The sequence below is a fragment of the Furipterus horrens genome, unplaced genomic scaffold (assembly GCF_987537825.1).
Source record: "Furipterus horrens unplaced genomic scaffold, mFurHor1.1.pri manual_scaffold_5, whole genome shotgun sequence".
Lineage (NCBI taxonomy): Eukaryota > Metazoa > Chordata > Mammalia > Chiroptera > Furipteridae > Furipterus > Furipterus horrens.
The window spans coordinates 127,808,569-127,952,747 of NW_028327175.1; the positions used below are offsets into that span (position 1 = coordinate 127,808,569).

A 144,179-nucleotide genomic window follows, 5' to 3' on the forward strand; every position below is an offset into this window, starting at 1 on the left:
TGTTATTAGGTTCCTGTATTAGGTGATATCAATATGGTATTTGTCTTTCATTGCCTGGCTTATTTTGCTAAGCATAATTCTCTCTTGTTCCATCCATGTTGATGCAAATAATAGGATTTCTTTCTTTCTGCTGCATAGTATTCCATTGTGTAAATGTACCACAGTTTTTTGATCCACTCACCTACAGGTGGGCACTTAGGCTGTTTCCAGTTCTTCGCTATAATAAACAGTGCTGCTATGAACATGTGGGTGCATAGGTTCTTTTGAAATGGTGTTTCAGGATTCTTCGGGTATAATTCTAGAAGTGGAATGGCTGGATCAAAAAGCAGTTCCATTTTTAGTTTTTTGAGGAAATTCCATACTGTTTTCCACAGTGGCTGCACCAGTCTGCATTTCCACCAACAGTGCTGTAGGGTTCCCATTTCTCCACATCCTCGCCAGCACTTGTTGTTTGTGGATTTGTTGATGATGGTCGTTCTGACTGATGTGAAGTGGTAGCTCATTGTGGTTTTTATTTGCATCTCTCTAAAGGCTAGTGATGTTGAACATTCTTTCATGTATCTATGGACCCTCTGTATGTCCTCTTTGGAGAAGTGTTTCTTCAGGTCTTAGGCCCATTTTTTAATTGGATTGTCTGTCTTCTTGGTGTTGAGATATATAAGTTCTTTATATATTTTGGAGATCAATCCCTTGTCTGAGGTATCATTGGCAAATATGATTTCCCATATGGTTGGTTTCCTTTTCATCTTGCTGATGTTTTCTTTTGCTGAGCAGAAGCTCTTTAGTTTTATGTAGTCCCATTTGTTTATTCTTTCCTTTATTTCCCTTGCCTTAGGAGATATATTGGTGAAAATATTGCTACATGAGATATCTGAAATTTTCCTGCCTATGTTGTCTTCTAGGACTTTTACGGTATCATGGCTTACATTTAAGTCTTTTATACATCGTGAATTTATTCTGGTATATGGTATACTTTAGTGGTCTAATTTTAGTCTTTTGCATATGCCTGTCCAGTTTCCCAGCACCACTTGTTGAAGAGACTCTTTTCACTCCATTTGGTGTTCCTTCTCAATTGCCAAATATTAGTTGATCATATAGACATGGGTTTATTTCTGGGCTCTCTGTTCTGTTCCATTTATCTATATGTCTTTTCTTATGCCAGTAGCATAAGATTACAGTAGCCTCATAATATAGTTTGATATCAGGTATTGTGATTCCTCATACTGTGTTCTTCTTCCTCAAAATTGCTGTGACTATTTGGGGTCTTTTTTGGTTCCATATTAATTTTTGAAGTATTTGTTCTAGGCCTGTGAAATATGTCATTGGTATTTTAATAGGGATTGCACTGAATCTATAAATTGCTTTGGGTAGGATGGGCATTTTAATTATGTTGATTTTTCCCATCCATGAACATGATATATGCTTCCATTTATTGGTATCTGCCTTAATTTCTTTGTCAGTTTTATGTAGTTTTCCAAGTATAGGTCTTCTACCTCCTTGGTTAAGTTCATTCTTAGGTACTTTATTTTTCTTGTCACTGTACTAAATGGGATTTTTTTTTCTAGTTTTTATCTCTAATATTTTATTGTTGGTGTACAGAAATGCCTTCAATTTCTGAATATTGACTTTGTACCCTGCTATTTTGCCAAATTTACTTATTAGGTGGAGTAGTTTTTGTGTGGAGTCTATAGGGTTTTCTATGTACACTATCATGTCATCTGCGGATAATTACAGCTTTACTTCCTCTTTTCCAATTTGGATGTCTTTTATTTCTTTTTCTTCTCTGATTGTTGTGCCTAGAACTTCCAAGACTGTGTTGAATAGGAGTGGAGAGTAGACATCCTTGTCTTGTTCCTGGTCTTAGGGGAAAGCTTTTAGTTTTTTCCCATTGAGCATGATGTTGTCAGCAGGTTTCTCATATATGGCCTTTATTATGTTGAGGTATGCTCCCTCTATTCCCAGTTTGCTGAGCATTTTTATCATAAATAGGTGCTGAACTGTATCAAATGCTTTTTCTGCATCTATTGATATGATCATGTGATTTCTTTATTTCATTTTATTTATGTGGTGTATTACACTTATTGATTTGTGAGTATTAAACCAGCCTTGCATCTCTGGGATGAATCCCACTTGATTTTGGTGTATGACTTTTTTAATGTGTTACTGAATCCAGTTTGCCAATATATTTGTTGAGGATTTTAAAATCTATGTTCATCAGTGATATTGGCCTGTAGTTTTCTTTCTTTGTTGTGTCTTGATCTGGCTTTGGAATTAGGGTAATACTGGCTTCACAGAAAGAGTTTGGGAGTCTCTGCTCATCTTGGATTTTTTGGAGTAGTTTGAGAAGAATAGGAGTTAGTTCTTCCCTAAATGTTTTGTAAAATTTCTCTGTGAGGCCATCCAGTCCAGGGATTTAATGTACCAGAAGATTTTTTTTATTACTGTTTCAATTTAATTAGTTGTCATTTGCCTATTCAGGCTTTTTGCTTCTTGATTCAGTTTTGGAAGATATATGTTTCCAGATATCTGTCCATTTTTCTAGGTTGTCAAGTTTTTTGTCATACGCTTGTCCATAAAACTTTTTTACAATCTTTGCATTTCTGTTGTATCTGTTGTGATTTCTCCTCTTTTGTTTCTGATTCTGTTTATTTGGTCCTCTCTATTTTTTTTCTTGATGACCCTGGTTTAAGGCATGTAAATTTTGTTTATCTTTTCAAAGAACCAGCTCCTGGTATTATTGATCTTTTGAAATGTTTGTTCAGTCCCAGTGTCATTTAATTCTGCCCTGATCTTGATGATTTCCTTCCTTCTACTCTCTCTGGGCTTTGTTTGTTGTCCCTCTAGTTCTTGTAGCTGTAGGGTTAGATATTTTATTTGAGATCCTTCTATCCTTTTAAGGTAGGCCTGTATTGCTATGAACTCTCCTCTCAGGACTGCTTTTGCTGTGTCCCATAGGTTATGGGCTGTTGTGTGTTCATTATCATTAGTTTCCAGAAACTTCTTGATTTCTTCCTTGATGTCATTGTTAACCCATTCATTATTTAATAACATATTACTCATCCTCTGTGAGTTGAATGTTTTTGAGTTTTTTTCTTGAGGTTGATTTCTAGTTTCAAGTCATTGTGATCTGAGAAGATATTTGATATAATTTCAATTTTCTTGAATTTGTTGAGATTTGTTTTGTGTCCTACCATGTGGTCTATCTTTGAAAAAGTTCCATGTGCACTTGAAAAGAATGTATTTTTTTGCTTTTTGTGGGTAAAAATTCTATGTATATCAACTAAGTCCATTTGATTTAGAGTGTTGTGCAATGCCGTAATATCCTTGGTGTGTCTTTGCTTTGAAGATCTGTCCATTATTGACAGTGGGGTGTTAAAGCCCCCTACTATGATTGTGTTGCTGTCAATATCCTTCTTGTAGTCTTCCATGATTTTCCTTATATATTTGGATACTCCTATGTTGGGTACATGTATGTTTAAAAGGGTTATATCTTCTTGATGGATTGTTCCCTTCAGTATTATGAAATGTCTTTCTTTGCCTCTTTTTATGGTCTTTGTTGTGAAATCTATTTTGTCTGATATAAGTATTGCTACCCCAACTTTTTTTCATGTCCATTTACTTGAAATATTTTTTTTCCATACCTTCACTTTTAGTGTGTAGAGCTTTTGTTTTCAGATGGGTCTCTTGTAGACAGCATATATGTGGGTCATGTTTTCATATCAATTCTGCTCTTGCTGCTTTTAACATTCTCTATTCGTCCTTGAGTTCTGCCATTTTAATTATGATGTGCCTTGGAGTTGGCTTGTTTGGGTTCATCTTCATTGGGACCCTCTGTGCTTCCCAAACTTGCATGACTTTTTCTCTCACCAAGTTAGGGGAGTTTTCTGTCATTACTTTTTCAAACATGTTTTCTATCCCTTGCTCCTCCTCTTCTCTTTCTTCTATCCCTATGATATGGATATTATTATGTTTCATGTTGCCCTACATTTCTCTTAAACCCTCTTCATTCTTTTTAAGTCTTTTTTCATTTCGTTGCACTATCTGAGAATTTTTTCTACATTTTCCTCTAGCTCACTGATCCGATCCTCTGCTTCATTTAATCTGCTTTTGATTCCTTCTGCTGTGTTCTTCAGTTCAGAAACTGTACCCTTCTTTTCTTCCTGGCTCTTATTGACAGTTTCTATATCCCTTTTATGCTGGTGTAGTTCTCAAATTTCTTTGTAGTTTCCCTGAAGTTTTTCGTACTTCCCCTGGAATTCCCTGTAGTTTTCTCTGAGTTTGTTGAGTTTATTGAGCTTCCTCATTAGCATTGTTTTGGATTCCATGTCTGATCATTTGCTCGCCTCTATTTCATCTATCCCTCCTTGTGGGAATTCCTCCTTTCCTTTCAATGAGATGTTGTTTCTTTGTCTCCCCATTTTAGGTGGCTCTTATTGTTTGCTTTTGCTTCTTAGATTGATCTGCTTTTATTTCCTGCCTTTGTGGTATGACTTTATGTAGTAGGAATCCTGTGGCATTTAGTGGTGTAGGCTCATTTATCTCCTGAACTTGATGCTCTTGGGATGTCCTTTATGCCTTTTATTTGGATTCTCTGGTAGTATTTTGGTTTTGGTTGTTGTTGTTTTCCTCTTCAGTGGGTCCTTCCCTCCAGTTAGCTGACTGTGAGCCACTCTGCCCACCTCGTCTTGTAAACAACTGCTGAGCTGCTGCTAAAACAAAGTCATAAGTCCAGGCAAGATTCCCACACTCATAAAAATATCCCCCACCCTCAATCACTGTATCAGCTGGAAACGAGCCAGGATTAATAAGAATGTATAGAGATTAAGATATTATAGGAAAGGAAGTACAAATAAGAGTGGACTAACTGAAAGGAATGTGTTTTTTGAGAGGGGAGGAGAAACAGCTATAATAGTGCAGAGTAGAGACAAGGCAGTAAGAAAAAGGAAGTAAAATTTATATCGTATATAAAAAAGGGAGCAAAAAAGGCAGAATGAATTTATTGAGGGGCAATATGTACTATTAGGTAAACAGAAGTTGTACTACATATGTGTGTGTGTGTGTGTGTGTGTGTGTGTTATAGTGTGTGTATATGTCTGTGTGAGAGAGAGCACATATGCATACATACACACACACATACAAATAAGGTCGATGAATAAGCAGGAAAAAAAAAAGGCACCAGAATAGAGAAAAAGTTTTACCACAAAACTGTCAGTGACCTATGAGCTGAGATTAATATAGGTGGGGTAGGAGTAAGCATTAAAAAAAGAAAAGAAAAAGAAAGAAAGAAAAGCTTAAGAGATGTCTGGAGGAAAGGGAAGTAATTTTGAGATGATAGAGGGAGAAGAAATACTAAGAGGGAGGAATGAAAACCAGTCTAAGATAGGGAAAAATTCAAATTTAAAATGACAAAAGGAAAGGGCTGGAGGGAGGTTCAAATGGAGTAGGAGAGGGAGACAATAATATTTGAAATATGAAATAACAGAATAGTGAAGATCTATGAATAAAATTATAGGAATATCACCACTATCCCCCTCTCCCAATGGGCACTGATTAATCAAGTTGGAGAGAGAGTAAGTGTATTTCCTAATTTGTTTAAGATACTATTGTCAGGGCACATCAGAGAAGGAAAACTCTGACTCCAAAAAACCTCCGCTGCCTTGCGGCATACCTCTTCAGGGGAAAGGCTAAGGGAGTAAACCCCGACAGAAAATCCGGAGCCGGAGTCCCTAAGGCGGTTTGACGTTGTAGTCAACACCGGCAACTCCTGCGGCGCACCTGAAGCCAAGCTGTATTGACTCCGTCTTTCCCTTGGACCCTTCAGCTGCGAAGAGAGGGGGGGTCTGCTGCATGGGCAACAGCAGACCCTCCATATCACCCTGCCCAGGCTCTGTAGCTTCAGCTTCACTGGAGAGGACACTCCAGCGTCATCGCAAGATGTCGATTTAACACGGGAGGAGACAGATACCGTGTCACTCCCGAGTCGGACTGCACAGCCATTCTCGGCGGTGCAGATAGACTCTTAAGAAGCTACACCATCGTCTCTCAAGACGGACGGCTGCCGACGACGACGACTATTGCCAGTAAAAAGGAGTAAGGAGTACAGTTCCTAAGTGGCATATTCATATTTCATTTCTCACTAGAAAAATGGAATAAAATTTGTTTTAAGTTTGTTTTGAGGGTTGAGGAATATATGCTCCCTTTTTAATGATAAAAGCAACATGTTCTCCTTATTTACCAGGAAGCCAAGTTTATCAAGAGCCAGGTTCATTGTCACAGTGTGTGATGCCCCATTGGATCACCTGTTTAGCCACCTGAATTGGTTCTTCAGTACTCTGGTGCTGTGGGCTGTGAGGGGGGATGAGAGAACATGTAGATGACATATGTCTCAATGAGTCTATGTGGACTAGTGGCCCATCTCATCCTGGAAAAAAAATGGGCTTGTGGGCCTGCATTTATGCCCTTAGTGCCAGGTAGGCAGGTGTGAAATACACTGATTTTGGGGATAACTTACAGTAGCCTGTGAACTGGGTGTGGTGTAGATGATCCCAGGCTCCAATCCAGTGATCTGAATTTAGACCAGTGCCCTTAATCCTAGGTCCCTGCTGACCACAGCTAGAAAAATCATACCCAGGGGCATTTCAGACTCTTCTCCAACAGGGATGTTTGTATTCATCCTTTAGGATGTGGCTCCCCTGTCACTTCTGGGAAACTTCCTACTCTCTTCCCTGTGCCCCTCATCACATGATTTGTTTGTTACATTGGAGAATAATTATTTGTTGATGTAGGTCTGATCCCCATTAGTCTGGGAGCAGGAACAAAGACTAACAATTGTGCATCCAGCTTCCTTTGCAACTAATGAGACCAAGTAACTGAGTTCCACCCAAGGGGAACATGAGCAAAAGTAACCCTACACTCTTACACAAACCTAGGAGGCACCATTCACACATATGAAGAAGCTGTGAGTAGAAAGGATGTTGCATCCTCATATGGAAGAGGCTTGTTCTGCTTGAGCCCCCACTTGCTCTCAAGAGCTGGAATGACAACAGCAAAACCAAATATGACAACAGAACTCTGACCCAAAATCTCTGCAGTGACTAGCCTGCAATAGTCTGGACTTAGTCAAAGATGCCAGCTTTCTTATTTTTTGTGTCTCTGCTTCCAACTCAGGACCAACCAGAGAAAGTCGTTTATGCCTGCAAACCTGCTTCTAGTTAGCCTGCCTCTGGTTTGCTTCTGCTGATAACCTCCCATCAGGGCACACCCAGAGCCTTCTCAACACAGACTCCTCAGTGTAGCAAGTTCTGAGTCCATAGGCTCTGCTTGTTCTCTTCTAGTTGGTCTCCATCCATTTTTGCACTCCCTGCTGTGTACAAGACAGAATGGGCTGAGCAGTAGAATGGAAGGAGCCAGAATCCTTGGTATTATAGAGTCACTATACCCCCTATACTGCTAATGAGAAACACAGACATGCACACACATGCACATACACACACAAATATCTGGAACTTATGCAGGTTTTCTCTGGGGCAGCCTGGGCAAAAGGGTACATGTGTACTGGATTAAGAATCAGAGTTTGCTGAGCAGACTCATGTAAACCAGGTATCACTCATTTAAATTAGGATTTTTAAGGTACTTGAGCATCTTTCATTTGCATACAATGATTCCTATGCTAATTACAATAGACCCTGGCCTATTCATTAATATTAGGAGGCTGCACATCCATTCTGCATGGATTCTCCTCAATCAGGATAAACAAGCTAATCTCACCAATTCATTCTTGGGAGTTTCCTTTGTGTCCCAATGTCATTCTGTCTTTCTTTGGAGAAAGCTTTGGCCACCAGTGACCCAAGGATCGCAACACCAAATACTTTTGGATAAAGAATGTAAGGGCAATTCATTAACATCCACATATAACCCATGCTTCTTCTGGTCACCAGACATTCAGAGCCCTAGCTTTTGGCAGACAGTGGCTCCCTCTGGCCTCGGTGTCCCTTTGCCATGCCCATGGGGGATGCACAGACGGGACAAACTCCAAGAACTGGCTTCTGATACCATAGTCTCAGTCAGTTGATCTCCTGTGAAATGCTTCTTGAGGCAGGAAGATAGGCCAAGACACAGAACTGATTTCTTAGGCTTTTGTGTCCTCCAGTCTTGTAAGTCAGACTCTCATTTTCAGGAAACTGCTGGATGCCTGGTGGACCAGACAAAGGCAAAGTGGCCCTGGAGGTTCAGCAATCTCTCCTGGCCACCTGTGGGTACAATCTGGGTAACATCTCAAGGTACTGTTCTTTGGAACATTCCTGTCCACGGCCCTAGGCCTCTAACACCCTTACACCCTCTTACATGTTCATCCAGCAAACATTGGCTGTGTGCCAACTACATGTTAGCAAGCCACAAGCTTAACTCTCAAGAAGTTCACAGTCTATGGTCAAGAAAGGCATTTGAACAAATAATGATTATCTAGTGTGATAAGAGCTATAACAGATGTGTACAAACTACCAAGTTAACACAAAAAAGTAGGCAGGTCACTCAGCTTGTTTGGGGAAGGCTTCACAAATATCCAACAAGGGATACCTGAGAAAAGTCTTACGGGGACATGGGGTTTCCATTAGCTGAGGATGTGGGGTTGGGGGGAGCTGTCCAGGCAAAGGCATGAAAGAGTCAAGAAAAGGCCTGCAGTTCTGTGCAGTTGGAGCAGAAGGAGAGGGAGGAGAAACAGGAAAGGATACAGAGACTGTCAATTGGGATTGTTTGGGCACCATCTAAACTTTATTCTGAGGTCACAGTACATACCCAAAACAGGGCTGTGAACTCAAATGCCTGCAGGGCACAGTCGGACAATGAAATCAGTGAAGGGGGGCCATGTGGGGACTGGAAGACCAAGGAGTGCAGGCCCATCTGCCGGTGGAGCCCATTGTTGCCATGGTGGAGTGCAGGCTCTATGTAGGCAAGTTTCCATTTTAAAAAAATCTGGACACTCATAATTTTATATGAAACTCCCCAAGTTTAAATGTTGGAAATTATTTCAAAATATCATGCTGGCCTAGCCAAAACATATCTGATGTCCTCTCTGCCCCTGGGCCTCTAGTTTGGCACCTGAGATGCAAAGCTTAGGCAGAGAGATGACACAGCCAGACTTATATTTCAGAAAGATGTCCCTACAGATCTCTCAATGATGTTTATGCTGCAGCCTCTACCAGCAAGAACTTCTTTTCTGCACCCACTCCATACCCTTGCTTATGTCCAAGTCTTTGCACCCTCACTGCCCTCCCAGACCATCCCGGCACAGCCCCATCTTGCATGGAGGACCTGAATGAATGAGCATGCTCCAGCCTGACTTACAGAGAAAAAGTCTACATTAAGGACACAAGAGAGCCACATTTATTTCACATGGACAAGCATGATTCTGTCACATGCTGAACATGAAAGCTCACGTGAGGCAAGTACCCATAACAGCAGAATTATGTGTTTTTGTCCACAGGGAGCAGGGAGAGTCACCAAGTGGTTTTCAAAGACAGTCACTCTTCAAGTAGAGCTGAGACCACACCCTTAGAAAGCTCTGGTTAATTCCATCATCAAAGAGTCTGTCTCCTAGAGTTGGCTGGGGGTGCTTCTGCTCTGCATTTCTGGATGCATTGCTGACGGCAGGAGGGTGAGGATGGTCTTCCATGTCACCACCCAAGGTGGCTCAGGAGAGCTCAGCTCAGAGAGGAAGTACATGACACTCAGAATTAACAAGCTCACGCTGGGGTAGACAATGACAGGGACAGACTGCTGTGTTCATAGCAACAGAACCATCACCACTTACAATAGCTATCATAATGGAAAGATCCACTCTTCTTAAAGCAATTTCCCAAGGCGGCTTATGGGCTGAAGGGAAAGGATTTGGAATTGACTGGACATGCCAAAAGCAGATCAACTTTGGACAGACTGGGGAGAGCTAGTGGTAGGGACCCCCTGGTCTCTTGGCCTTGGCTGGGCTTCCTGGTACCAGGATGCTGGAATCTAAGATGGGGAGGGGGCTGGGGTCTGACTTGGCTGTGGTGAGAGGATGATAGGCTCTAAGAACAAACCTCATGGAAGAGACCAGTAGAAGAGTCCTTACATGTCACAGGCTTATTCCCACCTGAAGTCCTGCCCAACAGTTTCATAAAACTTAATGTTATAAGGTCTATAAAATTCCTGGAGCTGATCTATCACTTCAGGATCAATCTGTACATGAGTTCTGCCCTTTGATTTGCCCAGACATCGAGGCAGGAGGCTCGATTCTGTCTTTTTCAAGCAAGGAAACCCTTTGGTCTTGTTGAAATAGAAGTGCTTGTCCGTGATGAACCTCTTAATGCCCAGGAAGTCCTGGACCCGCCCCATCTCTCCAGCTGGATCGGTGATGAGCCGCTCACCACTGACAAAGTGGATCTGAGCCAGGGGAAAGTACTGCAGCCAGCTCTCCAGGTGCAACACATACAGGCCGATGCGGATGGCATTCCACGACATGTCCACCAGGCCTAGTGTGCGGTTCCGGAAGGACAGGCCCTCGAAGGTGGGAATGTCCGGCTTCTTCGACAGTGTCTGGGTGTAATCGGAGATGGCGCGAGTCACTGGGTTCCGTACCACCACGATCAGCTTGGTGTCTCGGGACATGTTGAAGATCCGACGAGGGGCCTCTTGAGTGACGAAATAGCTGGGGGTCTTCTCCAGTGTGATCTGGCTCTCCAGAGTCCTGGGCATCAGGTTCCTGCAGGCAGAAGCAGCACATCATCAGACAGGGCTCTCCAGGGGTTCCTGGTGTCATTTCCTTGAACTCAACTGTCTGGTTGAGTCCCCTTCCTCTCCTCTGTGACATCTGAGGCTCACCTACTCTCACCTGGTGAGGGATCCACTTTATCTCCTGTTGATTTTATTTTTTAGTCTTTAACAGGTTTGCTTTAAGATAGGAAATGTCCATCAATATGGGCTAAATAAATGATGCAATAACCAATGAATAGTTAGGTAGATCTGAGCGTACTAACATGGAATGATTTCCAAGATAAATCATTAAATGAAAGAAGGCAATACACAGCACCTTCATCTGGGGAAGGGTACCAAGAAACTGATAAAGTTGATTTTGGGGTGGGAGTGGGAGCAGAGTGAGGAGGTAAGGCATGGATGAGAATGGCTTTTTATTGTATAACCTTTTACGCTGCTTGAAATTGTTAATGAAGTGATTATATATTCAAAAGATACAAAAGAAGGCACTGAATGTTGTTCTGGCAAAAGAAACTTATCCAAATATATTAGAAAATTTTTTTTGGGGGGGAAACTTGCTTTATAGGAATAGCAAGTGTTTTAGAAATGAGTTCTAACCACTATGCTGTACACCTGAAACTAATGTAAAATAATATTGAATGTCAATTGTAATTGAAAAAAATAAGTAAATGGAAAGAATCCCTTATCACTGAATTAACTGAGAACAAAACAGAAATTCTAGGCACTTTCACTCCACAAGAAAAAGGAAAAAAGGACAAAAAAGAGTCCTGATCTCTTTTTCTGCTGAAAGACATCCTCAGGAAAGCACAGGACAATTAGGTACTGCAACCTCTCCTTCCCTCATTTTTCATTTCCTGGCTCTGCTTGAGATTCTCAGGGATGATGGTAGAAGCTCCTTCCCAGATGTGTCTCTTTCAGACCTTGATCAAGGGGAACATTCCTGGCTCTGAGTCATTAGTTCTTTCTCAAGGTCACATTTTACCTTAATCTAGTTTTTCTAATGCTGGCTGCACATTAGATCTTCATCCCCTGGAATATAGACTCCTGATTCCCAGTCTTCTTCACCCCAGGTTCTATTATCATCCCCATTCAATAACCTGGATTCACAGTTCTTCGACCAAATAACTCCATTTTCTCTTCTATTTTAGCAACTCTTGTCTTGGGTCTGGCCATACCTTGGGTCTTGTCATTGGAATTTCCCTAATCTGAAATTGTACTCTAGGACTATGTAGTGGGTTGAATGGTAACCCTCCAAAATATGTATCATATGTATCTCCCCAGAACCTATGAATGTGACCTCATTTGGAGAGTCTGCAGATGTAAGTTAAGAATCTTGAGATGATATCATCCTGGATTAGGGTGTGCCCGAAGTCCAGATGAGGTATATGCTTACGAGACAACAGAAGGAGAGAAGAGACACATAGAAGAAGGTGGTGTGAAGACAAAGGCAGAGCATGGAGTGACATATCTACAAACCAAATAATGCCAAGGAAGTTAATACAGACTGCAACCTTATTTCTTTATACATGTACTAGAGTCTCAAACTCATTATACTTGATCTTTAAATTCATCTACGATCCTCTTGATTTCATTTTCTTCCATATCTTCTCTGGACTAAATGAACAATCATTTTAGTTCCTTCTTACTCTTCCTGTTCTTCCTCTTCTTCATCATCATCATCGTCATTGTCATGGCTATCATCAGCATCATTATCAATTTTCTTGTACTACTTGCTCTTCCAATTTCTAATAATGCATATTCCCAACCTACCATCATTTCTAATTCTGTCTGTGGGTTGCCAAACAGCAGGAGATAAAATGCTGACCCTGGCAACTGGATCCTTCCTATATTTATTAAATCCATCTTCAATTGAGTCTCAACACTGCTCAGTAATTGGGTATATTTGTTTTTACAGGCTCCCTTAAGATTCTTCATAGTACATGTTCCAAATTCTCACCATAAGCTCCCAGCCCTACTCCTGCCACCACCCTTAACACAAAACTAGTCTCCCACTACACTAGAAAGAAAAAAGCTGTCACACCTTCAACTTTTCTGTCCTCCATCCAGAAACTGACTATTATCTGTACTCATCCTGCGCCCCTCTCAGTAGTCTCAGAGGAAATGGTAGGCAAGGGCTCATCTGTCCACCTGTGCTCTCACATCTCTCTCTATTGCCTTCCCTGCAAACCTGTCCATATCCCCTTGAACTTTAAAATTCACTGTGCAGCTGATAGGCTGATACAACTGGTATTTTGCTTCCAGGCTCAATGTTTATAATGAACCCTTGTGATTTGAATAGGCTATTTTTTAAAATTAGATGCCATTATTAGCAAACAATCACAATGTACTAGAATAGAATTCTTCAGCTAGCTTTTCTTAGAAATATGGCTATATTAGATTATGACCTTGGCATACATTATAATTAGATGCTGGTCGTTATGATGAAAGCAGACATAATTACATAAATGTGACAGTACATTTAAACCTAAGGATTTTTTCAAACTCTATGGCGATTATTGATATAAAGTTATCTTCTAACATGAAGAAGTTGACTTGACAAGCCATGAAGCTGATTTATCTGCAATATTCTTTAATATGCTAAAGAATATCCAAGAGAGGAAGTGAGGCTGCAGCATCTCCTAAGCTTATTTGACTAGAGCTATGAACTCTTGCCAGGGGCACTGATGAACATCTCTCTGTTACCAGTTTGGAAAATTCTGACCAGTCCTAGTGATCTTCTATCACACATGCCCTGGCTGTAAACTGAAGTGAAGCTCCACTCTTCTCACCCCTAGCTGGTATGTCAGCTGCAAAACCAAATTACAAATACTGAGGATGATACTGACACCAGACTAAGCAACATCACATATATAATCATGCCATGGGACTAGACTTTTTCTTAAGGCTTATTTTCCCTCTTCATGTCATTGTTTAAATTTTGCTTACTTGTTTCCAGTTGCTAACACACAGTTAAATTCTTCTCTCACCCTATAACCCTCTTAAGCTTCAGCCTCTTTTATTGTCTATGTAGCTTTGCAAAAAATTACTGAAATAGTCTGACACTCACCATTTGGACTTACCTCCCACCTGTTATTTTATCCTGCTCAGCAACAATTTCTCTACATTTGATAAGAGCCCCAAATTTTTCTTTGAGGAACTACCACTCTTCTTTTGGATACAATCTTGATGGGCCAAGGGGTGGGTGCATGACCAAAATTAGGCCAATCAGCACCAGCTGTGTCATAAAGACTAACAATGTATCATCAAGACTGAAAATGGTTGGACTGAACTTTCCCACCAGGTATAGGAACCTGGAAAAGCATCCTCATCAGCTTCTCTTACCAAATCCCATCGGCTCTCTTGGTTCTTGCCTTAAGACCTGGCTCTTCCACCTTCCTCTGTATTCTGTGAGTTACTACACATCCTTCTAAAAATTATAACTACTTTAAGTTAGTCATAGTTGGTTGCTGTTGCAAGAATTCTAACTTCTTTAACCTGGCTTCCTGTATGTGGAAGCTAAGCTCACTCCACTTGAACTTAAACTCCATGAGGGTAGAGTGCACCTTACCTACAACTATATCTTCATAGTTCACCACAATCCATGGCACAAGTAAGGTCTCCATAAATATTGCTGAGGTTACAATTAAGCCAACAGCCTGTTTTATCCAGTTATGCATTGATGCCCTCAGGCCCTTTTCAAATTCTCCACACTCTTCAGGCCATTCTAGATCTACCCATGGGTGTGTTGCCTACTTCTCCCTTACAAGTGATCTTCTGGATGACCTCCTTCCTTCTCCAGCCTTTAACCACCACCTGGGAGCTGCTGACTCATGTCTGTAATGGCAGCTCCAGTTTCCCATGCCCTAGACTGGAATGCCCAGCTGTCTGTGGACTGGCTACCTTGCCTCAGCAAATGAACTTGCTATTTTCCTCCCCAAACTTACTTCTCTCCTTTGCCTATTTTTACAGATGATACCACCATGCATCCACTCACAGAGCAGAAAAACATGTCATTCTTGACTCTTTATCACACCCGTCTTTCATTCTTGTAAACTTTCCTTCCCAAACTCCCCCTCAGGCTCTCGTCATCTGTTCCTCAGAAAATAGAATCCTCTCTGATTTCAGGCTTTTCTTCTCTCCTCCTTTTTAATGCAATCAAATTCTGTGTCCACCAGAGAAATATTTCTAAAGCAAATCAATCTTGTCAACCATCAATTATTCTTTTGGATAAAGTCTGTATTTCTCGACTCAGTACTCAAGGCTACTGCCTACCTTTCTAGAGCTAATCTCTTACTATTTCCTGGAAATCCAAATCTCATGCAATGCTGGACACAAAATCATTTTCTTTCATGTGGTTTGCACTTACTGAATTTTTTGTTTTTATCTGTTAAGAATTGGGATCATTTTTTTGTCTCCCTCATTGCGGTGAATATTTACTCATCTTCCCAAGTCTAACCCAAAAGTCACGTCCTCTGTGAACCCTTTCTTATAGTCTCATGGCACTCTCTGCCTCCAATGACTAGGACCCTCATCCCATATGTGGAACTTATTAGATATGCATCCATTTATATCAACACACCTTCAGCAACCTGGCCATGTTTCTTATTCATTTTTGCCTTCCTAACACTGTTACAGAACCCCTGGGCTGCTCCAATTGAAAACAAACCCACGGGCTCTTTAGTTAGGGGCCCGATTGCCCGCCGCCAAAATTATAACTCTCAATACCAGAGTTTGGTGAAAAGAAAAAGAATTGTTTATTTAACAGTTATATAGATTTAGTTATTTGCAGATTTCTGTTGTTAAGTCTTATGCTCTTTAAAATACCCACAAACACATATCCTTGCCTCCCTCCCCTTCCAAACCAGGCTAGTTTTAGGAAAGTCAGAGAAACCGTTTCCCTACTTTCCAAACACAGTTCAGCTTTACCAGCAGCTGCCAATCATTCAATCTGATTGGGGAGGTCCTTTCTGTGCTGTGGTGCCCTCCAGCTCTCAATGCAGAACCACCTGGATTCTCAGCCTCCTTGCAAACTGCCTTCTTCCTGCAAACAGTGTGGATCTTCTCTCCTTCTCAAAACTGCATGGCAAGAGCCTCTTAAAGCAGCCTGGAGACCCCTTCTCCAAGCCACACGGAGAAGGCCCCTTCACCAAGCCACGTGGAGGGAGCACACGAGAGAGCGAGAGCGAGAGAGCCCGAGAGCTAGAGTGAGAGCCCGAGTCAGAGCGCCAGAGCGAGAGCGCGAGCCAGAGAGCGAGAGTCCCAGAGTGAGAGCACGAGCGAGAGCCAGAGAGAGTCTCAGAGCGAGAGTCTGAGAGAGTCTGAGCGCCAGAGCGCGAGTGAGAACCCGAGTCAGAGAGCGAGAGTGAGCGCGCGAGCGCGCCAGAGAGAGAGTCAGAGAGAGAGTCTCAGAGTGCCAGTGAGAGCCAGAGCCTGAACGAGAGCTTGAGAGAGAGTCTCAGCTAAAATGTCTGCAGCTGCTTATATATCCCTGACTGCATCATCTGACGCAGTGGGCGTTGCAAACAGTTCTGACCATTCACAGGTCCTTACGTAGGCTCTGTGTGCTTTCTCCATACTGTCCCCTGGTTCAAGACTCCTCCCATCTGCCCGAGGCTTTGGATGCATTAAAGCCATTTTGCATAAGAAAGACAGTAGCCACCAGCCTCAGGCATGTGGAAGCATTTGAAAAGCTGCTTACTTCTCCCCATCCCCCAGCAGCAAACTCTGGGGATTTTTGGACTCCCCTGTTTCTGTAACAACACAATACCTGGCACACTGTAGGTGCTCAATAAATTGATCAGAGATTCAGTGTCAAAGGTATTGAAAGGTTACCCTGAATCCTCAGAAATAACCAGTTAGTTTATGAAGCCCAGCCTTTTCTTGGCATTCTGACCTGGACCAGAGGAAGGATTCAGCAGATAGTCCTGGGGTCGGGGAAACACTATGCCATTGCTAAGATTTCAGTATGTCCACAAGTGCTCAGGTTCATAGACTGAGAGGAGTCCCAGCTTCAAATATAAGGTCAAATGAGATGGAAAGGAACATATCTTGTGCCATTTCTGCTTGGTTATCTGCACACTGTCCTTCACCCAAGGTTCCCCTGGGTGTTCAGAGAGGACAGAGCTGTGGTGGCTCTGCAGTGTGTCTGGGAGGGGAGGACATGGACAAGTCCAGCTGCACACTGGGACCATCTGGAGGGCTTTTGAAGATATGTAAATCCTTAAATCATAAACTTTGGGGGGAAGGCAGGAGGGTTAGACACCTGCAATTATAAAGCTCCCCAGGTGATCCCAGTGGGCCACCAGGGCTAAGAACCTCAGTGGCAGATTGAGTGTTCCTTTAGCCACTCAGCCTTTAAAACAGTTGTTCAAGTATTAATCCAGGGTGTGCTTTAAAGAAAAAGAGTTCCAGGACCCTTCCCTGTACATTCTGATTCAATGGCTTTGGAGTGCAGTCCAGGAATCTCCATTTTTAATAGCCCTCCCCTGCCATGATTCTTACAATTAGAGAAGCTTGGGAAGTGCAGCCTTAATGAATGCACTCTCGTTAGTAACATGATGGCGCACATTACTATCTACCATATCATAAGTTTATTTGCATGTTTCTGTCTCTGCCCATCCCCACCCCCATCTGCAGACTACAAGCTCCGGGAGAACAGGTTTGGTGTCTGTCTTGGACACGGCTGTATTCTCAGAACCAAGAAGATGAAGGCACTTAGTAGGACTGTAGTAAATGTTTGTTGAAGGGAAGACACAAAGGCAAGGCTTTAATCTGGGCACAGTGAAAGCAAAGCACAGTGGTGTGAGCCAGCAGAGACTGCGCCTTATTCCAAGGCCACAGAAGTCTACAGTCTATCTCCTTCCTGAGGGAAAAGTTACAGACTTCCTGTGGCCCCTACTGAAAAAGAAAAAGACCTAAATGCTTTCTTGTTGGCTTGGAAATGACAGTTTTGGCCCATCCAGTGGGGCAGAAAGAGTTGCCGTGGCCAACCCCCTCCATGCAAAGGATGTCCTGAGTGTGTAAGCACGCGGGAGCGCGTAGAATGAGCATATCTCTGATTATAGCTGAGAGGGTTCTCTGGAAGATCTTATTTTCTGCTGAATCTGCACACCCCATGGATGTGTTTGGAAGGCCTGGCTGCCTGGAGGTCTTTGGTGATTTATTAGCTCTTAACCGGGCAACCAGGCACCTTGAAAATTATCGGTCTCCAGAGGGATAATTAGGGGCAGAAGGGGGGGGGGGAAGGCTTTATTGCAAGAAACTTGTTCTGAAAACAAACCCCACTAACCCTCCACATGCTAAGCAAGTACAGGCACAGCAACATGGCTGTCTATCCTCCTCAGGCTGAGAGTCTATAGCCCCAAATCTTTACACTTACATGACCCAGGATCAAAATACTAGGCCCCAGCTTGAACTATTACATCCATAATTTATCACTGCTCACAGGATAAAGGCTGTAACAGGATTTATGTGGCTTTTCTTAATCTGGCCCAGATTCTGCATTTTTCGAGCTAAGGGATCTCCGACATGCTGTGGTTTTAGGGTGAAGTGCTCTGTAGCCAGTAAGGGAAAACTTCTCTCAGCTCTTAGCTCATTATCACCTCCACGAGGGAGCCTTTCCTGATCTCAACTTAATTATTTCCCCCTTCCCAGAAGATTTAGGCATTTGTTAACCCAGTGACTCCATGGTACGCACTATAGACATCTCTCGTTTTCTACACATAACCTGCATCTATCATCGCCCTAGAGTGCAAGGTCACAGACTGTCACACCTCTATACTGACATGCGTGTCTTGAGCCTGGTATGCATTCATTGAACAGTGTTTATTTAGAACTTACTATATGCCAGGGATAAGAAGGTAAGCAAGGTGTAGTCTCTGTTCTCAAGGAGTTAACAACCTCTAAACCAAAGGGGTGAGTGGGTCCTCTTTTCCCAATGTGAGGGGCAGTACCTGAACTCAGCTCCCCATGAGGGCTGCTGGCTTCCTTCCTCTGGCAGTAGGAGCTATGCCAGCAAATTAAAATCAATCATGAATAATAATGTAAAATACATTTTGAAATATTATAACACTTATTGCTGACAAGAGTGTATAGAACTTACTCTTCAATGTTGGTAGCAGCATATATCAATGCAGTCTTTAATTTGATAGTATCTATCCAAACGTAAAATGCATGTACCCTTTAACCCAGCAATTTTACTTTTGGAAATTTATTTGTACAAGTACTTAAAGACTGTGTGAGGATGTTTGTTGCAGCATTTGTGGCAGAGATGGGGAGACACCCACCAAAGATTCCTGCTTCTCCCTGTTGGGTATAGCTCTGTTTCTAGAAGGTGGCTGCCCAGCCAAGGACTACATTTCCCAGAAACCCCTGCCTCCAGGTGGTGTGATGTGGCTGGTTAGTACCATGGTCAGTGAGTGGTACAGTGTGTTACCTCCAGGCCAAGGTGCTCACAAAGTAGGAGTGCTCTCTTCACCGTCTTTTCTGTCCACTAGCTCAGTGATTTTCAACCTTCTTCATCCCATGGCATGCAAACTAATTACTAAAATTCTGTAGCACACCAAAAAATATATTTTTGCCAATCTGAAAAAATAAAAAAGGTATAATTTTGATTCATTCACACTGACAGCTATTATGTTGGCTGTTGTCATTTTTTAAATTTGATAATCTAAGAAGAAAGAGGTCAGTGCCCCTGACTAAACAATCAAGTGCATGCTTCAAAATTCTTGCGGCACACCTGTTGAAAATTGTTGCATAAATTGAATGCAGAGAACTTTGTGGCCCAAGAAGAGGGTGGGTCCAAAAGGTAGAAGAGACATGGAAAACTATTTACAAGGAGGAAAACACCCCTTATACTATGTATGGTGAGCAAGAAATACACTTTTTATCTGAGTCTGTTACAGGTACTGGCATTGACCTAACAACTAAAACAATGTTTGTATTAGAAAGAGACCAGAAACAACTTACATGTCTGTTAGCAAGAAGTTGGTTAAATAAACTTATATTGAGACCAGACAAATAGATGATTACTTGGCTGTTAAAAAATGAGGTGGATCTACAAATATTGACACAGAAAGGAATGCTAAATGTATTACTTAGTGAAAAAAGAAAGTTGCATAACAGATGACGTCTCCAAACCCCATATCGTGCCATCCACCCCCCACACCTGCAGCTGCCTGTGAGACCACTCACACCACTTGCAATGGCCTTTGAGATGACAGGATGTCTCAGACTGAAATCACGTCCTGTGTTGATCAGCTTGCTGCACCCGCAACTGCCAGGTGGCAAAACGGCTGCAAAAACCCCCTTTTCTCTCCCCCTGTAAAAGCAATCCCCCTCTCCCATAAAAGCTCAGAGTCCTGACCACCTGTGGCAGGCCTCCCTGCTTGCTGATTGTCCCAATAAATCCTCTATCTTCAAGTTGGCTGCATATTAATGGTCTTCTGAGCAACTCCATCCTTACATTTTGGTGCCGAAACCCGGGATTGGGACACCGGCTCGAAAGGGTCTTCCGAGTTGGACTTGGGACCCCGGCCAGCGCCAATCCTCGGACCCGGAGTCTCTCAGATTTCCATGAGTCAGCAGCTTGAGCATCCCCCCTGGCTTGCTGACCCCATCTGTCTCCTTTTTCCTCTGACGTCTCTCTCAACCTACATTTACTCTCAGTCAACACCGGTCATCGGATTCACAGGTGAGGCTTTGCCTCCAGCTCTCCAGGTGGTTCTGTTTCCTGGTCTATCCGAGACCATTCCAGGCAGTTTGGCCCTAAGTCTGAGCGCTCAGTCAGAACAACTCTCAGAGTCTACTGACTCCTTGGGTCAATCCAGACCCACTCTCCGGGGCCTGATGACTTCTGGGGACACCCGGGATTACTCAGTGCCTCTCCTCTTGGCCTTAGGCCCTCCACTCTGGGGTCGAAATGGGACCGCTTGTCTTGACAGATTGTGAAGCCGGAAACGTTGGCTTAGAATCACCCTACTCCTTTTTCTCAGACTCACATTAACCCTAACCATAGTCAAGGGAGTCAGCCAGTCTCTCCCTGCCTAAAGATATCTTTCCTGGGTGGTTAGTCCGTAATCTCAGACCTCTCCAACTAAATGGAGAGGTTAAGGCCCATTGACTTGTCTTTCTGTCCACTGTCGTGTGGCCTCAATATCCTCTTGATAACCAGAGTCAGTGGCCAGAAAATGGCACACTTGACTTTGGAGTTCTCACAGACCTCGACAACTTTCTCTGGCAGTCAGGCAAGTGGTCAGAAATTCCCTACGCTCAGGCTTTCTGGACCCTTTGGAGCAAGCACTCCCTCTGCCAACAGCTCACTACCCACCAAATTCTCCTTGTCCAGGAAAAGCTGCTTTCCTCTCAACCTTCTGCACCCCCTCTAACTTCTCCTTCTTCTTTGGACACCTTTGATGCCACTGACCACCCACTTCCGTACAGCCCTGTGCCGGATGCCTCTTCATCCCCTTCAGAACCCCAGTCACCTAACTCCTCACAGTCCCTGGACTTTCTCCTCCCCATATCTGATTCCATGGGCCCATCCTTACCTCCTCTTCCCTGGCTCCCTGCCTCTCCGATGAGCCTCGTCCTTCTGGTCTCTAGCCCCTCTGTGAGGTCACTGGTAGAGATGGTGTTCATGTCCCCTTCAATTTGGCTAATCTTTCCCAAACTGGGCAGTGTCTCAGTTCTTTCTCCAAGGACCCCATTTGTTTCATCAAAGAGTTCAGATACTTAACCCAGACCTGTGTCCTTACCTACCAGGACGTTACCACCATCCTTGTTTCCACCACAACCCCCAAAGAGAAAATTTTTATCTGGGTGGCTGCCATGGCTTATGCTGATGAATTACATGTTGACAGACCCACTGACACTGATTATCCCACTGGGTCTGTAGCAGTCCCTGCCACCCCACCTCATTGGGACTACCAGATGAATTCCCCAACCTTTGCAAAATGCCCCACTTCCTTGCATGTCTCCTTGCAGGGATGCAAAAATTGGGCTTTAAGGCTGTCAACTATGACAAAACCCTCGATGTCACTCAGGGTCCCAGTGAAAATCCAGCAGCCTTCTTAACAAAGCTCACAGGATCCGTCCAAAAAATACACCAATTTAGACCCCACTTCACTGGAGAGATGCCTCTTTTTACACATCCACTTCATTAGTAAGTCAGCCCTAGACATTCAAAAAAAGCTCCAAAGTTAGAGATGGGCCCTGAGACCCCCTAAAATGAACCTATTCAAGTTGCCTTCTGGGTATTCAACAACATGCAAGATAAACAAAACAGAAAGAAAAGGAGAGGGAAAAGGAGCAGCAGGAGTGGAAAGACAAGTGGTATATTTTGCTATCTAATGCTCTGGGGAACTCTTCCAAGGGACAAAATAAGCCTAAGGGCACAGCCTTCACCATCAGGCAGCCTCCGGGACCCTGTTTCCACTGTGGTCAGGAGGGACACTGGGCAAGCTCTGTCCAAACCCCTGCTTACCTCCTCCAGGTCCTTGCCCTCTCTGTCAAAAGACAGGTCACTGTCCAATGGCCTCTAACCGGGTGACTAGACTGCCTACCCTGGCAGTGGATCTGGATGTGGAAATCTCAGTCCCAGATGTCCTCGGACTTTCCACCGCCTGACAGGGCCCTGGTTCAAGAGCCCCGCCTCTCACCATCACAGCTGCAAAACCCAGGGTAAACATATTGGTGGCAGGTAAGCTTATCTCCTTTATCCTTAATACAGGAGCCACATATTCTGTCCTGCCCGAATTTTCAGGGCTCCTAACTCCCTCTGCCATATCGGTTGTAGGAATAGACGGCAAGGCAACCCAACCCCTAAGTACCCCTCCCCTAAACTGTCTCATTGGACATCAGGCATTCATTCACTCCTTTCTAATGCTGCCCACTGCCCAACCCCTCCTCTCTTCAGACAGATAATGACCCTGCCTTTATTTCACAGGTATCCCAGCAGGTGGCTCAGGCACCAAACATTAAGTGGTGGCTTCACATCCCATATCGACCCCAGTCATCAGGGAAGGTAGAATGAGCTAATGGCTTATTAAAAGTCCACCTAACCAAACTTAGCACCAAAATGCATTTCCTATGGCCCAAATTCCTGCCTCTAACCCTCCTTCAAATTTTCTCAACTTCCAAAAATCCCCACATGCTCAGCCCCTTTAAAATTATGTATGGCAGACCCTTACTCCTAGGCAACACCCCTCCTACCAAGTCAGATTATGGGGACTACCTTCCCATCCTCTCACACCTGAGATCTACCCTCCAAAGCCAGGCCAATTTGACCCTACTAACCCCCCCCCCCCACTGATCACTAGAAATCCCCCATTACACCAGGGGACTATGTCTATTTTAAAGCCCTCACACCTAAGGCTCTCACTCCCTGGTAGACTGGCCCACATCTAGTCATCTTAACCACCCCAACAGTAGTTAAACTCCTAAATATCCCACATTGGGTACATTTCTCCCATCTCAAACCTGCCCCTCAGGCACCTGAACCTCCTCTAACCTTGGATCTTGAACCCACCATTACCTAGCTCATCCCCATCTGGGAGGAGGCACAAACAACACCACCCACGTATTCCTGCATTTCCACCAGAAATCTGACGGTAAAAACCACCTGAGCTCAACCCCGCCTCTAAATAAGCCTTCCATGGGCCCTACTCTTTACTCATCTCATCTTGCAAGACTTTTTACTATACACCCCCCCCCCCCCAGACTATCTCTCAGTTTCTAAAATGCTTCTTAGATGCCTGGCTGCAGGGCACTCTTACCAACTACACCCCTGATGAAATTTACTTTTACACTTTCATCCTAGTTCTATCCCTCGCTGATTTACTCAAATCACCCTACTAACCATGTTAACACCCCTCACAATTACGGCTATTGCCCTCATGACCTTTACCACCCCCTATCGATACCCTCTAGCCCCCAAAATACAGCGAATGGCACACCTAACCAACAAAACCAACTGCTGGATCTTTCTCCACCCAGACATAGAGGTAAGCGCCTTCCCACCCAATCTCACCACCCTATATAACCTTACTGCCCACTTTCTTCCAATCTGGCCCTCCCAATCTTACATGGGACCAATAGATCTCTCTGGAGTGTCCCAGCCAGTGGTCACCATCACCCATATTATGGGTCCTGCCACTCTCTGCATCTGCTTCATACATGTCAACAGCACCCACAACCAACCTCGCTTCTTGGGCACATTCAACCCTCCCCTTTTCTATAACCACACCCTAGACTTAGTCTTCATACACTATGGAGGCCAACCAAGAGCTCCTACCCATCCTTACCTATTGGCCCAAATTCACAATCATACCAACACTCCATATTTTCCTGCTACCCCTACATGGATCATGAATTTTTGACTTAACCAATACAACCAAACATTTCTTCACAAAATCCTCCATAATGATTGGTGCCAGTCAATAAAAAATGAAACTCACCCCAGTTGTATTGCCATCACAAACATAAAATATAGCACTGCTATATTTGGCTCAGTGGATTGAGCGTCGGCCTGCGAGCTAAGTGTCGCTGGTTCGATCTTCCAGTCAGGGCACATCAGAGAAGGAAAACTCTGACTCCAAAAAACCTCCGCTGCCTTGCGGCATACCTCTTCAGGGGAAAGGCTAAGGGAGTAAACCCGACAGAAAATCCGGAGCCGGAGTCCCTAAGGCGGTTTGACATTGTAGTCAACACCGGCAACTCCTGCGGCGCACCTGAAGCCAAGCTGTATTGACTCCGTCTTTCCCTTGGACCCTTCAGCTGCGAAGAGAGGGGGGGTCTGCTGCATGGGCAACAGCAGAGCCTCCATATCACCCTGCCCAGGCTCTGTAGCTTCAGCTTCACTGGAGAGGACACTCCAGCGTCATCGCAAGATGTCGATTCAACACGGGAGGAGACAGATACCGTGTCACTCCCGAGTCGGACTGCACAGCCATTCTCAGCGGTGCAGATAGACTCTTAAGAAGCTACACCATCGTCTCTCGAGACGGACGGCTGCCAACAACGATTTCCCTACAAGAAGCAGGATATCACTTCTTATGTGGTAAGCAAGTATACCTAACAATTTCTCCTTACTGGACTGGCACCTGCATGTTAGTCGCTCTAATACTAGATGCCTCCATACTAAGCCCCCAGCAAATGGCCACTTCTAAGGCAATCCCAAACTTTGGCTCCTTCCTTGGAACCTCCCTGTCATCCTGCCCATGACACAAACAAGACCGACAGTGGTCTGAGTTTGGTGGACATGCGTACAGAAAACCTATCCTTGAACAAACAAGAATAGGGCAGTCCATATATAGAGGCTTATTCTGGTTTGTAGGAATACCCCAATTAGAGAAATCAATACTAAATCTCTCTTTATCCCTTCAAGAAACTTAGAATGCCACCCTCAAAACCCTAGAAAAACAGCAAGAATCCCTAAACAGCCTAGCAGACGTAGTTCTCTGAAACAGGAGGGCCCTAGACATCCTCACAGCTGAAGCAGGGGGAACCTGCACCATGCTGAATGAAACCAGCTGTTTTTATGTTAACAATATAGGCATAATAGAAGAAAATTTACAAGTACTTAAAAAACACATTGACATTATTGCCCGTGACAGGGAACAGGCATATGGAGAATCCTGGTTCAGAACTTTTCTCTCATACTTCTCTTCTTTCAAAGCAATCCTAGTGCCTCCCATAACCCCAATGCTTCTCCTTCTATTATTCCTCACCATTGGCCCTTGCTTTCTCAAACTACTCATTAAGTTTATTCAAAAAATGGTTAAATCCATGACAATCTCAACTGTCCATGATGTACTCTTGCTAAGATCTTTCAGATACTAATCCATGGCAGAGGATGACCCTGAGCTGACAGTCAGTCCCCTTTCATCGCCCTAACTCTGGAGGAAGTCATTACAGAAGAGAGACTCAATGACCTTTTTCCCATCAATCTCTGCCACACACCCCCCACCTCCTTTTTATTAAAACAGAAAGGCTGGAATGACCGCTCCAAACCCCATATCATGCCACTCCCCCATCCCCTCGCACCTGCAGCTGCCTGTGAGACCCCTCACCCCATCTGCAGTGGCCTGCGAGATAACAGGATGTCTCAGACTGAAACCACATCCCGTGTTGATCAACTTCCAGGTGGCAAAACAGCTGCAAAAACCCCCTTTTCTCCCCCCCCATAAAAGCAACCCCCCTCTCCCCTAAAAGCTCAGAGTCCTGACCACCCATGGCAGATCTCCCTGCTTGCCATTCTCCCCGCTTGCTGGTCATTCCAATAAATCCTCTATCCTCAAGTTCGCTGCATCTTAATGGTCTCCTAAGTGACTCTGTCCTTACAACAGAGAGTTCTATACATGCTTATTTACATACACAATATACACACATGTGCTAGTATAGATATGCACAAACCATCTCTAAGTGGATACGCAGTCCCTAAATGGATACACAGTAGACTGTTACCAGTGATTACCTCTGGAGAATGACTTTGAGGGACCTGGGATGGACTACAGGGTAGAGTGGAACTTAACTTCCACCTTTACCTTCTTGCACTCATTAGACTTTTTTTTTCTTTTTTTGCCATGAGCATGTCTTTTTTGTAGTTATAAAAAGTTAGCTAATGAAAAACTATGTTAAAAAGTCTCTACTGATACCATTTGGGAAGAAGATAGCCTATATGGAAGTAGTTTTGTGGAGTGAAGGGAAGAAATGGTCTGAAGGGGCTGTGGTGTGGGTGGGAAGCAAGGATGTGGGAGATGGAGAATACAGTTCCTTTCTCAGAAAGCTGGGCTTGGAAAGGAGTGGGGAAACTAGGAGAGGTAGTTGTGGATGTTGAGTGAACGGGTATTTGCTGCTGTACAAACAGCTCTGACACATTTCTAGGCAACTGGGCCTCAATTTCTGAGGTGCCATATGGGGCTAGCCTGGCCTGACATGGGGACACTCTCAAGGGGTTTTCTGGGGGTAACTGCATCATTCACCTTCTCTCTCAGTCTGGCTGAGCTCCTTCCCTACATGTAAGTCTATCTCCCCTTTCTCTGGAGTGGGTCCCAAGCCAGAGTGTCTCTTTGCACACTTTAATGTGCATTTTTATGCCTGGGCCTTTTTGAAATGAAGATTCTGCATTTGTTGGGAGAAGGCCTGAGGTTCTGCAGTTCTAACATGCTCACTGTGAGGCTGACCTGCTTGGTCCATGGACCACACTTGGTCTTAGGGCAGCCTGGCAACACTGGCACAGATGGCCTTGTCAGTGGGCATTTATTGCATTAAGTGGAATTGATTAATTGATGTTGGGTGGGAAACTGCAGATAATTTTAACTCATAAAACCCAAATTTGAGTTCAGCTTTTCCATTTCCTGTCCTTGTAAATTTCATAGTAGTTTCCTCTTGCAACCAGTGGATGATGATAATGCAGACTTCACCTTGTTGTGAGTTTTGAGTGGATAACCATGAGAAAGTCCCATGTAAACCATAAGCACTGTACCCCGTCATTCTTGGGTTCCTCTTTCTCCATCTAATTTAGTTTTTTTCTCGTTAGTTTATTTACATGTATTTATATAAGGTATATGAATAACATGATTTGATATTTAAATATATTGGAAAATAATCACCACAGTAAGTCTAGTTAACACCCATTACTACACAGTTAAAATTTTTCCTTGTGATCAGAACTTTTAAGATTTTCTCTCCTAGCAACTTTCAAGTGTATACTATAGATTATTGTCTATAGCCACCATGCTGCCCAGTTTCTTTTTGATTTTCAAAAAGCCACTCATCCATTTCTTTACCTTCTCTGGCTACAGCCCTATATGCCTCATTTTCTTTCCAAAGTTCTTGAAATGAAGCTCAAAGCTCCACTTCTTCTCCTCATATTCATCCTCAACTTGTCACATCTTCCTGCCACCCCATCACCCTTGGAAGCAGCTCTCTGGGTACACCCTCGAACACCTCATTTTTCTGGGGCATCTGAGGCATTAGCCCACTTCCAATTCATCTCCTCATGTGTCAGTAAAAGGCCCCGTCACACACCAGCTGCCAAGCAATACCCATATTTGGTCTATAACCAACTGGTAACCTCCAGTCTCACCTGCCATCTGTCCCAGCCCGCTCAGGACCCACCAGGTCCCTCACTCACATTCAGCTGTAGGGAGCAGCTCAGTGCTTTTTCTCTCACTATATTCTACATTCTTGCATCCATTCTAAGCCCCTGTGGATTTTGTGGGACACTCCCCAGTGATATCAACACCCAAGAAGCAAGAAGGTACCTGAGGACTACCAGGTGGTACCAAGGCTACTGGTGAGGATACCAAGTGGGTGGGATCTGGTGCTGATGAAGACCATCTGAAAATGTCAGATAGTTCACTACAAACACCTGATCACCAACACAGCACAGCCAGAAATCCTACCATGTTCCTCCTGCCACCTCCCTCTTCCACTGTGCACAACTATTTCAGACCTTCTCCACTCTCTGCAGATAATCAAAGCCTGTCTTTTCTTGTCCCTCTGGATAGATGAGTTCACATCATATTTCATAGAGAATGTAAAACCATTAGAATGATACGTTTTCACTATTGTGCTATAAACATGCTAAGTTCTCCACATGGAACAGCCCCAGGCAGAGGATGGAGCTGGTCAATCCAATGGCCTTCTGAGGCCAGTCTGCCAGCCTGTGGACCTCCACCACATCCAGGGCTCCTTGTCCGAAGTGCCCACCTGCACCAGATTCTACCTACTCTAAGGACATGTCAGAGCTGACCAGTTCTGAATGCTTCCCAGGCATCTGCTAACTCCCCAGCCAATAATTGGATGAGTTTATTTTTAATACCAAACTTTACTACCTCACATTCCAGAGTCCCAGTGCTGCAGCATAACAGTGCCCTCTAGTGGGAGGTGATCCAACTACAGCTGTGGGAGTGAACACCTGCCTGCCCCTCCGTAATTCCCTGTTCCCACCCTGGCAGATACCAGCCACTGACAGGAGTCTTTTCCACTGTGTCCTCCACATATGCAGGTGTATCAGAATACACTAAGATCTATGGTTGCAACGGGTTAGCAGGAGTTGGCTTGCTGATCATGCAGGGAGCAAGAACAGCAGTGGACAGTGCAAAGCACCAGGGAGTCAACTGCTCAAATACCATCCAGGCCCCTGCTGTGCCAAACCTACATGTATGGTTGTTGAGGCACCAATAGTTCTTCAGAGTCCAAGGCCCGCTTAAACTGTACAAATCTGAACTGCTGTCCAGGCTGTCATGTAGGATAACCCTGCTCTGCATTTCAGTTCTGGAAGGTATTCAGGATTCCTGGCAAGGTGTGCAGATGCTCTTGAATCTCCCAGCCTTACCCTTTCCATCTCCAGGTTTTTGCTTCTCTCTGCCTGAAAACGCTCCCCTGGCTCTTTCCATAGCTCACTCTTTCTCATCCTCAGATCTCTTCAAATGTCACCTCTCTTAAATGTAACTCTCTAAACCTCCTGGTTTACTCCCCTCGTAGCACTAAGCACAGTCTATAATTATCTTGCCCATCTATTTATTCAATGCAGTGGTTCTCAATCTTCCTAATGCCGCGACCCTTTAATACAGTTCCTCATGTTGTGGTGACCCCCAACCATAAAATTATTTTCGTTGCTACTTCATAACTGTAATTTTGTACTGTTATGAATCATAATGTAAACATCTGATATGTAGCGTGTATTTTCATTGTTACAAATTGAACATAATTAAAGCATAGTGATTAATCACAAAAACAATATGTAATTATATATGTGTTTTCTGATGGTCTTAGGTGACCCCTGTGAAAGGGTCATTCGACCCCCAAAAGGGTTGCTACCCACAGGTTGAGAACAGCTGATTTATTCCATTGGCTTCCACTTAGTAGTCTGCAAACCTTCCAGGAAGGAATGGTGTCTTCCTTGCTGACTGTGGTGTCTGAAGTCCTTGTCACTGTGCCATCCCATCACAGGCAGTCCAAAAGGAATGACTCATGCTTACCAAATAAATCCCATGGGAAGCCTAAAACTGGAAGATGTGGGCTCGTTCAGGAAATGCAGTAGCCTGAGCTCTTCAGAAAGGGTTTCCCAAAGTGCAGTCACATAGTATATGTGGGTGCAAGTGATTCATAGATAATATTTAGAATTTTTTACAGTTATGTGTTTATTTGAATGTACTTTAGAAAATTGCAATTAGGATATCACTTTTATTTGCAGATTTTGTTGCTTAGGATGAGGCTTAGAGGCATATTGAACATTGAAAATGTGCAGTGTCCTAAAGACAAATATTAGGAAAATAATGATACAAATAATACATGAATGTGGTAAAAGGTGATCTTTCAATGATGAAAGTTTGAGAACTTCTAATTCAAAATAGTGTGGGTACAGCCAAAGGGAATCCAAGCCAGAGTAATGTAAACATGTACTCATGGCTGGTTTGGCTCAGTGGATTGAGCGTCGGCCTGCGAGCTAAGTGTCGCTGGTTCGATCTTCCAGTCAGGGCACATCAGAGAAGGAAAACTCTGACTTCAAAAAACCTCTGCTGCCTTGCGGCATACCTCTTCAGGGGAAAGGCTAAGGGAGTAAACCCTGACAGAAAATCCGGAGCCGGAGTCCCTAAGGCGGTTTGACGTTGTAGTCAACACCGGCAACTCCTGCGGCGCACCTGAAGCCAAGCTGTATTGACTCCGTCTTTCCCTTGGACCCTTCAGCTGCGAAGAGAGGGGGGGTCTGCTGCATGGGCAACAGCAGACCCTCCATATCACCCTGCCCAGGCTCTGTAGCTTCAGCTTCACTGGAGAGGACACTCCAGCGTCATTGCAAGATGTCGATTTAACACGGGAGGAGACAGATACCGTGTCACTCCTGAGTCGGACTGCACAACAATTCTCGGCGGTGCAGATAGACTCTTAAGAAGCTACACCATCGTCTCTCGAGACGGATGGCTGCCGACGACTCATTCAACAAATAATTATTAGGCACCTACTGTTTTCCAGCCATTGTGTTAGGCACTGAAGTCGTGGCTCTAAATAAGACAGATGAAGCACTTGTCCTCATGAAGTCTCTCATCTGGTAGAGGAGATAATAGATGAATGAATAAACATACAATTACTATGTGGGTGAAGAGAGAGGAGAGCAAGTGTCACAAGGTAGCTACATGATCAGAGGAACCCCAGAAGGGATATTTGAGCTGCTGGTCAAGAGGTGAGCACAGCCTTGCATGAGAAGACAACAGGATGAGACATAACCAGGTATGGATGAGGTAAGATGCTACTGCAGAGAATTTAAACATGCATTAGTAAGCTATACTGAGAGCTGTAAAGAGTAAAACCAGTGATGTGCAGTTTGCAATGCTATTGAAGAAAAAAACCCAAAACCAATTGGACAGAACTGCAGTTATAAGCAAAGATTTCATTAAAGAGACATTTCCAGAGACAGAGGATGGCTATTGGGCAGACCAAAAAGTCAGCTTAGTCAGAACAAAATAAAACCTGTATCCAACCATCTCTCTGTCCATCTATTCATCATCTATCCATACAAACATGCATCAGGGCAAACATTTTATATTATATGTAAAACGCAAAAATTCTGTAAAATGCAAAAATTCTGTAAAATGCAGAAGTTTTCTAAGTATTATATTCTTTATCCAGGATGACTAAAGTAAACAATATAGTTTTTCTATAAATACAAGCCAGATGAGAACTTTGTAGTATAATTAAATGCTAGAAAAACACATATTATTCATAGAGTTTTGGAGGAAAAAATTTGTGACTCCTAATACCTAGTACTTAGATGATTTGCTTATGAAGGCAAAAAAAAAAAAAAATTACAAGACATGCAACAGCTTAAAAAGTATTCCACCTTCCTCTCCAAAAAGTTCCTTGAAAATATAAGCAATGATCTAAGAGATAGTGTGAAAGAACTCAAATGAGCAAATCATGCATAAAACTATACTAATTGGGGTTGAAGAAAGCTCTGAGTTCAGATATCAAATAATTTAGATTTTATTTAAAACAAATATAAAGATTTTCATTGTAAAAGAAGATACAAAAATTAATAATTTATACCTCAAAAAAGTTGAAAAATATCAATAAGTTGATAAATCAAATCTGAAATCCCAGATTCAATTAACAAAGACTGACAGGCTGGCAATAGAGAAACAAGGGGAGGGAAGGGACAGAGTAAAAGTATATGAGATTCTTTACCAAAAGGTACTCATTTTCCCTACCAGAGAAACATGAAACAAGAAATTAAAAGCAGGACACATCCCTTCTAAAACACTGGAAAATAAAAAAAGCAAAGAAAATGTAGCTCATGTAATAAAAGTGATGGGGAGGGAAAATACGAAATAATTAGCACAAATTGTAGAAAAAGTATTGAAGTGGGACTATGTTAATATTAAAAATGATTGGAAATAGGCCAAACACCATAATTTTTAAGTGGCAACAATAAATAAATAAAACCTAGTCATATTTGTGTTTACAAGACTGCCCTGGAAGATGCAGTCAGAAATATTTTATATGCAAATGGAGAGGTTCAGATACATCAGGAAAATGTCACTCTAAAGAAAAGAAAGCTAGAGTCATGATATCAACACCAAAAGAAGTAAAATTCAAGGGGGAAAAACATTAAATGGGACAAACCGAACCATTAATATTGATAAAGGACTCAATTCATAGCAGACTTCCATATAACATGGTGGATCAAACAGTGTTTATCTCTACTCCCGCTGGGGTCCACACTCAATTGATGGATAAAAGGTATATTCCATAAAGTCAAAAGATTGAGAGAAAGCATGAAGATTGGGTGGCAGACCACAAATGGAGTCATATTTTTGGGAGAAGGTAGGCTGACATACGAAGGGTATTGTACTTAGGGTGCTGGAACTTAAGTGGCTGTGGGGAAAAGGGGGTGTCACTAATGAGAAGAAAGTGGATTCTTGCCACAGAATCTTCCAATAGCTCTGGAATTGGAGGCTGCCTGGTGGGGTAAGAGGTGCAGGCAGAAGCACAGTCAATGTTAGAGGTCTCTAGAAAGAGCAGTTAGATCTGCAGAGCTTCCCGCAGTCCTATAGCCAGGTCGCTGTTTGCAGAGAAGATATGGGACGCTTCAGAGCTACTGAGCCAGAGGGCAACACACTTGCAGAATGCTGCAAGCAGCTTGTCTAGCACAGACTGGCATACAGAATCATAATTCAGCACAGAAATGGGTCAAAGGAAAAAAAATGATCATTCTTAACAGATTCTGAAAAAGCACTCAGTAAATTCAACATTCATTGCTAATTAAAATAATAACCTTAAGAGCTCATTTAAATTCATGACAGTAGCCAGCATCAGGTATTATATTATTAGTCATTGTTCATGTAAGGAATTTTGGCACAGAGAAGTAAGCTGCCCAAAGTTTCAAAGAACTGTTGAGGAAGCCAGGATAGAAACCCAGTTGTTTTGGCTCCAGTACCTGTGCGGGTAACCTCCAGGCTATGAGTGTCATTAAAGTTCAGCAAGACAAAGATGTCTGCTAACATGATTAATATTTATTATTGTTCTATAATTTATAGACAGTTAAATTAAAACATTAATAAATGGGGTGATGGAAAGTGTCATAATATAGTATTAGAAAAATATCTATTCTTCTCAAATTAATCTATAAATAATATAAGGCCAATCCAATTCCAAGAGGATTTTAAAAATTCAACTTGACATTACAATAAAAAAGCTTCTTTTGGATAAATAAATTAAAGATAAGGTTGTGGTAGAAGGAAAAATCATGGGAAGGAACCTGCAATGTCACAATATATATTATAAAGCCATAGCCATTTGCACAGTGTGGCTCAGGAATAGGTGAATAGGTTAATGGAACAGAATACAAAACCAGAAATAAGCACACTATCAACAAAACACATGATAAAGATGGCATTTCAATCAGCTGAGAAATTATAGATTATTGCAGGAATCAGCAAATCAGCTGGGAAAAATGGACTCAGGTTTTCTCACTGACACCTTCAAAGGTATTAATTCAAGATGAAATAATTTCTTTCAATGTTAAGAACACAATGGAATAAAAGACTAAAATGTGAGTAAATATGTATATATTCTTGAGAATTGGGAAGGTTTTATAACCATGATGCCAAAGGAAGAAAGCAAAGGCTTTACATGTGACCACATAAATAGTTGAAAGTTTTGGATGATAAAAAATCACAAGGGGAAATAAAATGCAAAAAAACAAAACAAAACAAAGCAATCTGTGTTCCATATATAATAGGCAACTATTTAATATATTTACTAAGTAGAGTTTTTATAAGTCAATAAGAAAAATACTCTAATAGAAGAAAATTGAAGAAAAGACATAAACAATTCCAGAAAGAAGATATAAAATCAGCAACGTTCACTGGATTTCAAAGAAACACAGATTAAATCCAAATAAGATAGCATGTTGACCTATCATGAAGTCAAGTTATTTTGTGTTCTCCATCGCACAGAATAGGGACTCTCCTACAAATAAGTGTATGTTTTTTGGAAGGTACTCTTTATAGTTTATCTTGTTGAAATGTTGATATTTGCAGAAGAATATATATTATAAAAGGATGACCCACACCATATTATTTATTTAGAGTAGTGGACTAACAGAAACAACCTAAATGTATACAATATCATATAGATTACATGATGGTTGATGCATTTAGTGAGATGCTAATGCTGTGGTAATAAAAAATCATTTTAGAAAATGCTTAAGGCTTGGGGAAAATGCTGGTATTAAACTGTCGGCAGAAAATAAACGTACACATGTGAACTGGTCTCCATGTGTGCAAGTGTGTCTGTGCCTGGGTATCACAAGAGGACACAGTTACCCCATGATATTCTAAGTATCTTCTCATTCTCCCTACTATAAAGGGTGGGCAAAAGTAGGCTTACAGTTGTGAGTGAGTACATGAAACTCTGCGTATATTGTTGTTTATTATTTATTATTTATTGTATTATTTCCCATACAAACTGTAAATCTATTTTTTCCACCCTGTACAAGTTATTAAAAATATATGACCTGCTGTGCATGGTGACTTTCCCTGAGAGGTATGTAGAACAGGCCTGGGCTTGTTGATAATCCCACAAAACCCTTCCCCACTTCGTTTCTAAAACATTTATAAATTCTAAATAGGAAACCTCAGTACAGAGCCACAGTACATTTCAGGCAAACAATTTATAACAACAACTTCAAAGAAGAAATAAGCAGGAGACACACCGAACCTGGGCCTGGCAGGGGAAACAGGGGGAAGGCTGGAAGGAAATTTGTTTTTCATTACATGGCCTTTTTTGTATCCTTGGACTTCTTTTGTCAAATGAATTTAAAAATTTTTATTTTTAACTTTTTAAAGAAATTTATTTATTTGTTTATTTATTTATTTATTTTTAGAGAGAGGGCAAAGGAGAAAGAGAGGGAGAGAAACATCACTGTGTGGTTGCCTCTCACTCGTGCCCCCAACTGGGGACCTGACATGCAACCTAGTCATGTGCCCTGACTGGGAATCACACCAGCGACACTTTGAATTTTTTTTAATGAGAGTGCAAAAGAGGGAAAAACAATACAGACTTTGGAGCCAGATACGTCTACATTTGAAACCCTGTTTTGTCACTCAGCATAGCTTTGGGAAAGTCACTAACCTCTCTCTGAGCCTCAGTTTCCACATTCAAGGGGATAAAATAAAACTTACTTCACAGGGTTATGGGAAGCACTGGAGATGATGTGTGAAAATTTCCCAGTATGATGGCTAGAACACAGTAGGTGCTTGTAAGCTGTAGCTATGGTGACTGAGCTTGTACCTGCCTGAGACTGTAGGGAGTACCAGGGTAGAATGCAATTACCCATTCTCGGACAAAGGCAAGATGCCCGAGTCTCACAAAACACACTGTTGAATGTTCAGTCAAGATATGTAAGTACATGCAGTTGCAGAACACGCTCAGTGCTTTCCCCAGGGATTGTGAAGTAAAATGCATTTTACCACAGCGCATCTGCTCGTTTTAAAAAATCCACAACTAATTAACCAGTTTCCACATCAGCAATCTCCATTTGGATTAAATAAACATGTCAGCAAACCCTGGCCCTTTTCTGTTAAACTCAGGCAATTTCTTCTACCCACTGGAACCTCCAGCAAGGTGCTGGGTGCCTGGGGAGTGGAACAGCAAAACATTACTTTCACTTAACCTGCTGGAATACTTCTCAGGCAGTAGGTCAGTTTGATAGCTCTTTAAAATTAAGAAGTCACAATAACTTAGTGATTAAACCCCAAGACTCTGGAATCAGCCTGACTTGGCTTCTAATTCTAATTGACCCCCTGTTAACTGAGAAGTCATGGGTAAGTTTTTAGCCTCCCAAAGCCTAGTTTTCTCATCTGTTAAATGGAACCAATTATGGTGCCTACTTCAGAGGATTATTGTAATAATTAGGGTTGAGTGTGAGGATGAGAGTTAAAGGTTCTTTGCACAGTGTCTGGTGCTCTGCAAGGCCTCAAAAGTAGTTAACAAAAACAAAAACAGATGTGTTTTTTCATTAGAAGATCCACAGGGAGGAGGATAATACTCTCATGAAAAGAGTGGAGAGTTCATTTATTGCAGAACGACGTATGTAGGTGAACCCTGTAAAAATCAGAGAAAAATTTACAAAGAACACTGACATTGTTCTCTATGTTAGGCTTATAATTTTCTTATAAAATATCCTCAAAAGGAAAATGTATGGAAAATTGTTTAAAAATATGATTCCAGTATGGTTAAAATATTTCAATGGTTTCAAAAAATACAGCACTGCTCCTTCAACAAAACTCCTTTAGAAAACCCAAAGTTGGGACTTCCAGTCAAGATGGAGGCATAGGTGGACATGCTTTGCCTCCTCATGCAACCACAAGAAGAATTACAACTAAATCTCAAAATAAGTAACATCCAGAAGCATGAGAAAAATGAGTTGTGTGGAAGTCTAACAACCAAGGATTTAAAGAAGCCACATCCATCCAGACAGGTGCCTTTTCAACAATAGGCCATGCTACTAAGATAAGGAGTGAAGGCAACTCTACCTAATATACAGAAGCAAACACAGGGAGACTACCAAATTGAGGAGACAAAGAAATATGACCCATATGAAAGAACAGAACAAAACCCCAGAAAAAGAACTGAAAACAAACAAACAAGCAAACAAACAACGAAGATAGCCAACTTATCAGATGCAGAGTTCAAAACACTGGTGAGCAGGATGTTCAAAGAACTCATTGAGTACGGCAACAATGTAATGGAAGAGATAAAGGTTACACTAAGTGAAATAAAGAAAAATCTACAGGGAGCCAACAGTTAAGGGAAGGAAGCCAGGATTCAAATCAATGATTTGAAACATAAAGAAGAAATAAACATTCAACCAGAACAGAAAGAACAAGACTTTTTTAAGGAATGAGGATAGTATAAGAGGACTCTGGGACATCTCCATACATGCCAACATCTGAATCATAGGGATGCCAGAAGGAGAAGAGAAAGAGCAACAAATTGAAAACTCTTTTGAAAAAATAATGAAAGAAAACTTTCCTAATTTGGTGAAGAAAATAGATATACAAGTCCAGGAAGCACAGAGAGCCCCAAACAAGTTGGATCCAAAGAGGATCACACCAAGACATATCATAATTAAAATGCCAAAGGTTAAAGATAAAGAGAGAATCTTAAAAGCAGCAAGAGAAGAGAGTTACCTACAAAGGGGTCCCTATCAGACTATTAACTGATTCTTCAAAAGAAACTTTTCAGGCAAGAAAGGACTGGCAAGAAGTATTCAAAGTGATGAAAAGCAAGGACCTACAGCCAAGATTACTCTATTGAGCAAAGCTATCATTTAGAATGGAAGGGCAAATAAAGTGATTCCCAAACAAGGTAAAGTTAAAGGAGTTCATCATCACCAAGCCATTATTACATGAAATGTTAAGAGACTTATTTAAGAAAAAGAAGATAAAAACCATGAACATTAAAAAGGAAATAAAACCACAACTATCAACAAGTGAATCTTAAAAAAACAAAACAAAACAAAACAAAATGAAGGAAACAACCAGAACAAGAACAGAATCATAGATATGAAGATCATTTGCAGGGTTATCAGCAGGGAATGGGAAGGGGGAGAATGGGGGTAACAGTGTATGGATTAAAAAGCATAATTGGTAGGTACAAAATAGAGAAGGGGATGTTAAGAATAGTATAGGAAATGGAGAAGCCAAAGAACTTATATGCATGACCTATGGACATGAACTAAGGGGAAGCATTTCTTGAGGGAAGGGGGGTACCAGGTGGAGGGAGGGAAAGGGGGAAAAATTGGGACAACTGTAATAACATAATCAATAAAATATACTTAAAAAAGAAAACCCCAGGATGGGTTGTTATTGTGATTATGTAATAGGAGCTCTTATGTCAACATTTTTTCAAGTAGTAGGCTGTCATATAAATGTATAATTTAACTCAATGCACTTATTAGAAAAGTAATCTTCTTATTATCAAGGAAGCCAAAAAATAGATGTCAGAGGTTTTTTTCTTTCTGACTGTACAAGATTGTAATGGAGGGGATGTGGGTGTTTCTTTATTATGCCAAGAATTGCGGCATGGAAGAAGGTACACACTATTTAACTGCTCTATCTTGAAATCAAACCTAAGAGTAATCATTGGTCCAAAAGCAGCTCTTTAGTCTGTTTCATTTTGATTTTTCAGGAAATATTCTTGTACCATATCTTCTTTATCTAATCATTTACTGAAGTACACTTCAGTTTTTTTCCACAGCTTGCTCTCTGTGAATAATGCTGCAATGGACATAGGAATACATATACCTTTATGAATAAATGTTTTCATTTTTTTCTGGTAGATATATACGAAATACTACTCTGTCATAAAAGAAGATGAAATACTGCCATTTGCAACAAAATGGATGGATCTTGAGACTATTATGCTAAACAAAAAAAGTCAAACAGCAAAAGTCAAGAACCATATGATTTCACTCATATGTGGGGTAAAAACTGAGAGCAACAAATGAACAAACAAGGCAAACAAACAAAAACTCGTAGACCCAGACAACAGTATAATGGTTACCAGAGGGAAGGGGCATGATAGGGGTAGTAAAGGATAAAAAGGGTCAACTTTGTAGTGATGGAAGAAGCTTGACTTTGGGTGGTGAACACACAACGCAATATACAGACATTGTATTGTATCATAGAATTGTATACTTGAAACCTATATTGTTTTATGGACTAATGTCACCCCCCCAAAGTTTAATAAAGATGTTTAAAAAGAAGAAATATTTTTTGTCAAATGTTCATTATTCTTAGAAAAAAATGGGTTATGAGCAATTCTCAGAATCCGAGGTCTTACCCCACATCCTAGCTGTGGTGAAAAGAATGTTGCACGTGTAAAGCGCAACCCACAGAGGACTGGTGCAGGGCAGCGAGACACTCGGGTCTGAGTGGGGGTCCAGTGGGGCACACTGAGCATGCCACTTCTGCTCTGAGTCAGGTTCCACTTGTATACTATAGAGAAAGTAATATATTTCTGCAACGATAATTTTGTGTATTAACTTGACCAGACAAAGGATGCCTAGGTAGTTGGTAAATCATTGTGTCTGGGTGTGTCTGTGAAGGTTGATTCTGTGAACTGAATAAGAAAATCCCCTCACAACCCAGGTGGGCATCACTCACTCCACTGAGGGCCCCAATGGAACAAAAAGGCAAAGGAAGGGCAAATTCACTCTCTTTTTGAGCTGGGACATCCACCTTTTCCTGCCATTGGACATAAAGCCCCTGGAACTTGTACCACTGGCTCCTCTAGTTCTCAGGCCCAGACTTGGACTGAATTCCACTAGTTTACAGACAGCAGACTGAGTGGCTTCTTGGCCTCTGTAAACGCACAAGCCAATTTCTATAGGAAATCTCCTTTTACATGCATTTCTCATATATTCTATTGGTTCTGTTTCCCTGAAGAACCCTGACTAATACAATTTCTCACAGGGCTTCTGTGGGGATTAAATAAAATGTATATGTAGCTTGAGCCCAGTGCCTTGCATGTGAGCCATAGAAGGTGTTGAGGGAGCAAGGTCAGCTGTTGGAAGTCTGGGAAGTGTCGGGCAGAAGATCAGGAGCAGATGAAAGATTTGAAATGACCACAGATTGGGACAGGGAGGTCACAAGGCAGGCATAAGAAATTTGCTCAGAAATGCTAGGGACTCAGATGAAGTTTGTGGCACATAATTCAAAAGTGGAATCAACCTTTATGTGAGCTATAAACCAGAGAATGTTTCCTCAGGTTCTTGAATTTGTTTTGTGTTTTTTTAAACCTGTAAAAAGAGAGGTCACTGCTAAAAGTTTGTGTAAGTCATTTTCTGCCAAGGATGCGCAGCCAAGGGAGAAATGAGGTGAAATCCTGTCTCTACCTGGTTTACCAAGTCGTCTCCCACATAGCTGGGGTTACTAGGAGTGGTACCTCTATCTCTTTTGCACAAGGTTGGAGGTGGTCCTGGGCCTCGTACAAGGAATCCCTTTATCAGGGTTTGGGCTAAATGTGGACCTCCAACAATGTGTCATCCAAGCCCTGTGTCCAAGGGAGTAATGCAAACACATGTGGGGAAGTTGTTCTCCCTAAGAAAGGCATCACAGGGAGAAAAGAAAAGCTATATTTCAGTTTATTTATTGCTCTAAAGCATCTGTTAGTTACTTGGCTACGTTTTGCTGGGAAACAAGGCATTTCATATTCATAGACAGGTTGCTTTGGGTTTACTTGTGCAGCTACCTCAAGCTATAAAGTGTGATCCATGGCAGTTGGAAAAGGTTTTTGAGGGAGAAGCAAATGAGCCTTCGGGGCTCTTTTGTTTAGAAGATAATTTGTGTGTTAACTGCTCCCCTATAAGTGATGCACACTTGGCTTTTAGTCTTGGGGTGTGAGGAAGCCAGGGCCCCCACCCAAGCCACAAGAGTAAAGCTGCTTTCTGATGACCCGACCCTTGGAGACAGCAGGCTGGGCCATAGATGGTACATCAAAACCTCTGACTCTCAGTCTTTGGCAACCAAGGACAAGAGGGGGTTGATCTGGCCACCATGTGTCAGACATTCCACTTGGTGTTGTGGTCAACTTCTCAATTCTTCCTGACACACCAAGGTGAGGTAGTGCTGTTCCTCTAGGGAAGAGTCCCCACTTTACCCCCAGTAGAGGAACATCTCTGGATTTAGTTGGCATCTGGAGGATGAGGTTGGTTTTCCTCTTCCAAGTCACCTCTCATGGAACCTTAAGTTAAAGAGACAAAAACTGGGAGTTGGGGGGGTGCCATGCAAAAAGGAATCAAGGTAGATGTCTAGATGGGATAAGACTTTTTGCTTGAGATTTCACAGTGGAGAAACTGAGAGTAGATATTTTTCTTCCACTTTACAGATGGAAAAACTGAACTTAGGCAAGTTACCCAATGTTTTCCAGTTGGCAGAAGGTTGAAGTGGCTCTGTCTAACCCAGAGCCTGCCTTGGGGGTGATACTGTGGGCCCTTTCCCTTGGGTCCAGGGAGAAGACAGGATGTGAAACTCCTCCGATTACCAAGTTCTGTGCCAAAGGCCCATGGAGGCTTCTGCCTGAACTTGCAGCCTCTTTTTAAAGTATCATGAGTGAAGTTTCTGCTATTCCTTATAAATTGGCAGGAGCTCCAGTCTGGAGTCAGATGAACCTGGGTTTGAAGCTCAGCTCAACCTCTTACTAGTGTGTTCCGAGGCAAGCTACTTAACTTCTTTGTTCCTCAAAGTTCTTATTTATAAAATGGGGACAATACTAGTAATACTTCATAGTGTTCATACAAGGATTAAGTAAGATAATACGGTGAGATAAAGGAGATCATGAGATGCCTTTAGAACAGCCTCGGTGACATAAACACTCTGTGTTAAATGTCAGAATTGACATACATATGGTGACATTTGGATCAAGTATGGCTCGGCTTCTTTCTTGACCTTGTATTTCTCCCTCCTCCATCTCTCATTGCCTAGAAATGGAGCCCGAGTGCACTGTGGGGAAAGATCTATCTGTTCTAATTTCTAGAGTCAGGTCTGAAAACCACGCCTCTGGATTTTCTCCACTAGACCCAAATGAAGCTGAAGACAAGTCCAGATCCTGTCTGTGGCAGGCTGGGCAGCCACCCCCCTTTTCCTGAAGGCTGGTCCCAAAGTCAGTCATAAGAGATGGTGGTCAGTTTTGGAATGAAAAATTTTGGCCTTGAGGAGGAGTACAAATAGAAATTATATTTTTCTTTCCACCTGCATCCATTCCTTTTATTTTTTGGAACTGAGAAGTGAGGAGGGATGTGATAAATTGCTAACTTCAAAGTGCAACAGAAGGAAATATACAATTCAACCATCATCTAATATTTTATCATCAAGCCACCAAACAAAACAAAAACAGAACCCCCCAAAAAACAGTTAAGTAGTTATTCTAGCCACTTTAATGACTTTCCAAGACAACTCTCTTCGGTTTCTTTTATAGTGCTAATTGTGACGCCTTGCACTTCCCATCCATCTATAGCATGGGTGGGCCTTCCATGAACAGATCTCCAAGTAACAGCTTTTCAAATACTTCTGTTTTAGAACTCTGTTGTCCTGGAAAAGTTGTTCTTATTCTTTCAATTCCTGCCAATTGGATCAGTTTTTTGTTTGTTTCCTCTGGCCTCTCCAGTTTTCTGGCTTGCTCTTAAAGGGTCTGGAAGCCTCAGCATTGCTGGGCTCCTGTCTTGGCCAGCACCTACATGATATGTTGCCAGAAAAATGCCCTGAGCTTTACTATCTCTTCTTTTCATTCATGACTCTCAGAGTGGGAAACACAAATGGTCAACATGTTCAGGAACTGGCATCTGTTTGCAGATTATAACATTCTGCAAGCACTATAAAGTGATCTGAATCGGCCCCAAATGGAGCATATGGTTAGCAGGAATGTTGCTGTGGTCTGAGAATCTGAATGCAGTAACTTTGCCTCCCTCCCTGATCCCCAGGATGCCCTTTGCAAATCTCACATATGTTATATTTTTAAGCGAAGTCAGAAATAAAGATATTCATGGGGTATTTTTCAATTATAAAATTTTGGCAAGTGATTTTACATAAAATCAACAGCTACAAAAAAACATGGTAAGGACCAACTCAAATAAGTTCCCTGATGCTACACCTACTGGCTTCACAACCTGTCTCCCTCCACTTTCTTCCTCCTTCTACCAGATGTTTATTAAGCACCAATTAAATGCTGAGAACTTGAGGATCTTGCAAACTCTTAAACTAGGCAAAGAACCTTTGGCACCAGTTTATGAGATGCTATGAAGTGTCCTCTCCAGCTTCCCAAGTTCACAGGAAACCTTTCTGTCCTCATTTGGGTAAGAAGTTAGAATTCTGCCATGGAAGTCACCTTATCCCTATGTAAACCTCTGTTTCTCCTCATGTCACCTTCCTGTATGCTCTACTTTCTCTCAACATGGTTTTGTTTGATCTCACATTATGATGTGGCTAGACTGCATTCTGGTGCCCTCATTAGAACATTGAGGGGCTGGTGACTGAGGGCAGATGAGGAAACAGAGGAAGGGGGAGAGGCAGTGCAAGAGGCAGGTCCTGATGGCACCTCTCAGAGCTTCACTTTGCACACCACTCTCTGGATGTACCTGGTAAAGCACAGCTTGAGCTCCCACAGGAAAAGGAACTTATTTTTATCAGCGTCCATGTATCATATCTTAGGAGAATTGTGATTGGCTCATTTTGAGTCACATGATATCATTGAACAAATCACAATGACTGAGGGATGGATTTCCCTGATTGTCCAGCTTAGGTCACGTTTCCACCTTAGTGGACCCCTCGACCAGGACCACATGGCACAAAGGAGGTTCCCCAAAGGAAAATCAAGTTCTGGTACCAGCCAGAGAGGGAAATGGATGCTGGGTAGGCAAGATCAACAGATGAGGTCTACTCTTTCTCTCATCATAGCTTTTTCCCACACCTTTATTGGATGGAAGACAAATCAAGACAGGAGACTTAGCAAATCTGAGCCTTTCCTCAGTCCTTCGATTATTCTCTAATACCTACATGGCAGGATGTCCCTAGATCATCCAAGAGGCTAGGCTCTGGGCTGTATGGAGCTTTGTGGGGCTGGGAGGTTCCTGGTTGTCTCTCACCTGGATTCACCCAGTACTTGATTGGAAGTCAGGGTCTCCTTCCCAGGCCAGTGGTCCCTGAGCCCTGTCTGGGGTTCTTGGCCACCGACAAGCTCAGAAGATCAAAGTGACTGCCTAACCTGTTATGGGAGCTGAGGAAGAGATTTCAGACTCGTGCATAGTCGGAGAATTCACAGTGGAGTTGCTACCTTCAGATTAACTTACACCTCACTGACAGACTGATGGGGGGCAATGCCTGCTGGGTGTGCAGCCGCATTAACGCTGCCACAAACTCAGCTCATTAGCTCTTAGTTCTCTCCTTCCCTCACCACACTTTAGAGACAGTTAATCTCATGTAAAATATGGCCAACTAGTGAGCACTCATGGTACATCTCTGGGGAAGATTCCTGACTAGGCAACCTCAGAGCAGAGGGTGCTCAACCCCTGCTCCATCCACTATCTACCTTTATCCTCCCAAGGGCATGGTGCAGGACATGCAGATGCCTGGCAAGAACATACTCCATAGAGGATCTCAACTCCATTCCCCTGCAGAGCTCAATGATAGTTCACAGGACAGGACAGCTCCCGATCCCACATTCCCATCCTGCAGGGCTTAGGCATTGAGGCTCCTGAGGTTGTCTATAAGATGCTGAAACTCTTGGTGGCTTCTGTTGGAACCCTCCAAAAAATTCAGTCAGTCTGATTACTTGCTTGGAAAGAGAATGAGTTTGGAGGTGTCTAGATAGACACAGATGCCAGGATAGTGATGGCATTGTACTAATGTTGAGTGTGTAGCCAGAGCCCGGGCCATATGCTTTGGTGATCCTGGGACTGGCTGGTGAAGGCTGGTACTCACCTTGTGAAAATGAAGTGAAAAATGGTTGACTAAATTTTCACTTTCCCTCCTAAACTGTTGCAGGACTATGCCTATGCCGGCAGACCGTCTGCACCCTTCCCTTGACTTCTGACTTCATCCCTAACCATTTCCTGTCTCCCCCAACTCCAATCCAGCCTCACTGCCTATTTTGCAATAGAACATGCCAGGCACACTCCTACCACAGAGCCTTTGCACTTGCTATTCTCTCCGCATGGAGAGCTCTTCCTTCAGACCTCCGTGCCTCCCTTCCCTTTTTCTAGTCTGTACTCAAACACACCTTCTCAGGGAAGACATCCCTCACCAACATATTTAAAATTGCAATCCCCTCTCCCAGCAGTCTTTATCCTCATTTCTTGTTTTATTTCTCTGCATCACTTACCAACTTTTAATATATCATACTTTATAATTTGTTATTTCTCTTGTTTGGATCAAGTCATGCTTAATATCCTACGGTGGTTCACCATGACTTATGGGTCAGACCAGAAAGGTTAATACCTTTTCAATTGCTCAAGCACAAGATCTAGGCTAGAGGTTAGTGTTCTTCTAACACACTATTCTCCCGTTTTTTAAACAAAGGGAGAGCAGGTGTTGGGCTCCGAGCCATCAGTAGGCAACAGTGCCCAATCAGAATTGAATAGCTTCATTTTGTTCTTGATATATTTACTTCTTTGACAACAGATACCAGTTTTCCAATTATCATAGTGATAAAAATTCACTTACTAATTAAAGTAAAGTAAATCATGAAGGGGCTACAAGAATGAAGAAGTTAGGAAAGTTTAATGTATACAACTTATTCTAAATAACCTTCAACAGTGCACTTGACCTTTTATGACTGGTACTTGTGGTCTCTTACTTTCAGTTATGTGCCCTTAACTATGAAAAGGCAGAAGTATTAGGGTCCCCCAGCACTCTGTGCAGTTTTCTGCAGCCCCTTCCAGAGTGGGTGGACCAGCGTCATCTTCTGGGTGAACTCATGCTCATGTTTCAGAAGCCAGCAGCAGCATCACCTCCTCTAAGAAGCCCTCGCTATTCTTCCATGCAAGACAACATTCAGTCTTTGCTCCTCTGTGTGCTTATCTTGCTTATAGCTTTCTTACTGCATTAATTTCAAGGCTCTGTCTTCCTTGTTTAGGCAGCAGTGCCTTGATGGCAGACACTCTTATTCTTCTTCATATCTACCATGCCCAGCACTGCACCCGGCACATATGAAATGCTAAGGAATGTTGCATGAGACACTACCTCATGGACACTGTCTAGGACAATCTGATTGCCTGGCACCTTGGGGTTTGGAATGGGTCTGGGATGAAATCCACACTGATGCTGACCTGAACCCTGCTTGGGGTGTGTCATGACCCTAGGACTCCCTCTGTCCAAGTGGGAAACCCCCAACCCGGTACAAAAGGATATGCCTCCTGCCCTGTACACTGAGTCACCTGGCCAACCAGGTGTGTTAGAAGGGACCTCCATTTCCCTGTCTGCTTATAACCATGTGGAAATGCTTCAGTTAGACCAACACTCCTGGTCTCTCTCCCCACCTTCATTCACTCCTCACATGAACTTAACTAGCTGGCAAGTTTGGGAGAAGTCATCAAACATGCCGTGGTCAGCCACCCTCCCTGAGCCCTGCCAGAACCAGCTACCCCCAAGCAAAGTTATTCTCCATTCCTCTGCGCCATCAATGCCATGCTGAGGGGAATCCTGTGGGGGACACCTGCAGCCACCCAGCTATGCTGGTGACCGGGTGGATAAATCTAGCTCAACAGGATGATTAGCAGGCTCTTCTGACTACATTCAGAAGGCACCTTCATCAGTCACAGAGCTGACATTCTGATCACCATCAGTCTGACTTGACTTGATCAGTTCTGAACTTTAGAAGGGAAGAGATTGTGCAATCCTTATGTATTGCCCTCCTCCCCACCCCAACTTTCAAGAGAATATAAAATCTTGGAAATCTGCAGAGACCAGAAGTAACACTCAGGCAGAGGATGTGAGTTGCTTCCAAAGGGACCCTGCATTTAGGGCCCAACTGGGGTGATGTTGGAAGACTGTCCCAGGTCAAAGCTCCAGAGTCCCAGCTCCTTTAAAGAAATCTGATTCATGTGACAATTCCACCATGGTGAGAGTCCACCACTTCTGGATTCATTCATTTCCCTTTTCTGCCTTTCCCCTCCTTCCTCCCATTCCAACCTCTCATGATTCCAACTCTGGCAGCAAAAGGTGCAGTGATTAAGGGCCCCGGAGTCAGACAGACAGACTAGGGCAGTGGTCTCTGACCTTTTTGGCACCAGGGACCAGTTTCATGGAAGACAATTTTTCCACAGACTGGGATGGGGATGGATGAGTGGGTAGCGGGGAGACAGGAGGCAGAGCTCAGGCTATGGACAGGGGTGGGAGACAGGAAAGGGGTGGATACCAACAGTGTCCACCGAGGGGAGGAGGGAAGTTGGGGGCCCCTAAACTAGGGCATGATCATCTTTCCCTCCACTCACACTGGACTGAGCAAGCACAGGGACTGCATCTCTGGTGTCTCAGTTTCCCTTTTTTAAAAAACAGCAACACCAATGATACCAACCTTTCAGGGTACGTGCTCAGCATGGTGCCTGGTACATGGTCAATACTCTGTCAATGCTGGCTGCTGTTATGAGGGTCCTACGTGGGTGTGCTTCTGCAGCCTTGACCTCCAGCACCCTTTCTTGTCCTTAGTATTAACCCTCACACTCCAGCTGCATGTTAAAGTTCTGTTCTGGGAGAAACAGACTGGAGGGATTTGCCCCTTTTGCCTACCCATAGGGTTTCTAGAAGAGTCAGGCAGGCCTCAGATCATCCAGATACTGGCAACATTCCTGGGAGGTGTAAACCCTCATAAATATCTTCAGAGGATCTTGGGGAATCAGAACACCAGCCCCCTTTGGTGCTAGTGGCCTGGGGACATGGGATTCAGAGATCTGAGAAGTACTAGTATTGTTGATCCAGCTGGTTCAGCTCCCTGGGACCTGCAGGTACACAGGTCCAGTAATTACTAGTGTGTGACAGGTTCTGGCCCCAGCAGCTGCCTCTGTCAGTTCTCGCAATTATGTTTCCAGTGAATAATGCATTTTTCCAGACAGCATATGGCCTTGGCAGAGTTTGGCATTTAAGTGGCACAGACTCACAGTCATATGGGCCCACTACCTAAGTGACTCTGGCCAAGTCCGGCCACACAGGAAAGCATGGGCTAGAGGGCTGGAATGGGTACTGCTGTGGACCAGGTTTGAGGAGAGTCAAGTACGGGTCCCACTGGGAGGAGCTGGTTGTGCAGTCACCAAGAACAAATTCCCAACAAGTCTGAGAACTTGAAGATGAGACGTTGGGAGTAACACTCACCTTCTGGGTTTTCCACTCAATAAAAATTGAGGGAACAGTTTTTGCAGCTTGGCTATTGGTCATGGAGGGGTTGATTATTGCAAAAGTGGTTAAGTAACTCCTCTTTCTGTGTTAACCCCTTTTGGTAGAACCCTCCCATCTGACGCAAAACTTCGTCACATGACTTGCTTTGGCCAATAGGAGTAGCAAACGTTAACACATGAAGACACTTGAAAAGTTCTTGTTCATCAACGTTTGCCCTCTTGCTGTCCCTCAACCCCATAGCCACCACTGAGTGTGCCCAGGCTAACCTGCTGGAGGATAGGAAACCATGTGGAGATGGGGTCCCCATACTGGGCATCCTGGACCAAGCCACCAAATACCAGCCAGCTCTGCTCCACTCACTAGTTGGTCACAGATGCATGAGTGAGTCCAGCCAAGTTCAAGTGAGCCTGACCCAGACCAGAAGAACTGCCCAGGTCAGCTCAGGCCAAACTATCAACCTGAAGAGTACTTGAATTTAATAAATGCTGTTTTTTTAAGCTACAAAGTTTTGGAGTGGTTGACTACACAACAAAAGCAAATTGAAACACATGGATTTTGTGCTGTCAGGTACTGCCAGAGTAGACATGGTATAATCCTGCTAGACTCTGATACAATCATCCAGAACACCCCAGAATTTAGAAGATTTAAAGAACAAAGGGAGTGGCAATGTATTCAAAACTACCTGTACCAGGAACAAAACCATCTTCCATCACACCCTCTTTCATGGTTTAGATTATCTGTCACCCAAAAGTTTTAGTCAAATAACATATAAGTAGAAGTCAAGGGAAAATGGTCCAAGAAACTTGCCATTAAAGTGAGATGAGATTTAATGGAAGTGGAAATGTCCACTATGTGCCAGGCTTTGAACTTGGTGGTTTGAATATGCTAGGTTTCATTTGCCCCACCAGCCCCACTTAATAACTTATGCAATGGATTCTTTGTCCACAGGTTTTAAAACCCAGGTTTAGAGAGGTGGTGCTGTTCTCCCTAGGAGCAGAGGAGCCAGACTTTGAAGTCTGCTCTGAAAACTCAAAGTTCAAGTGTTTTTATGACAACACTGGATCCCTATTCTGGCACTCATTTGTCAACCACAACTCATGTGCCCAGGAGTGCTTTCCATGAATACTTTAATACTCAACTCTAACCCACTGGGGTAGGAACTATTGTTATTACCACTTTACAGATGAGAAAACTGAGGCATGGCGAGGTGAAGAAACATGTGCATGGTCACAAGTGTAATGAGTGGTTGAGCCAGGCTCTCTTACTTAAGAGCCCACGTTAGTCAGATTGTTCAATGTAAGTGGCTAAATGTCTAGAAGTTAAATAGCTCCTTCTCATTTTGCCTCTAATAAATCAATGTGAGGGCCCTAGGCAGGGATGAAGATAGCTTAATAAGTCCATAATTTGGATTCTTTGTGATAAGTTCTGGAAGAACCTTCTATTCTGGGGTCCAGAGCTGCCCCTTCCTCTAGCCTCAGCAGAGCAGCCCATCACCCAGGGTGGATGTTAGAGTTGCCAGTTCAGACACTTATATGGGTCAGGCAGGTAACAGTGGAATGAACTGGGTAGGCCCAGTGGGGAACCCAAGGCTGTGCACTTCACCTAAAGAGGAAATCCCTTCTTTCCAGCTGATCATTAGCAAGTAGTAATATGGGTCCACTGCTGCTCAATTTCCCCATTTTTAAAGACAAGCTAGAAATTCAATTTTGTGGTATGTTTTTATTTTTAAGTTGGCATCCAATAAATTTTTTCCCTCAAATACCATGTCAGCAAAACAAAACTTCTCTGGGCCAAATATTGCCCAAGAGCAACTTTTGCTATATTTGGTATAGGTTAAGATAAAACTCGGGGTAAATGACAATAAAAATCAGGATAAATTTAATGGTGAAGTTATCTTTTGAAAAATAAGTGTGAAATAATCATTTTTAGGGTCAATATGAGAAATGAAGAGTGGATTAAACAGTCTCTCACTTTGGTTTATCTCCAGTGCTGCCACTTGACACCCTAATGCTTAGCTGACAAATTGGAAGAATGTCCCACTTCCATGAAGAGAGCAGATTTACAAGCCAAGTTCTGAAATTTTCATCTGAATATCTGCGTGCTGCCCACCCTTCAGGCGTCTGCAGTACACGGCCCTCATTTCTATCAACAACAGCAGACTGTCTGGAGAGGCACAGCTACCATCTGCAATCATCTTACTGGCACCAGCAGAATGTATGCTTGCCTGGCCACAAGGTTATTCCAGGCCTGTCTGCCCCTCCCAGGTAAGTCACTCTGACCCTGCCAGCATCGGAGCCCGAGCCACACAGATCTCCAGCCCAGGGAATGTTACTGGTCATGACTTGCTTCCAATGTGGGAACTTTGCTAGCTTCCCTGGGACTTTCTATCCAAATACCAGGGTCCTGTGAGAGGATACTGGACGAGGTTCATTCATCAAATATTTACTGAGCTTCTACTATGTGCTAAGCACTGTTCCAGGGTCCAGAAAAAGACTAAATAAGAGACAAAGATCCCTGTCTTCATGGAGATCATGTTGCTGTTAGGAGATGGACAATAAACAAGATAAATAAACAAAATATACAGCATATTAGACACATGCTAAGGAGAAAAATGAAGCAGGTATGAGGAGGATGGAGAGTGAGAGAGGTTAACATTTTACAAAGGGTGTCCAGAGGAGGCTTTACCCAAAAGAGGTGTTTGAGTGGAGACTGAAAGGAGGTGAGGGAGCTGACATGAAGCTTTCAGAGGAGCAAGTGTTCCAGGCAGGGCAAACAGAGGGGCAAAGTACTGAAGGTGGGACTACATCTGGTGTATGCTGGAGACAGCAAGGAAGCCCAGGTTGCTAGAGTGGGCCAGGGGTTGGGGTAGCAGGAGAGGAGGTCAGAGAGATAGTGGAAGAGATGGGGTGTGGGGTGTGGGAGGTCATAAAAAGACTTCTGAGTTTCTTCTGAATGAAACGAGACAGAGGAGTGACCTGATATGACTTGTTTCTGCACATCTCCTGGGCTGCAGTGCTAGCGACAGAGTAATGGAGAGGACAGGAACAAGAATCTGTCAGGAGGCTGTTGGTAGTTATCCATGAAAGAAATGAAGTGGCTTGACCTAGAGTAAATAAAAGTGATACATCTAAATCCCCAAGTCCTCAATATTACTGCCCCCACAGCTTACTGAGCATTCCTGGTGGGCTGCAGTGGTGGTCCATGGATCCCCTGGATTGTCTGAAAAATGCTGTTTTGTGTATATAGTAAACATCTGGGAGAGTCAGCATAGGACAGTACATCCTAGAGGTTGTAAATTGTACTCTATAGTCAAATGGCCTGAATTCAAATTCCACGTGAGCCACCTCCTCTTTCTATTACCCTAGGCAAGCTTTTAAATCTCTCTATAAGTCTCAGTATCCTCACCTGTAAACTCAAAGATATTAATAACTGTACCTACCTTACAAATTTAATGTGAAAATTTGTAAAACACTTAACAGTGTTCAATATACTTCAGCTATTTTTATCCAATTTTCTCAAGGGATCAGTGGCTTAAATAAAGCTGAAACTCTAAGGCTTTGCCTTCAACCTAAGCCAAACCACAGATGATATAAAAGGGCTCCTTTTGCTCCCCTGGCCTAAATGAAAAGGAGGTGAAGATTGGGGGTTTTTGCTCAGACCCACTCTATAATCTTGAACCCTGAAACTGAGTCTTGGGTGGGCCAAATAATTTGCAATAACCTGTCTATGGTAACAGGGTAGAAAGTGGCAGAGCTGGCTTTGAAACCACAGCAGCGGAGGCTAAAGTCACACCTTTGCAATGCTACACTGCCCCTGAATCTGAGGGCAGACCTCTTGCTCAAAGACTTGTCCAGAGGTTGAGGAGGGAAGCCTCCATCAGACGGCACAGTCAGCCATGCCGCAGGCAGTTAGTCTTACAAACCCCCAACACTGCCTTCACTGTGTCCCCTTCTGTCCCAATGACGTAAGTCCCAGTGGCAGGTCTCACTGTTTAATACATGCCAGGAAAAGGGTATCCCACTGCTGTCCCAATGGTCATAAACAGGTCCATCACTAAAGAGCAACACAAACAAATGAACTAAATAGGCAAAGACTAGAATAGTAGTCAGTAGGGGGGAGGGGGGAGGGAGAGAAGGGGGATAAGTAAGGGAAGGGTCAGGTCAAGGAACATATATGAATGACTCATGGACATGGACAACGGGGAGGGATATAATTGTGGGAGAAGGGATGGGCTGGGAGGGGGGAGCAATGGGGGAAAAATGGGACAACTGTAATTAAATAACAAAAAATAAAATTTAAAAAAAAAAAGAATCCTCAGGGGACACCATTTATAAGTAAGTTCCCCTATGGACTCCACCCATGAAGCCTCGTAAAACTGCTATTTCATTGATTGGCCATCTTCATATTTGCTAATGTCTAATTACTGACACTAATGGGCCTATGTATTTAAAAAATGAAATTATGGGTTTTATTCAATTAGGAAAAGCACTAAACTGCTGAATAAATCTGGCAAGGGACATAACGGACTGGTATTTAGACAGGCACCCCCACTCAGGAGACCTCAGGATGCTGTGGAATTGTAAGATGGGGCCCAGCGGTGGGTAGATTCCTCTTCAGATTAACACCAGCCCTGGGCAGGACCTGGGCTCAGAAATACATCTGCAATTTAACTCCTGCTGACTTGAAAATACTTCCTGACTTTGTATTCTCTGCCTGACTTACATGCAAATAACACATCAGATAAGTAAAAAGGAAAGAAAAAATCCCCCAAGATCCTGTATAATCCCACCATGCAGAGGTGAACACTATTGTGTTTTATATTGTCCCAGATTTTTTATGGTTCTATTTGTAGGATTTTGTGTGCATATAGTATTTTCAAAAAGTAAATAGGGTTCCACTAAAATAACATTTTTAATAAAGATTTTATTTACTTATTTTTAGAGAGAGGGGATGGGAGGGAGAAAGAGAGGGTGAGAAACATCAATGTGAGAGAGAAACATCAATCAGTTGTCTCTGGTATATGCCCCAACCAGGGACCAAACCCCCAACCCAGGCATGTGCCCTGACCAGGAATCAAACAGGCAACCTTTTGATTTGTGGGACAATGCCCAACCAACTGAGCCACACTGGTCAGGGCACACTAAAACAATTTTTTACAACATATTAATATATAATACATGATATTCCATGTCTCTTTAAAAACAGTTGTACAGTATTCCATACCAATCTCCTACATTGGAGATTTATCTGCCTTTTAAAACATTTAAACAAAACTTACTAAACATCTTTGAAGTGAAATACACATCTACTCTTTATTTCCTTAAAATTGTTTTCTAAAAGCCAGATTTCTGGGTTTACTGGCCAAGTCCAAGGCTTTTTCCTTCCAGAACAGCTGTACCAGTTGACATTTCAATAGTGCAACAAGAGAATATTTTCACATTTCCCACCTCACATGTGAGAAAATGCTGTCATTATTTTATGTCCTTTTTTTATGACTACAAAATTGAGCATTTTTCCTTCATTTGTAGATTGTCCATTTAAATTTCTGCTCTTATACACTGCTTATTTATGTTCATTGCCCAATTTGCTATTAGGATACCTATCTCTTATTTATATGTTATCAGTCTGTACAATTTAAGGATATCGAATCTTGGCCATGTGTTGCACGTACCACTACCTGTTCTGCTTTACCTTTATAATTATTTTAGTGTAAAAATGTTTTTACTATTTATGGAACCTAACTTTTAGTCTTTTCCTTTATGTTTTGTTAAGGGTGTCACTCTTAGAAAATGTTTTACTATTCCACAACTATAAAGAAGTTTTACTGCTGTCCCTGCCTTACCCACAGTTTTTTGCTTTCCATGGGTTCAGTTACCCTGGTCAAACACAGTCTGAAAATACTGAACAGAAAATTCCAGAAATAAGCGATTCATAAGTTTTAAATTGCATATCGTTCTGCGTAGCATGATGAAATTTCACATAGTCCTGGTCTGTCCTGGCCAGGACATGAATCATCCTTTGTCTAGTGTGCCCTTGCTCTAGATGCTTCCTGCCTGTTGTTAGTCGCTTAGTACCCTCCTCAGTCATCAGACCCACTGTCTAGCTATCACAGAGCTTGTGTTCATGTCACCCTAGTTTTACTTAATAAAGGCCCCAAATCCATTTGTATAATTTTATTTTAGTATATTCTAATTGTCCTGTTTTATTTGTAGTTATTGTTGTTCATCTCTTATTGGGCCTAATTTATAAATTAAGCTTTATCATAGGTACATATATATAGGGAAAAAGCATAGTACACATAGGGTTTGGTACTATCTGTGGTTGCAGGCACCCACTGAGGGTCTTGGAACCTATCACCTACAGATAAGGGGGCACTACTGTACTTTTTTTCCTCAGCAAAAAGAGTTCATTTGTGAAAAAAGAAAGGATTGCAACTGGTATGTGCAACTATGGTGAGCCACGTGCAAGTCCCCAGGAAAACGAAGGAGGCAGTTTTCATACAGAAGGGAAGAGGAAGTGGAGGGGCTGTTATAACCACACAGTTTTCCTGTAGGGCTTTTGCCACTGACACAGAGCACGAGAGCTCCTTTTACAGGCTCTCCAGATTCCTGTCTCAGTTAAAGTCTTTATTATTAATTTTAACATTTTCCCCTTTCAGTCAAGATTTTTCTCTGAAAGCATCACTGGTCAACAGTCAGGTCTTCTGATTTCAGTGGCCTTTGTGTCTCAGTCAGGAAGGACCGCTTCTGGGCGATTCTGTTCCATGTCAGAGGGAAGGCCCATGACCCCGAAACCACTCCCCTCCAGGTCTGACCAGTAACAGGGGCAGTGATGATAAGGGCCCTTGCAGCCAGTGTGGACGGAGTCTTTTTGGAGGTGTCTTTTTCCAGTAAACAATACTTCTAGGTTGAAGAGAGTGGTTTGGGGGTGTTATCCTCCTTAGAGCACACATTTTCACACTTTAAATCTGAACCATCTGTAAACCATGAGAAGTAAGCATTACCCAGAGGAATTTCCTGCAGATCTTCATGAGGGGTCAGGAGATGATCTGCTAGTATTAAACAGTCGTGAGGAGCTGGGTTTTGGAAAACTGCAATTTTTCCTTAGAGAATTTATGTCCCTTTAAGGCTAAAAGTTTTAGTAGGCGCATGCTGTTTTCCTGTGAGGACACACCCTCAAGCTTCTGAATTGAGAAGAAAACCAGCGATCTCAAACAGCTCTGTGGGCACTACTCCTGTTTGCTTACAAGGCCCAAAGCTATTGGGGGGATCATCTCTGTAGCCTCCAAATGCATTTATGGTAAACAAGAAAATCACCCAGGTATTCTTCAGCAAAAAGGATTTATTCAGGAAAAAAATGATTGCAATCTGGTACCTGCAACCATGGCAAGCCACATGCAAATCCCTGGCACTGCTGTAGGTTTAACATTTAAACCTATAACCACGTTGAGACATATTGATAAAGGACAAATTCCTAGCCAGTCATCCAACACCATTTCCAACACTATTATTGAATAAGTCTTTCCCACTGATTCAAATGCCATCTTATCATATATTAAATTAAAAATTTTAAATGGATTTTCTATTCTATTCCACTGATCTTTCTTATAATAGTACTATATTTTTAAAAATTTTATTTTGTTTTTCTATTACAGTTGTCCCACTATTTCCCCAATTGCTCCCCCAATGAGCCAACCCCTTCTCCCACAGTCAGTACTCACCCCGTTGTCCAAGTCCATGGGTTATTTATACTAGTTCCTTAACTAAACCCTTCCCCTAATTACCCCTCTTTGCTCCCCCTCCCTGACAACTGTTACTCTATTCCTTGTTTACATGTCTTTGATTCAATTTTGTTCATTTGTTTGTGTTGTTCATTAGTCTTCTGTATCAGGTAATATCATATGGTATTTTTCTTTCATTGCCTGGCTTATTTTGCTAAACATAATTCTCTCTAGTTCTATCCATGTTGTCGCAAATGGCAGGAGTTCCTTCTTTCATTCTGCTGCATAATATTCCATTATGTAAAGGTACAACAGTTTCTTAATCCACTCATCTATAGATCGGCACTTAGGCTGTTTCCAGCACTTGGCTATTGTAAATAGCATTGCTATGAACATAGGGGTGCATAAGTTCTCCTGAATTGGGGTTCCAGGATTCGTCAGGTATAATCCTAGCAGTGGAATCACTGGTTCAAAAGGCAGTTCCATTTTTAGTTTTTTGAGGAAATTCCATACTGTTTTCCATAGTGGCTGCACCAGTCTGCATTCCCACCAACAGTGCAATAGGGTTCCCATTTCTCCACATCCTCGCCAGCACTTGTTGTTTGTTGATTTGTTCATGATGGCCATTCTGACTGGTGTAAAATGGTATCTCATTGTGGTTTTTATTTGCATCTCTCTGATGGCTAGTGATGTTGAGCATTTTTTCATGTGTCTATGGACCTTCTGTATGTCCTCTTCGGAGAAGTGTTTGTTCAGGTCCTTTGCTCATTTTTAAATTGGGCTGTTTGTCTTCTTGGTGTTGATATGTGTAAGTTCTTTATATATTTAGAAGATCATTCCCTTGTCTGAGATATCATTGGTAAATATGTTTTCTCATATGGTTGGTTCCCTTTTCATCTTGCTGATGTTTTCTTTTGCTGAGCAGAAACTCTTTAGTTTTATGTAGTTCCATTTGTTTATTCTTTTCTTTATTGCCATTGCCTTAGGAGATGTATCAAGTGAAAATATTGCTTAGTGGGATATCAGTAATTTTCCTGCCTATGTTTTCCTCTAGGACTTTTATAGTGTGACAGATTACATTTAAGTCTTTGATCCATCTTGAGTTTATTCTGGTGTGTGCTGTAAGTTGGTGGTCTAGTTTCATCTTTTTGCCCGTCCCTGTCCAGTTCTGCCAGCACCATTTCTTGAAGAGGCTCTTCTCACTCCATTTCATGTTCTTTCCCCCTTCATTGAGTATTAGTTGACCATATAGATCAAGGTTTATTTCTGGGCTCTTTATTCTGTTCTCTTGATCTATACATCTGTTCTTATGCCAGTACCAAGCTGTTTTGATTACAGTGGCTTTGTAGTATAGTTTGATGTCAGGTATTGTGATTCCTTCTATTGTGTTCTTCTGTCTCAAGATTGCTGTGGCTATTTGAGATCTTTTTTGGTTCCATATAAATTTTTGAAGTATTTGTTCTAGGTCTGTGAAATATGTCACTGGTATTTTAATAGGGATTGCACTGAATCTATAAATTGCTTTGGGTAGTATGGACATTTTAAGGATGTTGATTCTTCCCACTCATGACCATGGAATATGCTTCCATTTATTTGTATCTTCCTTAAATTCTTTCTTTAGTGTTATGTAGTTTTCTGAGTATAGGCCTTTTATCTCTTTGGTTAAGTTTATTCCTAGGTACTTTATTTTTCTTGTTCTATAGTAAATGGGATTTTTTTCTAGTTTCTGTCTCTGATTTTTTATTGTTGGTATACAGAAATGTCTTGGATTTCTGAATATTGACCTTGTACCATGCTATTTTGCCAAATTCATGTATTATGTCTAGTAGTTTATTAGTGGAGTCCATAGGGTTTTCTATGTACACCTTTATTGATCTGTGATATTAAACCATCCTTGCATCCCTGGGATGAATCCCACCTGATTGTGGTGTATGATCTTTTTAATGTGTTGCTGGGTCTGGTTTGCCAATATTTTGTTGAGGATTTTAGCATCTATGATCATTAGTGATATTGGTCTGTAGTTTTCTTTCTTTGTTGTATCTTGACCTGGTTTTGGGATTAGGATAATACTGGCTTCATAGAAAGAGTTTAGGAGTCTTCCCTCTTCTTGGAGTTTTTGGAATAGTTTGAGAAGGGTAGGCATTAGTTCTTCCCTAAATGTTTGTAAAATTCACCTGTGAAACCATCTGTTCCAGGGCTTTTGTGTGTCAGAAGCTTTTTTATTACTAGTACAATTTCAGTAGTTGTTATTGGTCTATTCAGGCTTTCTGCTTCTTGATTCAGTTTTGGAAGAATATATGTTTCTAGAAATTTGTCCATTTCCTCTAGGTTGTCAAATTTCTTTCCATACAGTTGTTTGTAGTAATTTCTTACAATCCTTTTTTTGTTTGTTTGTTTGTTTTTATTTTTTAATGTTTTTTATTGATATTGTTACAATAGTTCCAATTTTCTCCCCTTTGCTCCCCTCCACCCAGCAACCCCCTCCCCCAGCAATACCCCCCAAGTCCATACCCCTGATTCGTAAAAATTAACTATCCCCCCCCTCTCAAATATTAGGACCCTTTGTAATCTTGTAAAGGACAATGGGCGAAGGTCTCAAGCTCCTCTAGCTGCTTCAATCTGGACATGGTCGTCGTCCTACCTACCCTTGGGTCCAGAAAACCCTAATAATAGTCGGGGTGTGGAGGGGAGGGTGGCCTTCCCACATGGGGAAGGATCGTGCAGACTCCAGGTCAGTTGGCTGTCTCCGGTCAATGGCATGTTTGGTTTAACAGGCTGGTGTCCTTGTTGTGTTCCAGCCATTTAGTTCAGCCAAACCGTTGAGTCTCAGGAGGCAGCGCTGCAGAGAGGATTAAGTGAGGCTTATGCGTACAGACAATCACTCAGATAATGTGATCATAGGCTTATGTCCTTTGAAAACAGAAAACATGTGTTAATTTATGTAACATGACCCACAAACAAGTCTCTAAATCTGTAAGACTGTTTTATTGGGAAGACATCCAGTTGCAAGGCACTTGAAATTCTATTTGCCTGCAACTTGAATATCTTTGATGATATCACAGACATGGTTTAATTTTCAAGTGAAACCATATTTTAAATGAGAAGAAACTTTTAAGATGGTTAGTTGCCCTATTTTATACTCTACTACTGATCATTGTGATTTTCCTTGAATAATAATTTTTCTCCTTAAGGTTACCCTCCTTGTCTTTAAAGGGACTACATTAAGTCCATTTTTAATTTATCCTGTTCGTTTGCATAAACATAACAAGAGCAGCAAATGATCACTTATGATCTTTAGTTCTACTTTGCTGGAACTTACCCAAGGAATATTTGGGGTGACCCTCAGTCTGTTCTTCAGGGCACAGAAGCTGAGCCACATATCTGGCATTCATCTTTGCCTGTACACACCTGTTTTTTCCAAGTCTTTCTGGTTTTTCATTGCGCCTTAAGGTCCCTTCTAGCCATCTTTCAGGAAAGCAACCTTCGTTCCTTCCTTGGAAAGATTGCTGTGGACTGCACAACCAACCATGGTACCAGGCCTTTTATCTCACGGGCTTTTATTACCTTTGAAAGTCATTCCCAGTTCCTCGGGGCTTTTTGGTAACAATCTGAGCCCAAGTATGTTCCCTTTAGGCTTGACATTCCAGTCAAAGACTTGGTCAAAAAAAAGAAAAATAAGAAAAAAAGGAACCTCTATTGATAACTGGTCTTATTAGTTCTTTGCAAAGAAACTTATGTCATTACTTACTTGTTTAAAATGCCAAACTCTGGAGGGATCAAATAGGGAGAAAAATATACAACGTGAAGGAAAATCTTTGTCCTAATATTCACTGAACTGGCATTTCCATTCTTCATATTTTCATTTTTCCCCCACTAAAAAAATTATTTTGTTTGTTTTTCCATAACAGTTGTCTCACTTTTTTAGCCCTCTTGCTTCCCTGCACCCTGTCCCTCCCTTCCCCCACATTTAGTCTCCACTGAGTTGCCCATGTCCGTGGGTCATTCATATATATATATATATTTTTACTTGACCCTTCCCCTTCTCACACCCTTCTCTTCCTCCCCTCCTCCCCCCTTGTTACTGTTAGTCTACTTCTTGTTTACATACCTCTGGTTCAATTTTGCTCATTTGTTTGTGTTGTTCATTAGTTTCCTGTAATAGGTGACAGCATAAAGTATTTTTCTTTTGTTGCCTGGCTTATTTCACTAAGGATAATTTTCTCTAGTTCCTCCATGTTGTTGCAAATGGTAGAAGTTCCTTCTTTCTTTCTGCTACATAGAACTTCATTGTGTAAATGTACCACAATTTTTTGATCCACTCATCTACAGATGGGCATTTAGGTTGTTTACAGCATTTGGCTATTGTAAATAGTGCTGCTATGAACATTGGAGTGCATAGGTTCTTTTGAATTGGTGTTTCAGGATTTTTCGGATATAATCCTAGCAGTGGAATTGCTGGTTCAAAAGGCAGTTCCATTTTCAGTTTTTTTAGGAAATTGCAAACTGTTTTCCACACTGGCTGCACAAGTCTGCATTCCCACCAGCAATGCACCAGGGTTCCCGTTTCTCCGCATCCTCTCCAGCACAAGTTGTTTGTTGATTTGTTGATGATGGCCATTCTGACTGGTGTGAGGTGGTATCTCATTGTGGTTTTTATTTGCATCTCTCTGATGGCTAGTGATGTTGAGCATACTTTCATATGTCTATGGGCCCTTTGTATGTCTTCTTTGGAGAAGTGTTTGTTCAGGTCCTTTGCCCATTTTTTAATTGGGTTGTCTGTCTTCTTGGTGTTGAGTCGTATGAGTTCTTTATATATTTTGGAGATCAATCCCTTGTCTGAGATGTCATTAGCGATTATATTTTCCCATATGGTTGGTTTCCTTTGCATCTTGCTGATGTTTTCTTTAGCTGAGCAGAAACTTTTTAGTTTGATGTAGTCCCATTTGTTTATTCTTTCCTTTATTTCCCTTGCCTTAGGAGATATATCAGTGAAAATGTTGCTACGTGGGATATCTGAAATTTTCCTGCCTATTTTTTCCTCTAGGACTTTTGTGGTATCACAGCTTACATTTAAGTCTTTGATCCATTTTGAGTTTATTCTGGTGTATGGTGTGAGCTGGTGGTCTAGTTTCATTTTTTTGCATGTCCCTGTCCAGTTCTCCCAACACCATTTGTTGAAGAGGCTCTTTTCACTCCATTTGATGTTCTTTCCCCCTTTGTCAAATATTAGTTGACCATATGAACTTGGGTTTATTTCTGGGCTCTCTATTGTATTCCATTGATCTATATGTCTGTTTTTATGCCAGTACCAGACTGTTTTGTTTACCGTGGCCTTGTAGTACAGTTTGATATCAGGTATTGTGATTCCTCCTACTGTGTTCTTCCTCAAAATTGCTGTGGCTATTCGGGCTCTTTTTTGGTTCCATATAAATTTTTGAAGTATTTGTTCTAGGTCTGTGAAATATGTTGCTGGTACTTTAATAGGGATTTCATTGAATCTATAAATTGCTTTGGGTAGTATGGTCATTTTAATGACGTTGATTCTTCCCATCCATGAGCATGGTATATGCTTCCATTTATTTGTATCTTCTTTAATTTCTTTCTTCAGTGTTATGTAGTTTTCTGTGTACAGGTCTTTTACCTCTTTGGTTAAGTTTATTCCTAGGTATTTTATTTTTCTTGTTGCTATGGTAAATGGGATTTTTCTTTCAGTTTCTATCTCTGAGTTTTTATTGTTGGTGTATAAAAATGCCTTCGATTTCTTAATATTGACTTTGTATCCTGCTATTTTGCCGAATTCACTTATTAGGTTGAGTAGTTTTTTTGTGGAGTCTAAAGGATATTCTATGTACACTATCATGTCATCTGCAAATAATGACAGTTTTACTTCCTCTTTTCCAATTTGGATGCCTTTTATTTCTCTTTCCTGTCTGATTGCTGTGGCTAGAACTTCCAAGACTATGTTGAATAGGAGTGGAGAGAGCGGACATCCTTGTCTTGTTCCTGATCTCAGGGGGAATGCTCTCAGTTTTTGCCCATTGAGTATGATGTTGGCTTCAGGTTTCTCATACATGGCCTTTATTATGTTGAGGTATGCTCCCTCTATTCCCATTTTGCTGAGAGTTTTTATCATAAATGGGTGTTGTACTTTATCAAATGCTTTTTCCGCATCTATTGATATGACCATGTGGTTTTTGTCTTTCATTTTGTTTATGTGGGGTATCATGTTTATTGATTTGTGAATATTAAACCATCCTTGAATCCCTGGGATGAATTCTACTTGATCGTGGTGTATGATCTTTCTAATGTGTTGCTGGATCCAGTTTGCCAATATTTTGTTGAGGATTTTAGCATCTATGTTCATCAGCGATATTGGTCTTTAGTTTTCTTTCTTTGTTGTGTCTTGACCTGGTTTTGGAATTAGGGTTATACTGGCTTCATAGAATGAGTTTGGGAGTCTTCCCTCTTCTTGTATCTTTTGGAATAGTCTGAGGAGGATAGGAGTTAGTTCTTTCCTAAATGTTTTGTAGAATTCACTTGTGAAGCCATCCGGTCCTGGGCTTTTGTGTGCTGGGAGTTTTTTGATTACTGCTTCAATTTCACTGGCTGTTATTGGTCTATTCAGACTTTCTGCTTCTTCTTGATTCAGTTTGGGAAGACTATAGTTTTCCAGGAATCTGTCCATTTCCTCTAGGTTGTCAAATTTCTTGCCATACAGTTGTTCATAATAATTTCTTATAATTCTTTGTATTTCTGTTGTATCAGTTGTGATTTCTCCTCTTTCATTTCTGATTTTATTTATTTGGGTCCTCTCTCTTTTTTTCTTGATGAGCCTGGCTAAAGGCTTGTCAGTTTTGTTTATCTTTTCAAAGAACCAGCTCCTACTTTTGTTGGTCTTTTGAATTGTTACTTTAGACTCTGTGTCATTTAATTGTGCTCTGATCTTGATGATTTCCTTTCTTCTACTTGATCTGGGTTTTGCTTGTTGTTCTTTCTCTAGTTCTTGTAGCTGTAGGGTTAAATTTTTTATTAGAGATTCTTCTAGCTTTTTTAGGTAGACTTGTATTGCTATGAACTTTCCTTTTAAGACTGCTTTCGCTGTATCCCATAGGTTTTGGGTTGTTGTTTGTTCATTATCATTGGTTTCCAGGAACTTTTTGATTTCTTCCTTGATGTCATTGTTAACCCATTCATTATTTAATAGCATGTTATTCATTCTCCATGTGTTTGAATGTTTTTGAGTTTTTTCCTTGAGGTTGATTTCCAATTTTAAGCCATTGTGATCTGAGAAGATGCTTGATATAATTTCAATTTTCTTGAATTTATTGAGGCTTGTTTTGTGTCCTACCATGTGGTCTATCTTTGAAAATGTTCCATGTGCACTTGAGAAATATGTATATTTTGCTTCTTTGGGGTGAAAACTTCTATATATATCGACTAAGTCCATTTGATCTAAAGTGTTGTTCAGTGCCTCAATATCTTTGGTGTTTCTTTGCTTTGAAGATCTGTCCATTGTTGACAATGGGGTGTTAAAGTCCCCTACAATGAGTGTGTTGCTGTCTATATCTTTCTTGGAGTCTTTCAAAATTTTCCTTATATATTTGGGTGCTCCTAAGTTGGGTGCATATATATTTATAAGGGTTATATCTTCTTTATGGATTTTCCCCTTTAGTATTATGAAATGCCCTTCTTTGTCTCTTTTTATGGACTTTGCTGTGAAATCTGTTTTGTCTGATATAAGTATTGCTACCCCGGCTTTTTTTTCATGTCCATTTGCTTGAAATACTTTTTTCCATCCCTTTACTTTCAGTCTGTGTAGATCTTTTGTTCTAAGGTGTGTCTCTTGTAGACAGCATATATGTGGGTCATTCTTTCTAATCCATTCAGCTACCCTATGTCTTTTAATTGGAGCATTTAATCCATTTACGTTTAAGGTTATTACTGATAAGTACTTATTCATTGTCATTTTTCCCCTTTGTACTCGTGTTCTTCTCTGTCTCTCTCTGTTTCTTTATCTTCTTAGAGCAGACCCTTTAGCATCTCTTGCATTGCTGGTTTGGTGGAGATGTATTCTTTTAGTCTTCCTTTGTCTGAGAAACTCATTATTTTGCCTTCCATTTTGAATGAGAGCCTTGCTGGGTAGAGTATTCTTGGTTGTAGGCCTTTGTTTTTCATTGCTTGGAATATTTTTTGCCATTCCCTTCTGGCTTGTAGTGTTTCTGCTGAGAAATCTGGGGATAGCCTTATTGGAGCTCCCTTGTATGTTATTAGTTGTTTCTCTCTTGCTGCATTTAAGATTCTCTCTTTGTCTTTGAATGTTGCCATTTTAATTATGATGTGTCTTGAGGTGGGCCTGTTGGGGTTCATCTTCATTGGGACCCTCTGTGCTTCCTGGATTTGTGTGACTCTTTCTCTCCTCATGTGAGGGAAGTTTTCTGTCATTAGTTTTTCAAAGAGGTTTTCTATCCCTTGCTCTTCTTCTTCTCCTTCTGGAATTCCTATGATACGAATATTATTACGTTTCACGTTGTCCTGCAGCTGTCTTAGAACCTCTTCAGTCTTGTTCAGTCTTTTTTCATTTTGTTGCATTGTCTGGGAGTTTTTGTGTACGTTGTCCTCCAGCTCGCTGATCCGATCTTCTGCTTCCTCTAGCCTGCTTTTAATTCCTTCTACTGTGTTCTTCAATTCAGAGATCATATTCTTCATTTCCTCCTGGCTCTTATTGATAGCTTCCATGTCCTTTTTGATGCTGGTATAATTCTCAGTAAGTTCCTTATAGTTCTTCTGGAGTTCACTGTAGTTTTTCTGGAGTTCTTTGTAGTTTCCGCTGATCTCATTTAGCTTCTCCATAATCCATGTTTTAAATTCCGTATCTGGTATTTTGCTCCCCTCTATTTCATTTAGCACTCTTTCTGGGGATTCTACCTTTCCTTTTGATGGGGGGTTGTTTCTCTGTCTCCCCATTTTTGTGATTCCTTTTGTTTGTCGGTGCTTCTTAGAATGATCTGTTCTTCCTGGATCTGCCTCTGGTAGCGTCAGATCATGTACCAGACTGGCCCTAGGCAGCCTATTGGAGACTTCCAGTGATCTACTGCCTTTGTCTCTCTTCTTTAGTTGTTACTATACTCAATCTGTGGTTGGCCGTCAGTCTTAAGGACCATGGGTGTGGCAACTTAATTCCTGTATGCAGGGCTTTTATTTCCCCTTAGTATGATGCCACTTGGAGGGGAATGGTCTGTCTGCTATACTGGGGCTGAGTCAGCACTGGCTGGTCCTGGGAAGGGGTTAGTGTAGCTTCCACTTACTCCTCCGCCCTCCTGGATCTCCGTCTGTGTTGTCCTTGATGATATTTCTTTAATCTGTCTGGTTGTATTTCAGCTACTTTTTGGTGGATCTTTTTCTCTGGTTAGTTGATTGAGAGTTACTCTGCCCACCTTGTCTTGAGATCTTTTGTGAAGGTGCTGCTAAAACATAATTACACAACCCAGGCAAGAAACCCACACCCTCCAATGTCTCCCCCAAATACAATCCCACTATAGGCTGCAAATGAGCCCGTGTTAATATACTTGTGGAGATACTGGGACTCTTATTTCGTAGGAGAAACAGAAAGGAGTTGTTTTAAATGAAGGAAGGGTAATTTTTGAGCTGGAAGTTGATAGAGTATTAATATTAGCAATTGGGATCAAGGTTATGTAAGAGAGCAATTAACACTTACACTGTATGTTTGAAAAGGAGGGGAGGGTTACAGTGTGGAGTGAGAAAGTGGAAGTGTATAGTATTAGGATTATATAGTCAGTATATACTATATGATTAGCGTGGGAGGTAGGGTAGACACAAAAGACATCCAGGTAGACAAACAGCCAGAAATTGAAAGAGAGGGCTGGGGAGGTTAGAAGGTAGGAAACAGATTGAGAGAGAATTTTTTAAGGATAAAAATAGAGAGTAGAAAATAGCAAGACAGGAAGGGAGAGGGGAAAGAGAGAGAGAAAGTAGAGAAGAGAAGGGTAGGAGAGAGAACGAAAGAAGAAGGGGAGGTAGAAGAGAGGGGACTGGATTAAAATTCTTTTTTAAATTATATATTATAAAAAAGATTAGGAGATTAAAACATGATATAAAGTTGCAAGATAGAGAGAAAGGGTGAATATAGAGAGAAAGGAATAGGAGATAGGAAAGCAAGAGGATTTGGGAGGAAAAGAGCTCAGAGGAGGGAAGGAAATCAGGAGGAAGAGGAGATATTAGGGAGGGGAGGATTGAAATTGAAGAGTTGACAAAAGATAGGATGAAGGAGAGAAATACAAGAGGTAGAGAAAGAAGTGAGGGGATGGGGTAGAAAAAGAGAAGGAGTAAGAATGGGAGAGTAAAGGGAGAGGGGGATAGATTAGAATTATAATTTCAATATTAAGAGATTAGAATATAAAGTGTAATAGGGAGAGAGAGAGAATATGTATAGGGAGAGAAGGAAAATAAGGACAAGAGATGAAAGGAAAACAAATGTAGACTGAAGGGGGACAAAATAAAGAAAGAAATTTAATAAAGTTGAAGGTGCGTAGCGCAGAGAAAGGAGAGGGTGAGAAAGGGAGAGAACTTAAAATTATAAAATTAACTGAGAATAGGATGAAGGGGAGACATGCTAAGGGGAGAGAAGGGAGGGAAGAGGAGGGGAGAAAAAGAGAGAGAATAAGAAGGGACTGACGGTAGGGGTAGTTAGAGAGAGAGTGAGAGATAAAAGAATGAGGATTTTAACTCAATTCAACTTTTATGCACAGTCTCTGAGTATTTTTGGTTTGTTTGTTTTTTGGTTTTTCCTTGCTTCCTTCCTGAGTCCGCTCCTATTCAAAATTCCATGAGTTTCAAATCTTTTCTGGTTGGTTGGCTGGCTGTGGGAGGGTTCTGCTTGATTCTGGGATTGCTAGTCTTTTTTTCGTGGGCCTACCACTGCTCTGCTGTGAGCTGCGTTTAGTTGTCCCCTCCTGAGGCAGCCTCAGCCCTCCTCAGGCTTGTCCAGCTACTCCTTCCCTCTGTTGGTCCAGCCTTTGCCTGCCAGCAATCCCCGCCCTGCCTCCAGTCCTGTCTCTATTCCCAGGCTAGAGCTTCTGCTCTCTTCCCTGTCTATATGCCTGCACACCCTATCTCTCTCCCTGTCTCAAGATCTTCCTTTTGTTCTGCAGGACTCTGGGACAGTCGGTCAAAGTGCCGGGCCCAGTGGCCCTTTCCTGCCCAGGGCCTCTCCCCTAGTCTGGAGCTTTGCAGTGGCTTTCCTGCATGTGCTCTTCTCCTTGCCCCAAAACTTTCTCTATTCTGAGCTACCGCTTCCACTGGCTTTCCTGTCTATCGGCCTGCGCACTCTATCTTTCTTCCCGCCACAGCACCACCCCTTTGTTCTGTAGGATTCTAGTGTGGTCGGTCAGCGCAGCGCTCTCCTACCCCGGAGCTCTCTGCCAGTCTGGAGCTCCGCAGCAGCCCTTCCCTGCAGCCCCTTCTCCCTGCCCTAAAACCGTCTCCCCTCCAGAACCTCCGCCTCCGCTCTCTTTCCTACTTACATGCCCTGTGCATTCTATTTCCCTCCTAGCCCCAGACCGGCCTTTTGTTCTGTGGGATTCTAGCGCGACTAAAGAGCAAACACTGATTTCAAGAACGCAGTTCTCCCCCGGTCCGGAGTTCCGCAGCAGCTTTTCTGTGCTGCCGTTCTCCTTGCCCCAAAACTGCTCCTTTGTTCTGTAGGGCCCTAGCGCTAGTGCTGGGCTCACCCGGAGTGCCGAGCTTTCGGTCGGAGGTTGCAGCTGAGGATGTTTCTCTCTAGACTCAGATCACACAGTTTCTCCCAGTCCTGATTGTTCACTGTTCTCTCCCTCCTCTGGCTTTTTCGGCCAAATCCTCTCCCTAACTCCCTACAAGAATTCACTCCTGGCTAGTGAGCTCTCCGGCTTGATACTGCAAACGCACGGAGTCTTGGAATGACAGCCTACAGTTTGTGATAAACCCCTCCACCCCCCTCCACGCTGCTCCCACGATCTCCTCCTCTTTCACCTTATCAGATATCCACACTCACTTAGTCACTCCTCTCCGCATTTGTCCCTGGATTCTCTCCATAACAGGAGCGAGCTGAGACCACTGTCCCTACTCCGCGGCCATCTTCCACATTCTCCTCTTACAATCCTTTTTATTTCTGTGTAATCGGTTGTGATTTCCCCTCTTTCTTTTTTGATTTTGTTTATTTGGGTCCTCTCTTTTCTTTTTGCTTTTTTAAAAAAATTTATTTTTATTGTTTTTCTGTTACAATTGTCCCACTTTTTCCCTCATTGCTACACCACACCCAGCCCACCCCTTCTCCCAAGGTCCATCCCGACCCCGTTGTCCATGTTCATGGGTTATTTATATTAATTTTTTTGCTAAACCCTTCCCCTACTTGCCCCCTTCCCTCTCTCTCCCTGCCCCTCCCCCCTGATAACTGTTACTCTGTTTCTTATTCAAATTTGTTTACTTATTTGTGTTGTTCATTAGTCTCCTGTATTGGATGATAGCATATGGTATTTTCCTTTCTTTGCCTGGCTTCAAAAGAACTTATGCACTCCTGTGTTCATAGCAGCGCTGTTTACAATAGCCAAGTGCTGGAAACAACCCAAGTGCCCATCTGTAGATGGGTGGATTGAAAAACTGTGGTACACTTACACAATGGAATACTATGCAGCAGAAAGAAAGAAGGAACTTCTCTTTTTTTCTTGATGAGCCTGGCTAAATGCTTGTCAATTTTGTTTACCTTTTCAAGGAACCAGCTCTTACTTTTGTTGACCCTTTGAATTGTTTATTTAATCTCTATGTCATCTAATTCTGCTCTTATCTTGATTATTTCCTTTCTCTACTCGCTCTGGGCTTTGTTTGTTGTTGTTCTAGTTCTTGTAGCTGTATGGTTAGATTTTTTATTTGAGATTCTCCTATCTTTTTTAGGTAGGCCTGTATTGCTATGAACTTTTCTTTTAGGACTTCTTTCGCTGTGTCCCATAGGTTTTGGGCTGTTTTGTGTTCATTATCATTAGTTTCCAGAAACTTTTTGATTTCTTCCTTGATGTCAATGTTAATCCGTTCATTATTTAATATCATGTTATTCATTCTACATGAGTTTGAATGTCTTTGGGTTTTTTCCTTGAGGTTGATTTCTCATTTCAAGGCATTGTGATCTGAGAAGATGCTTGATATAATTTCAGTTTTCTTGAATTTTTTGAGTTTTGTTTTGTGTCTTACCATGTGCACTTGAAAAGAAACTACATTTTGCTTCTTTGGGGTAAAAAGTTCTATATATATCAATTAAGTTCATTTGATCTAGAGTGTTGTTCAATGCCCCAATATACTTGGTTTTTCTTTGCTTCGAAGATCTGTCCATTGTTGACAATGGGGTGTTAAAGTCCCCTACTATGAGTGTATTGCTGTTGATATTCTTCTTGTAGTCTTTCAATATTTTCCTTATATTTTTGGGTGCTTCTATGTTGGGTACATATATGTTTACCAGGGTTATATATTCTTGATAAATTGTTCCCTTCAGTATTATCAAATGTCCTTCTTTGTCACTTTTTATGGCCTTTGCTGTGAAGTCTGTTTTTTTCTGATATAAGTATTGCTACCCCAGCTTTTTTTTCATGTCCATTTGCTTGAAATACTTTTTTCCATCCCTTTACTTTCAGTCTGTGTAAATTTGTTTTTAGGTGGGTCTCTTGTAGACAGCACATACGTGGGTCATGCTTTCTAATCCATTCAGCTGCCTTATGTTTTTTGATTGGTGCATTTAATCCATTTACATTTAAGGTTATTATTGATAGGTACTTATTCATTGTCATTTACCCTCTTTGTACCTGTGTTCCTCTCTGTCTCTCTGTTTCTTCATCTCTTTAGATCATATGCTTTAGCCTCTCTGGCAATGCTGGTTTGGTGGAGATGTATGCTTTTAGCCTTCCTTTATCTGGGAAACTCCTTATTTCACCTTCCATTTTAAGGAGAGTCTTGCTGGGTAGAGTAGTCTTGGTTGTAGGCCTTTGTTTGTCATTGCTTGAAATATTTTTTTTTTTTCATTCCCTTCTGGCTTGTAGTGTTTCTCTTATCGGGGCACCCTTATATGTTATTTGCTGTTTTTCTCTTGCTGCCTTTAGGATTCTCTCTTTGTCTTTGAATGTTGCCATTTTAATTATGATGTGCCTTGGAGTGGGCCTTTTTGGGTTCATCTTCATTGGGACCCTCTGTGCTGCCTGGACTTGGATGTTTTTTTCTCTCTTCAAGTCAGGAAAGTTTTCTGTCATTACTTTTTCTATCAGGTTTTCTGTCCCATGCTCCTCTTCTTCTCCTTCTTGTATCCCTACCATACATATATTGTTTCATTTCATGTTGTCCTGCAGTTCTTGTAAACCCTCCTCACTCTTTTTCAGCCTTTTTTCATTTCATCGAATTGTCTGGGAAATTTTTTTCTATGTTGTCCTGTAACTCGCTGATTTGATCTGCTTCATTTAGCCTGCTTTTGATTGCTTCTACTGTGTTCTTCAGTTCAGAAATTTTATTCTTCATTTCTGCCTGGTTCTTATCAATAGTTTCTATTTCCCTTTTTATGCTGCTGTAGTTCTCAGTAAGTTCCTTGTAGCTTCACTGAAGTCTTTGTAGTTTCCCCAGAGTTCTTTGTATTTCCCCTGGAGTTCATTATAGGTTTCTTTGAGTTTATTGAGTTCATTGAGCTTCCTAATTATTATTGTTTTGAATTCCATTTCTGATAAGTTTCTTGCCTCCATTTCATCCACCCCTCCTTCTGGGAATTCCTACTTTCCTTTTGGTGGGGTATTATTCCAACTCCTCAGTTTGGGTGGCTGGTCTTCTTTGTTTCTGCTTCTTAGATTGATCTGCTTTTACTTTCTGCCTTTGTGGTATGACCTTCTTGTATACAGTTGTTGAGCTGCTGCCTGCAGCTGATGCCACTTGGAGGGCAGTGGTCTGCTTAAGTGATTTCTCCTGTAGCACTGGGGATAATTCTGTACTGGGATCTAGTCCACTGCTCTCTCAGCTCTTTCTCCAGGGCCAGCACCCAAAACCTTTTACAGAGTGCCTCTAGTTCACTTCACCCTCCTTTGACTTCAGCCAGGAGCGAGTGCACTCTGTCGTGCAGGTCAGGGGCGCGTTGACCGGTTGCACACTGGGCGTCGGGTCCAAGGCTCTTCTGTGCACTAGCACGGGGCTGGCAGTGGGCAGACTGGATGCATGCCTATTCTAGCAGAAGGGGGCGCCTCTGTGTGCTGGTAGGCAGGTTGGTAGTGTGTCTGTTTGGGTGGGCCGGGGTCGCCTGGGCACGCTGTCAGGTGGGTTAGTTGTGTACCTGTTGGTGGGCCGGGGGCGCCTCTGTGCACCAGCAGGCGGGCTGGTTGCACGCCTGGGCAGGGGGACTATGGCACTTCCCTGTGGGCACTCGCAGGACCCAGGAGGAGGGTTGAGGAATGGGTGAGTACACTTCTGCACCAGCGTTTCTTAAGAATCTTGCCCCACCCCTAGCCTCTCCTCCCTTGTCCGCAAAAAACAATCAAAAGAGAAAAAGAAAAAAGAAAAACACATTCACACATACCCACAAAAGTACATTGTTCCTGGTTAAGTTGCCTTTAAAACACTCTGGGAGGCTAATCAAACCTCTTCAACTAACCCACAGGTTCTGTCTCGTTTCACAGTCTACCAGTTAGCAATCTCTGCTGCTGATTTTGTCTCATGCAGAGGACACACACCACACTATTGCCTTTAGATCCTAAAACTAGTATGCCTAATTGGCTTGTTGGTGCAAACATTAATTTATTCATTCTACAAACGTTTACTGAGTACTTATGACATGGAGGGTGCTGTGCTCGGCATTAAGGCTGCAGTGGTAAATGGAACCCCACTGTCACAGATCTCACATTCCCAAGGGGGCAGCACAGGAAAACAAGCAGTAAAAATTTAAAAAGTAAGCAACATATGTTACAAGTAAATTAAATAGGATGGGAGAATACTTTTAAGCAGGAAAATCTCTCCAATGGGATATTCTGGGATCAGGTCTAAATGATGAGAGGGTGCCAGAACTGGGAAGCAGAGCACCTAGGAAGCAAGTGCAAAGGACCTAAGGCAGGAAGATCGCTCTCAGGTTCAAGAAGTAGAATGGGCCCCATGGTGGAAGTGTGGTGAGCAAGAGGGGAGGAGGAGAACAGCGCAGAGGCTGGCAGTGGCCCAGACCTTAGAGACCATGGTAAAAGGTTTGTATTTTATTATTTTAAGTTCCATTGATCCATGGATCCTGGAAGGAGGCCCCCTCTCAACTCTGGATTAAAAATTAATTGGTATTCAAGTGATGGTATGGATGCCTGCCTACAAGCACAACAAAGTTTGGTCCTGGGGACAACAGCTCCTCCTGCTCCCCTGTCACCTCACCTCCCCATAGATGTTCCAGGCCTATCTCCAACAGAAGCCACTCCCCAGCAAGCCTATGGCATCAGAACATTTTTGCACCAGCAGCCAGCTGGGTCCAGCTCTGCTAAGGCACATAGCTGGGGCAGCTGCCCCCAGGTCACAAGCAGAGACAAGGGTGAGAGGCTGGTACCCACCATCCTAGAGTCCCTGAGGGACCCAAAGGGCTGGGACTCTGTAGGCCAGAAAGGCAACTTAAAGATCCAAAACCTATGACCAGACTATGGATATTTCATGTGCTTCTCCCACAGATATTTACTGTATCAGAATGGTTCTAGGTGCTGAGCACTACAGAAAGTCCTGCTGAGAAGGGGAGAGAGACCCTTTCCCAAAAGTAAATTATAGAGTATCAAGTGAGAACCACTATGAAAACAAATGAAGCACAGAGTAGGATGGGAAGTTCTGGTGTGTGCTTGGGGGGTTGGCGGGGGGAAGAGTTTCACTCACATTGAGGTAGAGGTTTGAGTGCAATAGGGGAACTAGCCAGGTGACTGCCTGGGGAAGAAAATTATAGGGAGAAGAGCAGGTGCAGAGGCTTAAGATAGGGCATGCTGGACATGTGTGAGGATGAGCTATGTGGCTGAATGTCAGGTGGGAGACCAGGCACAGCTTGGGTGCATATCAGAACTCTTCTATTCCTGCTCACTCATCACCTGCCCAAATCCCGCCTCTCCACCAGTCTCAAGTCAACCACCACCTCCTGCAAGAAACGCTCTGGGACCAGACCAGATGAAGGTCACTCTCCTTTGTCAGAAATATGGGCTCTGATTGCTGCCACCCCCATCTGGTGGTGCTCATCTTTTGCCACAGAGATGAATGTTGGAGGTTTTATTCAGCTCTAGGTTACAGATTACAAATTGCTGAAATTTTGCATCAAGACTGGCTGTGTGAATTTTGAAGGCAGAAGCCAACTCTGGTGGGAGAGGACCACTCTGGCCCCACCAGGAGCTTTATGGAAGGAGGATGAGCATATGGATCCCTGAAGCCCACCCCAAGGAAGGCTGGAATGATATCTAGCAGCTGTAACATTGAATGTGAGAATGAGCAGCAAATTGTTGATTCAATGACATTGTCAGCAAATAATAACAGAACTGTACTCAATTTCATTATCTATCCTTCTGCAAATTTGTGTCACTGATATATTTCCCCAAATATCATCTTTATGCTAAGTATTATTAGAAGTAGTTGCATTGTTTGTAAGTATGAGCAATAACTTGTACTGTGAGTGTTACAAACTATTTCATACTAGTCTCTGATATGAAGGGTTAGATCTTTTCAGAGCATGGGCAACATATGACCAGAAGTAGGTGGGGGGACAGGATCAGAAAACAAGGACAGAGTGGTTTGCTCATATTTCTGATTGGCAAGACGGAGTTTTCTTTATTAAAGCAATGTATCACTTTGTAACCCACATAACGAACTGGTGCAAACTATTGCAGAGAAGCCCAGCAAGGAATGCATGTCCCTCCTATGAAATGCAGAAATAGGCTCAGAGAGGTGAAGAGACCTGTTTAAAGTCACTTAGTATAAAGCAGGGACTTGAAGTCAGGCTGTCTGACTGAGTTCACCGCTCTAACTAACATAGTCTCACTCCCTCTCAAAGAAATTGGTCCCAAAAGGCCTTCTTAGAATAATCTTGGTAATAATATAGCATGTGATTATCCTATACCTTATAGTTTGAGAAATAAGCTATCTTGGTTGTCTTAGCAGATGAATTTTCTGGTTTGACATATGTGTTTAAGTGTTCCTGGACAGTCTGGAGCTCCCCCAGAGGGCCAACACGAGAGCTCGCCTGTTGCCTGGGGTGTCCAGCATGGTGTCCTGCATGCTGCAGACATCAGAAAAGGTTTGTAGAGTGAGTGGATGAACAATAGAAAAAATCCTGCTAAAAAATTTAATTTTCAATTAAGTCCCATCTCTCCTTCATCTCCCTTCCAATGCACTGAGTGACTTATTAATTATGGATGGAAATGAAAGCTCTAAAACAGAAGCTGATGTAGGTATAATCACACCTTCCCTGTGTTTGCATGATCATAAGTAGATTGTTAAAAGTGGATGATGTGACCATAATTGGGCTCCAACCTACCAGAAATCTTAGAGGAAGCAGATGGAGCATTTGGGCATTTCTGTGCTTTAATCTAACCCGGAGTGGGGGAGGGGGCATTGATTAGAAGCTTGTCTCTCACATTCCATTATTGGTGTCTTGGCTATCGTTAGCAGATGGGCCACTGAGGAGCTTTCCCTTGTGCAGAATCAGAGACATAGAGTTTTTTTAAGTTATTTTTTTTAACTGATTGATTTTAGAGAGAGAGAGAGAAATATTGACTCCTAGTATGTGCCCTGACCAGGAATTGAACCCACAACTCTGAAATGTCAAGATGATGCTCTAATCAACTGATCTACCCAGCCAGAAAATGGACATGGGGCTTTATTTAGAGAGTTAAACTTTGTTCTGTTTGCTCCTTTGAGAGTTTGGGTATTTGGCCAAAGTTGTAAGTGAGTTTTTCCTCAAACACACTTCCCTTTCATTTTGACATGGGGCTGGAAAGGAAATGATATTAAAATGCTTTCCACTGTTTATGCTTTAAAATCATCTTAAATCCCTGTTAAGAGGCTACATTGGAAATAACAAGGAAGGGATTTATTAAAGGAAATCAGCAAAGCTTGAATAAAGAAAGTGGTCCTTAGATAACATAAGTACGGAAAGATACAAGTGTCTTATGAAACAGAGTTCATATTTTCTCATGTAAAAATATATTGATTGTAGAAAGCCAAAGTTAACAAGTAAATAAATGCAACAAATCGAAGAGAAGCATTTGTTGAGTGGTCAAATTCACTTATTTCATTCTCCTGGCCATCTTATGAGGCAAGTATTATTATCCACTTCAGGGAAGAGCACATAAAGACACAAGGTCAAAAGGGTATTAAACATCCAAGGCCAAATCTAAACCTAACCCTATCTGAACCCATATCACTCTCATACACATTTGCTATACAAATGCGAGTCATTAAAATTAATATTATTGATACAACTTCCAGCCAAGATGGAGGCGTAGACAGATACGCTGTGTCTCCCTCCACAACTAAGAAGGAATACAACTACCTCAAAACTAGAAACAACCAGAAGTTCCAGAGGATTAAACTGCATGGAAGTACAGTAAACAAAGATATAAAGAAGAAATACTCATCCAGACAAGTAGGAGGGGTGGAGCCAAGGTGGAGGGGACTTGGTGTGGTGGCGGCAGCAGTGGCGGCAGTGGCAGGCCAGCAGATAGCACAGTCACATGTTTTAAAAAGTCAGGAGAAACATCTGGGGAGCGTTCCCAGCTCCTCACCGAACCTCGCAGCCTGGGGTCCCAGCACCAGGGAAAATCAAGCCTTATTGCTTCTGACTGTGCAGACCAGTGGGGGTTGGGGTAGAGGCAGAAAGTGCCAGTCTCAGCAGAATCCGCTTGTTTGAAGGGCCCCCACCGTCCTGGAAAGTCTGCAGACCCACCCGCTCTGGGAACGATGGCCAGGTCAGCAGTCAGAGCGGCGCCAGGCCAGTGTGGAACTGGGAGAGGTGCCCGGAAGGAGGGCGAGTGCTGGGAAGGTGGCATAGTTCCTTTTCAGACCCCTACCCCTCACCCCATATAGCACCACAGCATGGTGGTAAAGGTCGCCCTGTACTGAGGAATCCCTAAGGCTCCACCCCTTACAACATAAAAGGAGTAACAGCTTTACTTGGGACATGCAAGCAAACAAACACAGGAGCCTGTCAGAATGAGGAGACAGAGAAGTATGGCCCAAAAGGGGGAACGGATCAAGGTTCTAGTGGGAGAACTAAGCAACGAGGAGATAACCAACCTCACAGATGAGGAGATAAACAACCTAACAGATGCAGAATTCAAAACACTGGTGATAAAGATACTCACAGGCTTGACAGATATGCTTGAGTACAGCAAACACATAAGAGAAGACGTGAAGGCTATGCTAAGTGAAATGAAGGAAAATCCACACAAAACCAATGGTGAAGGGAAGTAAACCGGGGTTCAAATCAATGATTTGGAATATAAAGAAAAAAACAGTCAACCAGTGCAGAATGAGGAAGCAAGAATTTTAAAAAATGAGGAAAACTTCCCAAATTTTGCGAAGGAGATGAACATACAGGCCCAGGAAGCACGAAGTGTCCTAAATGAGCTGGGCCCAGAGGGGAACACACCAGGACCCATCATGACTGAGATGCCACAGGTAAAAAATAAAGACAGAGTCCTGGGGGCAGCAAGAGAGAGGCAGAGAGTTGCCTACAGGGGGTTGCCTATAGGACTATCAGCTGATTTCTCAGAGGACACTTTGCAGGTAGGAAGGGACTGGCAAGCAGTATTCAATGTGATGAAAAGCAACCTGTAACCAGGATTACTCTATCCAGCAAAGCTATCATTTGGAATGGAAGGGCAGATGAAGTGCTTCCCAGACAAGGTAAAGCTAAAGGAGTTCATCATCACCAAGCCATTATTATATTAAATGTCAAAGGGACTTACTTAAGAAAAAGAAGATCAAAACTATGAACACTAAAATGACAACAAACTCACAACTATCAACAACTGAATCTAAAAAGTAAAAATAAAATCCAACTAAGCAAACCAGAATAGGAACAGAATCATAGGTATGGGGATCATGTGGAGGGTTATCAGCTGGGAGTGGGGAGGGGAAGAAATGGGGAAATGGTGCAGGGACTAAGAAGCATAATTGGTTGGTACAAAATATACAGGGGGAAGTTAAGAATAATATAGAAATGGGTGAAGCCAAAGAATTTATATGCACAATCCATGGACATGAACTAAGGGGGGTGGGATTGCTGGAGGGAAGGGGGTACTGAGCAGAGGGGAGAAAAGGAGAAAAAATTGAAATTACTGTAACAAAATAATCAATAAAATATACTTAAAAAATTAATATTATATTTGTCACCATACTCAGCATCAGGAAATCTCACATAAAGTTATGGGTTTGAGACCTGACTGAATATATATACATATATTTTTAACAAGCAAGTATCATTTAGTCTCTCTGAGTCTCACTTTCCTTACTTTGTGGTGATGGTAATATACATCTGTGGGGTTATTGTAAGAATTGATGACACAGTGTGTATAAAAAACATAGGGCATATGTTGTATTAGATATTAGCATCAAATAAAGGGTTGCTGTTGAGATTACATAACAACTATACATACATTTTTATTCTCTTCCAGAGCCAAATCCACCTACCCCAGAATGGATTTTCTGCTACTCTTTACCATCATTAATGCTCCACACCTAGGAGGAAAGGGATGGTGAAGAATGATTTCTTAGTGAAGGTATATGTTTTGGGACCAGGCATGGGGGCAGGGGAAAGAATAATTCTATCACAGCAGCAGGATTTCTTTATCTGGGAAATGACACAAGATTGAGGATTTACATACTTAAACATAAAAAAAAACAACAACAACAACGAAGAAATTGCATTAGAACAGGCAGTTTAGGGAACAGAACTGCAGCCTGTGGAAGGAACCACTGAGCAATGACGCCGCATAAGCTCTCCATTCAATACAGTCTATGAGGCACCACTATGTAATTAGGAAAAGTATCCCATCTGATACTTTAATCTGCTGTAAAAGTATCAAAGTGCTACCAGTGTATGGTCCATGATATGACCTGGGCCCCCTTAGATGTGACATGATTGTGTAATGCACAACCTGCCTAGCTGTACACTGCAACCCTACTGGGCCCACTCACAACTTACCACTCTGAGAAAGTAGAGTGGCTTTATAGAATTAAGTAAGAAAGCTTCTATAACAGGCATCTGTTGTTTGTGCTGCTATCAGCTATTCATCTCTACACTCACAGTACCCCAATAGTTCTTTTTAGGATTTGCACAGGGCAGATTCTAATCTCTGCTTGAGAAATGGTCATATGACCCATGTCTAAACCAAGTAGAATACCCCAACTCCAGGGTGTGATAAGAGGCTCAAGGTGAGCATGTGATCTAATCAGAGCAACAAGTCTACAGCTAAACTCTTCTAAGTATGCTGGGAGAAAAGAAACATTCTTTCTGTTGAACTTGGAATTGTAAGGCTTTGAAGACTGAAGATGTAACAGGCATCATGCCATAAAAAGCTTGAAACTGAGGTCAGCAACTGGAGTAAAGGGCTTGGGGAGACGAGAGAGAGACAAAGACAGACAGAGACACAGACACAGAGACACAGAGATACACTTGTATTATTTCTGATATTCCCAAAAGCCAGAAAAACACCTGAACTTTTTCAATTAAGCAAGATGATAACTTCTCTTTTAATTAAGCCAGTTTTTTTTGCTTTATATTCTTTTTTTAATTGTTTTTTCTATTATAGTTGCCCCACTTTTCCCTTCATCGCTCCCCCTCCACCCCATCCGCCTTTTCTCCCACAGTCAATTCCCACCCCGTTGTCATGTCTATGGGTCATTTATATTAGTTCCTTGACTAGACCCCTCCCTATTTATCCCCCTTCACTGACACCCCCTCCCCCATATCACTGTTAGTCTGCTTCTTGTTTACATGCCTCTGGTTCAGTTGTGCTCATTTGTGTTGTTCATCAGTTTTCTGTATTAGGTGATATCATATGGTATTTGTCTTTTGTTGACTGGCTTGTTTCGCTAAGCATAATTCTCTCTAGTTCCATCCATGTTGTTGCAAATGGTAGGAGTTCCTTCTTTCTTGCTGCTGCATAGTACTTCATTGTGTTAATGTATCAGAGCCTTTTGATCCACTCATCTACAGATGGGCATTTACGCTCTTTCCAGGACTTGACTATTGTAAATAGCGTTGCTATGAACATAGGGGTGCATAGGTTCTTTTGAATTGGTGTTTCAGGATTCTTTGGGTATAATCCTAGCAGTGGAGTTGCTGGTTCAAAAGGAAGTTCCATTTTTAGTTTTTTGAGGAAATTCCATACTGTTTTTCACAGTGGTTGTACCATTCTGCATTCCCACCAACAGTGCACTAGGGTTCCCATTTCTCCACATCCTCGCCAGCACTTGTTTGTTGATTTGTTGATGATGGCCATTCTGACAGGTGTAAAGTGGTATCTCCTTGTGGTTTTTATTTACATCTCTCTGATGGCTAATGATGTTGAGCATTTTTTCATGTGTCTATGGACCCTCTGTATGTCTTCTCTGGAGAAGTGTTTCTTTAGGTCCTTCGCCCATTTTTTAATTGGGTTGTCTGTCTTCTTGGTGTTGAGTCATATAAGCTCTTTATATACTTTATATATTTTGGAGATCAATCCCTTGTCTGAGATATCATTTGCAAATATGTTTTCCCATATGGTTGGTTCCCTTTTTATCTTGCTGATGTTTTCTTATGCTGAGTATAAATGCTTTAGTTTGATGTAGTCCCATTTGTTTATTCTTTCCTTTATTTTCCTTCCCTTAGGAGATGTATCAGCAAAAATATTATGCATGGGATATCTGAGATTTTACTGTCTGTTTTCCTTTATGACTTTGATGGTGTCACAGCTTATATTTAAGTCTTTTATCAATTTTGAGTTTATTCTGGTGTATGGTGTAAGTTGGGAGTCTAGTTTCATTTTTTTTGCATGTGCCTGTCCACTTCTCCCAACATTGCTTGTTGAAGAGGCTATTTTCACTCCATTTTATGCTGTAGCTCTTTCCAACAACCACATTTATATCACGTGGATCTTAAGGAAATTTCCATGATAATAAGATGAATTCTCTGAAAAATGTTGCATGTACATATTTGTCAATTCAAGGGGCATATGAACATAGCTTTCATCATATTCTCAGAGAAATTTATAAACAAAGTGAAGTTAGAAGCATCAAACAACATTAGTTCTAACTCACTGGAGGGGGGCATATCAGAATCTTTGGGTGAAAGGGAGAAAAAGCATGTGTCCTCTTTTAAAAGCATAGAATATTCTGCCTTGAGCTGAAGAAAAAACGTGGAGTGGCTTCTACCCTGGAAAGGAAATTTCACCTAACTCACAGAGGTTCCCTATCCTGTAGCTTTTATGCCAAGAAAAATACATCAAAAAATGATGCTCTACGGTATGATTTAATTTATCAAATGTGATTAGCAGACCATTCGGAACGGCAACTATAATGGCAACTATTCTAAAGCTATAGGCAGAAAGGAGTATGATCACACTTCTCCTTCATGACTTAGACTTTGGTTCTCTTGAAGAGCTTCTTCCAGATTGCCTGAGAAGGTCTCCACTCCTCCCTGTGTTTGCAGCTGTGAGTCAACAGTGCAGCATATCTTCAGTTGGTGCCTGGGGCTTTGCTGAGTCCTGCCCTGTCTGTGCCATACACTCATTTGTTCACTCAACAGTTTTTAGCGTCATTTGAGCAGAAGCATTTTCCTAGGCACAGAGAAATTAGCTGGGGATAGGTATGTGCGTCACTTCACAGCAATACACAGGTGCTTAAGGATGTTCAGTGTCATGAGGAGAGCATTTACAGGGTCACCAAAGGCCCACAGGATGCACAGTGACCATCACATTGGGCATCACGGATGGGCAATGGTTTTGGCTGGTGTGCAGTGAAGTGTGGGGCAGGGTGTGTGTGGCAGAGCAGTGAAGAGCAACACTGGGCAGTGCAGGGTCTGCATGGTACAGACAAGGTCAGCATCACTGTGCTCAAGTTCAGGGCAATGAGACAAAGGCAGGATTTCCTGGGAAGAAACAGCATTCCCTGGACTCTTTCCCAGGTTGCAAACAGTACTAGGGCACATCACAAACATCTGTCCCACCCACCCTACCAGCTGACATTAGGAAAAAACGATTTTTCAGGGGCCACCAGCCTCTGTCCTCTAAACAAATGGTCTCCTCTCTCAATCAAATTCTTGCTCCTTTCTGTGCCCCCTGCTTTCAAAAATGCAGCTCCAGGAGCTTCCACTGCTTGGTGTCGATGAATTTTAGGACTCATTCTGCAGCCGCTGGAGGAGACAAAAGCCTCCACCAATAGTCAAAAAAGACTCCTTGATCCCATGCTGCAGATGTTGAATTGGAAGGATGGTGCTCAATATATTTGCTGGGAACACATTCCAAAAGAATCCAAAGCAGGGCATTCAAAACTCAGAGCCAGGGAACAGTGCACAGTCCTGACATTGCAATGCAGTTCTGCTCAGAGATTCTGGAAGTCAATAATGGATCTCGAAGCCAATTTTCTCCAAATTCGGCCACTCACACACAACCTCCACAATTCTGGCCATATTCTTGCACTATTACTTTATATTTTTCTTTAAAATCCACTCAGAATACACAAATCCAACCTACTTCTCTAATTCTACAAATGGAAACAGTAAGAGCACACAAGTCACTTACCCAAGTCAGAGGCTAGTTGATGAACTTACTGGAATTGGAACGTGGGTTTCTTGACCAAGAGCAAAGTTGCTTTGGACTAATATTTCCTTCCTTCATGGGCAAGGCCACTGAGCATCACTTACTTCCCCTTAGGAGAACCAGGCTGGTGTCATTAGCCTACAAAGGGTGGGCTCTCTCTCACCCATCTGAGATCACCACTGACTGGACACAGTGAGGCAGCGGAGCCCTGGACGTGGCTAGCTGCTCTGGTACTATCCCTCAAGGTACTCATCCTGGGGGAGAAAGACTGGTCTGAAGGAGTCAAAGCAAACAAAGGCCTGATAGGCACCTTTTAGCAGGAGACCAAGATAGGTCTGAGAATCTGATCTGTCCAGACCAAGCTCAACCTGAAAACTGGGGACTTAAAGGTCAATGCTAAGTTATCAATACTGAGCAGCAAATTAGATCCTTAGGAGGGATGTTTAGTTCCCAGTCCTTGGGAGTCCTTCAAGCCTGAGAGCGTGACTTCTTTTAGAGCTTGTGAGCAAGAGTGTGCTCATATAATATGTATCATATGCACCTGTGCATCATTTCTTTTCCCTGAGCTTGCCCTGGACTGCAGCAAAAGCTGTTGTGAACAGTTCCTGTGAATTCTGACAGCACCCCTGCTCAAGGACCTGTTTAGCATTTTTGATACTCCATCCCAGGGCTTTACCCAAAGCTGTGGGAGCCTGCTTTTCTCTCATAGAGGGCAGGGCAGGAACACAAGAAAGAAAACACCCTTTGGAAAAACTCTCAGCCAATCAGTTGTTTGAAGGGACAATTCTGAGGCACTTTTTAGAGGGTTCCCTAGTATTCATTAGATCCCCCAGCAGGATTGCGTCCCAGTCACCACAATACCAATTGGCTATTGGAATCTACCTCTCCCTCTTCCCTGTATCCCTCTCCCCCTCCATCATCCCTGCTTTCAGGAATTGCTCCCTAAATAAACTACTTGCACTCATATTCCTGTCTCCATTTCTGGTTTCAGGGAAGTCCAAACTCAGATATATGGTAAGGTCAAGAGTGTCAATGTCCCATGCAACCCTGATAGGGAGCCAGTGTGTGTCATGCTTGGGAGAGGTGATGACCCTCCAGGACTCTGAGTAGATAAGACCATTCCTGTCCCACTTGACGAGGGCACTCTTCCTGGAGAAGAGAGGGCACTGAAAGCTCAATGATGTGACAAAGGAAAGAGAAGAAAGAGAAGGAAGAGATTCGTAAATCCAGTTTCGAATGAGAAACACTGAAAATAAATCCAGTAGTTCCAGGATGTAAAAGATGATTATAATGCTGGTTTCAACTTCCCCACCCCCACCAACCTGGTCCTTATCTTAATGACAAAAATAGGAGAAATATGTGCTGGCACTGGGAACTGGGGATGAGTTTAATTCATGCTAGGAATTCCAAGACTTTTTTATAAGATATAATAAATATAAGACCACAATGGCCAAGACATGAAATTAAATTAAGTGCCCACCAACAGAAAAATGGGTAAAGAGGTTGTGCTGTATATATACGATGAAATATTATTCAACCATGAGAATGGCTGAAATAATTTTTAAAAATTCTGCATATTGCAACAACATAGATGAATTTTGACAGTAATATGCTAAGTAAAATAAGTTGAAAAAGGACAAATACTGTATGATTTCACTTATATGTAGAATACTAAAAAATTAAGAAAACAAAATAACTCATAGAGGCTGACAACATATTGGTGGTAGCAGAGGAGAAAGGAGTGGGGGGAGGGTGAAATGATTAAAGGTGTCCACTGCATGGTGAGGATGGAGTGAGATTTTTGGTGGTGAGCATGATGTAGTGTGTACAGATGTCAAATTATGTTGCACACCTGAAACTTATATGTTATCAATCAATGTTACCTGAATAAAGAAAAGGAAAAAAAAAGAAAAGAATTCTCCACTAATTTATTAACAGAGAGTCAGTGGAGAAGGGAATAAACAATGAAAATGAACAAAATAAATGATAGAAAAATGTCCAAATATGTTGATAATTAGACCATATTTGTAACATAAAAATGTAAACGCTTTTATTGAGAGATGATTATCAGACTAGATGAAAAAATAAAAGCCAGCCCAATTCTGTTCACCCACCAGAAACATTTCTGAAAAGATATGACAGTAAAAGCAACCCACCAAGCATCTTTATTCATTAAGCATCCTCTTTTTCTTAATTTTGTTATATTTTCTCATATGGAAGTCCCTGATTTCTTTTTCTTTTTCTCTTTCCTTCTTTCTTTCTAATTTTTTATTTATTTGTTTTCCTATTTCAGTTGCACCCCCCCCATTGCTCTGCCCCCTATGCAGCCCATCCCTTCTCCTACAGTAAATCCCCACCTCATTGTACATGTCCATGGGTTACTTATACTATTATATTTCCTCTACTAAACCTTTACCTACTTACCCCCCAACCCACCCACACTGCCCACCTCCCTGTAACTGTTAGTCTGTTCCTTGTATACATGCCTCTGGTTCAATTATGCTTATTTGTTTGTGTTGTTCATTAGTTTCCTGTATTAGGGGATATCATATTGTATTTTTCTTATGTTGCCTGGCTTATTTCACTAAACATAATTCTCTCTGATTCCATCCATCTTATTGCAAATCATAGGAGTTCCTTTTCTCTTTCTGCTGCATAGTATTCCATTGTGAAAATGTACCACAGTTTTTCGATCCACTCATCTAAAGATGGGCACTTAGGCTGTTTCTAGCACTTGGCTATTGTAAATAATGCTGCTATGAACATAGGGGTGCATAAGTTCTTTTGAACTGGGGTTTCAGGATTCTTTGGGTATAATCCTAACAGTGGAACTGCTGGTTCAATAGGCAGTTCCATTTTTAGTTTTTTGAGGAAATTTCATACTGCTTTCCATAGTGGTTGTACCAGTCTGAATTCCCACCAGCAGTGCATTAGGGTTCCCATTCCTCCACATCCTCAACAGCACTTGTTGTTTGTTGACTGGTTGATGATGGCAATTCTGATTGGTGTAAAGTGGTATCTCATTGTGGTTTTTATTTGCATCTCTCTGATGGCTAGTGATGTTGAGCATTCTTTCGTATGCCTAAGGATCCTCTGTATGTCTTCTTTGGGAAGGGGTTTGTACAGGTACTTTGCTCATTCTTTAATTGAGCTCCATCTTCTTGGTGTTGAGACGTATAATTTCTTTATATATTTTGGAAATCAATCCCTTGTCTGAGGTATTATTTGTGACTATGTTTTCCCATATGGTTGGTTCCCTTTTCATCTTGCTGATGTTTTCTTTTGCTGAGCAGAAGCTTTTTAGTTTGATGTAGTCCCATTTGTTTATTCTTTCCTTTATTTCCCTTGCCTTGGAGATATAACAGTAAAATATTGCTATGTGGGATATCTGAAATTTTCCTGCCTATGTTTTCCTCCAGGACATTTATGGTGTCACAGCTTGCATTGAAGTCTTTGATCCATCTTCAGTTTATTCTGGTGTGTGCTGTAAGTTGGTGGTCTAGTTTCATTTTTATGGACATCCCTGTCCAGTTCTGCCAGCACCATTTATTGAAGAGGCCCTTCTCACTCCATTCTATGTTTCTTCCCCCTTTGTCGAATATTACTTGACATTATGGACTGGGGTTTATATCTGGACTCTCTATTCTGTTCCACTGATCTATATGTCTGTTCTTATGGCAGTACCACACTGTTTTGATTACCATGGCTTTGTAGTATAGTTTGATATCAGGTATTGTGATTCCTCCTACTGTGTCCATCTTCAAGATTGCTGTGACTATCTGGGGTCTTTTTTAGTTCCATATAAGGTTTTGAAGTATTTGTTCTAGGTCTGTGAAATATGTCACTGGTATTTTAATAGGGATTGCATTGAATCTATAAATTGCTTTGGGAAGTATGGACATTTTAATGATGTTGATTCTTCCCACCCATGAATATTGCATATCCTTCCATTTACTTTTACCTTCCTTAATTTCTTTCTTCAGTGTTATGTAGTTTTCCAGGTACAGGTGTTTTATCTCTTTGGTTAAGTTTCTTCCTAGGTACTTTATTTTTCTTGTTGGTATCATAAATGGGATTTTTTTTCTAATTTCTATCTCTGATTTTTTATTGCTGGTGTACAGAAATGCCTTAGATTTCTGAATATTGACTTTTTTGCCTGCTATTTTGCCAAATTCAGTTATTATGTTGAGTAGTTTTTTCACGGAACCTATAGGGTTTTCTATGTACACTATTATGTCATTTCAAATAATGACAGTTTTACTTCCTCTTTTCCAATTTGGATGTCTTTTACTTTTTTTTCTTCCCTGATTGTTGTGCCTAGATCTTCCAAGACTATGCTGAATAGGAGTGGAGAGAGTGGACATCCTTGTCTTGTTCCTGATCTCAGGGGGAATTCTTTCAGTTTTTGGCCATTGAGAATGATGTTGGCTTCAGGTTTCTCATATGTGATCTTTATTATGTTGAGGTATGTTCCCTTTATTCCTGTTTTGCTGAGTGTTTTCATCATAAGTGGCTGTTATATTTTATGCTTTTTCAGCTCCTATTGATATGATCATGTGATTTTTAATTTTCATTTTGTTTATGTGATATATTACATTTATTGATTTGTGAATATTAAAACATCCTTGCATCCCTGGGATGAATCCCACTTGATCATGGCATATGATCTTTTTAATGTGTTGCTGGATCTGGTTTGCCAATATTTTATTGAGGATTTTAGCATCTATGTTCATCAGCGATATTAGCCTGTAGTTTTCTTTCTTTTTGTGTCTTGACCTGGTTTTAGAATTAGGATAATACTGACTTCATAGAAAGAATTTGGGAGTCTCCCCTCTTCTTGGAGTTTTTGGAATAGTTTGAAGAGAATAGGAGTTAGTTCTTCCCTAAATGTTTTGTAACGTTCACCTGTGAAGGGCTTTTGTGTGTTGGGAGTTTTTTGATTAATGCTTCAATTTCACTCTTCATTATTGGTCTGTTCAGGCTTTCTGCTTCTTTATAATTCAGTTTTGAAGATTTTATGTTTCTAAAAATTTGTCCATTTCATCTAGGTTGTCAAGTTTCTTGCCATACAGTTGTTTGTAGTAATTTCTTACAATCCTTTGTGTTTCTGTGATATTGGTTATAATTTCTCCTCTTTCATTTCTGATTTTGTTTATTTCTATCCTCTTTTTTTTCTTGATGAGCCTGGCTAAAGGCTTGTCGATTTTTTTTATCTTTTAAAAAAACCAGCTCCTAGTTTTACTGATCTTTTGAATTGTTTGTTTAGTTTCTATGTGATTTAATTCTGCTCTGATCTTAAGGATTTTTTTCCTTCTACTTGCACTGGGCTTTGTTTGTTGTTCTAGTTCTTGTAGCTGTAGGGTTACTTTTTTAAAAATATGCTTTATTGATTATGCTGTTATAGTGTCCCAATTTCTTTTCTCTTTGTTCCCCTCCACCCAGTGACATCCTTCCCTCCAGTTGTCCCCACCCTTAGTCCATGCCCATTGGCTGTGCATACAGTTCTTCTAAACATCTTCCTATCTACTCCACTCCCTCCTACTATGCTTCTTAATTCCTGTACCATCTCCCTCCTTTTCCCCCTTCCGCCTTCCCTGCTGACCTCCCCCCATAATGTTTCCCATACCTATAATTCTTTTCACACTCTCGTTGCCTACTTAGTTTGCCTTTGTTTTGGTTCCCTAGCTTCTGTTGTTGATTGTTGTGATACAGTTTTCATTTTAATGCTCATAGTTTTGATCCTCTTTCTCCTAAACATGTCCCTTTAACATTTCATATCACAGTGGTTTCGATCTGATGAATTCTTTCAGTTTTACTTTGTCCTGAAAGCACTTTCTCTGCCCTTCTTTCTTTTTTAAAATGTTTTATTGATTATACTGTTACAGTTGTCCCAATTTTTCTTCCCTCTGCTGCCCTCCACCCAGTGGTCCCCCTCCCTCCAGTTGTCCCCCACTTTTAGTCCATGTCCATTGGTTGTGCATATAGTTCTTCCCAACCTCTTCCTGTCTATTCCATTCCCTTCTACTATGCTTCTTAATTCCTGTACTATCTCCCTTCCTCTCCCCCATCTCCCTCCCTGCTGACCTCCCCCTATTATGTTCCCCATACCTATAGTTCTTTTTCCATTCTCATTGCCTATTTAGTTTGCCTTTGTTTTGATTCCCTAGCTTCTGTTGTTGGTTCTTGTGATGCAGTTTTCATTTTAATGTTCATAGCTTTGATCCTCCTTTTTCTAAACCAGTCCCTTTAACATCTCATATAATAGTGGTTTGGATCTAATAAACTCTTTCAGTTTTATTTTGTCCTGGAAGCATTTCCTCTGCCCTTCTATTCTGAATGACAGCTTCACTGTATAGAGTATTCATGGCTGTAGATTTTGGATTTTCATTACTTTGAGTATTTCTTGCCAGTCCCTTCTTACCTGCAGGATCTCCTTTGAGAAGTAAGCTGATAGTCTAATTGGGATCCCTTTGTACATGATTCTTTTCTTCTCTCTTGCTGCTTTTAAGATTCTCTATCTTTAATTTTTGACAATTTGAGTATAATGTGTCTTGGAGTGTTTCTCCCTAAGTCCAGTTTTTCTGGAACTCTTTGTGTTTCCTGGACCTGTAAGTCTATTTCCTTCCCCAAGTTCAGGAGGTTCTGCTTCATTACTTTTTCACATAATTTTTCAATTTCTAGCTCTTCTTCTTCGCCCTCTGGAAATCCTATAATCCGTATGTTCGATCTCTTATAGCTGTCCCAGAGGATTCTGATCCTCTCCTCACTTTTCTTGCTTTCTGTTTCCTCTTTAGGCACTGGTTGACTGTTTGTTCCTTCCCTATGTTCTGGTTTGCTAATTTGATCTCTGTATTTTATTTCCTCACCACTTGTCTCGTATGTGTTTTTGTTCTTTTCAGTATGAGTGGCTTTCAATCCTTTCTCGTCATGTTCAAAATCTTTTGTTAATTCTGTAAACCACCTAATGACTATAGCTCTGAATTGAGCCTCTGAAAGGTTTCTTATTTGTTTGTCTGTCAGATTTTTCATCTGCTGCCTGGTGAGCTGCGTCACCGGGATTTCTATAGATTTCTGCCTCATTTTGACAGATTTGTGTTTTGCTTTGCTTCCTGCGCAGGCTATAGGGGGCGGAGCCCATGTACTCGTCACAACCCGGTGACTGGCTGTGAGCTGCTATCTTTTTCACCTGGCTGTGGTGCTTTGTTGTCACTACCTGGTGACCGGCAGCAATTCGCAACCTTTTGGGCTGTGCTGTGGCACTTTGTGTGGGGGCGGGGGTCCAAGATGGATTCCTGCCATTATTCTCTGCTGGGAGACCAAGATCTGTCCTCCCACCCTCTGGGCCTTACCGTCCAAGGCAATGCGGGGGCTGCCTTTCCCAGCACTGGGGTCACGAGCTGCCCGGGTTTGACTGCAGCTGGGATTGCTCTCCCTGCCGCTGTCCCTGGTGCTACCACAAACAGCACTGCCCGATTCACTCTTCTTACCTGTCCGATGAGCACTGCTGGTTTATAACTTCGTATGTTGGGATTCCGTGTAGTTTTATTTTCTGGAATTTCTAGTTACCTCTTGTTTTGAGGTAGTTGTATTCCTTTCTCATTGTAAAGAAAGACCAAGAGTGTCAGTCTAAGCCTCCATCTTGGCCAGAAGTACCTCTGCCCTTCTATTCTGAATGACAGCTTCACTGGAGAGAGTAGTTGTGGTTGTAGGTTTTTGCTTTTCATTACTTTGAATATTTCTTGCCAGTCCCTTCTCACCTGCAGAGTTCCTTTTGAGAAATCAGCTGATAGTCTTATTGGGACCCCTTTGTATGTAATTCTCTTCTTCTCTCTTGCTGCTTTTAAGATTCTCTCTTTATTCTTAATTTTTGACATTTTGATTATAATGTGTCTTGGTGTGGTTCTCCCTGGGTCCAGTTTTTTTTAACTCTATGTGCTTCCCGGATTTGTAAGTCTATTTCCTTCCCCAAGTTCGGGAAGTTCTGCTTCATTATTTTTTCACATAATTTTTCCATTTCTAGTTCTTCTTCTTCACCTTCTGGCAACCCTATGATTCAGATGTTGGCCCGCTTATAGCTGTCTGATAAGTTTCTGAGCCTCTCCTCATTTTCTTCACTTCATTTCCTCTTTCTGCACTGGTTGACTGTTTGTTCCTTCCCTGTGTTCCAATTTGTTGATTTGATCCCTGGTTTTCTTGCCCTCACCACTAGTTTCATATGGGTTTTTGTTCATTTCAGCAGGACTAGACTTCACTCCTTCCTTGTCTTAAGATCTGCTCTTAGGTCTGTAATCACTTTTATAAGCAAAGCTCTGAACTGTGCCTCAGAAAGATTTTCTATCTGCTGCTTCATTAGATTACAAATTTGCTGTCTGCTCAGCTGCGTCACTGGGATCTCTATCATGATCTGTGCCATCCTGAACAGTTTTGTGTTTCCCTTTGCTTCCTTGGTGGGGCTGTCACACCTCCTACACTATAGGGGGCAGAGCTCTGTGCACTCGTCACAACCGGGTGTTTTCTGTGGGAGTGGGGGTCCAAGAAGGATTCCTGCTGTTCACTCTCCACTGACAGAGTGGGAGCCTCCTTCTCCATCCCCACCCCTACCAGGCCTCACAGTCCAAGACAATGGGGGTCTGCCTTCCCCAGCTTTGGAATCGCAAGCTAACAGGTCTAGCCTGCAGTCAGGGGTGCTCCCCAGGCACTTCTTGCCTCCCCTTAAATATGGGTGTCTGTGCTTACCACTGTCCTGCTGCCATCACTGCTGCTGCCACAGGCAGCACAGCTTGACCTCTCCTCCCAGGCTTCGCCCCTCCTACCTGTCTGGATGAGTACCACCTCTTTATACTTTCATACGTTGGACTTCCATTTATTTTCTGGAACTTCTGGTTATTGCTGGTTTTGTGGTGTTGTAGTCCTTCTTAGTTGTGGAGGGAGATGGAGTGTGTCATAATTGGCCGGAAGTCTCCTGTGTTATATAGGGTTAATTTTTTTATGTGAGAATCTGCTATCCTTTTTAGGTAGGCATGTATTGCTATGAACTTTCCTCTCAGGACTGCTTTCACTGTGTCTCATAGGATTTGGGCTGTTGTGTGTTCATTATCATTTGTTTCCAGAAACTTCTTGATTTCCGTCTTGTCATTGTTAACCCATTCATTATTTAATAGCATGTTATTCATTCTCCATGAGTTCGAATATCTTTGAGTTTTTTTCCTTGAGGTTGATTTCTCGTTTCAAGGCATTGTGATCTGAGAAGATGCTTGATATAATTTCAATATACTTGAATTTGTTGAGGCTTGTTTTGTGTCCAACCATGTGATCTATCTTTGAAAATGATCCATGTGCACTTGAAAAAATGTATGTTTTACTTCTTTGGGGTGAAAAGTTCTATATATATCAACTAAATCCATTTGATCTAGTGTTGTTCAATTCTTCAATAGCCTTGGTGTTTCTTTGCTTTGAAGATCTTTCCACTGTTGACAATGTGGTGTTAAAATCCCCTACTATGAGTTTGTTGCTATTGATATCCTTCTTGTAATCTTCTAGTATTTTTCTTATATATTTGGGTGCTCCTATGTTGGGTGTATATATATTCACCAGAGTTCTATCTTCTTGATGAATTTTTCCCTTAAGTATTATGAAATGTTCTTCTTTGTCTCTTTTTATGGAGTTTACTGTGAAATGTTTTGTCTCTGCTATAATTATTGCTACCCCAGCTTTTTCTTTCATGTTCATTTGCTTAGAATACTTTTTTCTATCCCTTCACTTTCAATTTGTGTAGATCTTTTGTTTTGAGGTGTGTCTCTTGTAGACAGCATATATCTTGTTCATATTTTTTAGTCCATTCCACTGCCCTATATCTTTTGTTTAGAGCATTTAATCCATTTACATTTAAGGTTATTATTGACAGGTATTTATTCATTTCCCTTTGTACCTGTGTTCCTCTGCCTCTCTCTTTTTATTCTTTTTCTTAAAGTACTCCCTTTAGCATTTCTTGCAATGCTGGTTTGGTGGAGATGTATTCTTTTAGTCTTCCTTTGCTTGGGAAGCTCTTATTTCATCTCACATTTTGAAAGAGAGCCTTAATGGGTAGTAGTCTTGATTGTAGGCTTTTGTTTTGCATTGCTTGTGATGTTTTTTGCCTTCCCCTTCTGACTTATAGTGTTTTTGTTGAGAAATCAGTTGAAAGCCTTATCAGAGCTCTCTTGTATGCTATTTGCTGGGGTTTTTTTTCTTTTTTTTAATTTTAATTTTTGGTTTTTCATTTACAGTTGTCCCATTTTTCCCTCATTTCTCTCCCCCACCCAACCCACCCCTTCTCCCACAATCATATCCCTCCTTGTTGTCCAGGTCCATGAGTCATTTATACACATTCTTTGACTAAACCCTTTCTTTACTTATCCCCCTTCTCTCCCCCCTCTTCCCCCTATTGACTACTATTCTGCTCTTTGTTCTATTTAGTTCTTTTGTTTGTGTTGTTCTTTAGTTTCCTGTATTAGGTGATATCATATGGTATTTTTCTTATTTTGCCTGGCTTATTTCACTAAGCATAATTCTCTCTCGTTCCATCCATGTTGTCCCAAAGGGCAGGAGTTCCTTCTCTCTCTCTGCTACACAGTATTCCATTGTGTAAATGTACCACAGTTTTTTGATCCACTCATCTACAGATGGGCACTTAGGCTGTTTCCAGCACTTAGCTATTGTAAACAGTGCTGCAATGAACATAGGGGTGCATAGTTCTTTTGAATTAGGGTTTTAGGATTTTTTTGGTATAATCCTAGTAGTGGAATCGTTGGTTCAAAAGGCAGTTCCATTTTTAGTTTTTTGAGGTAATTCCATACTGTTTTCCAGAGTGGCTGCACCAGTCTGCATTCCTACCAACAGTGCAGTAGAGTTCCTGTTTCTCCACATACTCACCAGCACTTGTTGTTTGTTGATTTGTTGATAATGGCCATTCTGACTGGTGTAAGATGGTATTTCATTGTGGTTTTAATTTGCATCTCCCTGATGGCTAATAATGTTGAGCATTTTTTCATGTGTCTATAGACCTTCTGTATGTCCTCTTCAGAGAAGTGTTTGTTCAGGTCCTTTGCCCATTTTTTAATTGGGTTGTTTGTTTTCTTGATGTTGAGTCATATAAGCTCCTTATATATTCTGGAGATCAGTCCCCTCTCTGTGATGTTATTGGCAAATATGTTTTCCCATATGGTTGGTTTCCTTTTCATTTTGCTGATGTTTTCTTTTGCTGAGCAGAAACTCTTTAGTTTGATGTAGTCCCATTTGTTTATTTTTTCCTTTATTTCTCTTGCCTTAGGAGATGTATCCGTGAAGATATTGTTACGTGAGATATCTGAAATTTTCCTGCCTATGTTTTCCTCTAGGACTTTTATGGTATCATGGCTTACATTTAAGTCTTTGATCCATTTTGAGTTTATTCTGGTGTATGGTGTAAGTTGGTGGTCTAGTTTCATTTTTTTGCATATCCCTGTCCAGTTCTCCCAACACCATTTTTTGAAGAGGCCCTTTTCACTCCATTTGATGTTCTTTCTCCCTTTGTCAAATATTAGTTGATCATATGAACCTGGGTTTATTTCTGGGCTCTCAATTCTGTTCCATTGATCTATATGTCTGTTTTTATGCCAGTACCAGACTGTTTTGATTACCGTGGCCTTGTAGTATCTCTTTTCTTTTCATTGAGAGGTTATTTCTGCGTCTTACCATGTTGGGTTCTTCTTGTTTGTTTTTATTTTTTTGGGTTTGTCTGCTTTGACTTCCCACCTTTGTGGTATGAGATTCTTATAGAAGATCTTGGGGTTTCAGTGGTGCAGTCTCTTTGATATCCTGAGCCTGATGTTCTTGGGTTACCCTTTATGCCGTTTGTTTATGCTGTCTGGTTATATTTTAGATGCTCTTTGGTAGGATCTTCCTTCTGGCTAGTTGATTGAGAGTCACTCTATCCACTTTGTCTTGAGTTCTTTTGTGGAGATGCTGTTAAAAACATAAACACACAGCCCAGGCAGGATACCCACACCTTCAAAAATATCCCCCACCCTCTATCTCGCTATCGTCAGCCAACGAGCCAGTATTAATATAAATGTAGAGAGATTAGAGCTTTTATACAATAGGAAGAATAGGTAAGAGTTGTTTTTAGGGAGGAAAAATATCAGTTTTGAGAGAAGGGATGATAGATTAATAATAGTCAAGACTATTGAAGACAGTAGGTAATATTTACATTGTATGTTGATAAAAATATAAGAAAAGGATGAAAAAATGCAGAATATAGTAAGAAAGTGGGATTGTACAGTATTGGATTTATATAGTAATTATATTCTATTTATTTAGAGTCAAAGGGAGGCTAAACTAGATCCACAAAGAAATAAACAACGATCAAAGAGGAAGGATGAGAAGTAGAGATTATATGAAATGAATTAGAGATATAGTTGTTTTTTTTTTTTTTCTTTTTTCCCTTCCTCTCTTCTCTTCTTTTTTCCCTTTTTTAAGGAAGGGAAAAAGAAAAAAAAAAAAAAAAAAGGAATGTTTTTACTCAGTTCAGCCTTCATGTGTCGTCTTCTTTTTCTGCGTCCCAAGCTGGTCTAATGTGGCGGGTCAGAAGTTCTTGTTCCTTGCAGCAGTGGTGTGCGCCAGCGGTGGCCAGCACTGTGCGCTCCCTTGGCGCCTGCTGGAGCCAGCTGAGGTACCTTTGCACACGCACCCCTGCGCACGCAGCGTAGCCCAAGAGCTTGCTTCAGGCCTGTCGAGCCATGCTCCAGGAGCTGGTCTCTCGCCTCTTAGGGCGGGGCCCCGGACACTTGTGCTCAGTGGAAGTGAGCGTCTGTGAGTCACTGCAGCCCGCTCTTCCCAAGCTGCAGCCACCTGCCGTTCCCGCACCCATCTGGGTGGGCACGAGCGGAGCTTGAGCAAGTGGTCTGCGTTCTGGCCTGGGGCCTGGCACCCACTGGAGCTTGCTAGGGGTATCTGCACACGGTCTTCTGCGTGTTCAGTGGGCCCTCCCTTTGCCTATTAGGGCACTGATCTTATATTTGTTGGGGCATGTCCGAGGGGCACCTGGACTCGTGGCTGTGCACCTGGGCCAGTGAATAAGGGCACTTCACTATTCGCGTCCGCGTGACCCAAGGGAAGGGTTGGGGAGTGGACGAGCGCACCACTGCACCTGTGCTCCTCAAGAATGGCCTACCACCCCCAAACTTTCGACCCCTCTCCACAGTCCACAAGATAAAATTATAAAAAAAAATTATGTTCTCACTTGCACAGCAGTACACTGTCTCCTGTCCTTCAGCGCCAATGCCACTTGGTCAAGTCCCATCTCTGCCAGCGGGCAGAGATCCGCTCTCCTTTGGACTCCCCTCTGGGGAAGCCTGTGGTCACCAAAAAGCTTTTGTGCACTTCCAGCCACAGCTTGGGCAGCCATCCCAGTCAGGGATCCTGTCTCGTCCCTTTTTCCTCCGCTATCCTCACTAAACGGGTTGTTCCCAGATGGTTTTTCTCTAATCCAGCAGTACCAAGGTTCGACTCCTGCCAGTGTCCAGCTGCTCACTGAGATGTTCTGTCTGCACTTAGTCCAAACTACAGACGGGGCTTGGGAGCCTGAAAGCGCAGCCTCCCCTCACTCCTCCGCCATATTCTCCTATTTGCTGTTTTTCTCTTGCTGCCTTTAGGATTCTCTCTCTCTCTTTTTAATGTTGCCATTTTAATTATGATGTGCCTTGGAGTGGGCCTTCTCAGGTTCATCTTCATTGGGATCCACTGTGCTTCTTGGACTTGCATGACTTTTTCTTTCATCAAGTTAGGGAAGTTTTCTGTCATTAGTTTTTCAATTCGTTTTCTATCCCTTGCTCCTCTTCTCCTGGTATTTCTATGATACAGATTTTGTTGCATTTCATGTATTCTGCAGTTCTCTTAAACTATCTTCATTCATTTTCATCTTTTTTCATTTTGTTGCCTTTTCTGGGAATTGTTTTCTGCATTGTCCTCTAACTGACTGCTCCAATCCTCTGCTTCATTTAGCCTGCTTCATTTGCTTCTACTGTGTTCTTCAGTTCAGATATTGTATTCTTCATTTCTTCCTGGTTCTATTGATAGTTTCTATATCCTTTTTCATGCTGGTGTATTTCTCAGTAAGTTCCTTGTAGCTTCCCTGAAGTTCTTTGAAACTTTCCTAGAGTTCTTTGTAGTTCCCCTGGAGTTCAGTAGTTTTCTCTGAGTTTGTTGAGTTCATTGAGCTTCCTCATTACCATCGTTTTGAATTCCATGTTTGATTGTTTCCTTGCCTCTATTTCCTCTATCCCTCTTTCTGGAAATTCCTTTCTTTTTGGTAGGGTGTTGTTCCTGTTTGGTGGGGTGTTGTTCCATCTCCCCATTTTGGGTGGCTGGTCTTGTTTGTTTCTGCTTCTTAGATTTATCTGCTTTTATTTTCTGCCTTTGTGATGTGACCATCTGTGGTAGGAATCTGTGTGATTCAGTGGTGCTGATTTCTCGATCTCCTTAACCTGATGCTCTTGGGATGCCCTTTATATGGACTCTCCAGTAATATTTTGGTTCTGTTTGTTGTGTTGCTCTTTGGTGGGCCCTTCCCTTAAATTAGCTGACTTAGAGTCACTCTGCCAAGTTCTGAAAGTTGTTGAGCTGCCTCTGGCTGATGCCTCTTGGAGGGGAGTAGTCTGCTTATGAGATTTCTCCCGTAGTACTAAGGTTAAGTCTGCCCTTGCATTCGGTCTGCTGCTCCCCCAGCTTTTTCCCCAGAATCAGCATCCAAAGTTTTCCAAAGCTCCTCTAGTTAATTTTACTCTCTTCGGCTGCAGCCCAGGTCAAGTGTGGCAAGTGCCCTTTTTCCCATCAGCTGGAAGGGGCGGCGGGCAGGCAGGAAGGCTGGGGGTGGGGGGATTCCTTTGTCCTAGCGCATGGGTCGGTGCATTACCCCATTCCTGCTGGGCAGGCATGCTGACCAGGGGCATTCCTCTGCACTGGTGGGCAGGCCGGAGGCGTTCCCCTGCTCTGGCTGGCAGAGGCATTCCCCTGCAACGGGTGGGTTCTCGGCTGGGGGAGGTGGATGTGGAGGCAAAGTGGGCTCCTGCACCTGCATTCCTCAAGGATCTTGCCCCGCTCCTATCCTTTCCTCCCCGATCTGCAAAAAATAATCAATAAATTTTTAAAACACATACACACACACACACACATAGACACACAAAAGAACACTGCTCCCAGCCTCCCTGGTCAACTCCTAGCTCTGCCAGCAGGTACAGCCTGGATCTCCACCTCCGACTGCTCTCAGGGGAGACCCAGGAACATTGAGAAAACTTTGTGCTCTGCCGGCTGCTGCCTGCAAAGCCAGGGTAACCAGAACTCACGCCTCTCCCATGTCTCCTCTGCAAACTTCACCAGATGGGTCACTCAGGGGTAGCCTCCCCCACCGCCAGGAGCACCAAGGTTCAACTCCCACCAGTATCCAGATGTTAACAGATGCTCTGTCCACATTTAGCTGAAATTATAGACCAGTTTCGGGAGCAAGCAAGGGCAGCCTCTACTCATTCATCCACCATCTTCCTAGCCAAAACCAGCATCCTCTTTTTAAAAGAAAAAACTCCAGCAGGATAAAACAAGTAACCAAAATTCCAGAAAATAAATATAAATGGGCAATAAACACTTTTAACTAGCTATCAAAAAAATGTTCAGATTCAAAGAAGATCATTTTCATGTGTTAAACTGCACAGATCAAACAGATCGTTAATAGTCAGTGTTGACAAGGTTGTAAAGTATAAATGCCTCAGCTATATTGTCATGGGGTGGGGAAAGCTGGCAATTTGTGTCAAAAATGTTTGTTTTGAAAGCATGCTTATTTTCAAACCTAAAAATTCTTCTGCAAGAGATTTATCCTGATCAGGGAAATAGAAAAAATGCCTTGCTACTGTCATTTTTATTTTTAAATAATAAAACGTAGGGGCAATCCTAATATCCATTAATAGGATATTTGGTTAAATAGATAATGGTATAGCTATAGAACTAAATGGTATATAAGTGTTTAAAATGATTCTGTAGATCCATACTTCCTGTCATGGAAAGAAATCTATGTCATGTTGTTTAATGAAGTGCAAGCTATAAAATAATATATAAAACATATAACATATACATGTATGTCTCTATGTATAAAATGGTATATAGAGTATACACATGATTTGTATGTAGTAATAAAAAGAAAAATTCTAACAGTGGTTACAACCAGAAGTACAATTTTGGGTAACTTTTTAATTCTTTTATCAATTTTCTAACTTTTTCACAATGCACAATTTCTATTTTAATTTTTCAAAGAATAAGAGTTCTGGCCAAGATGGAGGCGTAGACAGGACATGCTGTGTCTCCTTCTACAACTAAGAAGGAATACAACTACCTCAAAACTAGAAACAACCAGAAGTTCCAGAGGATCAAACTGCTTGGAAGTCCAGCAAACAAAGATATGAAGAAGAAATACTCATCCAGAGAGGTAGGCGGGGCAGAGCAGGGCAGAGAGGATGTGGTGTGGTGGTGGCAGCAGTGGTGGCAGTGGTAGTGGCAGCTGCAGGCTGGCAGAAAGCGCTGTCACACATTTTAAAAAGTCAGGAGGGGCACTTAGGGAGTGTTCCCAGCTCCTCATCAGACCTTACACACAGCTCATGGTCTCAGCACCGGGGAACATCAAGTCTCATTGCTTCTGACTGTGCAGACCAGTGGGGGTTGGGGTGGAAATAGAAACTGCCAGTCTCTCAGCAGAGTTTGCTTGTTTAAAAGGCCCCCATGGTCCTAGAACATCCGCAGACACATCCACTCTGGAAACAATGGCCAGGGCAGCAGCTAGAGGGGCGCAAGTCTGATGCAGAAGTGGGAGAGGTGCCTGGAAAAGGGGCGAGTGCTGGGAAGGTGGCATTGTTCCCTCTCGGACCCATCCCCCACATACAGCACCACAATGTGGTGAAACAGGTCACCCTGTACTAACGAATCCCTAAGGCTCTGCCCCTTACAACATAACAGGAGCAACAGCTCTACCTGGGACACCAAAGCAAACAAACACAGGAACTTGTCAGAATGAGGAGACAGAGAAGTATGGCCCAAAAAGGGGGAACGGATCAAGGTTCCAGAAGGAGAACTAAGCGATGAGGAGATAGGTAACCTAACAAATGAGGCGATAGACAACCTAACAGATGCAGAATTCAAAACACTGGTGATAAAGATGCTCACAGGCTTGACAGATATGCTTGAGTATGGCAGACGCATAAGAGAAGAAGTGAAGGCTATGCTAAGTGAAACGAAGGAAAATCCACACAAAACCAATGGTGAAGGGTAGGAAACCGGGGTTCAAATCAATAATTTGGAACATAAGAAAGAAAAAAACAGTCAACCAGTGCAGAATGGGGAAGCGAGAATTGAGAAAAATGAGAAAAACTTCCCAAATTTTGCGAAGGATATGGACATGCAGGCTTGGGAAGCACAAAGGTTCCGGGTGAGCTGGACCCAGAAGGGACCACACCAGGATGCATCATGAATGAGATGCCAAAGATGAAAGGTAAAGACAGAGTCCTGGGGGCAACAAGAGAGAGGTGGAGAGTTGCCGACAGGGGGGTGCCTATAGGACTATCAGCTGATTTCTCAGAGGACACTTTGCAAGCAGGAAGGGACTGGCAAGCAGTATTCAATGTGATGAAAAGCAACCTGTAACCAGGATTACTCTATCCAGCAAAGCTATCATTTGGAATGGAAGGGCAGATGAAGTGCTTCCCAGACAAGGTAAAGCTAAAGGAGTTCATCATCACCAAGCCATTATTATATTAAATGTCAAAGGGGCTTACTTAAGAAAGAAGATCAAAACTATGAACACTAAAATGACAACAAACTCACAACCATCAACAACTGAATCTAAAAAATAAAAACAAAACCCAACTAAGCAAACCAGAATAGGAATAGAATCATAGGTATGAGGATCATTTGGAGGGTTATCAGCTGGGAGAGGGAAGGGGGAGAAATGGGGAAATGATGCAGGGATTAAGAAGCATAATCGGTTGGTACAAAATATACAGGGGGAAGTTAAGAATAATATAGGAAAGGGTGAAGCCAAAGAACTTATATGCACGGTCCATGGACATGAACTAAGGAGGTGGGGGTGGTACTGCTGGAGGGAAGCGGGGTACTGGGCAAAGAGGAACAAAGGGGAAAAAATTGGAACTACTATAACAACATAATCAATAAAATATACTTAAAAATCTTAAAAAAAGAATATACTGACATAGCTCAAAAATATATCAAAGGTATGTATCACCCCCAGGAAACTGCTGTTATTTGTTTCTTATGTATCCTTTCAGAATTAACTTATACATTAATTACAACATTTGAATATATATTATTCCTTTCCACCCTTCTCCACAAAAGATAACATACAGTCTTCACTTTGTTATTTTTAACTCAAAAACATATTTTGAGAACTTCCCATATTAGTATATATATTATTTCTTTATCTGCTGTGCTGTGTTGCACCATGTGGATATACCTTTATTTCCTTGTTTGCTTACTTATTTACTTAGAGATGAATTATAATCAGAAAAACTACAAGTATTTATATAGTGGGGATAATTGTGACCATAACAGATGTCAGATGTCTTGATCTGTAGTATGATCATCATTTTGAAATAGGGTACTATGGATAACCAATAACTATGGGGAAATGGTAGCATTAAGCAAGATAGACCAGCTTTCCCTCAGACGCTGGCAAAGAGTTAGAGACGTTGGAGGGTGGGCACCTCAAACATGTCTGTGCACATACCCACTGTTCTGCTGTGGTTTACTACATGAACCACTCCACCCTCTATCCCTCCCCATCACTGTGTTAAATTATTTCCTGCTCACACCCACCTTGTGACCTCGCTCTCCAGATGTACAGGCTCCTGACTTTTTGCAACCACTTCCATAAATTAAATTATCACCCACAGGTTGGCAACACTCATATTTTTGCCTCTGGCCCAGGTAGCTTCAGTACAATCACCCAAGTAGTGTCTTAGTCACCTAAGGAAAATAAACCCATTCAGACTAACCCAATAAAATGCAGGGTTTATGGAAGGTCACAGGGGTGCCTTGTGGTATCAAGTGTAAGCACTACAGTCAGGCTTCAATGGCTACTCTTGCTCACATGGTCTGTTTCTCTTCTGTGGGAAGAAAGAACACGACTGGTGGCCCATCTTTAGCAGTGGCTGCAGTGGAGCCGGTAGCTTGGGGGCTGTGCAAAGTATGGACTCTTTACCAAGTACTGGTGAAGAGAATACTGGACATCTCCAGTCCAGGGTGGATGTTCTTCCCAGTTCTGGCTGAGAAAGGAATGTTTCAGGAGTTTTTTGTCCCTGCTAAGTTGGCTCAGGGTGAAGGGTGGGGTGAGCAGGGGTGGGGGGTGGGGGTCCTTCTAGCTCAGTCTCCAGGCTGGTTAAAATGGTCAGGAGGACAGACATGCTGTCAGGAGATTGTGAATGGCCTGGCTGGACGGCTGTGCTGACCACCATTACCCAAGACCATAATGCAATCTTCACCTTTGCTGATGCTCCATGGCATCAGTCAGGAATGTGGCTGTGGGACAGAGAAGCTTTGAAGGCCAGCTGTGTCCTTGATCCTTGATTCTGACTCATAATATGGATGGAAGTTGGGAAGGCTTGTAAACTTAAAAAAATTGGGAGGTAGGTCTCTTTGACAATCAGGAATCACTCTTTTGAGAGGGGGTAGGATGCCCTTCAGTAGCTGATTATATAATCATGGATGTTTATAAAATAAAATATTACTTTGTATTTAAAAGTATCTTAGAGTAAGATAGACTTTTTATTGGTGTTCAGCTCTATGAACTGTAACACATATAGATTCATGTAAGCCGCCATAGTCAGGGTAAAGAATGATTCCATGGCCCCAAAATTCCTTCATCTGCCTCTTCATAGTCACACCCTTCTCCTGCCCCAACCCTGGGGAGCCATGGATTGTTCTCTGTCATTTTATTTTTGTCTGTTTGAGTGTCAGAGAAATTTCATCATATAGTATATAACTTTTCTTTCACTCAGTATAATGCCTTTGAGATTCATGCAAGTCACAATTTTTTAAGAAACAATAAATAAAGGTTTTACCAGGGTCATTTAAGTTGGAATTGTAAGGAAACTTTGGGTTAGGCCTCAGGTAATATCGTAAAGAGCACATACTGCAACTTATCAAATTCAGAGTCCAGATAAAATTTACAAAACTGATCTGGGGAGATCTAAAAATACTGCATGGCTGGATCAGTTCCTCCAGTTCTTCCTGGAGGCATTCGCTTTCCCTGTGATGCCCCACCAATTTGCAATTTAAATTGGAATCACAGCTTGATAAACCACCCAGACTTTGTAATGTCAGCCAGTACCACCCCCACCAAGCTGTTGATGTACCAAGACATGCAAGTATGTTAAAATAATACAGTGACGTCAAAGCAAGAGGGATCTAAGTGGGCAGGTCAGCATTTCCCAAAGTATGGGGTACAAACCACTAGTGGTTAAATAAAAACATTTAGGTCAGACATGTACATGACTTTAAATGCCACCTAATCACATCATTATAAACTAATTATCTTTCCATTTTCATTCTATTCAAATCTTTTGATTACATCATGGAGAAATACTGAGGTGCTAAAATGTTGTTAACACCTAATAGTTTTGATTCTCTCTCTTTAACAGAAAAAAGAGGCAAAACATGGTTCAGGCAATAAGATTAGGCTGGAATTTAATTGCACTGTTTGGTTTTTATGGCTACTTTCAATTTCCAACAAATGATGATTCTCATTTAGGAAAGTGATAGAAAGTTTTATGTTTAAATAAATTAGTAAATCAAAAGTTATGAGTGGGCTTCAATACCATGTGAAGTATTTGATATTTGTAGACACATCCAAAAATAACTAGTGAAATGGCACCCAAATGACTGAAGGTTGGGGAACCATGTGTCAGATCAGAATTTGATGATGCTATAATTGGGGAGGCTTAGACAGACTGCCACAGGGGCAAGACAAAGTTGGATGGTCACACAGCTCTTCTACAATGGCCCATGCATCCAGGTTCTCAGTACTGATCATGCAACCAATCCCAGGGGGCCTTCCTTGACATCAAAGCTTGACTTGGCTTTAAAGGGAATTCTGTCATCCCTGACATAATTCGTTCTCCTGAGGGGTAGCTGCCTTCTTCTCTCCATCATATTCTCTCTCTAGTCTCCTCTGCACCATGTCCCAAGGTTCTTCTTTCCTTCTGCAGGTGCCAACTTCTGATCAAGGCTGAACATAGATTCTTCCAGGCTGACCTTTATGGCTCAGCCCTTAGCCTTGCCTTGTTAGCAAGACCACACTCTCCAGGTTGGACTTCTTTATACACCAAACCACCAAATCAAAGAGGTGTTTCCCTTCTGTGTAAGTTCATCTCTAAAACATGCATCTATGATCACCTTTACGCTATCCAAGACTGAAGCCAAAAGAAGTGTGCAGAAAGATGGACAGCTCTGAGCTGTTCTGAATATGGCACTGGGAGCTGGGGACAGTGACCAGCTGCAAAGGGCTTCTATGCCATGGAGAACAGCTTGGAACAGTGGTGGCATCACAGATTCAACATCCTCAGGGACCCTGAGGGCACAACCATGAATGACAATGAGGAGCAGTAGAGATTGCTGGCCTCCACCCTGGGGGTCAGTTCTACAACCAAATGGGTTTCTCCAACCATGGATCATCCTGGCTCCAGGTTCTGTACCTCCCCACTGGCCTAACTGAAAAGACCCCAGCTTTCCTCACCTTGACAAAGGTCCATGTTATGCCTCTTGTCTTCCAGGCATGCCCATCAGGTTAGTGATGGTCATACCTCCTATAGGCACAACTCAGGAAGGGGGACCCACAACAGTAATAAGATCTAACATGTATTTATGACATTGAATCATTATAACTTAACTTAGGATGTAGGAGTACTTGATATTCTTATCCTATAAAGAAGTAACCTGAGCTTAGAAAGGTGAAGTGGCTTACCCTACAGCAAATAAGTGCCAAAGGAAGGGTGAGAAAGTGTAAAGCCTATTTCTAAGGCCCACACTTTTAGAGTCATGTAAGGACATTTTACAGCTAACATCCAGCCCACAAACATATCCTACCTGGTCCATAAGTGTTCTATAACCATCATGAACCAGTAAGACACAATAATAAATTGAGACTTCACAGTTTTTTAATGCCATATTTCAAGCTTTTTACTTTTCTTAAGAAAACAACAAAATGTAAAAAATCTGGCAATATAAGGATGGTAAAAAGTCTGTTGAGATTGACTGGTGGTTGTCCCTTCTAAATGGGACAAGTACCCTCCAATAGGACGAGCATTCTCTCTAAATGGGACTTGTGTAAATGGGACAATTTCCTCCCTCTCCTCGTTGTCCCACAGCCAACTTCATTCATTCATGATTGTGCTAGAGGTGCTCAGAGGTTCATGTTGTAGAGAATACCTTGCTTGCATGATTGTCATCTGAATCATGTGCAGATTTGAGTACCTATAAAAATGGTTTTGACATAAGTACCTCCCAGAGTCATTTATGCCTATTTTCTCTTTATTCTTGTCAGGAAAGGACAATTGAATTAAGTCAGGTTCTTTCCCTCCTGGAGAAATGACTGACAGGCAGAGATTTGGCCATGTTGCCCAAGAGTGACTGGTTCACAGAGATGTTTGTACTAGAGAAAATATGAGAAAGGGAGCTTAAAGTAGAATTTTTGACACCATAAAGCTTTGCAATGACTTAACTCATTTTTCACAGAATTAATAATTCAGATCCCACACTGTTTCAGCTAGAAGTGGCCATAAACTGCAGAGAGTTTAACCAACCACTTCTGAAAATGGGGACTGATCCTGGGAAGTGTTACCTTCACTTTAAGCCATCTCGCTTGAGCAAAATAAAAGCTGTGAGATGATTTCATATCTTCATTAAAACCATCAAAGCAGAAACACATTGCAAAGAGGCTGCCAAAGCAGAGAACATTCCCCACACTCCAGCAGCTTTGGGAAGTTGGGAGATTTGGGTCCTGATTAGCTTGCAGAAAGCCATTATAGTTTTCAATTCTATTTGAAGGAAACCACACACATAAGCCCCCTAAATCTAGCATCGCCATCAAGGCAGCCACATTGTCATGCATGTTGATGAGGCTGGAACAAGAATGAGAAACCAGATGACACACATTGAGTGATACAGACCCTCTTCTGGTTAGGATCAAATCTAATTCAACCTTCAAAGGACCTCAAGAGGTTACCTAAGAACACTGCTTTTAAAAAGGGTCTCAAAGACTGCTAGAAAGAGGGACTATAACATCTGCCACCTATTTGGGGGTGGACTGAAGCCTCTAAGTTATAGTAGAACACAACTCCTTTTTTGTTTAGTTCAAGGACACCTATAGATAGCTGCTTGTCCAGTCATGCCAGGGACTGTATTGGGCAGTATATTAGATTCAAAACCCAGCCTGTCACCTGTAAGGGCTAAAACGACAGCAAGACCTTGATAGATTTTATCATCACCACCACCTTTGACCCCATGCAACCCATTGGCAAATCCTGTAGCTTGCCCACCTCTCAGCCTCCACTACTACCATTGCAAAAGTCCAAGAGATCCTTTTAAAATGTGAGGTCTTGGCTGCAATATCACCTCTCAGTGATATCACCTATCTAAAATTTTACCCTCCCTGTCCACCTCTCTCCTATATTTTCTCCATAGCTCTTGCTTATCACTGTCTGCCATAGATGCAATATACTTATTTACTGACGATGTCCTCCCTATCTCATAGTAAGTGAGCACCACAGGACAGACATTTTTGTCTGTCATTTTTTTTCACTACTCTCTCCCCAGTGACCCTAACAGTACTCAGAGCAGAGTAGGTGCTCCATAACTAACTGGAAGTAGTGGCTGAGTTGCCAGAATCTGTATCCTGCATTCTCTCACCCAGCCTCTTAAGACCCATGAATGGAAAACCTAATAAAGGTCTGTGGCCAGTTTGTGGCCTTGGAACAGACCCACTGATTCCTAGTTCTCCCTCAAACCTAATTGTATACACTCATCAACTATTGATTGAGTACCTACTGTGTGCCAGGCACAATTCTGGGCTCTGAAGAAACAGGCATAAACAACACAGACAAGATCTCTGCTCTCAGGGACTTTTCAATATAGTGGGGAGACTGTCAGTAAAAAGAAAAATGAACAAGGTAATTTCAGACTGCAATAAGAAGTATGAAGTAATAAAACAAGGTGGTGATGGGAAAGGTAAGCAGCTCACACTGAATGGCTCAGGAAGCTGTCTTTAAGGGGGTAACATTTGAGCTGGAACCTGCATGGTGAGAAGCAGCCAGATCTGGGCTAAGGCAAAAGCAAATGCCCTAAAGCCTAGGCCTCGGCCTCCCTCACAGCCTCTCTGACCCACCCTGGGTAGGGGCCCCTCCTTTGTGACCCCACAATGCCAGAAGCATTCTCTCTCTCAGCAAATCTTGCTATTGGACTTGTCTACCGCTTCAGCCCATTAAAGGAGATCTTCTTTCTCATCTTCATTTCCAGGGCTTGGCACCGTGCCTGGCATAGAGTAGGTTGTTAATAAATGTGTGCATAACTAAAGTAATCTGAACCAACTTTATTTTGTGACTTGACTGTAAGCAAAGGTGAAATCAGGGGATGAATGTATTTAGGAAAAACATCCTTAGAAAACCACCTGTCCCTTGCAAAAGTTCCATATGTCCATTGAGACCCAAATAATGTGCCACCTCCTCCAGGAAGTGGTCTCAAATTCCCCCAATTGGATTTTGTCTACCCTTCATGCTCTGCTTGTATCTCTATTATGATATCTATCACTATCTGACTTCTTTTGTAAAAATATCCACAAACATCTAATGATCCCATCAAACAATGAAGAGCCCAGTGGCAGGATCTGTGGCCTGTTCAACTCTAGGTCCTCAGCACTTAGTTCAATAAAAGTATGATGAAAAAACAACAACAATGACCAGTAATGACAGCTAACACTCATTGGACACCTTCCACATGCCAGAAAGTTTCTGAGCACTTCACATTTTCTTAGTCATTTCCTCCTCACAGCAGCCCTATGTGGCAGGCAATGTGATCCATCCCAGTGTGCAGGTGGAACTGAGGCACAGCGAAGCCACTGCTTAGTGGATACACACCTGGCAGATGGCAGAACTGAGATCCCAACTCGCTCATTCTGATTCAAGAGCCCGAACTTTGAATCACTGCACTAAAATGGCTTCCCCTGGTAGCTTTGCCGTCCTTATCTGCATCTGAGTCCCTCTCATCCATGCCTTTGACTCGGGGCTGCTCTTCCTCCCTCCATAAGTGCTCCCTGAGGAGCATTGTGCCACCAACGACTGGGCATCTTCCCACCAGCCTCAGGTGGGACTGGAACTCCTGCACCCAGCAGGGAGCAATGAGGCCAGGGGACCCTGAGCGAGCACAAAGCCCCCTCCTCATCAGTGCTAATGACTATCTGCCCAACAAAAGGCAAGCTTAGGGAGTCCTGCTCTCATGGACACCCTCTAAGTTGCTTCTGTTGACAATATATGGAAAGTCCCAGGGACAATTTTCTCCAGTGGAGCTCCATTCATGCAGCTTAAAAAGTATGTATAGAGAAACAATATTGTCTTCTCAGACAGTATGGACATGAAACTTTCCTAGAAAGCAGTGACAACCTGCCCTGCCACTATGTTTAAGCCTCACGCCATGCATTGCAGAAGGGAAGTAAAGGAATTTTGCATCCTGATATTTTAAAGACACCTTGTCATACATGAGCCTCATAATTTTGTATTGTAACTTTAAATCCTTGATTAAACAATTTTATTTTATCTTTCAATTACAGTTGACATTCACTATTGCTTTGTATTAGTTTCGGTGTACAGCACAGTGGTTAGACAATCATATACTTTACAAAGTGATCCCTCTGATATTTCCAGCATATACCACCTGATATCATACAGAGTTACTACGATATTACTGACTATATTCCCTACGCTGTGCTTTAACTCCCATGACTGTTTTGTAACTACCAATTTGTATTTCTTAATCCCTTCCCCCTTTTCACCCAGTCCCCCAACCCACCTCCCATCTGGCAACCATTAGTCTCTTGTCTGTATCTATACATCTGTTTCTGTTTTGTTGATTTTGTTCTTTAGATTCCACATATAAGTAAAATCATATGGTATTTGTCTTTGTCTGACTTATTTCACAGAGCATAATACCCTCTAGGTCCACCCATGTTGTCACAAATGGTAATATTTCATTCTTTTTTATGAGCCTCATAATTTTTTTAAAAAGGCATAACCCCTTCCCCCTCAGTTGCTATCTGACTTTTACAACACATGCCAGCGGGTTTGTAATGACCCAGGTAGGTATAATAATGGGGACACTGCTGATTTTCTACCAGTGAGAGTAGTGAAGAAACCTGTGGGGCTTTTTTCTTTAAATATCTGCTATTCACTTTATTCAGGGAACCCTGCTGTTCTGAAGGCTAGACTGTCTTGTAAATACTGCAAGTGAAAATACTTTTCTTAATGCTCATATTTGTTCAAGTTTTCCCTTGGCTTGTCTCTTCCTATCATTAACACATCAAAGGAACTGAAAACTAGAAACATGCTGGATTTATTGACAGTGGGTTTTCTGTGAACTCCAGCAGTGTTCCCTATGGTGTTGGTGTGTGCCCCATCTTGGTTATTTTAGGTATGACATATACCCACTAAATACCACCCAATCTCACAGGGAGAAAATGCCTTATCTTTTACATATCACTTTCAAGTTTTCTGATTATATCAAGGGAAAAGTCTCACATTAATATTAGTATTTCTTTAACTGCTTTTACTAGTAGTGTGCCCTAATATCTTCTTTTAAACAAAGACAGAGCAGGCTTGGAACATTCTAGCCACTTTAAGGTAGCAAAGTTCAACAGCACTGTTTTGTTTTCAATCTATTTATTTTAAGATTAATTTTTAACTATGGCAAGTAATGCTAGTTTTCCATTAAGGGTGATTTTCAAATAAAGTTGTTTTTTTATAAATATGTATTTTAACCAAATTTGCATAATGTGTGTTAGGTTTACAAAATGCACAGTGCACCTCTAGAAGGATACACAAAAACAGACATCCATGACTGCTTCTGTAAAAGGAAATGCATGGCGGGGACATGGGGTCGGAGAGAAGAGAATCATTTCATTAAGTATCCTTTGTCACTTTTGAAGTTCGCATTATGTGAACATATTATCTATTTTAAACTATATACACTGAAGGAAAAAAATAAGCCCAGTTCTTATGAAAAAAATATCATTTTTAAATGTGTTAACTTAACCAAAAATAGTAAGAGAATAATAGCAGAGGATGTTCTGGGTTTGGGCAAATATCAGGACGGCGGTACAAAAACGTCTGAAGCCTGGAAAATACTGCCCTCAGAGTATGGGGTAGCGATGCCACCCCCCCCATGCCCAGAAAATGGCAGGGAGAGGTCCTCGGGCCTGTACACAGAGCAGACACCCCTAGTTTTCCTACTCATGGAAGCTGGTGGCCATGGGCGCTGAAATGGAACCTCTGATTTCAAAGCCTGGGAGAAGACTTCCAAGGGCTTGTGCTCAAAAAATTCATGTGACACTCAAGCCCCAGTAACCCAACTAGCACCTCTGGCCCATGTTCCTTGGAAAAACATGCTCAGTAACTTGCCCTTGTCCCTCACTCTATGCTATTATCCTGCAGAGACAGTCCCTGGGACTGCCACCCTGGACCAACAGCCCATCTGTGTCACTTGACAGGCAGCAATTACTTCAGAAATGCTAAGTTATTTCCACTCACTGGTGGCTTTTACCCACCTTGTCAAGCTGCCCATAGACTACAAAGCACTTGAGCCCATCAGCACAGCCCATCAGGAGAACAAAGCAGCAGCAGAGCTGGCCCACATCAACTTGGTGCTGAGCCTGGCAATGGCAGGCATGTGATAAATAAATGGAGTCCCATGCCCAGGGCCTAGCTCTGGAGGACAACAGTAGGTTGGCTGTGTGTCCTTTCAGACCCTCCAACCAGACTCAGCCAAAGAGCTTACCTACCCACTGCCCCTGTGGCTGAGCCCTTGCTCATCCAGACAGCCTCCCTCCAGGTCCTCTAGTGACCCCTGACCAACAGAGAGCTGTGTACTTACATCCCTTCCCACCCACTCTGTCATGCAACCATTCAGAAGTGATTTGTGGATCCCAACCAAAGGGAAGAAAGTTATTCTACAGTCCCGTATGCCTGTGCATGGAGCATCAGCAAGCACGCAGGTAATAGCACCCATTGGGTACCAGCTCTGCCCAGAACCTGTTAGGGACCTGGGACGTGCCTCCAAATAACTGAGTGGTCCAGCAACCCATGAAGAACAAGCCCACCATAGCATCTTATCTGCTGATGACTGTCAGCCCACATGTTCCCTCATTTCAGGATGGACGTTTTCAGGGAGATGGCATGGGTGACAATCAAACACTGAAAATGGGTCCGGCTCCTTCACCAGAACAGACACTGCTGGTTCCAGGACAAGCAGAGCATGGGGCTCTGACTGAGCCAGGCATTTACCACTGGTCCAGTGGGTCTCCAGGGCAGAAGTCACCTCTGGGGAGAGGATTTCTGTCCCATGTGGAAGCATCATATCTCACTGAAGCTAAAACCCCATCTGCTGTCAGATACATCCTAATTTCAGAAATGTTACAATGTGGGGGAAAATATGCTCCTTGGAATCTATAGTAAGTGATATTTTCACATTTTTAACCTAAGGGAAAGCCCATTCTTTAAAAAAATTTTTCACTGCAAGCTCTTCCACTGTCCCTGTAAGCTCCAGGGGGAGCAAAGCTAGCTCTTCAAAAAGACAGTTCCGCATGTGACGTCCTCCTGGACCGAGGCAGGAAACTCCTTATGAAGATAAGTCAGCATGGACAGTGTAACGACATGCAGTGTGCCAGACAGGCTTCTGTGCACACTCGACAAGCACACATCAGTGTGTGTTACGTGGTGACCACTTTGTTAAAGATGGTTCAAGCCTTCTGCATGAACTACTTCCCCCACCTCTGTCTTTGGCTTTGTTTCTTCCCAAAATTTGCCTTTAAGGATTGATATCTTGACTGAAATGAACTGAATAAAACGATAGACCTTATTCTTTTTTATTCTTTCTTATTTAGATGGTTGCCTCTGGCACAAACGCTGTGTCTTCTTTATCTTGCACCATCCTCAGAACACCGTTCACACTGAATAAATAAATAAGCAGTGGAGTGGAGTCTAAAATTCACAGAACAGGCTCATCTATCAAAACGTTGACACCAGAGCACTAAGGCAATTATCACATATAAACTTGCTCTTGTTGGCATTTCAGTGCATTTAAAGAAGATTCACTTCTTCACAATGCTCCCATTCCTCCCACACATCGCAAAATAGAGAACACTTTACCCAAAACTCAGCTTCCCCCAAGACTCTAAAAACTATCAGACAAGGCACAGCTTATATCTCTTTACAAAAGATGAAGACCCTGGATATTCTATCTCACTCCCAACCCTTGGTGGACGATAGCACCCAAACCATGATCTGAAATTGGGGGAAGCATTCCCACATACACTGTCTTAATTGATTTTTACAAGACTGTAAAGCTGGTCAAGCATCATTCCCATTTTAAAGGCGAGCAAACTTACAACCAGAAATGTGATGGAGCAAAAATGAAAATAAAATCAAAGCAGAGCTGAAAGGAGAATTCAAGGCCAGGACCACTCCTTGTTTTATGGAACTACTTTTCTAACAATTAATTAACTCCTCAGTCCCATCTGGTGACAACAGTGGGGCCAGAAACTAATGGTTCTGATACTAATAGCACTGATGGTGATAACGGGTGTGCTGGTAGTGAAACGGTAGGGGTAACAGTGGCAACAGTAGTAACCTTACTGCCTTATCTTTAGGTACCTTAGGAGTTCCAGGCACTTTCATATAGTGTTTCATTCACTCTGCAAAATGATCTCCTATGATAGTTACTGCAGGTGCCCTTCTATGCTGAGGAAACTGAGGTTCAGAAAGATCATTCTACTTCGAATCACACAGCATTAATGTGACCATTTCCAGCCTCTGGCAGGTCCTATCCTGGTTCCCTTGCCAGCATGGTCTTAGTCTGCCTACCTGGCAAAACAACTAGCTGACCTCACCCTTCAAGAAAGCCCAGCTGCTACCATGGGGAGAAAATTGGGAGAAGGAAACCAGGCAAGATGGAGAGATGAGATGAGAGCCCCACCACAGAGGGCTGGGGTCTCGTTGGGTGGCCTGACCTGGGCTGGTTCCCAAGAGAGACTCAGGCTGGGAGCGAGGGAGGTGCAGTTCCCCTTTCTCAGTATCTCTAGCTGGCGGTGTCTCTCAGACACTGTTTGCCAACTCCTGGGTTACCTTGGTCCCCCCGCAGAAAAAAGTGTCTCCTTTGGGTTAAAGGCAAAGCTATTAACTTGTCCACAGTCCATCCAGTCTGAGCCTCTGGGCCCAGGGAGTCATCCCTAGTGGCTTAGCAGGGACAGGTCACATGAGATCCACCATCAGCAACTCTGCAACTCCACTTTTGGAAAACACAGTCCACCATAGTGGGTACGGAGGCTCTTTGGCCAAGTCTACCCAGGGGACATTGGCTTTCTGGTGGCAAGCTGCATGGAGCAGGGTTAGAGAACTTGGCTTGAAAAACAGACATGCACTCACACACCTGTGCCAGTGACTTCTGGTCCCAGCTTCCATCAATTTGCTTTGTGACCCCATTTCACACACTCTCTCCTTTTGGGGTTCCAGTTTTCACATCTGTCAAAGAGTAGGGGCAGCAGGCAGGTAGGAGCATCATATCACCTGTCACTCAACTTGTGGAATTCAGGAATAAAGTGAGAACATGGGTTTTAAAGGACCTCAGAAATCCCCACCATTTCTGCAATTAGTGCACATAACTTGAGTGACAATCAAGGATAAAACACCTACAGAGAAATATTCTGGAAATTATGGAAACAATTGAAATGGGGAAGTATTACCTTAGCATAGATGGCAATTCACAACTAGACCCCTGAGCTAATTGTTCTTTTAGAAATATGAAGGGGGAAAGGGAGGGTAAGTCAGACCCTGAGAAGTGGTACTGTCAGTATGCTTGATGTTAAATAAAACCTACCAAGCTTCAGCTGAGAATTTTAGCAGAATCCAAATGTGCTATAAAAAAAAAGAAGGCACGGCTCCCATCTCTAAGGTTCACAGCTAAGCTGGCTTTGAATCACACATGCCAAGGTTAAAAATAAAAAGCAGTCATCCCTGAATGACATGGGCTCTGGGAAGGAAGCCTAAGGTATGATACTTGTGGTTGAGTGTGGAGAGGGGAGTGCAGAGACTATGCAGGCTACAGGTGTTTATTGGAGGGCAGAATATCTAATAGCTGGATGCTAGGAATTTTATTATTTTGCACTTAAAAAGCACTTCACATTGGCAAAGTGTTTTGTAATGGTCTCCAAACCTTCCCTTGAGGAAACGCTGTTGTGACCATGGCTGATACACACAAGGCTCTGCTATACACTGTTCCCCACCAACCCAACCCCAGGGTCTGGGCTCCAACTCTGTCCTTGCTTACCTCATATGCCCAGATGGGATGCCAGTTTGGGAAGCACTAGACCTGCCACTCTGGGCCACGCTACTCCACTAAGTCAACATAATGGTGCTGGAGCCACCCATAAGCCAGCTATTCCAGCTGGACTTTACTGGAGACAAATTATATGTCTGTCTGCCTCCTGAGGACAGCTCATGCCCCACCCCTTGCCCCCATACCATGATCACTGAAGGCTAACTGTCAAAGGTGACAAGTCAGCCTTGTTGCTTCCATTCTTGCAAATCCAGGGCCCCCTATTGTGAGCCCAGTGGAGTCCTTCTAATGAAGTTGTCCTTTACCCAATATACTTAGGACTTTCTACTTCCTAAAGGGTTTACTTTTATAAATTAAAAATAAAAATTTTAATGTACAAAACCTTTTTAAGTTACCCACAGCTACTGTGCAGCTCCCATGATACCTACCCCTTCCCAGTTCCATTACTACACAGACATTCCTAGAAAGTCTTCAAAGGATCAGGGGAATGGTGAGAATTCTGTGAGCCATGTGTTATGGGAAGCCCATACATTACCCCCAGCCCCTGCCCCAGGATGCCCTGATCAGCCCACATGTTGGCCAGGTCTTCACCTCAGCACCATACAGGGCTTGGGAAGTAAATGAACATTGAACAGCAGAGGCTGCCACTTTCCAGAAGCTTCAGGCTACACCCAGATACCATCAGCCTGGGTGACGCTCACTTCCAGCAGTGCAGTGGCGGAGAGGAAGGTCTACATATGACTGACTGTCTCTACGACTCTGGCCAGTCTTCATCTGAGTGCCCACCAGTATCACAAACTCCCCATCTTGGTAGCTGGTCTTGAAGCATCACCCACTGTTGCACTTTTTAAGCATGTTAGAAAGGCTTATGGAGGCAGACAGGGCAGGAACTGCTTCCCTGCCCAGTGTGATGGATGAGAAAACCAAGGCTCAAAGAGTTTTAGGAATTTGCTCAAGCTATGTGACAGAACCAAATCCAGGCTTCCTTTCACTACTCTAACACCACTAACTCAGGGTCAGAGGGATAGGGCCTCAGCCCAACTACAATAGCAAATATCTGGAGCTGTAAATGAGCCTGAAGAGAACTTTCTCATTCTGGTACCTTCGTGAGTGCCCTCTCATTCTGCCTGAACTTACAGGGACCTTGCCCAAGCACAGAGCCTTATCGCAAGGGGGGAGTCCTGTTCTAACTTTCCAGTGTTCTCAGGATCCTTAGATGCCACGAAAGACCTGAGGACAGTCAGGGGAGGGTTGCGTGTAGGTAGCACATATCTTTCCTGACCCTTCTCTGGGCATCTTGCTCCACGAAGGGCTGGACCCAGAATAAGCCCCCCCCCCCCCCCCCCACTCACTGAGATTTGGCTAAGGGTCTTCCCTTCTCTCCAGGTGACTCCAGTGACAATGGCCCTTTACAGTCAAAAAATAAAAATAAAATAAAATAAATAAAATGCGTGTCCAGAGAAACCCGGGAAGTTTTGGGTAAATCCATCCGCTAGTGTCGCCCCACCCCCACGTGTCAGCCTGAACCCACACATTGAGCTGGGTTAAGGGAAAGAGAAACCGGAGGGGTGACTGCGAATGGAGCCGGTTGGGAACCAGGTGTGGCGTGGAGCGCCCCTCCTTACCTGTACCAGTCCAGTCCGCGCCTGTAGTTCCTGTCGAAGAAGTGGGGCTCCATGCCCAAGGCCCGCACGTCTGGGTGCACGCGTATAAACTCCAGCACGGCCCGCGTGCCTCCCTTCTTCACGCCCACGATGAGGGCCTGGGGCAGCCGCTTGGTACCCAGCCTCGGCGAGCCCGAGAGGTTGGGAGACAGGAGGCGCGGGGCTGGCGCTGCGGCTGCAGGTGGGCTGGGCGTCGGCCCCGGGGGATCGCAGAGGCGAGACTTCTGGATAAGTTTCTGGCTGTCCGTGTTGGGGCCGTGGAAGCAACGGCAAGCACCAAGGAGGTGACTCCCTCCGAGGTCGTCGCAGCAGCACAGGAGGCTGTAACACAGGTAAGTGCAGGAGAGCGACAGCGTAAAGGCGAAGAGCAGTCTGCGCGCCCGCCGCGGTTGAGGTGGCCCTGCGCGGCCCAGGACCCTATAGGCCATGGCTCCATGGGCCCACGCCGGGGGGCATGATTTCCGAGGCGGCGCTGGCGGCGGAGCTCCTGGGGCCCAGCGGCCTCCTAAAGGGCTCGAGCGGCACTGCCCAGGGCGAGCGTGTCGGCCGTAGGGGGCGCCGTCTTTTTCAGGAGCTGCTGGCCGGGGCGCACTCCATGCCTGGGGAGCCAGAGGAGGGCGGCTCCTCGGGGGACAGGCGGCAGCGCCTCCAACATCGTTGCGTCCTAGACGACTAGACAACAGCGCTCCGGGTGGTGGGGCAGCTGCCGGCGCTTCTCCGCTCTTCGCCGTACTGGGTTCGCCCGAAGCGCCATTTCTGAACCCCGGTGGCCGCGCGGCAGTGCGGGCTGACGGCGGGCCGCGCGGTGGCGCTGGCACAGGCCACGTTCTGGCTCCTCGGGAAATGCCGAGCTGAATGCGCTGCTGGCTCTATTTAAGGAGTCGCCTGACGTCAACCGTGCGGGTCCCCGGAGCCCGCTCCCCGCCTGGGAACCTGGCCCGACCCCTGCTTTCTTACCCCTCCCAGGACACACAGCCCATGCCCTCCCCAGCCAGGCCGCACCCTAGGGAGCTCTGGCCAGCTTGGGGCGGGGCGGGGCAGGGCGGGCTGTGGAGGCATTTACTTTAGGAGGCTGAACACCCCCTCCGCGCTGGTCTTCCGACACCTACACCGAGGAGTGAGAGCCCGGGTTGAAACTGCGCCAATATCCAGACCCAGCCATGGATCCGGCGCAGACGCAAGTAACTCTATACTGATAAAAGGACCCAGCGCGCTGACAGAGGCAGGCACACTCACAGGTACATATGTACCCTGACAGGGACACACCCCCACACCCGCATAGGGTGGGGAGGGAGGAATCTCCTAGTCTGGGCATAAAAACACGGACAGGGACACCCCCCTCCGCCCACCTTCACCCACGCACCACCCCCGCCGCCCCGATCTCACCAGTTACAAAACCTGGAATTGGACATCAGGCCATGCGCGCATACACGCACGGGACGAGGACACACCCTCGAGATGGGGACACACGCTCTAGATGGGATGCATAGAGGAGCCGAGTGTGAGTGAGATTCCGTGACTATTCAGGGAGCTCCTTAACCTCCCCCCACCCCCGGCTCTGACTCACACCTAGGCGGCTCGCTCTGTCTCACACCCATGATGTACCCGCTACCCCACTGTCACACTGCCTCTCTCTGGGCCTGGGGGAGAGCGAGCCCCAAAGGAGCGGACTCAGTGCAAGCGTGTTCCCTCTTAGCGGCCGCCCCCTAGCGGCGGACTGCTCTCCGGGGAGCTGTTCAGGATCCCATAGGATCCCCAAGATCCAGGACTTCTTCAGGAAGTGGCACAAGGCAGAGTAAAAGGAGGGCAGGGAGGACTAAGGAGCATTTCCACTTCAAATGATTCCTAAGTTACTGCCCACAGGACAATTCTCTGTGACCGTGACCAGAGCAAGCTTGAGTGACCAACCCAGTACTTCCCTGTGTGATCACACTAGTTAGTAGTCATCAGAACAGGCCTAAATGACCATGGCCCAGAAAGCAGCTAAGTTGTCAGTCCATGACAATGCTGAGTCACCATGCCCAGATGATCACCAAGCGAATACCCCCATAGAATGAGTGACCACCATCACTCCACAATTCTCCCGCCACACACACACACACCCACACACACACAAACTTAGCATCCTTCAGGGGATAACTGATCAGGCTCTCTGGACCTGGCTCAAGTCAGGGTATATTTTGTCCCTAAACCAAGCCCATCTAAGGAAACCTTAGGCCAGTCCCTTTACTGCAGCTAACAGTAACTACCAAGTTTGTTTCAAGCACTCGACATGTGTTAACTCATTTAATATTCACCACAACCTATTGGGTTGTTCCCATTATCCCCAGATCACTTTGCTTCCTTAATCCTAATAGTAACTAACATTTGTGGTGTATTTGTTTTGTGCCAGTAATGTACAAATCATGTGACATGTGCTACCTCATTTACCTCCAAAGAGAGAGAGGCACTGTTGTAATTCCTCATTTACAGACAATGAGATTAAGGCTTAATGAACATATTTTCAATAATTGACAGAGCTGAGATTAAATCCAGGCTGTCTGACTACAAGATTCAAGCTCTTCATTACAGTGCTTTTCAGTTTCCTAACTTCCATTGACCATTCTTTATATAATTCCATCCTAGAGCTGAACTAATTCATCTAGATCATTTCTAAAATCTGACAACTGGGACTGAAGGAGAAATTGCAAGCATAGATGGAAAGGTTCAACAGGATTCAGACCTGTCTTCTGTAAACTGTTTCTAGTAATGCCACCTCTGACAGTGTTATCTTTTTCTTGTAGCTGCATCACACTGCTGACACCTCAAGCTTGCAGACAAGTCACATCTATAAATGCTTCATGCAAGTGGTGCTGATTAAAGCACATTGGCTCCACACTGTGTTTGTACTATGGGCTTTTGTGGACCAAACATGTAGGTCCTTACACATTTGACCTGAATGAATTGTATTTGGTCTCATCAGTTCACTGCTTCTACTTAAAATAAATAAAATAAAATAAAAACAGTGTCTACTTGAATTTTGAATCATGATGTAGCTTTAATGTATTAAAAAAAAAAGTAGGAAGATTGAATCCCAACAGCTTTACCCTTGATTCCAGGTGTACCTGGGATAAGTGGGTTAACCTCTGGGATAAGTGGGTTAACCTCTCTGAGCCTCAGTTTGCTCACCTGTAAAATGGGAAGTTATGATTAACTTCAAACCCGCTTTGGGTTTTGATGTGATATTCTATAGTTCTGTTATTCAAGGTATGGACCTCTCTATTGGCATCATGTCTTCTCTGTGTTTGACTACAATTTAATTAATTCCTCACTCAAATTGTTAATAAAAATGTCAAAACAAATATGTTGAAAGGAGTTCTAATATGTAATTTCACATCATGAACCTTCTATTTCTGCCCTTAACTGTTAAAATTACAAGGTTAAGTGTAGATTAATCTACTCTGACACTTTATTTTTAGTGGGAAAAACATAAATATAGTTCTTTCTCATAAGTTTGTGCTTGGCTCCATTTAAAAATTATTTTTATCTTAAAATTTATAAATCTTGAAATTCTTGGGTATTAAGAAACATCAGAACCAGACAGATTTGCCTCTTCAGGTTTCCACCCAGAGTTATGACCATGACTTATGTAGAATTTTCCAGGGAGTGAGACAGGGGACATCCCTGCTTATTTTCTTCCACCCCTCTTTTTACAGTATTACCATGATTTTCCTTTGGGGGATCAGGGATGATTATGTTGGGTTGTTTGGTTTGTCAATGACACTCACTTAAGTAAGATATGTTTCTTTTTCTATTATGTGTAAGAAGATGAAGATGATTAGGGCTGGTATGGCTCCACAGTGTTAGGGACCCGACTCCACCATGTGTCTCCTCTATTCCTAATGGCTATGTGAACCAAGATGACTTATTTTGTGGATAAAGGCAAGGAAGAAAGGACAGAAAATGACATGTCTTTTGAGGACATTACCTGGGAGTTGCCTTCATTATTGCCACTTATGTTCAATTGCTGAGAGTGTTGTCACAAGGCTTTCTAGCTCCAAGAGATCCTTTGAAATGTAGTCTTCACTTGGGTGGCTAGATGCCTGGCTAATATTTGTGTGTTTGTCACCTAGAAAGAACTGAAAAAAAGTTATGGAGGGCAACTAGTAATCTCTGCTATCCTTGGAGAAAGTGTGTTCCCTCATTTTTTTCCTGTGTGGTTTGTGTTGGCTGATCCTAGTTCAAGGGCAGACACATGACCAAGCCCCAACAATTATAATTTTGTAGTCACACTTCATTGAAAGAAAGTCAGATATTTCCAATGAGGATCAACCATAGGACTTGTTGAAACTATTGAAAAAGAGAAACTCTTTTTCTTCTGAGATGATGAGTTAGTACAAAATAAGCCTGAAGCTTTCAATGGTTACCTCTGCCATTGGAAGGGGAAACTCCGGGGTTGAGCAAACACAGAGGAAAGCAGGACTGAAAGATGAATACTCAGAAAGTATCCTTTGAACCTCTGAATCTAACCATGTCAGAAGCATGGCCCCTGGAGTTCTTTGCTCTAACTGATTAGTTACCTTCTGCTACTTACAATTGAAAGAGTCCTGACCCATACAAAAACAGTCACCACCTCAATTATAAAAAAGAGGGACCATTCTAATAAAAAATGGTGGAGGTGAGGTAGAGACTCATATTGAAGGATATGCACAGACTAGGACTGGAATCCTTCAACAGTTGAAGCAGTTGTAGGATCCAGCTGCTTTCTTCATCTTCTCTATGCTCTTTGTTCCTTATTTTCTTTTCACTCATAACTGCCTTCCCCCTGCCCACCCACCCACTTACACTGTGTTTATGAATCAGTAAAGGTTACTGAGTTGCAAGCAACAGAAACAGACTTTGGCTAATATAAGCAAAATAATAATTCAGAATAACTCAGAAAAAGAACTGAGAGAGCTCACAAAATTAACAAGAAGCTGGGGAAATGGATGCACCTCAGAATGGCAACCACAGCATGCATTTCTTTTCTTCCCTTTCTGAATGTTCTTTGTCTCTTTTTGTGTCAGCATTACCATTAATCCCCCTTCTCACTCTGATACCCTACATCTAACACCTTGAATTTGAACATTATAAAACAAGGGAATTTTTTCCCCCTAAAGTCTTTGGACCAATCAAACCTAATTATTCAGTTTTAATTCAATGTTAGTTTCAATTTTTTTGCCCTAGAGTTGAGTTTTGTAAAATGTGAGAAAATGTTCCAAAGATGGTTGTTCCTATGAAGCAAAGGACTGTGAAATTGAGCCACATGGTCTTCAGGTTGTGTGAGGTGCAAAGTTCCCATCTGAGCCAAGAGGATGTGAATGAATAGTCTACATTTAAGAAGGAGTGAGGATGAGATTTTATGCACACTCAGTACCCTGAGTAAAATCGGAGGGCAAAAGTTCAAGGAGCCAGATACTTTCTATAGAAGGGAACCAGTTCTACAAGACCAGGAACCATGGTTGAGTTTAAGTATTTTGTAAGATTCCAGATCTTCTGTCAGCTCCATGTTGGTTTAGTTCTTATATTGGCAATTATAATCAAAATAATGATAGGCTCTATTTATTGAGCATTTTCTCAGCCCCAAGTATGGGGCTGAGTATTTAGATGTATTACCTAATTTAAACCTCTCAACAAAGCAGTAAGATGGGTGTTGTTATGATCTCTACTTTATATATTAGGAAACAGTGTGACATAGGTTGGGTTTTCTATGTTCTTGTAGATGCTGTAGGCTGGATAATGGAAACCAGTACCCAGAAGCATGAATGGGAGATTGACTACCAGCTTTCCCATAACCCCACTGGGCCAGGACTATTTCCAGCCCCCACCTACCATCCTGCATTATTTAACTCACGCCTGTCTTACCATCTTGCTTTCTTAATGAGATGGAAATTCATTGGAGGCAGGAACTAAACAACGACTTCGAAATCAGCCTGGTACGCAGAATTTGGGCTGCATATTCATGTTTGGACTCCATTGGTTTCTTTACCTCTTCTCTCTCTCTTGATGAATCACTGAATGTTACATCATGAGAGCTTCCCAGAAAGAACTAATATTCCATTTTAAAATTGACCCAACGTGGGTTATTTATCATGTCAGGGAAGATACTGAGCCAGTTCACTTGTTCAATAATATAGTAGAGATGGCCTAGGGTCCTCCCTCTTCTTGTCTTTAACCAAATGGAAGCAGATAAGAATGCCACTACTGGTGTTGCCACCCTCAATTTATCAATTTCCTAAGACACAAGTCTTAGTGGTATAGGCTATGATAAGTGGAAAAGTACCTAGCTACAGAGAACAATACAAAGAGATCTATTTGTTTGCTTCTGCTGCATTTTTGTTTACCTTCAAAAGTTTTATTATAGGAAGATGGCGGAGGAGTGAGGGGAGGCTGTGCTTTCTGGCTCCTGAGACCCATCTGTAGTGTGGAATGATTGCAGATAGAACATCTCAGTGAGCATCTGGACACTGGCAGGAGTTGAGCCTTACCACTGCTGCATCAGAGAAGACCATCTGGAAATGACCTGTTTGGTGAGGATAGCGAAGGAAAATGGAACGAGATGGGATTTCTGACTGGGTTGGCTTCCTGAGCTGCAGCTGGAAATATACAAAGACTTTTTAGTGACCACAGGCTTCCCCAGAGAGGAATTAGGAGGAGAGCAGGTCTCTGCCCACTGGCAGAGCCAGGAGTGGGCCAGGTGGCATCTGGCGCTGAGAGACAAGAAACTGCATACTGCTGTGTATGTAAGAATGTGTTTTTCCTTTATACTTTTCACTTGTGTGCTGCGGAGAGGGGAGGAGAGGTTGGGGGTGATAGGACATTCTTGAGGAGCGCAGGCGCAGAAGTGTGCTTGACAACTCCCCAACCTTCCCCTTGGGTCACGCGGGCACACACAGGGAGGGGTCCTTGTCCACTGGCCCAGGCACGCAGCCAGGTCGCTGGGCAAGCATTTCAGTGCCCCTTGGATCCACCCTAACAGGCATAAAATCAGCGCACCAACAGGCGCAGGATCGGCCCTCTGGGCACATAGGAGACCATGCACAGACACCTCTGGCCAGCCCCAATAGGCTCCAGGCTGGTGCACGGCCCACTGCTTAAGCTCTACTCAAGCCCACCCAAGTGGGTGTGGGAGCAGCGGGCAGCAGCGACTCACAGATGCTCACTTCCACCATGCACAAGTGTTCGGGGGCCATGCCCCAAGGGGCAAGAGACCAACTCCCAGGGTGTGGCTCGGCAAGCCTGAGGCTAGGGCGCAGGCCACTGAGCGTGCACACAGGCACATGCCCACAAGCACCCTGGCCAGCTCCAACATGCACCAAATGAACGCGCCAGCCACTGTGGGCACACGGGTGTTAACCGGGTGCATAACCCAGTGAGCGTGAGGCTAGCGCGACGAACACCACATGTAGGCACACACCACTGCCACCAGGATCAGGAACTTCTGGCCAGCCTCAGTAGACCAGCTGTGGATCCAGAAAAAGAAGATGGCACACAAAGGCTGAACTGACATCTCCACAAAAGAACTCAAGACAAAGTGGACAGAGTAACACTCAATCAACTAGCTAGAGGGAAGGTCCCACCAAAGAGCATCTGAAAGCATAAACAAATGACATAAGAAGTATCCCAAGAACATCAGGCTCAGGGGATCAAAGAGATTGCACCACTGAAACCCCCAGATCTTCTATAAAGAATCTCATACCACAAAGGCGAGAAGTCAAAGCAGACAAATCCAAAAAAAAAAAAAAAAAAATCAAGAAGAATCCAACATGGTAAGACACAGAAACAACCTACCAATGAAAAGAAGAGAGGAATCCCCAGAAAGAGAGGTAGATGGAATAGACATAACCCAAATGTCAGACATAGAATTCAAAACAATGGTGGTGAAGAAGCTCAATATACTCGACAACCTCAAAAACTACTACAACAACCTCCGAGGAAGTTACCAACAGCTCCAAGAAAATTACAGAGAACTTATGGAGAACTACACCAGCATTAAAAGGGACATATAAACTATTAATAAGAACCAGGAAGAAATGAAGAATACAATCTCTGAACTGAAAAACACAGTAGAATCAATCAAAAGCAGGCTAAATGAAGCAGAGGATCGGATCAGTGAGTTAGAGGACAATGCAGAAAAAAATTCCCAGACAATACAACAAAATGAAAAAAGATTGAAAAAGTATGAAGAAGATCTAAGGGAATTGCAGGATAACATGAGACAAAATAATATCCAGATCATTGGAATAAAAGAGGAAGAAGAAGAAGAACGAGGGATACAGAAGCTGATAGGAGAAGTAATAACAGAAAATTTTCCTAACCTGATGAATGAAAAAGTCATGCAAGTCCAAGAAGCACAGAGAGTTCCAATGAAGAGGAAACAAAAAAACCCCACTCCAAAGCACATCATAATTAAAATGGCAACATTCCAAGACAAAGAGAGAATCCTAAAAAGCAGCAAGAGAAAAACAGCAAATAATATACAAGGGAGCTCCGATAAGGTGATCGACCGATATATGAACAGAAATACTACAAGCCAGAAGGAAATGGTCAAAAATATTTCAAGCAATGAAAAACAAAGACCTGCAACCAAGAACACTCTACCCAGCAACACTCTCATTCAAAATGGAAGGTGAAATAAGGAGTTTCCCAGACAAAGGAAGACTAAAAGAATACATCTCCATCAAACCAGCATTGCAAGAGATGCTGAAGGGAATGTTTTAAGAAAAAGAAGAAAAAAAGAGGAGAGGAACACAGGTACAAAGGGAAATGAATAAATATATGTAATATTAACCTTAGATGTAAATGGCTTAAATGATCCAATTAAAAGACATAGGGTAACAGAATGGATAAGAAAACAGGACCCACATATTTGCTGTCTACAAGAAACACACCTCAAAACAAAAGATTTACACAGAGTGAAAGTAAAGCGATATAAAAAAGTACTCCAAGCAAATGGGCATGAGAAAAAAACTGGGGTAGCAGTCCTCATATCAGAAAAAATGGATTTCAAAGCAAGGGCAATAAAAAGAGACAAAGAAGGACATTTCATAATACTTAAGGGAACAATCCAGCAAGAAGATATAACACTAATAAACATATATGCACCCAACATAGGAGCACCCAAATATATAAAGCAAATAATAGAAGATCACAAGAAGGATATTAATAGCAACACACTCATAGCAGGGGACTTTAACACTCCATTATCAACAATAGACAGATTATCAAAGCAAAGAAACACCAAGGATATACAGGCATTGAACAATACACTAAACCACAAGGACTTAACTGATATATATAAAACTTTTCACCCCAAAGAAGCAAAATATACATTCTTTTCAACTGCACATGGGACATTTTCAAAGATAGACCACATGATAGAACACAAAACAAGCCTCAACAAATTCAAAAAAATTGAAATCATATCAAGCATCTTTTCAGACCACAATGCTTTGAAACTAAAAATCAACCTCAGAGAAAAAAATTAAATACATCCAAACTCATGGAGAATGAATAACATGCTATTAAATAATGAATGGGTTAAGAATGACATCAAAGAAGATATCAAGAAATTTCTGGAAACTAATGATAATGGACACGAAACAGCCCAAAACCTATGGGACATAGCAAAAGAAGTCCTAAGAAGGAAGTTTATAGCAATACAGGCATATCTGAAAAGGACAGAAGAAACTCAAATAAAAAATCTAATCTTAAAGCTACAAGAACTAGAAAAACAACAACAAACAAAGCCTAGGTCAAGTAGAAGAAAGGAAATCATCAAGATCAAAGAAGAATTAAACGACATAGAGTCTAAACAAACAATCCAAAAGATCAACAAAACTAGGAGCTGGTTCTTTGAAAAAATAAACAAAATCGACAAACCTTTAGCCAGGCTCATCAAGAAAAAAAGAGAGAAGACCCCAAAAAACAAAATCAGAAATGAAAGAGGAGAAATCATGACTGATACCTCAGAAATACAAACAATAGTAAGAAATTACTACAAACAACTGTATGGCAAGAAATTTGACAACCTAGAAGAAATGAACAAATTTCTAGAATCATACAACCTTCCAAAACTGAATCAAGAAGAAGTGGAAAGTCTCAACAGAGCAATAACAAAGAAGGAAATTGAAATAGTAATCGAAAATCTCCCTGCACACAAAAGCCCTGGACCGGATGGCTTCACAGGTGAATTCTACAAAACATTTAGGGAAGAACTAACTCCTACCCTCCTCAAACTATTCCAAAAAATCCAAGAAGAGGGAAATATCCCAAATTCTTTCTATGAAGCCAGTATTACCCTAATCCCAAAACCAGGTCAAGACACAACAAAGAAAGAAAACTACAGGTCAATATCACTGATGAACATAGATGCTAAAATCCTCAATAAAATTTTGGCAAACAGGATCCAGCAATACATCAAAAAGATCATACACCACAATCAAGTGAAATTCATCCCAGGGATGCAAGGATGGCTTAATATTCGCAAATCAATAAATATAATACATCACCTAAACAAAATAAAAGAAAAAATCACATGATCATATCAATAGATGCAGAAAAAAACATTCAATAAAGTACGTCACCCATTTATAATGAAGACAGTCAGCTTAATGGCAATAGAGGGAGCATACCTTAACATAATTAAGGCTATATATGAGAAGCCTGAAGCCAACATCATACTCAATGGACAAAAACTGAAAACATTCCCCCTGAAATCAGGAACTAGACAAGGCTGCCCACCCTCTCCATTCCTATTCAACATAGAGTTGGAAGTCCTAGCCATAGCAATCAGACAAGAAAAAGAAATAAAAGGCATCCAAATAGGGAAAGAAGAAGTAAAACTATCATTATATGCAGATGACATGAAAGTATACCTAAAAAACTCTATAATCTCCACTAAAAGACTACTTGATGTAATAAGTGAATTTGGCAAAATAGTAGGGTACAAAATAAATATACAGAAATCTAAAGCACTTCTGTACATCAACAATAAAATGTCAGAGACAGAGACAAAAAAACTACTATTGACTATAGCAACAAGAAAAATAAAGTACCTAGGTATAAACTTAACCAAAGAGGTAAAAGACCTGTACTCTGAAAATTATGTAACATTGAAGAGAGAAATTAAGGAAGATACAAATAAACGGAAGCAAATACCATGTTCTTGGATGGGAAGAATCAAGATCATCAAAATGGCCATACTACCCAAAGCAATTTACAGATTCAATGCAATCCCTATTAAAATACCAATGACATATTTCACAGACCTAGAACAAATACTCCAAAAATTCATTTGGAACAAAAAAGACCCCGAATAGCAAAGCAATCTTGAGACAGAAGAACACAGCAGGAGGAATCACAATACCAGATATGAAACTACTACAAAGCCACTGTGATCAAAACAGTCTGGTACTCGCACAAGAACAGACATATAGATCAGTGGAACAGAATAGAGAGCCCAGAAATAAATCCAGGTCTCTATGGTCAATTAATATTTGATAAAGGAGGATGGAAAATAAAATGGAATGAGAAGAGCCTCTTTAACAAATGGTGCTGGTAGAACTGGACAGGGACGTGCAAAAAAATGAAACTAGACCACCAACTTAAACCATACACGAGAATAAACTCAAGATGGAGCAAATACTTAAATGTAAGCCGTGACACCATAAAAGTGCTAGAGGAAAACATAGGCTGGAAAATTTCAGGTATCCCACATAACAATATTTTCACGGATACTACTCCTAAGGGAAGAGAAATAAAGGAAAGAATAAACAAATGGGACCACACCAAACTAAAGAGTTTCTGCTCAGCAAAAGAAAACATCAGCAAGATGAAAAGGAAATCAACCATATGGGAAAACATATTTGCCAATGATATCTCAGACAAGGGACTGATCTCCAAAATATATAAAAAGCTTATAGGACTCAACATCAAGAAAACAAACAACCCAATTAAAAAATGGGCAAAGGACCTGAACAAACACTTCTCTGAAGAGGACATTCAGAAGGTCCATAGACACATGAAAAAATGTTCAACATCATTAGCCTTCAGAGAGATGCAAATAAAAACCACAACGAGATACAACTTTACACCTGTCAGAATGGCCATCATCAGCGAATCAACAAACAACAAGTGCTGGTGAGGATGTGGAGAAACGGGAACCCTACTGCACTGTTGGTGGGAATGCAGACTGGTGCGGCCACTATGGAAAACAGTATGGCATTTCCTCAAAAAACTAAAAATGGAACTGCCTTTTGAACCAGCAATTCCACTGCTAGGATTATACCCCCAAAAATCCTAAAACCCTAATTCAAAAGAACTTATGCACCTCTATGTTCATACCAGAACTGTTTACAATAGCTAAGTGCTGGAAACAGCCTAAGTGCCCATCTGCAGATGAGTGGATCAAAAAACTGTGGTACATTTACACAATGGAATACTATGCAGCAGATAGAAAGAAGGAACTCCTGCCATTTGCAACAACATGGATGGAACTAGAGAGAATTATGCTTAGTCAAATAAGCCAGGCAAAGACAGAAAAATACCATATGATATCACCTAATACAGGAAACTAAAGAACAACATAAACAAATGAACTAAATAGGACAAGGAGCAGAATAGCAGTCAATAGGGGGGAGGAGGAGGGAGAGAAGGGGATAAGTAAGGGAAGGGTCTAGTCAAGGAACGTGTATAAATGACTCATGGACATGGATAACGGGGAGGGATATGATTGTGGGAGAAGGTGTGGGTTTGGTGGGGGGGAGCAATGGGGGGAAAATTGGACAACTGTAATTGAAAAACCAAAAAATAAAATAAAATTTTATTATATAGATAATATATTTTTAATGTAAAAATTAAATGAAATTACTGAGTAGCAAAAATAAAAAGTCCCTCAAGTCATAATACTCAGAAATAACTTGTTAGTGGTTTATTTATATCCTTCCAATTAGAAATGTATTTATTTTTTTGTTTATGGGTCAGTCCATATCTGTTGTTTTTCAAAGTAATTTTTTTACTTAACAATGTTGTGAATCTATTTTATATCATTATAAACAGACTGATGTAGATCTAGGGAGAAAAACTTTCTACTGGAAATGTTAGATGCAAGGATCGTGTAAGCATAGGCTACCATGATTAGGAATTAGTTCAAGACAGAAGTAAGCAGAGTGAGAGTGAATCATCAAGTACTGTGAATAATATTTGAATCTCTGGATTCAGCTTTTCCTAAAGCTATCTCTTCAAGAGACTTAAAGGCATAGAGGTTAGCAGTATAGTGTCTGGAAGTAGATAGCCTGGGATCAAATCCTCACTCTGACACTAGGATTAAACAAGCTAATAAATGTCATGAACATAGACATAGACACGACAAACAATAAACATTGCAGATTTTTCAATTACATCCATCAAAAATTAGCTTCTGGACTTAAGCCATTTTGATTGATAGAGATATGTACTTTTCAACTAGATTTGCATCCTTTGACCTACTTGAAAAGTTTATTGACAATAAAATAAAATCAATCTTTCCTCCACAGTCACCTAAAACCCCCCCTGCTTTGAGTCAAGCTTATGTTCCTGATGTTTTTAATATTTCTAGGGAAGTAATCAAATGTTCTCTCTGGACATAGGTCATGACAATTCTCAACAAGTGTAATTAGATAAATACATAGGTAAGACCCTCAAACACCCCATTTACCTAGAGGACAACAATTTTAGTCATGAGGATATGGTACAACTTATCTTAAAGGGCTGAATTCTCTGTTTATTGATCAATGCCTTCATGTCCTCTTTTCCTTCGTTACTCAGCCTAAATTCCATTTAGAAATATGATTATCATTATTTTTTCTTTTATCATCAAGTCCCTTAACACTCTCTCACTGTGCTATATTTCTTTCTTAAAATAAACTTTCTGCCCATTCAGTGAACAATACCTGCACCCACACAGCTGAACACAGCAAGTGAACAAGCATGATAACTATGATAGTATCACTTAAAATTAATCATTTCTGGAGATCCAAGATGGCAGAAGAGTAAGTGGAAGCTACACTAACATCCTCTTAGGAACAATCTGGAATTACAACTTAATTGTGGAGAAATCATTTGGAATAACCAAATGTACACTAGCTGGATAGAAGTCTTATAACAAACGGAGAGACAGAAAAGGCCACTTCATCACAACATGACTGGTAAGAAATGCGGAGATGTGACAGGGCTGGCTGGGCTCTCACAGGTGCAAGCTGAAGGACTGAGAAACATCTCAGAAGCCACAGGTTCCCTCTGAGAAGGGCAGGGTCTAAACCCCCATCTGGGCTTCCCCGCCTACAGCAACAGAGTGGAAAGTAAAATAGAATCCATCTATGAAAAGCAAAAAGCCACAGGGTATTTTGCTGGTCTGAAAGAAACAGCTGGAGACAAAGAACTCTTAAACAGATCACATACAAAAATATTTTGGCACCCACTTACCCTGGGCTCAAGCAGAGAGAGGGCAGAGAGGACTAGAGATGCTTAAGGAGAGTTTGGGGTAGTGGCTTTGTGGAGAGAACTAAGGGAAGAGCTGACCGGGTCCCAGTGCTGACTCATTCCCCATACTGCAGGCAGTCCATTCCCCTCCAAGTGGCATCAGCCTGAGGGGAAGCAAAAGCCCTGCCCACAGGAATTAATCTGACCCACCCTCGGTCCTTAAGCCTGATGGCTGATCACATATTGAATAGATTAACAACTGAAGGAGACAGAAAAAGGCAGTAGCAGGCTGCCTAAGCCCAGATTGGGACACAATCTGATGCCACAATGGGCAGATCCAGGAAGTGCAGATCATTCTAAGAAGCAGAAACAAACGAGAAGAGTCACAAAAAATGGGGAGAAAGAGAAACAACCCCCCACTGAAAGGAAAGGAAGAATATCAGAAAGAGTACTAAATGAAATAAAGGTAATCAAACTATCAGACATGGAATTCAAAGCTCAACGAGCTCAGCAAGCTCAAAGAAAACTACAAAGAACTCCAGGGAAACTACAAGGAAGTTACTGAGAATTACACCAGCATGAAAAAGGACATAGAAACTATCAATAAGAGCCAGGAGGAAAGGAAGAATATAATTTCTGAATTGAAGAACACAGTAGAATGAATCAAAAGCAGGCTACAGGAAGCAGAAGATCAGATCAGCGAGCTGGAGGACAAATTAGGGAAAAAATCCCAGACAGTGCAACAAAATAAAAAAAGACTAAAAAAGAATAAAGACGTTTTAAGAGAGCTACAAGGCAACATGAAACATAATAATATCCATATCAAAGGAATACCAGAAGGAGAAGGAGAAGAGCAAGGAATAGAAAACCTGTTTCAAAAAGTAATGACATAAAACTTCTTGAATAGATGAGAAAAAATGTCATGCGAGTCCCGGAAGCACAGAGGATCCCAATGAAGATAAACCAGTAGGCCCACTCCAAGACACATCATAATTAAAATGGCAACATTGAAACACAAAGAGAGAATCCTAAAAGCAGCAAGAGAGAAAGAGCTAATAACATAAAAGGGAGCTCTGATAAGGCTATCATCAGATTTCTCAACAGAAACACTACAAGCCAGAAAGGAATGGCAAAAAATATTCCAAGCAATGAAAAACAAAGGCCTGCAACCATGACTACTCTACCCAGTAAGGCTCTCAATCAAAATGGAAGGTGAAACAAGGAGATACTCAGAAAAAAGAAAGGCTAAAAGAATACATCTTCACCAAACCAGCATTGCAAGAGATGCTAAAGGGTCTGCCTTAAGAAGATGAAGAAACAGAGAGAGACAGAGAGGAACACAAGTACAAAGGGGGAAAATGACAATGAATAAGAACCTATCAATAATAACCTTAAATGTAAATGGGTTACATGCACCAATCAAAAGATATAGGGTAGCAGAATGGATTAGAAAGCATGACCCACATATATACTGTCTACAAGAGACCCACCTCATAATAAAAGATCTACATGGAATGAAAGCGAAGGGATGGAAAAAAATATTTGAAGCAAATGGACAAGATACTTATATCAAACAAAACAGATTTCACAGCAAAGGCCATAAAAAGACACAGAGAAGGACATTTCATAATATTTAAGGGTAAAACCCATCAAGATGATATAACCCTTGTAAACATATAAGCATCCAACATGTGAGCACCCAGACATGTAAGGAAAATCTTGAAAGACTTCAAGAAGATATAGACAGCAACAGAGTCATAGTAGGTGACTTTAACAACCCCTTGTCAATAATGGACAGATCTTCGAAGCAAAGAAACACCAAGGATATTGAAGCAGTGAATGACACTCTAGATCAAAAGGACTTAATTGATATATATAGAGCTTTTCACCCCAAACGAAGCAAAATGTACTTTCTTTTCAAGTGCACTTGGAACACTTTCAAAGATAGACCACTTGGTAGAACACAAAACAGGCCACAACAAATTCAAGAAAATTGGAATTATATCAAGCATCTTTTCATATCACCATGGTTTGAAACTGGAAATAAACATCAAGGAAAAAACTCAAAAATATTCTAACTCAAGGAGAATGAATAACATGCTATTGAATAATGATGGGTTAACAATGACATCAAGGAAGAAATCCAAAAATTCTTGAAACAAATGACAATGAACACACAACAATGCAAAACCTATAGGACACAGCAAAAGAAGTCCTGAGAGGAAAGTTCATAGTAATACAGGCATATCTAAAAAGGAGAGGAGAATATCAATAAAAAGTCTAACCCTACAGCTACAAGAACTAGAGGAACAACAACAAAGCCCAGAGCAAGTATAAGGAAGGAAATCATCAAGATCAGAGCAGATTAAATGACATAGAGACTAAATAAACAATTCAAAAAATCAATAAAACTAGGAACTGGTTCTTTGAAAAGATAAGCCAAATTGACAAGCCTTTAACCAGGCTCATCAAGAAAAAAAGAGAGAGGACCCAAATAAACAAAATCAGAAACAAAAGAAGAGAAATTACAACCAATACCACAGATATACAAAGGATTGTAAGAAATTACTATGAACAACTGTATCACAAGAAATCTGACACCCTAGATAAAAAGGACAAATTTCTGGAAACATATAATCTTCCAAAACTGAATTAAGAAGAAACAGAAAGCCTGAAGAGACTGATAACAACTAGTGAAATTGAAGCACTAATAAAAAAAATCCCAGCACATAAAAGCCCTAGACCAGATGGCTTCACATGTGAATTTAAAAAAATATTTTGGGAAGAACTAACTCCTATCCCCCTCAAACTATTTCAAAAAATCCAAGAAAATGGAAGACTTCCAAATTCTTTATATGAGCCAGTATTACCCTAATTCCAAAACCAAGTCAAGACACAGTGGAGAAAGAGAACCAGAGGCCAATAGCGCTGGCGAACATAGATGCTAAAATCCTCAACAAAATATTGGCAAACAGAATTCAGCAACACATTAAAGATCATACACCACGATCAAGTGGAATTCAACTCAGGGATGCAAGGATGGTTTGATATTTGCAAATCAATAAACGTAATCACCACATAAACAAAATGAAAGATAAAAATCATATAATCATATCATTAGATGCTGAAAAAGCATTTAGTAAAGTATAATACCCATTTATGAAGAAAACACTCAGCAAAATGGGAATAGAGGGAGCATATCTCAACATAAAAAAGGCCATATATGAGAAACCTGTAGCCAACATCATACTCAATGGACAAAAACTGAAAGCATTCCCCCTGAGATCAGGAACAAGAAAAGGATGTCCACTCTCTCCGCTCCTATTCAACATAATCTTGGAAGTTCTAGCCGCAACAATCAGACAAGCAAAAGAAAGAAAAGGTATCCAAATTGGAAAAGAGGAAATAAAACTGTCATTATTTGTAGGTAACACGATAGTGCACATAGAAACCCTATAGACTCCACTAAAAAACTACTCGACATAATAAGTGAATTTGGCAAAATAGCATGGTACAAAGTCAATATTCAGAAATCATTGGTATTTCTGTACACCAAAAAAGAAATATCAGAGATAGAACCTAAGAAAAAATCCCATTTACTATAGCAACAAGAAAAATAAAGTACCTAGGGATAAACTTAACCAAAGAGATAAAAGACCTGTACTCAGAAAACTACAGAACACTGAAAAAAGAAATCAAGGAAGATACAAATAAATGGAAGCATGTACCATGTTCATGGATGGGAAGACTCAACATCATTAAAATGCCCATACTGCCCAAAGCAATTTATTGATTCAACACAATCCCTATTAAATACCAATGAGATATTTCACAGATCTAGAACAAATATTTCAAAAATTTATATGGAACAACAACAACAAAAAATCCAAATGGCCACAGCAATCTTGAGACAGAAAAACACAGTAGGAGGAATCACAATACCTGATATTAAACTATACTACAAGGCCATGGTAATCAAAACAGGCTGGTACTGGCATGAGAACAGACATATAGATTAATAGAACAGAATAGAGAACCCAGAAATAAACCCAGGTCTATATGGTCAACTAATATTTGACAAAGGAGGAAGAAACATAAATGAGTGAAAAGAGCCTTTTCACAAATAGTCCTGGGAGAACTGGACAGGGATGTGCAAAAAAATAAAATAAAACTAGAACACCAACTTATGCCACATACCAGAATAAACTCAAGATGAATCAAAGACCTAAACGTAAGCTGTGACAGCATAAAAGTCCTAGACGAAAACATTGGCAGGAAAATTTCAGATATCCCACATAGCAATATTTTCACTGATACATCTCCTAAGGCAAGAGGAATAAAGGAAAGAATAAACAAATGGGACTACATCAAACTAAAGAGTCTCTGCACAGCAAAAGAAAACATCAGCAAGGTGAAAAGGGAACCAACCATATGTGAAAACATAGTCACCAATAATAACTCAGACAAGGGATTGATCTCCAAAATATATGAAAAACTTATATGACTCAACACCAAAAAGACAGACAACCCAATTAAAAAATGGCCAAAGGACCTGAACAAACACTTCTGCAAAAAGGACATACAGAGGGTCTAGCTTGTTTGGGACTCTCTGTATTTCCTGGATTTGTATGTCTATTTCCTTTGCCAAATATGGGGAGTTTTCCTCCTTATTTGCTCACATAAGTTTTCACTTTCTTGCTCTTCCCCTTCTCCTCCTGGAACCCTTGTGGTTCTGATGTTGGCATGTTTAAAGTCGTTCCAGAGGTTTCTAAGCCTCTCCTTATTTTTTTCAATTCTGTTTCCTCATTCTGTACTGCTTGACTGCTTTTTCCTCCTTATGTTCCAAACCATTGATTTGAACCCCAGTTTTCTTCCCTTCACCATTGGTTTTGTGTGGATTTTCCTTTGTTTCATTTAGCATAGCCTTCGCTTCTTCCCTTATGTGTTTGCTGTACTTAAGCATATATGTCAAACCTGTGAACCTCTTTATCACCAGTGTTTTGAACTCTTCTTCTGTTAGGTTGGCTATCTCCTCTTCGCTTAGTTCTCCTGCTCGAACCTTGATCTGTTTTCCCTTTTGGGCCATACTTCTCTGTCTCCTCATCTTGACAGGCTCCTGTGTTTGTTTGCCTCCACGTCTTAAGTAGAGCTGTCATTCCTGTTACATTGTAAGGGGCAGAGCCTCAGGTTTTCTCGTCAGTACAGGGCGACCCGTTTCACCACGTTGTGGTGCTGTATGTGGGGGAGTGGTCTTAGAGGGAACAATACCGCTTGCTCAGCACTCTCCCCTTTTCCAGGCACGTCTCCCACTTTGTATGGGACTGGTGACCCTCTAATTGTTACCTTGGCTTTTGTTCCCAGAGTGGGTGGGTCTGTGGACATTCTAGGACTGTGGGGATCCTTTAAACAAGCGGACTCTGCTTAGAGACCAGCTGTTTCTTCCTTCACCCCAACCCCTACTGGTTTGCACAGTCAGAAGCAATGATGCTTTATTTTCCTCAGTACTGGGACAGTGAGCTGCATGGTGTGGTCTGGTGCTGGGAGTGCTCCCCAGGTGTCCCTCATGGCTTTTTAAAATGTATGACTGCACTTTCTGGCAGCCTGCCACTGCCACCACTGCTGCCACCACCACATCGCATCCTCTCTGCCCCAGCTCTGCCCCTCCTACCTGTCTGGATGAGTATTTCTTCTTTATAGCTTTGTTTGTTGGACTTCAATGCAGCTCGATTTTCTGGAACTTTTGGTTGTTTCTAGTTTTGAGGTAGTTGTATTCCTTCACAGCTGTGGAGGGAGATGCAGCGTGTCCATCTAGGCCTCCATCTTGGCCAGAAGTCCAGAGTTACCTCAAGTAAGTTCTTAGTCCTCATTGAACTTGACCTATAAGAAGCATTTGACACAATTGACACTTTTCTTGAAAGGTTTTGTTCATGGGGTTTCAAGATGCCATGTTGTTCTAGTGTTCTCAGCTTCTCCTTCTAAACTCCCTTTGATGGTTTCTTTATGCCTTCATGACCTCTAACTTGGAGTAGCATGGGTCCTTGGACATCATCTCTTATTTATCTACTGGTGACATCATATGTTCCATGGCTTTATATACCACATATATATGACTGCATCTATAATTTTATCTCTTTTTCCATGAACTGTCTACTCGACATATCCACTTCATGTCTCATAGACATCTCAAACTATACGTGTCCCCAACTCAACTTACTGCTTCTCCAAGACCTGCTTTTATCATAGTCTTAGTCATCTAAGTAATAGGAGCTTTAATATTTCATTTGTTCAGGCCAAGAATAATCCAGACTTAGCCGTGACTCTTCTCTTTCTCTTATATCACATGTCTGATCTGTGAGCAAAAACTGTAAAGATTCTCACCTCAAAATATTTACTGAATCTGACTGCCTCTCACTATCTCCATTTCTATCATCCTACTCCAAGCAGCCCTCCTTTCTTAGCTAAATTTCTTCAGTAGCCACTCTCAGTCTTTTTTCCCCTCTCATTTCTGTTCCCATTCTTCCATGTCCCCTTTGGACTGCAACATACTGAGTGTCAGTCTGCCTTTGCTCTGAGAAATCACCCAGAGAACAGTCTAGGATTTTACTCCAGGTTTATTGAGGGAAGGGAGGGAAAAGGGTTAGAGGTAAGAGGGAAACTCCTGGTTCACCTCGAGGACCTGTAGGAGCAAGGGAAGGGAGAAAGGGGGAAGGGGAGAAGAAGGGGGGAGGGGGAAGGGAGAAGGAAGGGGGAGTGGAGACTCCTGGTCTCCCAGAAGGGCCCATAGGAAATACCTCCTGCCTATGCACTGTCTCCACACCTTTCCAGACATACATTTTGGTCAGGGTGAGTTTATACATCAACACATTCAACAAGTTATTTACATTTCCCCACTTTTCCCCAGTCAATATGCCATGCTAGGTCCATCAACATTTCTTCTGGGAATGGGCAAAGTCCACTTTCATTTCTTATGGAGGATGCTGGGACCTAGGTTAATTTGCATATGGCTCACTTGCATGTATCGAAAGTTTGGGTGGGCAGTCCAGCTGCAGCCATGTTTTGACAATGAAAGAACAGAAAGTGTAGGCAGAACAGATGCTCTGAAGGTACTGGGCTGGAGGGAGAAGCCTTTTGGGATGAGAAGAACCACCATGCATAGAGCTTGCACAGCTGCAGTAGAAGCAGTGGTAGAAGCCACACTTCCTCCCACCAGTCATGCCAAACAGATGGTCATGTTCTGATATTTCCAGTCTTTTGTTTGTAATAAAAAAGAATGATGCTGAGGTCCAGTGTCAAGGATGGAGGGTTTTAAGGAAAAAAGGCGTAGCATTTGTTCTGGCTACCTCCTGCTCACATGTGGGTGTAGTTAGAGTGTATATTTCTCTCCATGTCTATATCTCCGATGTTTCTTGTGCTGGCAAAGTTGGTACCAAGGAGTAGACAGGAGCATGAGCGTGTGGACTGTCTGCACTGTAGCTGTATTAATGGTTCTCTTGACAAAGTTAACAGGGAGTCTCAGGAGGCAAGGTCCTAGGATGACAGCTAAAAGCAGTGTTAGCAAAGGTACAAGAAGGAGGAGAAGGATAAACTTAGAGGGACAGTTAAGTCAAACAATGAATCTGATGAACTGCTTATCTTAACCCTTAATCGGGCAGCTCGATCCGTCAGCCTCTTAACCATGTCCTGTACTATTCCAAATTGGTTGAAATAAAAAAAGCAGTCTTCCCCTTAAAAAGCACAGGTACCCCCTTTATAGGCAGTAAGGAGGTATAAAACCCTTCTATTCTGAAGGACAGCTCTTGCTAAAAAGTTTATCTGATATTCTAGTTTGGAAGCAGCCTGTGCTGTATCTTCTAGGCTCTGTTCAAGCTCTAGGGATAACTCCTGATAATATTTGAGGGAAGTTCCCAGCCCTGCCACTCCTGTTGTGACTCCAGTAGTAACACCAAGGGCTTCCAGGATTAGGATTAATACTGGAGCTTGCTTTACTCTTATTTCCATAGAAAGGGGCATAGGAATCCCCGAGTTGTGTGGCATCACCTGTAGAGGAGGGGTGGTGAATCAGAGAGGGTATGCAAATTTTGATGCCAGGTTCAGACAAGAAGTCGGGTGATTCTTGTGTTGCTCCTGGCATGTTATATTGATCATGAAGTTGCACAGGAGAACTGGCAGGTGAACTACTGGGCTAGAAGATCCTGAATGTTGAGTACAAGAAACACAAATGGGTACTTGCTGGCCTTGGGGGATAAAGACCCTGGTGAAGACTGGTCCTGCAATAGGTAAGGACTTAGAAACATAAGTCAAGAGGTTTTTCAAATATTGGTTGGCTAAGGCCTCTGATATCTGGAGAGCAGGGGACCAGAGGGTGTGTCAGCTTTCCATGAGTCATTGGAAAAAAGAGAAATATTAACAGATCTACACATTATGGCTGGTATAGGAATCACAGAGTATGTCTGTGGATTCAGGGTTATGCAAATCCAACACTGAGATTCAGAATAATTGTAGCCTGCAATTTTGATAAGCCAAGAGTATGATGGAGCATAGTCTTGGGAGATCAGGAGTGGGGGTTAGGTAGGTAAATGAAAGAATGTACAGCTTATCTTAATGTGACCACTCTAGTCTGGATCGAGCCTGGATCGAGGGAAGCACTAGTGTTCTCCTACAGGCTGAGAGCAAACCTCCCTCAAGTGGGGAGGGGTGGGGGATGACCTTGAACACCAGCGACAGGTTCATACTTGTCTAGGCTATTCAGTTACATAAAGACAGTGTGGTGAGAGGCTGTGTGCTGCTCTATATAGTGAATCATATTCCAAAGTGTAGTCCAAGTTCTTGTCTGTATAAAAGGAGTTAGAAGAACTTAATTTTTTATTTACATATGTACTTATTTCACTTCCTTCAGATCATGTCTGCCTCTGCTATTTCCCATCCTAAGTGCCTAAACAACCCTGATTCGTTTTGTTATATCTGTGGCAGTTTCACCATTCCCAGTCAAAGGACAAACATCAGCACATTTGTCAGGCAAGCCTATTTTGCATATTTTAAAGTAAAACTTGGTGATCAAGATAAATCTTGGGCCCCTCACAAGGTGTACAAGCAGTGTGTTGAGAGTTTATGGGTGTGGACAAAGGGAACACTTGAGAAATTGCCATTTGGTATACCTATGGTTTGGCAAGAGTTCAGAGATCATTCAAGTGACTGTTACTTTTGTATATTGAGCCTCATTCAGCTGAAATCCCAGCGCCAGTTTTCACTGAACTACCCTCTTTTGAAAAACAGGAGTATGGTGAAGAACTAAGTGACAGCAATGATGAAGATTTTGAAATTCAAGATGACTCAGTTCATAAAGGATTTGATCAGCATGAGTTGAATGATTTGGCATGAGATTTGGGACTATCCAAAGAAGCTTCAGAACTGCTAGCATCAAGACTGCACAAGAAAAACTTGCTTGAAAAAGGAGCAAAGGCCTCCTACTTTCCATCAAGAGAAAGTGCATTTCTGCAGTACTTTCGAAGTGATGGTGGCTTTGTGTATTGCCATAACATACATGGTTTTAATAGAAGAATTGGGAATTTCAATCTATAACACAACTGAATAGTGACTGTTCATTGATAACTCAAAGCGGAGCTTGAATTGTGTCCTCCTCCACAACGGCAATTTATTTGGTGCAGTCCCAATTGGCCACTCAGTTTGTTTTCATGAAGAATATGAAGAAGTAAAGAGAGTCATTTATCTATTGCAATATCACAAGCACAATTAGATCATCTGTGTTGACCTTAAAACTGTCTGCTTCCTTCTTGGTTAGCAACGCGGGTACACCAAGTATCCCTGTTTTCTGTGTATGTGGGACAGCAGAGCTTATGAGAAGCATTGAGTGGAGTCAAACTGGCCTCCAAGATCTGACCTCAAACCTGCTGATTCAAACATTCTACATAAGCCACTTGTTGACAGAAAGAACATTATATTCCCACCTCTGCACATAAAAATGGGTCTCATGAAGCAATTTGTTAAAGCTTTGCCAAATGAAGGAGGCTGTTTAAAGTATCTCATTTTGGCATTTCCTAGCCTTTATTTAAAAAGATGAAATACCTTAATATGTATGTTTGGTAGCAGAACTTTACTACTTGTACACAATTTGAGTTAAAGTAACAATATATAGCCTTTATATGAATAAAATAACTCTAAATAAACAGTCTATTCAGGTAATCTTTTTTCTTTAATTTCCTTCGTATGCACATTCTGTATGATTTTTGGAACAAAGGGAGGGTATGCTGTACCTTAAAAAGTTGATGTGATAGAGAAAAGCTGAGGCCATTTTTAGATTCAGATGCCAAAATTTAGTCAAAAACAAGTATCATATCTAACTCAACAAAAATTATGTTCCCCAGTGTAAGAGAGATTACCAGTCAACATTTTTTACAAGACTCATTCAATAGCAAATATTCAAAGGTAGATTTAATGAGGGATTGGGATAGTAACATTATTAACTGTCCAAAGGTCTTGGACTAGGCAAAAGAACCCATTGGGTTTCTTTACAGCTAGGATGGGAGTGTTGGCAGAATAGTTTGCTGGCCATTGGAGTCCAGCTTTGAGAAGGTGGTGAATGAGTGGCCATAGACCCTGCATAGTTTGTTCTCTGGGAGGATACTGAGACCAACTTCAAAATGAAAACTCCAAGCTTGAAAATGACCCATACTGGCTGGTGGTGTCTGGCTATTACTGGGTTCTCAGTATCCCAAACAAGGGGGTTAACATTCACACTATAATGGTGCAGCTGATGAGGGGTATCCCTCTGGGAAGCTTCTTGCTCTAAAGCCAAAAGAAAAATGAAGTTGGCCTTAGCCCCTCCATCTAGATTAAGAGATGGGGATGCTCCTAGTTTGGCCAGGATGTCTCTTCTCAAGAGGGAAACTGGACATTCAGGCACAACCAAGAAAGAATGTAGGAAGGTCAAGGACCCTAATGTACATGTGAGGGATTTGGTAGCTTAGTACAGACCCCATTAACTCCAATAACAGAGATATGGGATGGGTTGAAAACATCTACGTATTCCATAAGGATGGAATAGGTCACTCCTGTGTCCAGAAGAAAGGAGACCAATGTACCTGCCACCGCCATGGTTACCCTGGGTTCAGCCATCAAGATGGTCAGAGATGGGGACTCCGAACCCAGGCACCGTCAGTCATCTGTGGCAAGCCTCAACAGATTAGGGATGTTGAAGTCTTTATCCTTTTGAGGTTGAGCCAAACTGTACTGAAGTGTTCTACTAGCCCCCTGGTTAGAGGCCAAAGGACTGTCAACCCTTCAATGTACCTTCTGTCACAAGATGGACAGGGACCCAGCAGGGATCGCGGTTGGGGGCATTGTCATGCCCAATGACCTGTCTGCTTACACCTGAAGCAAGGTCCTGGTGGAGGCTTTGACAAGCCTTTGTTCTCTTGACCTTTCATGGGCTGACCCCTAATGGCAGTAGGTAACAAGGTATTTCTGCTGGTCCCTTTTTAGTTTTTGTTGTTTTTCCTCCTCCTTTCTGTTATTAAAGACTCAGAAGGCAATCTGAATTAGGTCCCTTTGGGGAATTTTGGGTCCATCTTCCAGCTTCTGTAACTTTCTTCTAATATCGGGAGTGGCGTGTGTCACAAAATGGGTATTAAGATTGACCTTGCCCTTTTCCAAGTTGGAGTCCAGGCTGGTGTACTTGAGAATGGCTTCTGTAAGGCAGCTCATGAATGAGGCTGGGTTCTCAGAGGCCTCCTGCATAAAATCTAGGATTTTGTCGTAATTGATGGCCTTAAGGGCAGCTCTATGCATGCCTTCAACTAGGCATGTGAGAAAATGAGACATCTTAGCCAAATCAGGGGACTGTGACTGTTAGTTCCAGTGAGGATCTGCAGCTGGGACTGCAGTGGGTTTGGCTGGATTTCTATTGGGATCCCAGACATAAAGGGTGTCTGAGTTATATATTGGAACTCCTTGCAAAAGTGGGTAGGATCTGCAGTATAAGACCCTAGATGGTGCTCAATTTGGGCTAAATCCATGAAGGAAAAGGGGACATGTACCAAGACAATGCCCTCAGCTCCTGCCACCTTGCAAAGATGACACAGGCCCGAGGATGGTGGGGAGGCCAATGACATGAGAACAGCCCGAGAATGAGTGTGGGGAGGTGAAATGAGAGGGGTGGAGTCCTGGGGCAGCAATGATTTGCCTTTGGCTGGTGAGTCAGGAGGGGAGGGGGATGAGGGAGAAGGGTTTCACAGGGGAGGAGGAGCAGAGGGAGCTGTTGACTGGGAGGGGGCATATGGGGAGGGGTAAGGGTGTCTAAGGTCCAAGGGGTCTGCTTCTGTAAAAGATGAGGGTGGAGAGAAATTGGGGGAGTTTGTTGACACAGAGGAGCTGCAGGCAGAGGTCAGTGGAAGGAGAATACGTTGGAGAGGGGAGCAAGAGGAGCAAAGGGACTGTCTGCTGTGAAGAATAAAAAAGGCTTCCACATATGGAACTTCAGGCCACTTGCCATTACACCTGAGGTAGTTGTGGAGATCAGTATGAATCTGAGGGTCAAAAGTTCCATGTTCTGGCCAACAGCATTTGTTATCAAGAAGACATTGAGGCCAGGTAACAGTGGAGGGAGAAATTAGCTTTTTTAGCTTTACCTGGGACCCTATTTGAAGAGTCCGGAGGTCCTGACAGAGACAGTCCAAAGGGGAGTCCTTCGAAGGTAGGGATTGATGTGTTCCCATGTTACTGAGAGTAACAACCCAGAAGGTGAGCCTGAGACAAAATGAATCAGGAGGGTTAAGGGGTGTCCCCACTTAAGCCTCTTATTCTACGAGGCACAAAGACCCCAAGCAAACTGTTCAGGAGGAGGACATCCCCAGCTCCCTCTAGAAGTTCAACTGAGCACAAAGTCTCCAAGGCTTAAAGGCCCCAAATGAACTGTCCACGGGGTGGGCATCCCCAACCACTGGTGGAAGTCCAATGAGGCGCAGACCAAGGAAGGAAGACAAAGTCCAAGGAAGACAGATCTAGGCCTAGGATTTTAGAGCAGAGCCACAGTAGGCTCAGAAATGGGATGGTCAACCTGATAAGAGACTCACTCCATGAGACAAAACTTTACTAGTTGGTGTCCAATGTGCATGGAGGGCAGGCCATGGCAAAGGGCCCAAAGATGAAGGTCATTAGATGCGCAGATCTCTCCAGCATGGTGAGAGAGGAGAGAAGAGCAAGAGGGTACCAACAGACAGGATCAGGGGGTAAGCCTGGGATGTGCTGCTGCAGCCCACTGTTCTCCTGCCTGCAAGCTGCCAGTGACCACTCTTAGAGGCCCTCCAAGGTTTCGGTGCCAAACTGTTAGGCTGCCTTTGTTCTGAGAAATCAGCCCGAGAACAGTCTAGGATTTTACATCAGGTTTATTGAGAGAAGAGAGGGGAAGGGGTTAGAGATAAGAGGGAAACTCCTGGTCTACCTCAAGGGTCCATAGGAGCAAGGGAAGGGAAAGAGAAAAAAGGGGAAAGGGGGAATAGGAAGGGGGGAAGGAGGAAGGGGAAGTGGAGACTCCTGGTCACTCAGAAGGGCCTGTAGGAATTGCCTCCTGACTATGCGCTGCAGGCGCCTTCTCCACACCTTTCTGGACATACATTTCAATTAGGGTGAGTTTATATATCAACACATTCAACAGGTTATTTACACTGTGTACCTGAAAATGACATTCCCTAGCATCCCTGGCCAGCTTTTGCTTTGTTTTGTTTTGTTTTGGCTACCTGGTTTTTAATTAAGTTTTCCCAATGGGAGGCACTGGCAGGACACTGGCAAACAGATGGAAGGAAGAAACCATGTTCTGCTTTTAGAAGCAGTTCACATGGCATTAGCGGCAACAGCAGTATTGGTTAAATGTAGGTTTCTAATTTCTTGTTTATGTAGCATGGAGGTTGAAGAGTGTGTTCCTATAGCCTCAGCAGGACAGAACTTGTGGGTGTAACAGACCCTCCATCTCTCAGATAGGATCTTGCAGTGTTAGTGGGAGTGTGACCTCCGAGTTTCCTGCAAGCTGAATGTGGCTGATTACTAAGGCAGCAGTAGCTGGAGCAGACACTTCAGCAACCACACTGATGTAACAGTCATGTTCTGGTAGCATCATCTGCCCTTTTGTGCCTACAAGCTAGGGGAAGTTCCTAGAGTTACTAATTGTTAAGTAACTTTATCCTTCCCTTTTTCTCCTCCTACCCTTCCTTCACTTTTGTAACCAATTTCCTTATGAAGTTCTTTCTGTTTGAAATACCTAGAGTGGTTCTGTTTTCCTGAGAAGACACTGATTGATACAGCCCCAAACTAGTCTTCCTAAAGTCATCTCAACACTGAAAGGGATCCTTCTGTTTAAAGCTTTCTATGTCTTCTCATCTTACTTACCGAGAAGATCCACCCCTGGGGTTAAAGACTTATCAACATGGTAAGAATTACAAAGAAGCCCCCCCCCCTTTTTTTTTCCTAATATGGAACATTGAAAAATTAATCCCTGCCTTTTGTCATCTAGTAGTTATGGATTGAATGATGTCTTTTAACCCTTTTCGCCAAATCTGTTGCCCCCAGAACACAACAAGGACACCAGCCTGTTAAACCAAGCACGCCGTTGACCGGAGACAGCCAACTGACCTGGAGTCTGCACGATCCTTCCCCATGTGGGAAGGCCACCCTCCCCTCCACACCCCCACTCTTATTAGGGTTT

The 144,179-nt window shown here is 42.3% G+C and overlaps 1 protein-coding gene and 1 long non-coding RNA gene across 2 annotated transcripts; one reads left to right on the forward strand and one right to left on the reverse strand.

Moving 5' to 3' along the window:
• Positions 1–9,358: 9,358 nt before the first annotated feature.
• On the reverse strand, positions 9,359–115,997 carry HS3ST2 (heparan sulfate-glucosamine 3-sulfotransferase 2). The gene is made up of 2 exons (XM_090277766.1): positions 114,950–115,997; positions 9,359–10,735 (listed from the first exon to the last, which is right to left on the reverse strand). The coding sequence occupies exons 1-2, from the start codon at positions 115,414–115,416 to the stop codon at positions 10,117–10,119; spliced, it is 1,086 nt and encodes a 361-aa protein (XP_090133892.1). The 5' UTR covers positions 115,417–115,997; the 3' UTR covers positions 9,359–10,116.
• Positions 114,903–117,986, forward strand: LOC150009780 (uncharacterized). Its single transcript, XR_016511201.1, has 3 exons — positions 114,903–116,226; positions 116,378–116,489; positions 117,772–117,986. It is a non-coding gene; the product is annotated as an uncharacterized LOC150009780 (long non-coding RNA).
• Positions 117,987–144,179: the final 26,193 nt, after the last annotated feature.

Coding starts and splice junctions, on each gene's coding strand:
- HS3ST2 (XM_090277766.1), bottom strand. CDS start 115,416: ATGGCCTATAGGGTCCTGGGCCGCGCAGGGCCACCTCAACCGCGGCGG. Junction 10,736..114,949: donor CGCGGACTGGACTGGTACAG/GTAAGGAGGGGC, acceptor TTCTGCCTGCAG/GAACCTGATGCCCAGGACTC.